Below are 121896 nucleotides of genomic sequence, written 5' to 3'. Positions count from 1 at the left end.
GCTCTCTCTCTCCCTGTAAGAGGAAAGAAACGGAATGTAAGCTAAAGCGGAAGTACCGAGGAGTGTACCCTCTTGTGTCGCCAGTACTCTCTGCACCATGGCTGTTTTTAAAGAGAACGCTCCGTAGTCTCTGCGCCTGTTTGTAAACTTGCGTCAAAAGCACGTGATCCTGCTGACGCCTTGCGGAGCGACGTCCAATCAGGACACGGGGGTGTGCGTGTGGTGGGCGTGGCTTGTTTGTGTTGCTGTGAAAATGTCGATGGACAGGGTTTGTCATTAACGCAAGGGACCACTGTGGATTTCATAATAACTGGGAGCTTGATGGCAGGTAATGGCAGCGGTGACGGAGTAGTAAAGGGACCGGACGTGTTACGAAAGAGGCGGTAAGCCATCGTACCATCGAGATACTGTTTATTTACACTTCCATATACTGTACCGTCATTTATATAGATTTTGTTTACAGATTTTGTTTACATTTTGTTTATGGTGGGCGGCAGGTTGTTTTTCTGATTTGGCTGTTTAATTGATTGTTTTTAAAACTGTTATACGGTTGTTGTTTTTTTTTATTAAAGGGGATAATTTACGCATGATTGTGACTTTATTATCGCGATCTAGGCTAGTGCGCAGTATCCAGCGTTGTTTCCAACGTTACCCGGAAATAAGCATGGTATTTGATCACAGCTGTTTCCTTATGAAACATGTCTGGGGTGGATTTGTGCCTGATCTCTTTTTTTCCTTCAGAGCCAGCGAGAGGGCAGGAGAGCAGGGTGGGATGGAGAGGTGCGCTGGATGCTTGCTGCAGGAGGATGTTGCGCACTTCAATTTACCTCCAGGAGCGAGTGGTCTTTGCATCCATGCGGTACTGCGTAATGATTTAATGTATGTAGTAGATGTTGTTATTGTCTATACTATTTGTATTGGTTATTAGTAGTTTAGACTTGAATATGGCTGATTAAACTTGTTATATCCTTGAATGTTATTATTGATGTTAAGTTTATTTTAAAGTTACAGAGGAGGGGAATTACTTTTAACTAGTATTCATCAACAAAAAATCATTCATAAGGAAAATAATATTTTTGCTACCTTTTCAAGAATGTTAAATTACAGACTTTGAATTGCGTCACAATTGCATCTGTCAGAGTGCATCCTGCTGTATGTAGTTAATACTGTTTCCAGCTCAGCATACTGTATTTAAATTGTAACGTAGGTAAAGAAATGTAAAATAAGTTACCATTTCATTCAACAGCATTTTGTTGACTATAGACCTAAAGTTCAAATTATATAACATTGTTTTTCTCATTGTGCTTTTGCAGAAATGGATGTCCTTCAAATAGTTCAAGAAAAGCCCCTGTGTTATTGATTCTTTCTAAAGATTTCTTTATGGTTTGTAAACATTAAGTGCGTGTGCCTCCTGTGTCGATACCTTGACTCAGCTCCATCCATCCAGAGGTTTCTATGTCATACGCACTTTTTATTCCTGATGTAAACAAACCCTCCAAAAGCAATACCCTTACTCAACACAGGGTGGCGTATTTGTGCAGGCTTAGACCTTTTACAGAGCATGAAGTTATTTAGATAAAGTGCTCTTAGAATGAGTCAGATATTATAAGTAGTAGTGCAACACTACAGAGTGATGGCAAAACAGTAGTTTGAACAACTACATCAGAGCAAGTGAATGTATGTTTCTATTCAGTTTGTGCTCTGTAACTTTGTTAACAGGAGAACTAACGCATCCGTCGGTCTCCTGACGTCAAAACCCCAAACCGACTGCAGTCGATTGACCGATTTTGATTTGCTGACCACTTCGGGGGCACAGTAAGAGAACATGTTGTTCCTTATGGGCTCTAAGGAAATACATATATTGGGGAAATAGAAAAACAAAAACAAAGGTAAGCTATTTTTCTTTTCACAGAGAGAAAGTAGGTATTCCTTTCAACTTACAGTAAAAGGTAAGAGCAAGTACACTTCACAGCCAGCAACGTTTAGGACTAATGGCACAACAGTGCACTTTTATATCAATTATTGTTTAAAAGTCATAGCTAAATAACAGTTGACCCGTTGCATAGTATTCAAGTGCAAGGTGGAGCCAGTAGTATATGGTCATTTTCAGCATCAAAGTGTCACATTCTACCTCTACAACGGTCACTTTTCTCTGACTTTGTCCAACACACTGATGCCAGAAACAGCTGAGCTGAAGGCTAAGGAAACATTTTAGTTCAGTTTGTAGTATGTTTGACTTGTCTCCAAATAACGCCTGGGATTTCCTCAGGACCTGAGGAGTGCGTGACGCTGGAACACGTGCTGACGTCTCCAGAGAGAGCCTGTCCGCATTCTTCTGAGTGGTTACTGGAAACCAGGTAATACAAAGATTACTTACAATAAAACACTGGAAGAACATGATACCCTTTTCTTGTATGTGAAGGTGCATTTTGGAGATATGTCCATTGTTCCAATACAGCCAAAAGCAATATCAATGGAGTTGGCTAGGCAATTTTCCAAGGGAGGGATTCGGGTTTAGGAAGTAGAACAGAGCATGGCTGATAGATGACATGGCTAAAATTAACCTGCTGCCCACTGGATGAGGAGCATAAATAGCAGACAGGAAGGACCGGTACTTCAATGTGTCTTTAAAGCTGCAGCCTGTCTCTATCAGCATAAACACAAACCACCAGCACAGTTAAACTTTCTGTTCTCTTTTAGAGGCTGCGTGGTGTTGGGAAAAGCAATAATAACAAAGTTATCAGCAACACTGTAATGGGTATGGATATAGTAGGACTGCTACGGGCAAATGATAGCATTCATATGAGAGCCCATTAAATGCATCAGTTATTATATCTATCTATCTATCTATCTATCTATCTATCTATCTATCTATCTATCTATCTATCTCTGTCAGTCAAACATTATTTGTACAGCACCTTTCAAACATGTTGATGATGTTCCAAGTGCTTCATAGATGTCTGACAGAAAAACATTCAGCAATTTGAAAATGTTAGACAAAGATAATAAATATAAAAAATGTAATGAATTAGAATTTATAGTTAAAATAACAGTCATAGTAATAAAACAATGTCAAATAAACACTAGATTATTTAAATAAAAATATGATTAAATAAAATTATACAACTTAAATACAATAAAATAATTTATTAATACAATAACAATGAAATAGAATAACATTTTACAACTGAAACTCAATAGAATAATGTAAATAAATGTCTAGACCATTCTTAATCAAAGGCTTGGCCGACTAGGTTGGCTCTCAGACCTTATACAATCTTCTAAGGAGACAATGTAGCACCAAACCAAGTGCTCAACTTGCATTGATATTCCCTCGTGTTATTGTAGTCATCTGCATAAACAGACATCTTTATCCGAGAAGAGAAGATAGACCTCCATCCTCAGATCAATACCCTGAGCATCTACCAGTCTGCTCAGAGCAAACATGCCTTGATCCCTCAGATCCCTTACATTTCCCATACAGCTCAAGGGTGAAAGCTGATTCTTTTGCCGATGCTCTCCTTTTCTCAGTCCTGTAAGGTGAAGCTGTGGGCTTCGTATTCTCTGGCTCCAGTGGGGAATTAGGGCCTCATGAGCTTCAAGTACTTGAGGGAAGAAAATGTCCAGCCATATGAAAAGCCAGATGAAAATCTAGACCTGTGTGTGTGTGTGTGTATGTATATATATATATATGTATATATGTATGTATATGTATATATATGTATATATGTATGTATATATATATATGTATATATGTATGTATATATGTATATGTATATATATATGTATATATATATATATGTATATATATATATATATATATATATATATATATATATATATATATTGCTTCAACACAAACTGTGTTTACCTTTTTGATAACTGAGCCACATTGTTTTTATTTTTATTTTAAATATGTCTTAATAGTTCAGAAATGCAGACAGACATAATAGAACAGATGACCTCATGAATAAAAAAAAATAGAACCAAGTCTGTCCTTTTGAAATATTGCAGCTGTAGCTACACAAACTGCCTAATTTGACAAATTTAGGACCTGATGACAGATTCACGCTCTTTTTTTTTTTTTTTGGACTCACCTTTCCTCTGACTAATCATGTATTGATAGGAAGAATCCATTCATAGTGTATGTCTTGATCCATAGTTTAATTGTGTCATTGATTGGCTGAACTGTAGAGCATTACATGTCAATGCTACAGAAGCCAACCAAAGTGTCTCGTCCAATGGAGTGTTCCACGTTTGTCTCTACTCATACCCATGTCAAAAGTCAAATTAAGATTATTACAATAATTGATTGTTGGGGGCATTATTTTTTTTAATTCCCACTCTAAAAAGTGTTTTCCTCCTTTTTTTTTTTTTATTTATCTACCCACAGCCCCTTCAGTCTGATTTACATAACACAGGATGAATCATCTGATCAAGGTATGTGAACAATCGGATACAAAATGCAAAGACTCAAGTTCTTAAAATAAACTCTGCTAATGTTTGACTGAACCGAAGCAGACTATTTATAAGACAGGAACACAGACCTTTTAAAGGAACAGCTACATTCCTAGTTAACATTCAATACAATGCACTTGCATATATATTATACTACTTAACAGGAATGTCTTTTTTTTAATCTTCCTGGTATTCTACAAGATTAATTATTAGTTTAACTGGATAAACAGTATTATTTTGAATAGAAACCAGATTAAACAGATCCGTTTTGGGCAGAGCTGTAGAAGGAAGCACCAAGAACTGAAAGAGGAAGTACATGTGTACTAGGCCTAAAGTCAATCACCTCGCACTGAATAAGAAACAGCACATTTTCCCACATCAGAAATCGCTGTAGTAACCAACATGTGGGTATTATAAAAGCATCATATTACAACGTAAACAGACTATGTAAATATTCCCTTTGCTGCAGACTGAGAGAGAGAGAAGTGGTATCCCTCATTAGACTGTATTTTTAAAAAGCCAAAAGACCATCCGAGTGCTTATGCAACTGATACACAAGCTGGTTGATGTGCCTTTAAAAGCGGTGGGTTGTCAGGTGATCGAGCTCAGTCAGCTCAGCCTCACAGGCAGAGGAGCCAGTGCGTCTCTAGCCGAGAGCAGAGAGGAGTGCGGGCAGGAGAGAGAGAGAGAGAGAGAGAGAGAGAGAGAGAGAGAGAGAGAGAGAGAGAGAGAGAGAGAGAGAGAGAGAGAGAGAGAGAGAGAGAGAGAGAGAGAGAGAGAGAGAGAGAGAGAGAGAGAGAGAGACAAGGGGACATGGGGGGGAAATGGGGACACTGCATCGTCACACTGTTGGGGACAGGGAGCCACGGTGGAAGGGTCCCTTTAACTGCAGTCTGCTCATGCTCACTTGCCTTGTGTCAGCAGCTAGCTAGTGTGTTTCTGCCTCAGCTTGATCAAGAAGTTGCATTGTGTAGCCACAACAGTGTAAAAGCACAGAGAATTAAGTGCTGCGTCACAGTCGGGAAGAGGAATAACGTGATCTTGCGTGCGCGTACAAGGCTGTGTGTGTGCGTGTGCGTGTGCGCGCATGTACGTATGCATTTGTGTGGGCTCTGCTCTGTATATCTGTTAGCTCGAAGTAGCAGACTAATAGCAGTTCGGCTGTTGCAACAAGATGAAAATAAAGAGTGCGTGTGTTTGAGGGGGATAGCAGAAAGGGAGAGAGAGAGAGAGGGAGATACCAGGAGGGAGGGAGGAGAGAGAGAGAGAGAGAGAGAGAGAGAGAGAGAGAGAGAGAGAGTCAGAGAGAGAGAGAGAGAGTCAGAGAGAGAGAGAGAGAGAGAGAGAGAGAGATTTTGGATTAGTTGCTACGTCACTTTTTCATGTCAGGAGAAACAGAAGCTGAGATAACAGAAGCTCAGAGTCATCGAGTTTTTTTTTTTTCCACCCGAAGTCGCCACAATGGTTTCGGACAACCTCAGCTTTCTCCTCCTCTTCCTCCTCGGTAGTTTTGTTCTGCTCTGTGTGTGTCTGCGTGCGTCTGTGTGTGTGTGTGTGTGTGTGTGTGTGTGTGTGTGTGTGTGTGTGTGTGTGTGTACGCTTTGTAGATCCTGTGAACTGGTATCGGGAGTTTCAACATGGATGCTGAAGATGTGACAGTTTCTCTAGGTCTTGTTGTGATAACATGGTAAGGTGTGTGTGTGGTTTGGGTGGGCAGAGGTGCAACAAAGGGGTTAACAAAAGAATATTCTGGAAGGTTCTTAATATCACAACGAAGCTCGGTCTGGAGTGTTTTGCCGAGAATTATCAACGTATTCAAACGTTGCCTTTTTCCTTTTTTTTTTGCCACCATCACCTTAAGGAGGACGGATGATTACATTGGTGAAAATAGGTGAATGCAATCATGCATGGTGCCGTCTGACCTATTATGAGACAGTATTAGACGTTTAATACACCGCTTTTATGGGAGTGTGCGCAGACGCAGCCAGGTGGACATTACAGCAGCCTTCTTAAAAAAACGACAGGATAAGTTCGTTGTTGAATTTTTCGTCAAAGAGGGTAACCGTTTATGTCACGACGTGTGTACACTTGTGAGTCTGTGTTCGAACTGTTGACTGCTAGCCTTTACTTGTGGTTAACTCTCTTGATGGAGTTAAAGGAACGAGTGAGCATGGAGAAACGGGCATGTGTGAAGGCAGAGACTGGTTGGCATCCAGCTGAATGCTGCTATCAGACAACAGATCAGCTCGGTGTCTGTGGCTAGTGGCACTTGTGTCATGTGATTTGTTTTCACCCCCCCACAACCCCACCCACCCCAGGGCCGCTGGGATTTGGTAAAAAACCCTTCCCAAGATATTTTGTTTCTGCGTAGTTAGGAGAGACAGAGATGGTGACGCAGTCTTTGTTTTGGGGCTGGACTTCTCTTCAACCAGTCCACAGCTATCGAGCGACAGAAGGGGCTAAATGTCATGGCTCAGGATCAGAGAGAGAAAGACAGGGAAGGAGGAGAGAGAAACTGAGACCGAGAAAGAGAGAGAACTTGTTTACTTTGCTCTCTTGGTGGCTCCGCTTTTGGCTTCTCTCCACTTCACATGCATTGGACTTCCTAAAGCTGCTGCATCACAGGCCACCGTGCCAATCGCTGGCTTCTCATTGGGTGGGAGGAGCTCCACATGCTGCACAGCAGTGCTTTTATTGGCTTATTGCAAAGCTGGGGCAGCTGGAGTTCAACGTCTGATTGGTTAAAAAAAAAGCACTGTTCTCTTCTACAAAGGCTTTGCGGTTGCAGAAACACTTGTCTATGCATACATGAGTGCCATGTGTGTTTATATGGATTGAGCTGTTCATTTATTAATAGTCGAATAAAAAGTTTTGTAAAAGTTGTAACCTCGGTGGGTTTAGAAAGCTAGTAAGAGATGAATCGGATCGCTGCCGGGGATCAAGATATTTCATTAGTTACATCAGCTTTCAAAAGAAGATCACATAGAAGTCTAAATGAGTTCAGAGACACAGAAGTTTTGGGGAATTTTAATATTTTATCTGAAACTAATAAGTGTTTTAAGATGAGAAGATTTGTATGCATTTAGTGTAATCTAAAGTTATGTCAATATTTGGCTCCATTGTCCAGTAAGTGGCTATGAGATCAAATAACATAATCATCATCCCAGAGGCATCCAGAAAACCGCTGCTCTAGCCGATGCTGACGTTTCTATCCAGGCCTGCCTCCTGTGATGCATTAGGCCAACCTCATTGTCTCACAGATACCGTAATCTCCCAATAATTTCCATCCTAGTTTCCTAAAAAAAAAGGGCAACAACAATAGAGACAATGGTCAAAGGCATTTCTCTTCTGTTAATTGTGTTACGTTTATAAGCAGGTGTTGATTTCCAGGATGAATTTCCTTGAAAGAACTGCTAAAAGATGAATTACTGAAGAAACTGGCAGTGATCCATTTAAATCAGATTAAATATGTTTATTTGGAAGAATTACAATTTTTGTACTCCATATTTTTGCCTGTAAACAAATTTCAAAATATTTGCATGTAACCTTCTGCGCACTGACTCAAAGCTGCACGAGCAGTTAATCAGAATTAATTAATTGGAAATGTACCAATAGACACCGTCCCAATTCACACCAAATTACATTGTTCCTTCCTACAAATGTGCAGCGACGTATCGGCTCCTTTTTTTTTTTTTCTTTCTATGAAATTATGGGATACTATGGTGTCGTTACCCAGGCTGCCCTGTTCACTGGGATCTGTCGGTAAAAGAGAGCTGGTCAGCATTGTCTGCATGCCTGATATCTGCGACGATGAGGAAGGATTTAAATCCCTAGACGAGAGAGACGGAGAGCTCCTCTCGTTCTCGTTTTCCTGACTAGAAGTCCAACATCCGAAAGATGCCTCACTTCTGAGATGATGCAAGAGCGAGTGAGGCTGCCCGTGGTCTGCATTGCAGCTCCAGCCTCTACAGTCAGCGTCTTTCTCTCTCTTTCTCTCTCGCTCCCTCTCCTCTAAATGTGCTGATGGTATAACGTACTGTACTATCACTGCCTTTTTTCTTTTCTTTTTAAAAAGATGGTCGTAAAGAAGATGATGATTCTTAGCATCAGTGCTGGTTCTCACCTCACCACTATGGGGGGGGGGGGGGGGGGGGGGTCACAGAACTATTTGTGTAAGGAAGTATTGTTCATGTTTCACTTCAGTTTACTCGCATCGCAATTTCCTGTTGGTTTTATATTATTATTTCTCTGTAATTAAAGACCGGCTGTGGAGATAGTCACCCCTTTGGGTTTCCCCGGGGTGCCGCACAGTTCAATTCTGATTCTGTTGGTGGCCACTCTCTGAAGGCTTCCTGTCCCTTTAAATCTGTTATAAGTGTTACACAACAGGTCCAGTGGTGCACAAGCAACAAACAACCCCAGAAAAAGAAAACTGACAGGGTTGGGTTGAGCCAGCCAGGCAAAGGAACCAGACACCTACGGACAGACAGGCCCTCTGATCAGAGCCGTCACTGTGGCTACAGTGCAAACACACACACACACACACACACACACGCACACACACACGCACATAGCCGCACTATGTGTACACAAACAGCCCTCACACAAAAAAAGAAAAGAAATGGCTTGGCCTGGTCCATCTGAACCCTGATAAGGACTTTTAAAGGCCGTGGGGATTTTCTCCTTCCTCTTATTGTGAAAATCAAAGTAAATGGCATGTTTTGGGCTAAGCTTCTCTGATTGTGCTTTAGTCAGTTTTGAGACACAAAGAAATGAAGGCAGACTGTGTGTGGGTGTGTGTTCTGGAGGGACACGCGGGGTTTGAAGCAAGACAATGAATTGTTAGTGGTCCTTTCTCCTGCATGCAAAGTGTTAAAACAGCAGGAGGGGAGGAAAAAAAGGAAAAAAAAGGATGTTAGAAACGGTTGGGTAGATTTGTACTTTGTTGAAAGACTTGGCAACAAGTCGGTGAACTGGCCACTACCTGTCCTTGCCCCACCCTGTCAGTGCTTTTGTAGCTGCGCGTCTGCGTCATGGCTCTCATTGCCAGCGATTCACTGCCACTTCCTTGCTTTTCTCCCCCCCCCCCCCCGTAGTGGCCCGGAGAACAACACACTTATCATCCTCACTGTTCTACCAAGCAGCAGAGAGAAGAGGACTCATCCATATCTCCGTATGCATAGAGCTGCTGGTGAGCTTGAAAGACATGCAGTTGCAGTGTTTTGTGTGACCGTTCTTGTTTTGGCCGTTCACACATCCGCGAAGCTCGGATCAAGTATCGGATCAGTCGCGTGGGTGTGTTAGAGACAAATAGATTGAGAGAGAGAGAGAGAGAGAGAGAGAGAGAGAGAGAGAGAGAGAGAGAGCGAGAGGTGTTCTGGTGCCTTCTCAGTGGTTTTCTATTTCATCTTTCTGTCTCTCTTACTCTCCCTTCATCTGTTTCCCTCCTCTCTCTCTGCTCTCTGTCCTGAACCAGAGCGGTGAATCAAGCTTCTTCCTGAGCGAGAGCATGAACCGAAACCATCCCAGCGTGCATTTCATTCGAAGTCTCTGACAGTCTCCCAAGATGCTGATAGGCTTCCGTCAAAATCAAGGTTAGAGACAGACAAAATTGAAAAACGCCTATCACTAATTCATCAGCGTAATGGAATTGTTCAACTTGCAATTGGTAAGGCCTCCAGGTGAACCGAGACTTGACACGGCAGCGCATCTAACAGCGGGTACCTCTTCTTCAGATTCCTCTCTCAGATCTAATTTAAAGGGATGGGCCATTATCTATGCGGGGGGGGGGGGGGGGGGGGGGGTAGTAATTCTACTTTGAAGAACACAGTAGTTTCTAGTCTACCGCTGCCTTGATCGGTTTGTTTGCGTCATTGTGGGACTTTGGTTAGTTTGGATTCAGCAAAGTCACACAAACCACAAACAAACTAACCTACTGAGGCCGCGTTAGACCACCAATCCTTGTGTTCTGCGAGGTTAAATTACTGTTCTTCTCAATGGAGTCTTTGGCTTTGGCCAGAGTGTTCAGTTTCACTTCCCCGTCGAAAATAGCTGTCTCATGGCAAGGTAGACCGGCGAAAATATCCTACATAAAGCGTACTCTGAGACTAATATTCATTTATTTATTTTTGGTCACTCTTGCTTGTTTCTCCAAACTGGAGGTGTGTCGACCGCCGTCTACTGTAGGTTATACTCTGACTATCCATAAGTAGCTCATACCCCTCCTCGAAACACCCAACTATCCCTCAAAGTCAACTTCCCCAACTAAAAGACTAACAGTACAACAGTCTGTGGTGTTGCATTATGGCTGTTTGTTTAATGCATAATCTGCAAACAGACACATTTCATACGATTATGTATAATCGACTGTTCCATAAAAGATGCATTTCACTTTGTGGATGCTACGGAGTACCACTCCTATCCTTTTTACCCTTTCAGTTGATGATGAAATGTAACTACCTGATGAGAAATGGAAGTCTAACTCTTAATAATTAACAGTAATTAATAACTTTAGAGAATATGCTGCATGGGCCTAGACTACAGAGATCCAAGTTTTTTCCAATTCTCGCTTCCATAACCCATTTTTTCCCTCTTGGAAAAAAATATGAGTGACTTATTTCTCGGGTCAAGCTAACAACGAATCAAACTAATTGTTTCCCACTATTTTCTGCTCTTATTAATGTCAGTTTTCCATTACTTTTTTAGGTTTGAGGATGCTTTACGCCACAGAAGGATGCTTTTTTTTTGTTTTGTTTGTTTTGTCAGAGGTGCCCCCCTTGGAAGCTGGTTTCAGATGGTGGCTTAGAGTATTATCATCTATCTAGCACCATTTGAAATCAGTGTTCTTGGGGTGGGAAGTATTTCACTGGCCCAGCAACAGGAAGTGTCCCATAAGGTGTCCAGAGCTAAAGGAATCACTTCCTGAAGCACCGCTCAGCTCAAGCTCTTAGTCCTTTCTCCAAGGTTGACCGATTACTTTTGGTGTTCAGAGTCTGCTTTTGTTTCTAGCACCATTTGAAATCGGTTACAGTGAAGGACAGATCTCGTCTTACCCTGAGGAGAGTTTTGCAAGTAAGCTGTGCTCTTTATTTTAGACTGTAGAGTGACTGTAGTACAATTACAAATGACTGTGTTTAATTACAAATTAAACTAAATGACTCACCCTGGATCCTTCATTGATAGCTAGACTGGTGTTTGCAGTGGAGGAGGAAGTATTCCGATCCTTTTACTTAAGTTAAAGTCACAATACCAAACTGTAAATGTACTCCTTGTGGGTATACCGTAGGTCCTGTACTTTACTGAAGTAAAAGTACATAAGTATGTATTGTTTTGTATGTAAAACATCGATCTGCAAAGTATTGAAACGGTCAAATAAATGCAGTCACGTAAAAAGTTCAATATTTCCATTGAAATGTATTGATGTAATTAAAAAGAAGTGTTCCATGAAAATAGAGGAGTGCCTTGCAAATGTACTTAGGTACTGTACTTAAGTTAATGTACTTGTTACATTCCACCTCAGGATGTTTTTCAGCCAACTTGATCAAGGCATCATTTGAAGAACTTTCTAGTCAAATCCACAAGGTGGCACTGCAGTATGAAATATTAGAGGAATTATGTCCCGTCCATCATCCGGTGGGTCAATCACAGGGAGACGATCATTCACACAGAAACAGGGTTCTGGGGGCGACAGTGCTAACCACTGCATCAATGTGCCGCCCTTTAAACCACGTTTGATTTTCAGCATTTATAGACCTGAAAGTGAATTTCTCTACTGCTCATATTTAGCAGTTTACTGCCCTACATTATACAGTGGCTTATTCAACAATAATACAAATTTTCACTTAGTCAAAGCACTTTGCAAACTCAGTTTTTTAAAGGTGCTATATAAATAGACAAATGCATGGCAATATAACAGAGAGCCTCATCTGAAGATCTAAGGTTAGCCACACCTCCTGTAATATTTGGTCATAAGCAGAGCTTCTGTACATTAAGAGTATACTGTGAACGTGGATCAGGTTATCCACTGATTGCAGGTTCAATCCCTGGCTCCTCCTGTCTTCGTCGAAGTGTGTTCCAATTAGATATGCAGTCCATACACACCATTACATTGTCTGATATTGTTTCATTATATTTTAGTTGCTTGTATTGATTACAAAAAGGTAGTGCCGATATGAAAGTCTGCCTCAATATAATACAAAAGTCTTAAGATGTTCTGTTACAAATGTTAGTTTAGTAACTTAAGATTTAAGAGGCCAGGTACTATATTCAGTGATCACAGTCCACACCAAAACAATGCTGAACACGGATAATTATTCAGCATAAACAACCTACGGTAGACCCACAATGACACCTTCATGAACAAACTTACGACCGTTATTTTCCATTATTCTTTTTTTTAGGTTTGAAGGATGCTTTTTGTCAGAGGTGCCCCCCTTGGAAGCTGGTTTCAGATGGTGGCTTAGAGTATTATCATCTATCTAGCACCATTTGAAATCAGTGTTCTTGGGGTGGGAAGTATTTCACTGGCCAGCAAAAGACAGCTGGGAAGTGTCTGGAGAGGTTGTCTACCCGTCTCTTTGTCCTTTTTCTAAGTTCGACTGATTGCTGTTGGCGTAGGACAGATCTCCTCTTACCCTGCAGAGGGTTTAGCAGGTAAGCTGCGCTCTTTATTTTACAGACTGTGGATTGACACTGTTTCCGTGATTAATTACAGATCAAACTAAATGACTCGCCATGGATCCTTCATCGATATCTAGGCTGATGTTTGCAGTGGAGGAAGTATTCAGATCCTTTACGTAAGTAAAAGACATTTTTATGACATAGTATGACTTTTTTTGTCACTTTTTTACATGCTGTACCTTGTATTTTTTATAATATACTATATTATGGCATCTTTTTTTTTTTCTTTTTTTTTTACATATTATAGGATGTTTTCTTTTTGACCTAGTATGATCTGATTTTTATTATATTACACTGACTTTTTGTTACTTTTTGGGAATTACTATGATTTGATTTGAGTTTTTTTACCTAATGACTTTTTTATGACTTCTGTCAACAAGCTACACTGACTTTTTAGACATATTTTACTATGATTTGTATACAACTTTTTTGGAATCGCTCTTCTTTGACTTTCTTGTGATTTTTTTTTTTTTTTCAAAACACTATACTTTTATGATATAATATACTATAACGTTTTAGGACTTTTTTGGCATACTATATCTTTTTTATGACAAATTGTTTTACTTAAGTTACTATGATTCGACATGCTATGCCTTTTTTAATAACTTTTTTCGACATACTCAACATAAATGTGTTACTTTTTTCAAATTGTTATGATTTTTTTAAACATACTATACCCTGACTTTTCTGTAATATTATATTGTATGACTTTTTAAAGATGCACTTTTTTTTTACATACTATACTGTGTATTTTTTTATGATATAATATACTATGAATTTTTCTGACTTTTTTTCTGACCTTTTTTTTTTTTTACATATTATACGATGTTTTTTTTTTTAACAAACTACTATATGATAGGATTTTATGATAATAGTACACTATGACTTTCTGTCTGCTCTACTTTGTTTTTTATGATATACAGTTGTGGTCAAAAGTTTACATACACTTGTAAAGAACATAATGTCATGGCTCTCTTGAGTTTCCCAGTTATTTCTACAACTCTGATTTTTCTCTGATAGAGTGATTGGAACAGATACTTCTTTGTCACAAAAAACATTCATGAAGTTTGGTTCTTTCATGTCTTTATTATGGGTTAACAGAAAAAGTGATCAAATCTGCTGGGTCAAAAATATACATACAGCAGTGCTAATATTTGGTTACATGTCCCTTGGCCATTTTCACTTCAATTAGGTGCTTTTGGTAGCCATCCACAAGCTTCTGGCAAGCTTCTCGTTGAATCTTTGACCACTCCTCTTGACAGAATTGGTGCAGTTCAGTTAAATTTGATGGCTTTCTGACATGGACTTGTTTCTTCAGCATTGTCCACATGTTCTCAATGGGATTTAAGTCAGGACTTTGGGAAGGCCATTCTAAAACCCTAATTCTAGCCTGATTTAGCCATTCCATTACCACTTTTGATGTGTGTTTGGGGTCATTGTCCTGTTGGAACACCCAACTGCGCCCAAGACCCAACCTTCGGGCTGATGATTTTACATTATCTTGAAGAATTTGAAGGTAATCCTCCTTCTTCATGATCCCATTTACTCTCTGTAAAGCACCAGTTCCATTGGCAGCAAAACAGCCCCACAGCATAATACTACCACCACCGTGCTTGACGGTAGGCATGGTGTTCTTGGGGTTAAAGGCCTCACCTTTTCTCCTCCAAACATATTGCTGGGCATTGTGGCCAAACAGCTCGATTTTTGTTTCGTCTGACCACAGAACTTTCCTCCAGAAGGTCTTATCTTTGTCCATGTGATCAGCAGCAAACTTCAGTCGAGCCTTAAGGTGCCGCTTTTGGAGCAAGGGCTTCCTTCTTGCACGGCAGCCTCTCAGTCCATGGAGATGCAAAACACGCTTGACTGTGGACACTGACACCTGTGTTCCAGCAGCTTCTAATTCTTGGCAGATCTGCTTTTTGGTGGTTCTCGGTTGACTCTTCACCCTCCTGACCAATTTTCTCTCAGCAGCAGGTGATAGCTTGCGTTTTCTTCCTGATCGTGGCAGTGACAAAACAGTGCCATGCACTTTATACTTACAAACAATTGTTTGCACTGTTGCTCTTGGGACCTGCAGCTGCTTTGAAATGGCTCCAAGTGACTTTCCTGACTTGTTCAAGTCAACGATTCGCTTTTTCAGATCCATGCTGAGCTCCTTTGACTTTCCCATTGTAGCGTTTGTGGGCGTTTGTATCCAATGAGCCCTATTTAAATGGCCTCAGAGAAGTCACCAGCTGTAGTCACTCATAATCACTCACAAGAAGTTAAGAGGCCATGCTATGAAGCTCATTTCATTGACACAACTTTCTAAGTCACCAAAATTGCTAATTCATGTTGCTGTATGTATATTTTTGACCCAGCAGATTTTGTCACTTTTTCTGTTAACCCATAATAAAGTCATGAAAGAACCAAACTTCATGAATGTTTTTTGTGACAAAGAAGTATCTGTTCCAATCACTCTATCAGAGAAAAATCAGAGTTGTAGAAATAACTGGAAACTCAAGAGAGCCATGACATTATGTTCTTTACAAGTGTATGTAAACTTTTGACCACAACTGTACCATATATCCATACCATACTTTTTATGACTTTTTTTTGCTGACTATACTATAACTTTTATAACGTTGTTTTTTTGTATTATAGGATGTTTTCTTTTTAACATACTTTACTATGTGCTTTTATGATGATATTGTTTCATGGTTATACAACACCATGACTTTTTGTTACTTTTTTGCGAATTGCCTTTTTTATTACTTTTTTCAATTTTCTTTGACATACTCTTCTATGACTTATTTGTTTGATGGTTTTTTTGACATACTAAATGATTGCTTTTTTATTACTGCTTTCTGACAGTGTACGCTGTTTTTTTTCATTGCTTACCATACTTTCACTTTTCTTCATGCCTTTTTCTATTGCATATTTGACGACACCTCCCCTCCAAGTTCATTTTCATTCAATTCAAAATGCTTTGTTTGCCTACCAGAGGGGAGGAGTTGGAACAGCTTGTGTCCAGGGTGTGAAGGGTCTGCAGTGATCTTTCCTGCCCGTTTCCTGACTCTGGAGGTGTACAAGTCCAGGATGGAGGACAGGCTGGATCCAATGATTCTCTGGAGACCTGACAGTCCGTTGTAGTCTGTTCCTGTCCCGTTTAGTGGCCGATCCAAACCACACAGTGATGGAAGAACAGAGAACAGACTGATGATGGTGGAGTAAAACAAAGTCAGCAGCTCCCGAGGCAGGTTGTACTTCCTGAACTGGCTCAGAAAGTACAACCTCTGCTGGGCCTTTTTCGAGATGGTGTCGATGTTGGAGGCCCACTTTAGGTCCTGGGAGATTGTGGATCCCAGAAACCTGAAGGTCTCCACAGCAGTCACAGTGCTGATGGGGAGTTCCTCCTCCATCTCCACAGTTTTGAGCTTTTTTTGAGCAACTAATTGGACCCGTTTCCCTCACTTGCGTCTTTTCCATGCATCCCTGGAGGGACTAAGAGGCAAGGAATCCATGAGAGGAGAGAGCAAACAAGAAAATAAGTTTTAAGAGAAATGAAACGTCCTTTCCTCTGAAGCGTCATGTGAAGCGACGTCTGTTTCTGTTGAAGGCGGATCAGCTGATCACAGCTGGATCAGCTGTCAGTCGGCTTTAACAGCTGGAGAGACTTTTGACAGAGTTTGTGTCTGCACACATGATCACTGTACTTTTACTAATAAAGACACAGTTATCATCACTGCCAGAGTAGAGATGTTTTCTCTCTGTAGCCTGTTACCTCTTTGAGTATTTATACACAGTCTGTGGTATTTATACTGTCTTCTGTGTCCTGTTTATAAGCGCAGTACGATTTCTACCAGCCAAATGTGTTTGTTATATTTATTAATTATGTACGCCTGTATTGAGGAAAATATCAGATCATGAAAAGACAAATCTTTCTAATAAATCAAGGGTTAGTTAGTTTGTGGTTCTTTTGTTGTTCAGACTGAATGAACATGTATTTAAACCAGATGGTGAATCAGAAAACTTGGAGTTTAATCTCTGATCTTTCTTTCGTCTGGTATGAAACTCCATATTTAGAACAATCAGATCAGCTGCAGCGTCCAATCACACAATCACACAACAATGAGGGGGTGTAAAACACTTCCTGGAAGACTGTTCTCATGCATCCTTGCTCATGGCTCCTCAGATATCCCTCCTCGATCCTCGCTCCTCAGAGCAGAAAGAGGAGCTTTGGGCCAGCCGTCAATATGGCAGCGCAGAAAAACTTCAGGTTCAAGCAAGGAAGTACTATTCTAGGATTTTAATAACTTTTTTTTTGACACTCTATATGACTTCTTACACCATACTATACAATGACTTTGTTTGACATACTATTGTATAACTTTTTTTCAACATATGATACTCTGCCTTTCTATGACATACTATGGTATGACTTTATATTCATGTTTTCGACATACTATACTATGACCTTTGACTTTTTACACCATACTATTCTATGCATTTTTTATGACGTACTATACTAAGAGATTTTAGAGACTTTTTGGACATACTATACAATTACTTTTTCATGACATGCTTTAGTGTGACTTTTTGGTGACTTACCTTTTTTACAGTTTTTTTTCACAATACTATACTATGACTCTTTAAATTACTTTTTTGACATGTTACACTATGCATTTTTAGTGACATACTCTAGGATTACTTTTAATCTATGCATTTTTTATTATTTTTGGACATACTCTACTGTGAGTTTTTTATGACATGCTATACTAAGAGATTTTAGAGACTTTTTTGGACATACTATACTGTAACTTTACAACTTTTAACACCATACTATACGATGACTTTGACATACTATTGTATAACTTCTTATACAATAGTATAGTCTGTACCTTTGTTTTGAATTAATGGCATTATAACATATAAACTAACATTTTTGTTTTTCTTTCTAAAATAAGTACATATCACTTTTTATATAATATACATATATATATACATACATATATATTTTATACATATACATTTTCCACTTCAGTTTGTTTTACTGAAAAAAAATAGCAATAATAAAATCAATTTCCAAAAAGATTGAACTTTAGATTGCTTTCAAGCAATGCTTTCAGACATCAACTGCATTACATTCTCAAATATATTTCCCCCCCTAGGGGCCACTACTATACTATAACTTTTTTTAAACATACTATACTATGACTTTTTTAAAACATACTATGACTTTTTTTAAACATACTATACTATGACTTTTAAACATACTATACTATGACTTTTTAAACATACTATGACTTCTTTTAAACATACTATACTATGACTTCTTTAAACATACTATACTATGACTTTTTAAACATACTATACTATGACTTTTTTATGATATACTATACTAAGATGTTGAGGACTTTTTTGGACATACTATACAATTACTTTTTTAGTATACTATGCTTTTTAGGCATATGCTATGACTTTACATTTGTATGACATACTATAGAGTTGTTTTTATTAGCTTTTATTAGAGTTTTTAAATTATTTTTTATACCATACTATACTATACTATGACTTTTTAATATACTATGATTTCTTTATTACATACAGTATACTATTACTTTTCTATGATCTAACGGTTACACCACTAGCAGCAACTAAATCATTCTTTGACAGATTAAGTGAAATTGGACATTTTCCCACGGCACACCTGACGATCTCTCACAGTGGCTGAAAATCACTGATCTAGATATCCAACCACTAATATCTAACCACTGCCCCACCATTAATCAAAATCTTTTAATATAAATCTTAAAGTAAATATTATATATATGCACATTAAGAGTATGTTGTGAACACAATATTGTGTGGGTGGTTGTGGAGGTCTCAGGTCTTATGTTTGAAATGGTTCCCAATGGTGTACGAGTCATTGGGAGAATTAGAGGTGAACATTGTTGATTGCAATACAAAAGGCAGTACACTTGCATTGTTTTATTATTATTTTATTAATTACAAAAGCTATGGCCAACATAAAAGCCTGCCACAAAATAATTTAAAAAAAAAAAGAAAATCTTACTGAGATGTTCAGAAATGCATTTTTGTTCAATAAATACAAATGATATTTATGTCACCACAGAAACTTCATGTGTGGGGGTCAACAAATATTAAACTGACACTCTGGAAGAGAGAGGTCTACAACACCAGTACTTCGGGGGCGGGGGGAAGTTTTAACAACCAATAATAATTCTTTGTTTAAATAAATTTGGTGAAGTTATAGTGCTACACAAAAAACAATGTGCCAAACATGGCATTTAACATGGCTAATTAATTAGCATAAACACTACGCAACGGTAAGCCCACAATTAAGCCTCCATTAACAAAAAAAAAAAAAAAAAAATCATACAACTGACAAGCTAAAACACTTGGCTTCTTGCATTAAGGCATATGGAACTTGCCATAGATTTAGGCAATGCTAGGTTCTGTTTCACAGATTCTTGTATTATCTCTAGGAAGGTGGGAGTTGAATCTACAATACAGGAGGCCTCAGTAGGCTTCTTGATGGTGTAATCTCTAATAAATATAAATAGTTCCAGACGAATCCACCGTGTTCCTAAGTAAAACTCAGGTCTCTGCAATTTTGAATGTTTCAGAGTTTAACACAAATCAATTTAATCATTAACAGCTGTATTTAAAAAGATCAAAGCATGGGCACATTCTTTACTGACATTGCTTGTTTTAGGTCACCTTCAAGCTAAATTGACCAAGCTATGCCCTGAGCAGTGCAAACATTTCAAACCAACATGGAGTTTGAAGACATGAAATCTCATTCCTTCATAATTACAGCATTGAAACACTGCTGTGATGTTGGAAAGGAAAGGCATCCCAAACATCACTGAATTGAATTAAGTGCAATAGAAAAAAGTCGTTATGAGTGACCCGTCAACAAACTAGAAGAGTGGTCGCTCATAGCATGAGTTACCGGAAGTATTGAGCTCAATTTGCTGAGGTTTCTGAATCTCAGACTTTTCAGCGGCTTTCACTAGACTGTGTCGTCCACGAGCACATGGACGACACAAGTACATTCAAAGACTTGTCTAGTGGCATCATGTCCTCAAGCGGCCATTGTTACAGCAAGCATTGGTGGACCAACAGCATGCTTACTACAGAAGAAAAAAAAGAAGCAGAGAAAAGGAATCTAAATTAGACATTTTTAGATAAATTGTAAAAACTACAGCCCTGAGAAAGAGGAACAAATTAGCTGAAGGTCAGTTAGCAGCCTATGGAAGGAGGAAAATATTAGTAATACATTAAAGATATACAGTATGAAATATTAAAGCTTCTGCCAACATTATCACATCATTAACTGGCCCATCTTCTTACCGAGAGTGCAATATTCTCTTCATCTTTTGGACTGGCACTATCAGGATAACTTCGCTCAGAGCTGTAATCCAATAATGACTGATCAGCGTTACTGCTTATGAACAGCCAGAGACACACACACACACAACCGGTTTCCTCAGAAATGAGACGGAACACACACACACACACACACACAAAACCGGTTTCCTCAGAAATGAGACGGACCAGCAACCACTACCAAACCATACTGCAACCGAACATTGTTTTGGTTGATTCTAAAAATCAGACAGTATGTGCCTTCTGCTTACCGGGCATCAAGTATGCAAATTACACTAGCATTGATGACAGAACTGCCATGCAGCTTTCCTCAAGTTGCGATTGACTTGACAGACCCTTGTTAAAAAGGGCGCAATTGTTTGTGTGACATTGTTTGTGTGTATACCGTTTACAAGGTGTGTACCTTATCGTTAATACTTAAATGTATCATCTACGCTGCATTTGATTACAGCATTTGGGGCAGAGCTGTTTCTACTGAGCGACCTACAGCTCTGTGTAGGAGAGTGTTTTGAGGGCTTATTACAGCACTGCCTTATGACAACGTTGACACTGTGTGGTAGAGAAATATATTTTGTTAAAAAGCCTTACAAATGCACCCAACTTCGACATGCAACGCTTGACAGACAGCGAGCTTTAACAGTAAGAAAATGCTGACCAGACAAAGCACATAAAAAATGTTGGAAAAGCGTCGACGGAGATCAAAGCACCTTAAAAGAGTGGTCTGAGACGTTCACAAAAAACAGTCTGCAGAGATGATTTAAACAACATTTTACCGTGTTTTTTTTTTGAAGAATGCCCAGTAGATACCTCCAGCGATAGCAAGGACACCAGAAAGGACTATTTTGATGTGAAAAAAATGTTTGAAAACGATGAGCCATGAGGCCGACAAATGCAGTGACATTTAAATGCCAGACATGAAAAGGGTTCAATTGGTAATCCCAAAAAGCTTCTTTTTTTTTAATGAAATGAATGCTTTTGCTCTTTGTTAGAATACCAATTTAAATATGAAAACCTGATATGCATCCTCCATAGAGACATGGAGGACATGTATATATCAAGTACAAAACACAAACTACAGTAAAATGACACATCCAGACATTACTACGCGAGTACGCTCGAATGGCTGAACCTTGTTATTTGTTGTCTCAAATAGGAACATGATGCCCTCTCGTCGACTCTACTGTAACAGAACCATGCTGTTCTGAGACCATCATGATCTTATTTGGGTCAACATTTACCTCTTTACATTCTTGATCTACTGTTAAACTATGAAGTTGAAACTTACCACCAACAACGATCACTGGAGTCTTCCATTTATGGTGGTCATTTCCATTGTTGACTGTAAAAAAACAATAAGGACATAATTGTGTCAAACAGTGGTTTTGGTTAAACTACAATGCTGATCTGTACTGGTAAAAACACTAATTAATAAGAGATTACTTTGAGTATCAGCTGAAGTAGAGATGTACAGACAAAAGATAAAAAATAAATAAAAAATACAGTCCATCTACTGTATCTCACATGGACATATCAAGTAGGGCTCAGCAACGTTTTGAGGAAGGTTTTAAGGTGAAAGACATAACAGTGAAATAAATGGCGAGTGTGTTTTGACTGATCTACACGTCCTTAATCTGTCATTAACCACGTCATAAGCAAAAAATAATCATATTTTACCTTTTCTAAACTGATATAATCCATTCATTTGTCAAATACTGTACATAAAAAGTTAGCTAGCAAGCAAGTCAGCTAATAAGGAAATGTACTTTGAACATTTGAATAAAACTAAGCACCGCAGATTGATTTATGGATGGATGTCACAATACGTAAGCACACGTCATATCTAGAGTTACAGGAGGAAACGATTGTTGGATTTTGACTTAAAAATACAAAGAAAGCTTTTTGTAATTTTTTTGCAAAATGACCTGCGATGTGATCTAAAATGGTTAAATGGCATTTTTAAATTTAACCTCGACTTTAACACCAACACAATGATAGCAGTTTGATCCAAGATATATTAATGAGCGTTGATACTGTAAAACAAGTTTGGCCCTTTGTTTTTATTGGCGCAAACAAATTGGAAAATTTTATCAGGTGAGAGTGTTGGGCTTTAGATGGTTCTTAAGCATTAGCGTGGACTTTAACTATTGTTTTCTGGGTGGTAGAAGGACGTGTGGTGATCGATATTACTGCAAAAACAGTATTCAGAACAGTTATCGACATGAGGGATGTGTTTACATCACATATTCATTTTAAAGTCAAGAAGAAATGAGAAACGCCTTTTTATTCCCGTTAGATCTCATTCCTGGTCATATTGTGCACGTATTTAATAATATATGAAAACAAAATTACAAAAAACTATTTCTTCATATTTTTTTTTTTTTTTTTTTATTAAAATCCAATGATGTTTTCTTCTTGTAAAAAAAAAAAATATATGAACTGTAATTGCGTAAGCTAGTACCAAGCAATTGGAAGGAAAAAGACAGACAGCTAAGTATGTAGAACATTATGTGATTAAGCTGATCGCATAACAGAATGCAATGGCATCTGGATTAGTATAAAACCATCAGTGGTCAAATGTAACAGGTTGACTTTTCTTGACAGACCTAAACAAAGCAGTACTTTTCATTTCTGACTTACGTTCACATGTTGGAAGTCCAGGTGACCACTGACCGTCTATTCCACATGTTTGGGTGCGCTCTCCTTTCATAGTATATCCAGATATGCACTTGAAAGTCACCGTTGTCTTGTGAATGTGAGGAGGCCGAGAATCATCATCCCTGGCAGCATTTTCTACAACAGGAAGTTCGCATTGAACCGCTGCAGGCAAAGAACATTTTAAATAGAAGTTAATACAATTGCCCAAAATAACCTTCGACACACAGAATGTGAGTTTATCTGTCACAGCTGAATTTACACTGGGGAAGATGTTGAGAAAGGGTTGGGGAAAAATGTTTTAACACCTCATAGATACACTTGAAAAATGTACAACACATCTGATCAGGTCTTTGTGGTAGGCTATTTGTCCCTCCCCTCTTCCACTGTGATTGGACGGCTGGGTAAAAAGTGACGAGAGCTCAGGGAGCCTACCTTACCTAACGCTTAAGTCGGGCCCTGGTGCTTTTTCCTCATGAACCAGTGTATTTCACCAGAGTTTGGTAAGTCAAGACTTGGGTGTGTGAAACAACTATTGATCAGGACCAAAGAGCTGCAGTGTTGAGAGTGAAGTTGTTTGTTTGAGCGGTTCTCGAGAAACACCACAGGCCACGAGAGGATGTGTGGTAATAGACTTGCAAGTGATGTTGTGGATTCATCCTGACATTTTTAATTCAGCATTTTGTATGCAGTCTTTTCATAACATAAATAAAAGGTGCATTTGAGTGACTAAATAAATGCAGTACTTTTCATTTCTGACTTACATTCACATGTTGGAAGTCCAGGTGACCACTGACCGTCTATTCCACATGTTTGGGTGCGCTCTCCTTTCATAGTATATCCAGATTTGCACTTGAAAGTCACCGTTGTCTTGTGAATGTGAGGAGGCCGAGAATCATCATCCCTGGCAGCATTTTCTACAACAGGAAGTTCGCATTGAACCACTGCAGGCAAAGAACATTTTAAATAGAAGTTAATACAATTGCCCAAAATAACCTTCGACACACAGAATTTGAGTTTATCTGTCACAGCTGAATTTACTGGGGAAGATGTTGAGAAAGGGTTGGGGAAAAATGTTTTAACACCTCATAGATACACTTGAAAAATGTACAACACATCTGATCAGGTCTTTGTGGTAGGCTATTTGTCCCTCCCCTCTTCCACTGTGATTGGACGGCTGGGTAAAAAGTGACGAGAGCTCAGGGAGCCTACCTTACCTAACGCTTAAGTCGGGCCCTGGTGCTTTTTCCTCATGAACCAGTGTATTTCACCAGAGTTTGGTAAGTCAAGACTTGGGTGTGTGAAACTATTGATCAGGACCAAAGAGCTGCAGTGTTGAGAGTGAAGTTGTTTGTTTGAGCGGTTCTCGAGAAACACCACAGGCCACGAGAGGATGTGTGGTAATAGACTTGCAAGTGATGTTGTGGATTCATCCTGACATTTTTAATGCAGCATTTTGTATGCAGTCTTTTCATAACATAAATAAAAGGTGCATTTGAGTGACTAAATAAATGCAGTACTTTTCATTTCTGACTTACGTTCACATGTTGGAAGTCCAGGTGACCACTGACCGTCTATTCCACATGTTTGGGTGTGTTCTCCTTTCATAGCATATCCAGATTTGCACTTGAAAGTCACCGTAGACGTGTAATTGTAAGGGGGCAGAGAACCATCATCCCTGGTAGCATTTTCTACAACAGGAACTTTGCATTGAACCGCTGCAGGCAAAGAACATATTAAATGGAAATTAATACAATTGCCCAAAATAACCTTCGACACACAGAATTTGAGTTTATCTGTCACAGCTGAATTTACACTGGGGAAGATGTTGAGAAAGGGTTGGGGAAAAATGTTTTAACACCTCATAGATACACTTGAAAAATTCCTCAACGCTTTTAGATCACATCCCAGTCATATTGTGCACGTATTTAACAAAATATGAAATAAAAAAATAAAACTATTTCTTCATATTTTTAATATTAAAATTGAATAATCTTTTCTTCTTGTAAAACAAAATATGAAATGTATTTACATAAGCTAGTACCAACCAATTGGAACCAATAATATCATAACATACTCATAATAAAACACATCTGATCAGGTCTTTGTGGTAGGCTATTTGTCCCTCCCCTCTTCCACTGTGATTGGACGGCTGGGTAAAAAGTGACGAGAGCTCAGGGAGCCTACCTTACCTAACGCTTAAGTCGGGCCCTGGTGCTTTTTCCTCATGAACCAGTGTATTTCACCAGAGTTTGGTAAGTCAAGACTTGGGTGTGTGAAACTATTGATCTGGACCAAAGAGCTGCAGTGTTGAGAGTGAAGTTGTTTGTTTGAGCGGTTCTCGAGAAACACCACAGGCCACGAGAGGATGTGTGGTAATAGACTTGCAAGTGATGTTGTGGATTCATCCTGACATTTTTAATTCAGCATTTTGTATGCAGGTGCATTTGAGTGACTAAATAAAGCAGTACTTTTCATTTATGACTTACGTTCACACGTTGGAAGTCCAGGTGACCACTGACTGTCTATTCCACATGTTTGGGTGCGCTCTCCTTTCATAGTATATCCAGATATGCACTTATAAGTCACCGTTGCCTTGTAATTGTGAGGAGGCCGAGAACCCCCATCCCAGGCAGCATTTTTTATAACGGGTTCTTCGCATTGAACCTCTGCAGGCAAAGAACATTTTAAATAGAAGTTAATACAATTGCCCAAAATAACCTTCTACACACAGTATGTGAGTGTATCTGTCACAGCTGAATTTACAGTGGGGAATATTTTGAGAAAGAAATAAAGTAAAAACACTTACTGATACATGTTGGAAAAGCAGGCTTAAATGTTCCATCCTCTGAACATGATAATGATTTTGATCCACTGAGTGTGTAATCGTCTTGACAATAGAACTGTACAACTTCTAGGAAGTCATAGGATTCTTTGATTGGACTGAAAGTGCCATGCACTACCGGATCTGGAGGATTACAAGTCACCGCTGCAAAATAAAAGTGACATCTATTAGAATGGAAATAGAAATAGAGTTTATATTTCGTCATGTGACCTGTATTAACACACAGAGATACCAACCTTCACATTCAGGCAATCTGTCCAGCCACCCTTCGGCTCCACAAAAGATTCCTTGAATTTTGGGAACTGATCTGTAACTAATTACAGAAGAAAAAAAGATGTCCTAAGTTGTCTTAAGTTTGACTTAGGACAACAAATGTCAAGAAGGATCAGTGTTAGCCCTTTAATTTAGCTTGACAACACTGACTGATAAGCTCTACTGAACATCCACATTGATTAGAATGACTTTTTGGATTTTGAAACATAATGGGTGATGACATTTTAGTTAGTTAGATTTCACAATTATATTTAAAAAAAACTATTTTTCTGAAGATGAGCCATCAGAGTAATGAGTTTATTGCTAACCCAGTGTTGCAGGTCACCACTAGTTTAGAGCCAAACTCTGTCCCTTCAGGGTAATCAACATTTCCATTCACCACTTCTCCAGCAGGGCCACAGTTCCTCTCTGAAAGAAGAAAAACATGTTACGTCCGAATGACTTATTAATCTATTCATCCAGAATGTATTCGTTGGTTAAACGTTATTTACCAGAAAAAAAACAATAATAATGACACTTTAAACTTGTTGTTAAATATTGTTATTATGAATTTGAATGTAAAAATAAAGTGCTGATATTCACTCTCGCATTTCAGCCTCACAGGACTCCAACTGCCATCAGTACAAGTAATGCTTGGAGACCCTCCTGCGGATCTGTAGCCAACATTACAGGCAAAAGAAACTTTGGCTCCATTTGGGAACGTTTGTAAAAGAATGTCAGCGCCCTTCAATCCCATGTTGTCTCCTCCTACTGGTGCGGAGCAGTTTTGAGCTATAAAGAAAAGTAAAGAGAAAGAGATTAACAGGAGACGTGAGGACAAGATGACGTAATACTAAACACCAGCTTGTGTATAATCATCACACAGAGTATGGTTTAAGGTTATCCGCTCTACTCACCTTGAGTGTTCATGGCAAGGCCAAGACTGCTCAGTAGTAAGAAGTAAGCGACACTCATGACGGGATCTGGAAAGTCTGACTGAAGTCAACGAGCTTTGTGACAAAGACAAATAATAACTTGGTTAACATGGTTCATGATAGCGCCGATTCCATTCAAGCCAATTACACACATGCAAGTTATCAATAACAGCGAGTTACTCTACTTACATCGAACTAAAACATCAATATAGATTCAGTTTAAGTTCAAATTCCCAACATCACAAATAACGATGCATAGTCGCTTATAGTCTGTGTCGCCTATTTAAGAAAACGTCACGTCAAACTCCATTAAAAATATATCGATATTAACCAATTAGCGTGACATTGCTTATATAACTAATCTTACAGAGATAATTCACAACTTGTCTGCAGCTACAGTTTCGACTGGCAAATTCGGAATATGTTTAAAAATGAAAATTACAAAGCTGCCACTGTAACAGCTCGTGAAACTACTACATCACGCATGTTGCTCCCTCCATCTTCCTTCAGCACGAGACACTGTGGGCGGCACCGCGTCATAGTTATACTAACGGTGTAAAAGACGAACTCTTACTTTCATTTATGTATGATCTATGCCGAATCACCAGAGGATCCCCGAGGCGGGGGGAAACGTTACATCGCGTTCAATTGAGTTTTTAGAATTCGCTCACTATCAACACATTCTCAAATTCAGTGAAATCGCAACAGTTCCCGTCAACACAGACTGGGTTAAGCTAACGTTAGCTAGCTATCGTTTAGCTAACGTAACATAAACAAACGTCAATGATACATCGTTTTAGTCGGGTTTGAGCGGTGTCCCAGTTCCGTTTTCGTTTGGGTTCGTAGTGCAGCTTGTTATAAAAATCGAATCATCGGATTTGACTTACCCAACTACATGTGAAGAATCACGATGGCAGCAGCTGATCCACAATGGTGAATTTTGGGCTCAACTGCCTGTGACTCCTTGTCGGAAATAGGCGTGGCCTTTTAATCAGTGACGCATTTCCTAAATCTCACAACCATTTACAACATGTTAGAGCATGGAACTTGAATATTGACGAGACAAAGTTATGGATCAAGATAATAATAATAATAATAATAATAATAATAATGTATTTACTGTTTACAAATACTGTTAAAAATCACACATTCACATTCAAACTCCTGAATAAAAGTTGGACTAAAGTGTTAGCTTTGTCAAAATTATGCAGAATGGCCCATTTCTGACTAATGCTATGACATTACTGGATTATAATTATTGACGCATTGATGTGTACGCTACATTAATGATTTCCACTACTTTAGAGTATCTTTAATAAAGCTGTTGCCCTAGAAACATATTTTGTAAAAGAATATGTAAAGCTGTCAAAATACTTTGACCACTTCTGTAAACCCTATGGGGTCATGTTTCTTCTCATGGCCAGTCACATCCGCGATCATTTCAATGGTAACAATGTAGAACATCAACCAAGGCATTCATAGAGCATGATGTAATGGACCCAACCCTGGCAGGGTCAATATGAGGAAGTGATGTACTTCCCATTGAGCTTCAGTTGTTGGCCAATTTATGAAATGTCCCTCTTTCGCTATTATTCTCACAAAGCCCATTTCCCTTTTAAATCACTTCCAAACTCTAACAAAATAAGACAGGACTAATGTAAGAAAGTTTTGGAAATTGAAAGTTTATTTTTAATTATTTTGACAATGTTCCAATGTCAGCACTGACTTAGGGACGTGCAGCTTCTAGCACTGAGAATGGTTGGGTGGAGACTCCAGGCCACTGCCCAGTCATATATTCCACTGCCAACACTTGGAATTTTTATCAAACCAATTTAGACAGTAAATTTCCGTGCCATAAAGCACCTCACCGCTGAATCATTGTTTGTGCAAGAGATTAGTTTAAAAATATGTGGATAGAGGAATTTGCATTTCTTGAGAATCTGAAAAACTATCCTTGTGTACATAAGGCTGCATCACTCATAACATGTACAGACTCTAGAACCGGTAACTGGTTTACATTAAGTGAAACAGAATCTGCAACAACAACAGCTTTATTTACATTGCTAATTCATGTCATGGTCATCTTTTCCAGCTGGCATTGAAAAAGTTTTAGTTTGACATTGGTTTGTAGTTTTATTTCTTTTATAACACGTGAGGATTTGTGAAGAGTCTCGGTCATAACGTTGAAGTTTATCACAAATACATTTTACAAGTCCTCTGAGGCCCTTGCTTGCCTTCACAAGAGGTGAAAAAAGAGGAATGATCTTTGACCACATGTTCATGTTCAATTACTAGGTTACTGTGATAATGTTGTATTTGTTACAAAATATTAGAATGGAATAGTTTAAATAAAGGCAAAGCTGGAAAGATGACCATGACTATTGATGAAGAAGGAGACCAGTTGTTGCTCAGCTGTGAACATTCCTAATGTGTTAATGTTAATTTACTTTGATCAGATCAAGCAAATGCAGTTAGCCTGAGTGTTTATTTTCATTCCATTCTTCCATGTAAAGCTGTCATACAATAGAACGTTAGGAAACAGGGGGCGTGTTTCAGGCCCTGTACTTTTTACAGCAGAAAGCCAAACCCACATATCCTGACCACAAACAGCAGCATCATCTCCATAATGTTTCAAACTAGGTCCTAATGACGTCCATGCAGTAGCACTGACTTCTAGTATGTTGGCTTTATGTTGATACATGAGTGTGATTTGAGAGACAATCCAATGAAAGTGTGTGTGTAATTAGAAATTACACACACACTTTTGCTATACGTTGCTGCGTTGGGTTTTTTTTGTGTCCATATTGATATTTTTGTTTGCAGTACTCAAAGGAACCAAAGTAAGACACAAAAGTGCCAAAAGGAAGAGGAGGGTTTGTAGCAGGCCAATACCCCAGTTGGCTCATTGACCTCATTTTTACAGCAGTAGTTCTTTGGAAGTCATATCAGCTCCAAAGGGTGGTTACTAAATAACATTACAATGGAATTCTTTCATGAGTTTGTACTTTGTGCAATAAGGATTTCACAACAGTTTTAACAGATCAGATCCTATCAGTCCATTCTGTAAAGCCTATCTTTATAATGTATTACATTCATATCTAAAGACCCTTTCTGTATGTTTTTGTATTATAATTTCTGATATAAAACAATCCCATTGTAAACTGGTGTCCTGTATGTGTCACGTATGTGTCATAGGTCATATGGGAGGTTGATTAGGGGAAGGGTTGGTATGCACTGCTGTTTGCTAGTGTCTTTTTAAATACGGCCACTAAGAGTCACTAAAGTCAAACCCAACACACTAATTCATTATATAATTAATTTTTTTGTTTTGCCACTGACCAAGCATTGGTATTGGAGGAGTTGGGGTGTGAGAATATGTTTCTGATATAATGAAAATAAACACTCAGGCTAACTGCATTTGCTTGATCTGATCAAAGTAAATTAACATTAACACATTAGGAATGTTCACAGCAGAGCAACAACTGGTCTCCTTCTTCATCAATAGTCATGGTCATCTTTCCTGCTTTGCCTTTATTTAAACTATTCCATTCTAATATTTTGTAACAAATACAACATTATCATAGTGACCTAGTAATTAAGCATGAACATGTGGTCAAAGATCATTCCTCTTTTTTCACCTCTTGTGAAGGCAAGCAAGGGCCTCAGAGGACTTGTAAAATGTATTTGTGATAAACTTCAACGTTATGACCGAGACTTCACAAATCCTCACGTGTTATAAAAGAACCATATGGTAAAAATAAATAAAACCACAAACCAATGTCAAACAAAAACTTTTTCAATGCCAGCTGGAAAAGATGACCATAACCCTCCTCAAAACACCCAACTATCCCTCAAAGTCAACTTCCCCAACGAAAAGACTAACAGTACGACAGTCTGTGGTGTTGCAAAATATGAGTGACTTATTTCTCAGGTCAAACTAACAACGAATCAAACTAATTGTTTCCCACTATTTTCTGCTCTTATTAATGTCAGTTTTCCATTACTTTTTTAGGTTTGAGGATGCTTTACGCCACAGAAGGATGCTTTTTTTTTGTTTTGTTTGTTTTGTCAGAGGTGCCCCCCTTGGAAGCTGGTTTCAGATGGTGGCTTAGAGTATTATCATCTATCTAGCACCATTTGAAATCAGTGTTCTTGGGGTGGGAAGTATTTCACTGGCCCAGCAACAGGAAGTGTCCCATAAGGTGTCCAGAGCTAAAGGAATCACTTCCTGAAGCACCGCTCAGCTCAAGCTCTTAGTCCTTTCTCCAAGGTTGACCGATTACTTTTGGTGTTCAGAGTCTGCTTTTGTTTCTAGCACCATTTGAAATCGGTTACAGTGAAGGACAGATCTCGTCTTACCCTGAGGAGAGTTTTGAAAGTAAGCTGTGCTCTTTATTTTAGACTGTAGAGTGACTGTAGTACAATTACAAATGACTGTGTTTAATTACAAATTAAACTAAATGACTCACCCTGGATCCTTCATTGATAGCTAGACTGGTGTTTGCAGTGGAGGAGGAAGTATTCCGATCCTTTTACTTAAGTTAAAGTCACAATACCAAACTGTAAATGTACTCCTTGTGGGTATACCGTAGGTCCTGTACTTTACTGAAGTAAAAGTACATAAGTATGTATTGTTTTGTATGTAAAACATCGATCTGCAAAGTATTGAAACGGTCAAATAAATGCAGTCACGTAAAAAGTTCAATATTTCCATTGAAATGTATTGATGTAATTAAAAAGAAGTGTTCCATGAAAATAGAGGAGTGCCTTGCAAATGTACTTAGGTACTGTACTTAAGTTAATGTACTTGTTACATTCCACCTCAGGATGTTTTTCAGCCAACTTGATCAAGGCATCATTTGAAGAACTTTCTAGTCAAATCCACAAGGTGGCACTGCAGTATGAAATATTAGAGGAATTATGTCCCGTCCATCATCCGGTGGGTCAATCACAGGGAGACGATCATTCACACAGAAACAGGGTTCTGGGGGCGACAGTGCTAACCACTGCATCAATGTGCCGCCCTTTAAACCACGTTTGATTTTCAGCATTTATAGACCTGAAAGTGAATTTCTCTACTGCTCATATTTAGCAGTTTACTGCCCTACATTATACAGTGGCTTATTCAACAATAATACAAATTTTCACTTAGTCAAAGCACTTTGCAAACTCAGTTTTTTAAAGGTGCTATATAAATAGACAAATGCATGGCAATATAACAGAGAGCCTCATCTGAAGATCTAAGGTTAGCCACACCTCCTGTAATATTTGGTCATAAGCAGAGCTTCTGTACATTAAGAGTATACTGTGAACGTGGATCAGGTTATCCACTGATTGCAGGTTCAATCCCTGGCTCCTCCTGTCTTCGTCGAAGTGTGTTCCAATTAGATATGCAGTCCATACACACCATTACATTGTCTGATATTGTTTCATTATATTTTAGTTGCTTGTATTGATTACAAAAAGGTAGTGCCGATATGAAAGTCTGCCTCAATATAATACAAAAGTCTTAAGATGTTCTGTTACAAATGTTAGTTTAGTAACTTAAGATTTAAGAGGCCAGGTACTATATTCAGTGATCACAGTCCACACCAAAACAATGCTGAACACGGATAATTATTCAGCATAAACAACCTACGGTAGACCCACAATGACACCTTCATGAACAAACTTACGACCGTTATTTTCCATTATTCTTTTTTTTAGGTTTGAAGGATGCTTTTTGTCAGAGGTGCCCCCCTTGGAAGCTGGTTTCAGATGGTGGCTTAGAGTATTATCATCTATCTAGCACCATTTGAAATCAGTGTTCTTGGGGTGGGAAGTATTTCACTGGCCAGCAAAAGACAGCTGGGAAGTGTCTGGAGAGGTTGTCTACCCGTCTCTTTGTCCTTTTTCTAAGTTCGACTGATTGCTGTTGGCGTAGGACAGATCTCCTCTTACCCTGCAGAGGGTTTAGCAGGTAAGCTGCGCTCTTTATTTTACAGACTGTGGATTGACACTGTTTCCGTGATTAATTACAGATCAAACTAAATGACTCGCCATGGATCCTTCATCGATATCTAGGCTGATGTTTGCAGTGGAGGAAGTATTCAGATCCTTTCCGTAAGTAAAAGACATTTTTATGACATAGTATGACTTTTTTTGTCACTTTCTTTTACATGCTGTACCTTGTATTTTTTATAATATACTATATTATGGCATCTTTTTTTTTTTTTTTTACATATTATAGGATGTTTTCTTTTTGACCTAGTATACTATGTCCTTGTTATGATGATCTGATTTTTATTATATTACACTGACTTTTTGTTACTTTTTGGGAATTACTATGATTTGATTTGAGTTTTTTTACCTAATTATGACTTTTTTATGACTTCTGTCAACAAGCTACACTGACTTTTTAGACATATTTTACTATGATTTGTATACAACTTTTTTGGAATCGCTCTTCTTTGACTTTCTTGTGATTTTTTTTTTTTTTTCAAAACACTATACTTTTATGATATAATATACTATAACGTTTTAGGACTTTTTTGGCATACTATATCTTTTTTATGACAAATTGTTTTACTTAAGTTACTATGACTCGACATGCTATGCCTTTTTTAATAACTTTTTTCGACATACTCAACATAAATGTGTTACTTTTTTCAAATTGTTATGATTTTTTTAAACATACTATACCCTGACTTTTCTGTAATATTATATTGTATGCCTTTTTAAAGATGCACTACACTATGACTTTTTTTTTACATACTATACTGTGTATTTTTTTATGATATAATATACTATGAATTTTTCTGACTTTTTTTCTGACCTTTTTTTTTACATATTATACGATGTTTTTTTTTTTAACAAACTACTATATGATAGGATTTTATGATAATAGTACACTATGACTTTCTGTCTGCTCTACTTTGTTTTTTATGATATACCATATATCCATACCATACTTTTTATGACTTTTTTTTGCTGACTATACTATAACTTTTATAACGTTGTTTTTTTGTATTATAGGATGTTTTCTTTTTAACATACTTTACTATGTGCTTTTATGATGATATTGTTTCATGGTTATACAACACCATGACTTTTTGTTACTTTTTTGCGAATTGCCTTTTTTATTACTTTTTTCAATTTTCTTTGACATACTCTTCTATGACTTATTTGTTTGATCGTTTTTTTGACATACTAAATGATTGCTTTTTTATTACTGCTTTCTGACAGTGTACGCTGTTTGGTTTTTTTTCATTGCTTACCATACTTTCACTTTTCTTCATGCCTTTTTCTATTGCATATTTGACGACACCTCCCCTCCAAGTTCATTTTCATTCAATTCAAAATGCTTTGTTTGCCTACCAGAGGGGAGGAGTTGGAACAGCTTGTGTCCAGGGTGTGAAGGGTCTGCAGTGATCTTTCCTGCCCGTTTCCTGACTCTGGAGGAGTACAAGTCCAGGATGGAGGACAGGCTGGATCCAATGATTCTCTGGAGACCTGACAGTCCGTTGTAGTCTGTTCCTGTCCCGTTTAGTGGCCGATCCAAACCACACAGTGATGGAAGAACAGAGAACAGACTGATGATGGTGGAGTAAAACAAAGTCAGCAGCTCCCGAGGCAGGTTGTACTTCCTGAACTGGCTCAGAAAGTACAACCTCTGCTGGGCCTTTTTCGAGATGGTGTCGATGTTGGAGGCCCACTTTAGGTCCTGGGAGATTGTGGATCCCAGAAACCTGAAGGTCTCCACAGCAGTCACAGTGCTGATGGGGAGTTCCTCCTCCATCTCCACAGTTTTGAGCTTTTTTTGAGCAACTAATTGGACCCGTTTCCCTCACTTGCGTCTTTTCCATGCATCCCTGGAGGGACTAAGAGGCAAGGAATCCATGAGAGGAGAGAGCAAACAAGAAAATAAGTTTTAAGAGAAATGAAACGTCCTTTCCTCTGAAGCGTCATGTGAAGCGACGTCTGTTTCTGTTGAAGGCGGATCAGCTGATCACAGCTGGATCAGCTGTCAGTCGGCTTTAACAGCTGGAGAGACTTTTGACGGAGTTTGTGTCTGCACACATGATCACTGTACTTTTACTAATAAAGACACAGTTATCATCACTGCCAGAGTAGAGATGTTTTCTCTCTGTAGCCTGTTACCTCTTTGAGTATTTATACAGTCTGTGGTATTTATACTGTCTTCTGTGTCCTGTTTATAAGCGCAGTACGATTTCTACCAGCCAAATGTGTTTGTTATATTTATTAATTATGTACGCCTGTATTGAGGAAAATATCAGATCATGAAAAGACAAATCTTTCTAATAAATCAAGGGTTAGTTAGTTTGTGGTCCTTTTGTTGTTCAGACTGAGTGAACATGTATTTAAACCAGATGGTGAATCAGAAAACTTGGAGTTTAATCTCTGATCTTTCTTTCGTCTGGTATGAAACTCCATATTTAGAACAATCAGATCAGCTGCAGCGTCCAATCACACAATCACACAACAATGAGGGGGTGTAAAACACTTCCTGGAAGACTGTTCTCATGCATCCTTGCTCATGGCTCCTCAGATATCCCTCCTCGCTCCTCGATCCTCGCTCCTCAGAGCAGAAAGAGGAGCTTTGGGCCAGCCGTCAATATGGCAGCGCAGAAAAACTTCAGGTTCAAGCAAGGAAGTACTATTCTAGGATTTTAATAACTTTTTTTTTGACACTCTATATGACTTCTTACACCATACTATACAATGACTTTGTTTGACATACTATTGTATAACTTTTTTTCAACATATGATACTCTGCCTTTCTATGACATACTATGGTATGACTTTATATTCATGTTTTCGACATACTATACTATGACCTTTGACTTTTTACACCATACTATTCTATGCATTTTTTATGACGTACTATACTAAGAGATTTTAGAGACTTTTTGGACATACTATACAATTACTTTTTCATGACATGCTTTAGTGTGACTTTTTGGTGACTTACCTTTTTTACAGTTTTTTTTCACAATACTATACTATGACTCTTTAAATTACTTTTTTGACATGTTACACTATGCATTTTTAGTGACATACTCTAGGATTACTTTTAATCTATGCATTTTTAATTATTTTTGGACATACTCTACTGTGAGTTTTTTATGACATGCTATACTAAGAGATTTTAGAGACTTTTTTGGACATACTATACTGTAACTTTACAACTTTTAACACCATACTATACGATGACTTTGACATACTATTGTATAACTTCTTATACAATAGTATAGTCTGTACCTTTGTTTTGAATTAATGGCATTATAATATATAAACTAACATTTTTGTTTTTCTTTCTAAAATAAGTACATATCACTTTTTATATAATATACATATATATATATATACATACATATATATTTTATACATATACATTTTCCACTTCAGTTTGTTTTACTGAAAAAAAATAGCAATAATAAAATCAATTTCCAAAAAGATTGAACTTTAGATTGCTTTCAAGCAATGCTTTCAGACATCAACTGCATTACATTCTCAAATATATTTCCCCCCCTAGGGGCCACTACTATACTATAACTTTTTTTAAACATACTATACTATGACTTTTTTAAAACATACTATGACTTTTTTTAAACATACTATACTATGACTTTTTTAAACATACTATACTATGACTTTTTAAACATACTATGACTTCTTTTAAACATACTATACTATGACTTCTTTAAACATACTATACTATGACTTTTTAAACATACTATACTATGACTTTTTTATGATATACTATACTAAGATGTTGAGGACTTTTTTGGACATACTATACAATTACTTTTTTAGTATACTATGCTTTTTAGGCATATGCTATGACTTTACATTTGTATGACATACTATAGAGTTGTTTTTATTAGCTTTTCGACATACTATAAGAGTTTTTAATTTTTTTATACCATACTATGACTTTTTAATATACTATGATTTCTTTATTACATACAGTATACTATTACTTGTCTATGATCTAACGGTTACACCACTAGCAGCAACTAAATCATTCTTTGACAGATTAAGTGAAATTGGACATTTTCCCACGGCACACCTGACGATCTCTCACAGTGGCTGAAAATCACTGATCTAGATATCCAACCACTAATATCTAACCACTGCCCCACCATTAATCAAAATCTTTTAATATAAATTAAAGTAAATATTATATATATATATGCACATTAAGAGTATGTTGTGAACACAATATTGTGTGGGTGGTTGTGGTTCTGGAGGTCTCAGGTCTTACGTTTGAAATGGTTCCCAATGGTGTACGAGTCAATGGGAGAATTAGAGGTGAACATTGTTGATTGCAATACAAAAGGCAGTACACTTGCATTGTTTTATTATTGTTTTATTTCATTAATTACAAAAGCTATGGCCAACATAAAAGCCTGCCACAAAATAATAAAAAAAAAATCTTACTGAGATGTTCTGAAATGCATTTTTGTTCAATAAATACAAATGATATTTATGTCACCACAGAAACTTCATGTGTGGGGGTCAACAAATATTAAACTGACACTCTGGAAGAGAGAGGTCTACAACACCAGTACTTTGGGGGCGGGGGGAAGTTTTAACAACCAATAATAATTCTTTGTTTAAATAAATTTGGTGAAGTTATAGTGCTACACAAAAAACAATGTGCCAAACATGGCATTTAACATGGCTAATTAATTAGCATAAACACTACGCAACGGTAATCCCACAATTAAGCCGCCATTAAAAAAAAAAAAAAAAAAAATCATACAACTGACAAGCTAAAACACTTGGCTTCTTGCATTAAGGCATATGGAACTTGCCATAGATTTAGGGAATGCTAGGTTCTGTTTCACAGATTCTTGTATTATCTCTAGGAAGGTGGGAGTTGAATCTACAATACAGGAGGCCTCAGTAGGCTTCTTGATGGTGTAATCTCTAATAAATGTAAATAGTTCCAGACGAATCCACCGTGTTCCTAAGTAAAACTCAGGTCTCTGCAATTTTGAATGTTTCAGAGTTTAACACAAATCAATTTAATCATTAACAGCTGTATTTAAAAAGATCAAAGCATGGGCACATTCTTTACTGACATTGCTTGTTTTAGGTCACCTTCAAGCTAAATTGACCAAGCTATGCCCTGAGCAGTGCAAACATTTCAAACCAACATGGAGTTTGAAGACATGAAATCTCATTCCTTCATAATTACAGCATTGAAACACTGCTGTGATGTTGGAAAGGAAAGGCATCCCAAACATCACTGAATTGAATTAAGTGCAATAGAAAAAAGTCGTTATGAGTGACCCGTCAACAAACTAGAAGAGTGGTCGCTCATAGCATGAGTTACCGGAAGTATTGAGCTCAATTTGCTGAGGTTTCTGAATCTCAGACTTTTCAGCGGCTTTCACTAGACTGTGTCGTCCACGAGCACATGGACGACACAAGTACATTCAAAGACTTGTCTAGTGGCATCATGTCCTCAAGCGGCCATTGTTACAGCAAGCATTGGTGGACCAACAGCATGCTTACTACAGAAGAAAAAAAAGAAGCAGAGAAAAGGAATCTAAATTAGACATTTTTAGATAAATTGTAAAAACTACAGCCCTGAGAAAGAGGAACAAATTAGCTGACGGTCAGTTAGCAGCCTATGGAAGGAGGAAAATATTAGTAATACATTAAAGATATACAGTATGAAATATTAAAGCTTCTGCCAACATTATCACATCATTAACTGGCCCATCTTCTTACCGAGAGTGCAATATTCTCTTCATCTTTTGGACTGGCACTATCAGGATAGCTTCGCTCAGAGCTGTAATCCAATAATGACTGATCAGCGTTACTGCTTATGAACAACCAGGCACACAAGAAGCCAGAGAGTTTCAGGAAGCCCAGAGAAACACACACACCGAAAGCGGTTTCCTCAGAAATGAGACAGAACACACACACACACACACACACACACACACACACACACACACAGTTTCCTCAGAAATGAGACGGACCAGCAACCACTACCAAACCATACTGCAACCGAACATTGTTTTGGTTGATTCTAAAAATCAGACAGTATGTGCCTTCTGCTTACCGGGCATCAAGTATGCAAATTACATTTATTACAATTAAATTAGCATTGATGACAGAACTGCCATGCAGCTTTCCTCAAGTTGCGATTGACTTGACAGACCCTTGTTAAAAAGGGCGCAATTGTTTGTGTGACATTGTTTGTGTGTATACCGTTTACAAGGTGTGTACCTTATCGTTAATACTTAAATGTATCATCTACGCTGCATTTGATTACAGCATTTGGGGCAGAGCTGTTTCTACTGAGCGACCTACAGCTCTGTGTAGGAGAGTGTTTTGAGGGCTTATTACAGCACTGCCTTATGACAACGTTGACACTGTGTGGTAGAGAAATACCTTTTGTTAAAAAGCCTTACAAATGCACCCAACTTCGACATGCAACGCTTGACAGACAGCGAGCTTTAACAGTAAGAAAATGCTGACCAGACAAAGCACATAAAAAATGTTGGAAAAGCGTCGACGGAGATCAAAGCACCTTAAACATTTTACCGTGTTTTTTTTTTGAAGAATGCCCAGTAGATACCTCCAGCGATAGCAAGGACACCAGAAAGGACTATTTTGATGAGAAAAAAAATGTTTGAAGACGATGAGCCATGAGGCCGACAAATGCAGTGACATTTAAATGCCAGACATGAAAAGGGTTCGATTGGTAATCCCAAAAAGCTTCTTTTTTTTAATGAAATGAATGCTTTTGCTCTTTGTTAGAATACCAATTTAAATATGAAAACCTGATATGCATCCTCCATAGAGACATGAAGGACATGTATATATCAAGTACAAAACACAAACTACAGTAAAATGACACATCCAGACATTACTACGCGAGTACGCTCGAATGGCTGAACCTTGTTATTTGTTGTCTCAAATAGGAACATGATGCCCTCTCGTCGACTCTACTGTAACAGAACCATGCTGTTCTGAGACCATCATGATCTTATTTGGGTCAACATTTACCTCTTTACATTCTTGATCTACTGTTAAATTATGAAGTTGAAACTTACCACCAACAACGATCACTGGAGTCTTCCATTTATGGTGGTCATTTCCATTGTTGACTGTAAAAAAACAATAAGGACATAATTGTGTCAAACAGTAGTTTTGGTTAAACTACAATGCTGATCTGTACTGGTAAAAACACTAATTAATAAGAGATTACTTTGAGTATCAGCTGAAGTAGAGATGTACAGACAAAAGATAAAAAATAAATAAAAAATACAGTCCATCTACTGTATCTCACATGGACATATCAAGTAGGGCTCAGCAACATTTTGAGGAAGGTTTTAAGGTGAAAGACATAACAGTGAAATAAATGGCGAGTGTGTTTTGACTGCTGTGACTCAAAAAGAGTGTGAGTTGATGACTGATCTACACGTCCTTAATCTGTCATTAACCACGTCATAAGCAAAAAATAATCATATCTTACCTTTTCTAAACTGATATAATCCATTCATTTGTCAAATACTGTACATAAAAAGTGCACGTATATTGTGCACGTATTTAATAATATATGAAAACAAAATTACAAAAAAATATTTCTTCATATTTTTTTAATTAAAATCCAATGATGTTTTCTTCTTGTAAAAAAAATATATGAACTGTAATTGCGTAAGCTAGTACCAAGCAATTGGAACCAAATAAATCATGATACAGTAGGGCTGGGCGGTATTTGTTATAAATGTACGTTGGTATATAGCGGGTGATAAGAAGCTCTACAGGAGGGTCTTAGGACCCAGGGGAATGTAGGTGAAGGAAGCAGGAAGAGACGCCACACAAACAGCTGTTCACCGCTCACTGACTATTACTGCTGTTAATTAGTGTCGCTTTCCTTTTTCAATAAAGTCGTTTTCAGTTGTTGCCTTGTAAACATTTCAGTTTATCATTAATAAATCACTATTTTGTTTATCCATCCGTTGCCCATGACTCTTTTTCCCTGAGTTATTTACACTGTCACTCCCCTCATCCCCTAGACCTTAATCAGGGAACGTAAACGTGATCAAAAAGGAAAAAGACAGACAGCTAAGTATGTAGAACATTATGTGATTAAGCTGATCGCATAACAGAATGCAATGGCATCTGGATTAGTATAAAACCATCAGTGGTCAAATGTAACAGGTTGACTTTTGTTGACAGACCTAAACAAAGCAGTACTTTTCATTTATGACTTACATTCACATGTTGGAAGTCCAGGTGACCACTGACCGTCTATTCCACATGTTTGGGTGCGCTCTCCTTTCATAGTATATCCAGATTTGCACTTGAAAGTCACCGTTGTCTTGTGAATGTGAGGAGGCCGAGAATCATCATCCCTGGCAGCATTTTCTACAACAGGAAGTTTGCATTGAACCGCTGCAGGCAAAGAAAATTTTAAATAGAAGTTAATACAATTGCCCAAAATAACCTTCGACACACAGAATTTGAGTTTATCTGTCACAGCTGAATTTACACTGGGGAAGATGTTGAGAAAGGGTTGGGGAAAAATGTTTTAACACCTCATAGATACGCTTGAAAAATGTACAACACATTTGATCAGGTCTTTGTGGTAGGCTATTTGTCCCTCCCCTCTTCCACTGTGATTGGACGGCTGGGTAAAAAGTGACGAGAGCTCAGGGAGCCTACCTTACCTAACGCTTAAGTCGGGCCCTGGTGTTTTTTCCTCATGAACCAGTGTATTTCACCAGAGTTTGGTAAGTCAAGACTTGGGTGTGTGAAACAACTATTGATCTGGACCAAAGAGCTGCAGTGTTGAGAGTGAAGTTGTTTGTTTGAGCGGTTCTCGAGAAACACCACAGGCCACGAGAGGATGTGTGGTAATAGACTTGCAAGTGATTTTAATGCAGCATTTTGTATGCAGTAATTTCATAACATAAATAAAAGGTGCATTTGAGTGACTAAATAAAGCAGTACTTTTCATTTATGACTTACGTTCACACGTTGGAAGTCCAGGTAGCCACTGACTGTCTATTCCACATGTTTGGGTGCGCTCTCCTTTCATAGTATATCCAGATATGCACTTATAAGTCACCGTTGTCTTGTGATTGTGAGGAGGCCGAGAACCCCCATCCCAGGCAGCATTTTTTATAACGGGTTCTTCGCATTGAACCTCTGCAGGCAAAGAACATTTTAAATAGAAGTTAATACAATTGCCCAAAATAACCTTCTACACACAGTATGTGAGTTTATTTGTCACAGCTGAATTTACACTGAGGAATATGTTGAGAAAGGGTTGGGGGAAGAGAGAGTAAAAACACTTACTGATACATGTTGGAAAAGCAGACTTAAATGTTCCATCCTCTGAACATGATAATGATTTTGATCCATTGAGTGTGTAATCATCATGACAACTGAACTGTACAACTTGTAGGAAGTTATAGGATTCTTCGATTGGACTGAAAGTGCCATGCACTACCGGATCTGGAGGATTACAAGTCACCGCTGCAAAATAAAAGTGACATCTATTAGAATGGAAATAGAAATAGAGTTTATATTTCGTCATGTGACCTGTATTAACACACAGAGATACCAACCTTCACATTCAGGCAACCTGTCCAGCCACCCTTCGGCTCCACAAATGATTCCTTGAATTTTGGGAACTGATCTGTAACTAATTACAGAAGAAAAAAAGATGTCCTAAGTTGTCTTAAGTTTGACTTAGGACAACACATGTCAAGAAGGATCAGTGTTAGCCCTTTAATTTAGCTTGACAACACTGACTGATAAGCTCTACTGAACATCCACATTGATTAGAATAACTTTTTGGATTTTGAAACATAATGGGTGATGACATTTTAGTTAGTTAGATTTCACAATTATATTTAAAAAAACTATTTTTCTGAACATGAGCCATCAGAGTAATGAGTTTATTACTAACCCAGGCTTGCAGGTCACCACTAGTTTAGCGCCAAACTCTGTCCCTTCAGGGTAATCAACATTTCCATTCACCACTTCTCCAGCAGAGCCACAGTTCCTCTCTGAAAGAAGAAAAACATGTTACGTCCGAATGACTCATTAATCTATTCATCCAGACTGTATTCGTTGATTAAACGTTATTTACCAGAAAAAAACAATAATAATGACACTTTAAACTTGTTGTTAAATATTGTTATTATGAATTTGAATGTAAAAATAAAGTGCTGATATTCACTCTCGCATTTCAGCCTCACAGGACTCCACCTGCCATCAGTACAAGTAATGCTTGGAGACCCTCCTGTGGCTCTGTAGCCAACATTACAGGCAAAAGAAACTTGGGCTCCATTTGGAAACGTTTGCAAAAGAATGTCAGCGCCCTTCAATCCCATGTTGTCTCCTCCTACTGGTACGGAGCAGTCTTGAGCTATAAAGAAAAGTAAAGAGAAAGAGATTAACAGGAGACGTGAGGACAAGATGACGTAATACTAAACACCAGCTTGTGTATAATCATCACACAGAGTATGGTTTAAGGTTATCCGCTCTACTCACCTTGAGTGTTCATGGCAAGGCCAAGACTGCTCAGTAGTAAGAAGTAAGCGACACTCATGACGGGATCTGGAAAGTCTGACTGAAGTCAACGAGCTTTGTGTCAAAGACAAATAATAACTTGGTTAACATGGTTCATGATAGCGCCGATTCCATTCAAGCCAATTACACACATGCAAGTTATCAATAACAGCGAGTTACTCTACTTACATCGAACTAAAACATCAATATAGATTCAGTTTAAGTTCAAATTCCCAACATCACAAATAACGATGCATAGTCGCTTATAGTCTGTGTCGCCTATTTAAGAAAACGTCACGTCAAACTCCATTAAAAATATATCGATATTAACCAATTAGCGTGACATTGCTTATATAACTAATCTTACAGAGATAATTCACAACTTGTCTGCAGCTACAGTTTCGACTGGCAAATTCGGCATATGTTTAAAAATGAAAATTACAAAGCTGCCACTGTAACAGCTCGTGAAACTACTACATCACGCATGTTGCTCCCTCCATCTTCCTTCAGCACGAGACACTGTGGGCGGCACCGCGTCATAGTTATACTAACGGTGTAAAAGACGAACTCTTACTTTCATTTATGTATGATCTATGCCGAATCACCAGAGGATCCCCGAGGCGGGGGGAAACGTTACATCGCGTTCAATTGAGTTTTTAGAATTCGCTCACTATCAACACATTCTCAAATTCAGTGAAATCGCAACAGTTCCCGTCAACACAGACTGGGTTAAGCTAACGTTAGCTAGCTATCGTTTAGCTAACGTAACATAAACAAACGTCAATGATACATCGTTTTAGTCGGGTTTGAGCGGTGTCCCAGTTCCGTTTTCGTTTGAGTTCGTAGTGCAGCTTGTTATAAAAATCGAATCATCGGATTTGACTTACCCAACTACATGTGAAGAATCACGATGGCAGCAGCTGATCCACAATGGTGAATTTTGGGCTCAACTGCCTGTGACTCCTTGTCGGAAATAGGCGTGGCCTTTTAATCAGTGACGCATTTCCTAAATCTCACAACCATTTACAACATGTTAGAGCATGGAACTTGAATATTGACGAGACAAAGTTATGGATCAAGATAATAATAATAATAATAATAATAATAATAATGTATTTACTGTTTACAAATACTGTTAAAAATCACACATTCACATTCAAACTCCTGAATAAAAGTTGGACTAAAGTGCTTTGTCAAAATTATGCAGAATGGCCCATTTCTGACTAATGCTATGACATTACTGGATTATAATTATTAACGCATTGATGTGTACGCTACATTAATGATTTCCACTACTTTAGAGTATCTTTAATAAAGCTGTTGCCCTAGAAACATATTTTGTAAAAGAATATGTAAAGCTGTCAAAATACTTTGACCACTTCTGTAAACCCTATGGGGTCATGTTTCTTCTCATGGCCAGTCACATCCGCGATCATTTCAATGGTAACAATGTAGAACATCAACCAAGGCATTCATAGAGCATGATGTAATGGACCCAACCCTGGCAGGGTCAATATGAGGAAGTGATGTACTTCCCATTGAGCTTCAGTTGTTGGCCAATTTATGAAATGTCCCTCTTTCGCTATTATTCTCACAAAGCCCATTTCCCTTTTAAATCACTTCCAAACTCTAACAAAATAAGACAGGACTAATGTAAGAAAGTTTTGGAAATTGAAAGTTTATTTTTAATTATTTTGACAATGTTCCAATGTCAGCACTGACTTAGGGACGTGCAGCTTCTAGCACTGAGAATGGTTGGGTGGAGACTCCAGGCCACTGCCCAGTCATATATTCCGCTGCCAACACTTGGAATTTTTATCAAACCAATTTAGACAGTAAATTTCCGTGCCATAAAGCACCTCACCGCTGAATCATTGTTTGTGCAAGAGATTAGTTTAAAAATATGTGGAAAGAGGAATTTGCATTTCTTTAGATTCTGAAAAACTATCCTTGTGTACATAAGGCTGCATCACTCATAACATGTACAGACTCTAGAACCGGTAACTGGTTTACATTAAGTGAAACAGAATCTGCAACAACAACAGCTTTATTTACATTGCTAATTACACACACTTTCATTGGATTGTCTCTCAAATCACACTCATGTATCAACATAAAGCCAACGTACTAGAAGTCAGTGCTACTGCATGGACGTCATTAGGACCTAGTTTGAAACATTATGGAGATGATGCTGCTGTTTGTGGTCAGGATATGAGGGTTTGTCCTCTCCGGGGAGCCATCACCTTAACGTGGTGGAGAGGTTTGAGTGCCCTCATGACCCTGAGGGCTATGTTGTCTGGAGCCTAAAGCTCCTGGTAGGGTCTCCCATGGCAAATTGGTTTCAGGCGAAGGGCCAGACTAAGAATGGTTCAAAAACCCCAATGAAAGAACGAAGAAGAGTCGAGGAGACCCTGCCCGGAGGAAGCCCGGGGCCCACGTCTGGAGCCAGGCCCAGTCGGAGGGCCCGACAGCGAGTGCCTGGTGGCCGGGTTTGCCACGGAGCCCGGCCGGGCACAGCCCGGAGCAGCAACATGGCACCTCCCTCCTCTCCATCCTGTGGGCTCACCACTTGCAGGAGGAACCGCTGGGGTCGGGTGCGCTGCCCCATGGATGGCAGTGTAGGCCAGGGATCTGGACGGACCAGACCCGGGCAGCAAAGGCTGGCTCTGGGGACGTGGAACGTCACCTCTCTGTGGGGGAAGGAGCCGGAGCTTGTGCGGGAGGTGGAGCGCTACCAGTTAGATCTGGTGGGGCTTACCTCTACGCACTGCATCGGTTCTGGAACCGTACTCCTGGATAGGGGTTGGACTCTTTTCTTCTCTGGTGTTGCCCAGGGTGTGAGGCGCCAGGCGGGTGTGGGGATACTCACAAATCCCCGGCTGAGTGCCGCTGCATCGGAATTTACCCCGGTGGACGAGAGGGTCGCCTACGCCTGCGGGTTATGGGGGGAAAACTCTGACTGTTGTCTGTGCATATGCACCGAACAACAGTTCAAAGTATTCGGCCTTCTTAGAGACCCTGACTGGAGTCCTGTATGGGGCTCCAGTGGGGGACTCCATAGTTCTGCTGGGGGATTTCAACGCGCACGTGGGCAACAATGGGGATACCTGGAGAGGCGTGATTGGGAGGAACGGCCTCCCTGATCTAAATCCGAGCGGTCGTTTGTTGTTGGACTTCTGTGCTAGTCATGGATTGTCCATAACGAACACCATGTTCGAGCATAAGGATGTTCATAAGTGTACGAGGTACCAGAGCACCCTAGGCCGAAGGTCGATGATCGATTTTGTTATCGTATCATCGGATCTGAGGCCGTATGTTTTGGACACTCGGGTGAAGAGAGGGGCGGAGCTGTCAACTGATCACCATCTGGTTGTGAGTTGGGTCAGAGGGTGGGGGAAAACTCTGGACAGACCTGGTAAGCCCAAACGGGTAGTGCGGGCAAACTGGGAACGTCTGGAGGAGGCCCCTGTCCGGGAGATCTTCAACTCACACCTCTGGCGGAGCTTTTCTAGCATCCCTGTGGAGGTTGGGGGTATCGAACAGGAATAGACGATGTTCAAAGCTTCTATTGCCAAAGCTACGCCGGTGAGCTGTGGTCTCAAGGTCTTAGGTGCCTCAAGGGGCGGTAACCCTCGAACACCGTGGTGGACACCGGTGGTCAGGGAAGCCGTCCGACTGAAGAAAGAGGCCTTCCGGGATATGTTATCCCGGAGGACTCCTGAGGCAGTTGCAAGGTACCGACAGACCCGAAGGGCTACAGCCGCTGCCGTGAAGGAGGCAAAGCAGCAGGTGTGGGAGGAGTTCGGAGTGGCCATGGAGATGGACTTTCGGTCGGCACCAAGGTGTTTCTGGAAAACCATCCGGAACCTCAGGAAGGGAAAACGGGGAAACATCCAAGCTGTATACAGTAAGGATGGGACTCTGTTGACTTCAACTGAGGGGGTAATCGGGCGGTGGAAGGAGCACTTTGAGGAACTCCTGAATCCGACTAATACGCCCTCTATTGTAGAGGCAGAGCTGGAGGCTGATGGGGGAGCATCATCAATTTCCCTAATGGAAGTCACTGAGGTAGTCAAACAACTCCACAGTGGCAAAGCCCCAGGGATTGATGAGAGCCGTCCAGAAATGCTGAAGGCACTGGGTGTGGAGGGACTGTCTTGGATGACACGTCTCTTCAACATTGTGTGGAGGTCTGGGACGGTGCCTAGGGAGTGGCAGACCGGGGTGGTGGTTCCCCTGTTCAAAAAGGGGGACCAGAGGGTGTGTGCCAATTACCGAGGTATCACACTCCCTGGTAAAGTCTACTCCAAGGTGCTGGAAAGGAGGGTTCGGCCGATAGTCGAACCTCGGATTGAAGAGGAACAATGCGGATTCCGTCTTGGCCGTGGAACAATGGACCAGCTCTTCACTCTCGCAAGGATCCTGGAGGGGGCTTGGGAATACGTCCATCCGGTCTACATGTGTTTTGTGGACCTGGAGAAGGCGTATGACCGGGTCACCTGGGAGATACTGTGGGAGGTGCTGCGGGAGTATGGGGTGAGGGGGCCACTTCTGGGGGCCATCCAATCCCTGTATGCCCAAAGCGAGAGCTGTGTCCGGGTTCTCGGTAGTAAGTCGGACTCATTTCCGGTGAGGGTTGGCCTCCGCCAGGGCTGCGCTTTGTCACCAATCCTGTTTGTGGTATTCATGGACAGGATATCGAGGCGTAGTCGTGGGGAGGAGTGTTTACAGTTCAGTGGGCTGAGGATTGCATCGCTGGTTTTTGCAGATGATGTGGTCCTGATGTCTTCATCGGGCTGTGACCTCCAGCACTCACTGGATCGGTTCGCAGCCGAGTGTGAAGCGGTTGGGATGAGGATCAGCACCTCTAAATCTGAGGCCATGGTTCTCAGCAGGAAACCGGTGGATTGCCTACTCCGGGTAGGGAATGAGTCCTTACCCCAAGTGAAGGAGTTCAAGTACCTCGGGGTCTTGTTCGCGAGTGAGGGAACAATGGAACGTGAGATTGGCCGGAGAATCGGAGCAGCTGGGGCGGTATTGCAGTCGCTTTACCGCACCGTTGTGACGAAAATAGAGCTGAGCCGCAAGGCAAAGCTCTATATCTACCGGGCAATCTTCGTTCCTACCCTCACCTATGGTCATGTGGACTGGGTCATGACCGAAAGAATTAGATCGCGGGTACAAGCGGCCGAAATGGGTTTCCTCAGGAGGGTGGCTGGCATCTCCCTTAGAGATAGGGTGAGAAGTTCGGTCATCCGTGAGGGACTCGGAGTAGAGCCGCTGCTTCTTTGCGTGGAACGGAGCCAGGTGAGGTGGTTCGGGCATCTGGTGAGGATGCCACCTGGGCGCCTCCCTAGGGAGGTGTTCCAGGCACGACCAGCTGGGAGGAGACCCCGAGGGAGGCCCAGGACCAGGTGGAGGGACTATATCTCCAAACTGGCTTGGGAGCGCCTCGGGATCCACCAGTCAGAGCTGGCTGATGTGGAAAGGGAAAGGGAAGTTTGGGGTCCCCTGCTGGAGCTGTTGCCCCCGCGACCCGATCCCGGATAAGCGGATGAAGATGAATGAATGAATGAATATGTGGGTTTGTTCTTTCTGTTGTAAAAAGTACAGGGCCTGAAACACGCCTGAAACACGCAGCCTGTTTCCTAACGTTCTATTGTATGACAGCTTTACATGGAAGAATGGAATGAAAATAAACACTCAGGCTAACTGCATTTGCTTGATCTGATCAAAGTAAATTAACATTAACACATTAGGAATGTTCACAACAGAGCAACAACTGGTCTCCTTCTTCATCAATAGTCATGGTCATCTTTCCTGCTTTGCCTTTATTTAAACTATTCCATTCTAATATTTAGTAACAAATACAACATTATCATAGTAACCTAGTAATTGAGCATGAACATGTGGTCAAAGATCATTCCTCTTTTTTCACCTCTTGTGAAGGCAAGCAAGGGCCTCAAGGCCTAAACTTCAACGTTATGACCGAGACTCTTCACAAATCCTCACGTGTTATAAAAGAAATAAAACTACAAACCAATGTCAAACAAAAACTTTTTCAATGCCAGCTGGAAAAGATGACCATGACTATTGATGAAGAAGGAGACCAGTTGTTGCGCTGTTGTGAACATTCCTAATGGGTTAATGTTAATTTACTTTGATCAGATCAAGCAAATGCAGTTAGCCTGAGTGTTTATTTTCATTCCATTCTTCCATGTAAAGCTGTCATACAATAGAACGTTAGGAAACAGGCTGCGTGTTTCAGGCGTGTTTCAGGCCCTGTACTTTTTACAGCAGAAAGCCAAACCCACATATCCTGACCACAAACAGCAGCATCATCGCCATAATGTTTCAAACTAGGTCCTAATGACGTCCATGCAGTAGCACTGACTTCTAGTACGTTGGCTTTATGTTGATACATGAGTGTGATTTGAGAGACAGTCCAATGAAAGTGTGTGTATAATTAGATATTACACACACACTTTTGCGATACGTTGCTGCGTTGGGGTTCTTTTGTGTCCATATTGATAATTTTGTTTGCAGTACTCAAAGGAACCAAAGTAAGACACAAAAGTGCCAAAAGGAAGAGGAGGGTTTGTAGCAGGCCAATACCCCAGTTGGCTCATTGACCTCATTTTTACAGAAGTAGTTCTTTGGAAGTCATATTAGCTCCGAAGGGTGGTTACTACAATTCTGCGACAATGTTGTCAGTCGTGACCGCATAATCATCCATTACCACTGCATGAGCACAATGCAGAGCGGTTAGGTTGTTATTGAGGCACGCTCACATGCACAAAAAGGCACGCAACGGACGGCCTGGCTATATTTTTCCATAGCAAATAGTTGTTTGCTGCTATATGCTCTGAATATCGAATAGAGAACCTTTAATGAATTAATCTAAAACATGTAGTACAGTGTTGTAGTCTAACCTGCTGATCTTGACCAGTGTGATTGATTGGTAAAGACCTGTTTCTTGTGTCAGAGTGGATTTTCATGGTAGCTTGCCAGGTAGTCAGAGGTGGAGTCGTGGCAGTGGTGGTGCTCATTCTGTCGTCACAGTCATACAAGGGTTGGCCTGATGATCAAAAATAACATTACAATGGAATTCTTTCATGAGCTTGTACTTTGTGCAATAAGGATTTCACAACAGTTTTAACAGATCAGATCCTATCAGTCCATTCTGTAAAGCCTATCTTTATAATGTATTACATTCATATCTAAAGACCCTTTCTGTATGTTTTTGTATTATAATTTCTGATATAAAACAATCCCATTGTAAACTGGTGTCCTGTATGTGTCACGTATGTGTCATAGGTCATATGGGAGGTTGATTAGGGGAAGGGTTGGTATGCACTGCTGTTTGCTACAGTGTCTTTTTAAATACGGCCACTAAGAGTCACTAAAGTCAAACCCAACACACTGGCGCTTTAATTCATTATATAAACAATACACAGTATAGATAGCAATAAACATTTTTAGAATAATCAAAAAACTAAAATAAAGTTATATAAACATAGGCTTCACAGTTACTGTTACTAATTCTTGCTTTGGCGAGAATACAACATCACGTCTGTGCTTACCCTGCATAGTAACGACATAGATACAGCTGCGGTCTGCAGGCATCAGCACCTGCACAGAGAGGACATCACTCTCCTGACTGCTGATGTCATTCCTGGCAACACAGTAATAATCGCTGTCCTTCTGTACTGCGCCACATTCTAGGTGCAAGTCGGACGAGCGGTGGAGCAAAAACTCGTCGTGGTGTGTGCGTTGGTACCAGACGTAACCAACGCCTGTGCCCTGTGTACAACCACAGCGCACCGTCACTGGCTTCCCCCAGCATGTCAGCCTGTCCGCCAGAGAGCTCAAGGGCTGAAGCCTCGGCTTAGATACTGGAACTGGCAAAAAAAAAGTAGACCGCAATATATTCGAATTCAGCTTGACATTATATAGAAATACATTTTCATAAGCAATGTTTCTGACTACCTGGTCTCAATTTGAGCTCGTCAAATACTGACGATTGGTCAGCGCCAGTCGGCATCTAATACCAACGAACTACCCTCCAATGTAAACCCACCCACAGCATTATTAAATGCTCAGAACAACTGACACAACAAGTGGAGACACGTCGTTGTTGACATGTCCAAAATGACGTCAGAGGGTTACCTCACAGTTGTGGATTAGGGCCACTGACCAAGCGTCGGTATTCGCGGAGTTAGGTTGTGAGAATGTGTTTCTGATATTGTGATTCTGATTTAATCGTACCTTCAGTGATGACCACATTAACCGATGTCATGATGTCAGCAGATGTTGTGTCGATCCCAACCCAATACACTCCAGCGTCGTCAAATTGGAGATCCGTGACTTTCACAAACAGCCCTCTTCTTCTTGCATCTATTATGTGAGACCTGCGTGTGTTTTGAGTTTTCCTATCTGAATCTACCAAAATCTCACAGGTGTTTCTAGAGTTCCCTCGACACCAGTACTTTTTACTGTACAGGAATCGGTTTGTGTTGTAATTGCAGATTAGAATGAGTTCACCTCCAATATGTGCTGTGATGTAGCTTTTATCACACTGGAGCTGAAGACTTGCTGTAAGACAAGAGTCCAATCAGAATGAAACCGCTCACAGCCACAGCAGTCAGATAAAATATCTTGCTTCAGGCTGTTCCACAATAAAATCAACTTTCAATTTAAAGGATTTCATTGTTATTTTTTTACCAAATTTTTGATATTAACCTTGTAAGCTTTGCCAAACATGTAAAAACAACAATGGGTCACCTATTGTTAATTCAAAGTGCATGTGGGTTGGCATCACATATTGGTTTTCAGTTACTTTAAATTAAACAGAAATTTCCCATGCGAAATAACATTTGTACATGTAAATACTTTCCATGCATTTATTTTTTAAGAATGACTGCACGTTGTAAGACTATAACATGATAAAATGCATATCCCAAAATCATGCATATACTGTATTTGCATGTAAATATGGCACAGTGGTTACTCCAGTGTATACGTTGTGTTACGAATATAACATGCGCTTACTTAAGTGTGACGTTTTTAATCTACTTTTCAAGTTACTAATCAAGTTTGAATTATTAATAAAATTACAGGTAAACGTTGTTAAACAGATATTTGCACAAAAAACTGCCCCCTTAAATGGAGATTATATTTCTCATTTTCCAAAATTATTTTCTTTTTTAGAACTTTTAGAATAAATGAAAGGAGTATTAGTATCAATAATACAAGTTGTAAATAGTCCACTCACCATGAAAAAGCAAAATCAGACACAGTGTTCTCATTTTGATGTTTAAAGTAAGAGAGTGAAATCTTAACAACACTCAGGAAGCTGTAGAGGTGGACTATGGTGACATAGCTTCCTGTCGGTACATTGTTGGACACAGAAATACTTTTGCACGCTGTTATGTCCTGAACACACATGAGACACTTAGGCCACATTTACCTCAGGGTGTCATTGAAACCCCCCTTAAAACACTGGTTTCATAAGTGAATTTCTCATCAACTAAGAAAACTGCACTTTCAATATGGCAACACACATTATAGTTTGACTTGTTCTTCCACATTTGAGATAGCTATTTAACTCGGTCACTTGTCTTTGGACTGGGTTTTTACTTTGTCACAAGCTATTCAAAAGTCAGTGACAAAAACAGCAAAATTAATTTTAAGCAAATGAAGTTCATTATAAACTGAAGGTAGCATATCAGTAATCATGTTCATCAAGTAGGTCAGAAATTAATTTCCATTGTTGCCTGTAAAAACAAAACAAAAAACAATGAATAAGGACATAATTGTGTCAAACAGTGGTTTTGCTTAAACTACAATGCTGATCTGTAACTGTTAAAACACTAATTAATTTAATTTACAAGAGATTACTTTGAGGACTTACCAGGTGGGTCAAGCCAGGCCAAGATCAGCTGAAGTAGAGATGTACAGACAAAAGATTAACAAAACATCCAGTCCATCTACTGTATCTCACATGAACATATCAACAAAAAAAAAAACATTTGTAAGCTGTAAACATTTCAGTTTATCATTAATAAATCACTATTTTGTTTATCCATCCGTTGCCCATGACTCTTTTTCCCTGAGTTATTTACACTGTCACTCCCCTCATCCCCTAGACCTTAATCAGGGAACGTAAACGTGATCAAAAAGGAAAAAGACAGACAGCTAAGTATGTAGAACATTATGTGATTAAGCTGATCGCATAACAGAATGCAATGGCATCTGGATTAGTATAAAACCATCAGTGGTCAAATGTAACAGGTTGACTTTTCTTGACAGACCTAAACAAAGCAGTACTTTTCATTTATGACTTACATTCACATGTTGGAAGTCCAGGTGACCACTGACTGTCTATTCCACATGTTTGGGTGTGTTCTCCTTTCATAGTATATCCAGATTTGCACTTGAAAGTCACCGTAGACGTGTAATTGTAAGGGGGCAGAGAACCCTCATCCCAGGCAGCATTTTCTATAACGGGTTCTTCGCATTGAACCACTGCAGGCAAAGAACATTTTAAATAGAAGTTAATACAATTGCCCAAAATAACCTTCTCCACACAGTATGTGAGTTTATCTGTCACAGCTGAATTTACACTGGGGAAGATGTTGAGAAAGAAAAAAAGTAAAAACACTTAATGATACATGTTGGAAAAGCAGGCTTAAATGTTCCATCCTCTGAACATGATAATGATTTTGATCCATTGAGTGTGTAATCGTTTTGACAATAGAACTGTACAACTTGTAGGAAGTTATAGGATTCTTTGATTGGACTGAAAGTGACAGCCACTACCGGATATGGCGGCTTACAAGTCACCACTGCAAAATAAAAGTGACATCTATTAGAATGGAAATAGAAATAGAGTTTATATTTCGTCATGTGCCCTGTATTAACACACAGAGATACCAACCTTCACATTCAGGCAACCTGTGGAGTCTAAGGGTTGATGAACAAATTATTTGACTTTTGCCAACCAATATGTAACTAATTAGGGAATTAAAAAAAGAAAGGGAAATGCCTTTTCAACCCTTTTAGATCACATCCCAGTCATATTGTGCACGTATCTAACAAAATATGAAATAAAAAAATAAAACTATTTCTTCATATTTTTAATATTAAAATTGAATAATCTTTTCTTCTTGTAAAACAAAATATGAAATGTATTCACATAAGCTAGTACCAACCAATTGGAAACAATAATATCATAACATACTCATAATAAAACACATCTGATCAGGTCTTTGTGGTAGGCTATTTGTCCCTCCCCTCTTCCACTGTGATTGGACGGCTGGGTAAAAAGTGACGAGAGCTCAGGGAGCCTACCTTACCTAACGCTTAAGTCGGGCCCTGGTGTTTTTTCCTCATGAACCAGTGTATTTCACCAGAGTTTGGTAAGTCAAGACTTGGGTGTGTGAAACAACTATTGATCTGGACCAAAGAGCTGCAGTGTTGAGAGTGAAGTTGTTTGTTTGAGCGGTTCTCGAGAAACACCACAGGCCACGAGAGGATGTGTGGTAATAGACTTGCAAGTGATTTTAATGCAGCATTTTGTATGCAGTAATTTCATAGCATCAATAAAAGGTGCATTTGAGTGAGAGCAAAAACAATTGTGGAAACCGTTTTTTAAAAACAGTAGTGCAACTTACTGACTTTTAACACGTAATTTAACCAACGAGCAAAGGGGGGAAAAAAACTAAATGTAATTATTACGTGCTGTGTTTTCTCTCTGCTCCATCTCTCCCCAGTCTCCATTCAGGTGCCACCCTTTTCCCTGGCTAGTAGCTGCAGCGTGTGAGCGTACGCAGCTGGGCTCAATCGTTGATTACTGCCATGGTGGTTACGAGGCCGATGGATTCAGACGGACAACCTCCAGTGGGCCAGGTGGCAGTTCAAGATGTGTGTGTGTGTGTGTGTGTGTGTGTGTGTGTGTGTGTGTGTGTGTGTGTGTGTGTGTCCTCTGCTCAAGCCGTGTGTGCTAGTGATGATAGCCTGACCCATGAGTGCGTTTCCTATTGTGGTGTTTTGAGTTGAACTATTACTGCTGTTAATTAGTGTCGCTTTCCTTTTTCAATAAAGTCGTTTTCAGTTGTTGCCTTGTAAACATTTCAGTTTATCATTAATAAATCACTATTTTGTTTATCCATCCGTTGCCCATGACTCTTTTTCCCTGAGGTATTTACACTGTCACTCCCCTCATCCCCTAGACCTTAATCAGGGAACGTCAACGTGATCAAAAAGGAAAAAGACAGACAGCTAAGTATGTAGAACATTATGTGATTAAGCTGATCGCATAACAGAATGCAATGGCATCTGGATTAGTATAAAACCATCAGTGGTCAAATGTAACAGGTTGACTTTTCTTGACAGACCTAAACAAAGCAGTACTTTTCATTTATGACTTACGTTCACATGTTGGAAGTCCAGGTAGCCACTGACCGTCTATTCCACATGTTTGGGTGTGCTCTCCTTCCATAGCATATCCAGATATGCACTTATAAGTCACCATAGACGTGTAATTGTAAGGGGGCAGAGAACCATCATCCCTGGTAGCATTTTCTACAACAGGATCGTCGCATTGAACCCCTGCAGGCAAAGAACATTTTAAATAAAAATGAATACAATTGCACAAAATAACCTTCTCCACAGTGTGTGAGTTTATATCACAAATTATCTGATACAATAAGAATGATCATGATTTTGATCCATTGAGTGTATAATCATTTTGATAATAGAACTGTACAACTTGTAGGAAGTCATAGGATTCTTTGATTGGACTGAAAGTGACAAGTCACTACCGAATTTGGTGGATTACAAGTCACCACTGCAAAATAAAAGTGACATCTATTAGAATGGAAATAGAAACAGAGTTTATATTTTGTCATGTGACCTGTATTAACACACAGAGATACCAACCTTCACATTCAGGCAACCTGTCCAGCCACCCTTTGGCTCCACAAATGATTTGACTTCTGCCAACCAATCTGTAACTAATTAGAGAAGAAAAAAAGAAGAAAAAAAAAGATAGTTTGACTTCGGACAACACATGTCAAGAAGGATCAGTGTTAGCCCTTTAATTTAGCTTGACAACACTGACTGATAAGCTCTACTGAACATCCACATTGATTAGAATAACTTGTTTGATTTTGAAACATAATGGGTGCTGACATTTTAGTTAGTTAGATTTCACAATTATATTTTAAAAACTAATTTTCTGAAGATGAGCCATCAGAGTAATGAGTTTATTACTAACCCAGGGTTGCAGGTCACCACTAGTTTAGCGCCAAATTCTGTCCCTTCAGAGTAATCAATATCTCCATTCACCACTTCTCCAGCAGAGCCACAGTTCCTCTCTGAAAGAAGAAAAACATGTTACTCCCAAATGACTCATTAATCTATTCATCCAGAAGGTTGGTTAAACATTATCTACCAGACATACAAACAATAATAATGCCACTTTAAACTTGTTGTTAAATATTGTTATTATGAATTTGAATGTAAAAATAAAGTGCTGATACTCACTCTCGCATTTCAGCCTCACAGAACTCCACCTGCCATCAGTACAAGTAATGCTTGGAGACCCTCCTGCGGATCTGTAGCCACTATTACAGGCAAAAGAAACTTGGAGCCCATTTGGGAACGTTTGCGAAAGAATGTCAGCGCCCTTCAATCCCATGTTGTCTCCTAATACTGGTACGGAGCAGTCTTGAACTATAAGGAAAAGCAAAGGGAGAGATTAACAATAGACGTGAGGACAAGACAACTTAATACTAAACAGCAGCTTGTCCACATCCACAGTGTGTGAGTTTATCTGTCACAGCTGAATTTACACTGGGGAAACTGTTGAAAAAGGGTTGGGGGGGAAAAAGTAAAAACACTTCATGATACATGTTGGAAAAGCAGGCTTAAATGTTCCATCCTCTGAACATGATAATGATTTTGATCCATTGAGTGTGTAATCGTTTTGACAATAGAACTGTACAACTTCTAGGAAGTCATAAATTTCTTTGATTGGACTGAAAGTGACAGCCACTACCGGATATGGCGGCTTACAAGTCACCACTGCAAAATAAAAGTGACATCTATTAGAATGGAAATAGAAACAGAGTTTATATTTCGTCATGTGCCCTGTATTAACACACAGAGATACCAACCTTCACATTCAGGCAACCTGCTCATCCACCCTTGGACTCCACAAAAGATTTGACTTCTGCCAACCAATCTGTAACTAATTAGAGAAGGAAAAAAAATAAAATAAATACAGTTTGACTTCGGACAACACATGTCAAGAAGGATCAGTGTTAGCCTTTAATTTAGCTTGACAACACTGACTGATAAGCTCTACTGAACATCCACATTGATTAGAATAACTTTTTGGATTTTGAAACATAATGGGTGATGACATTTTAGATAGTTAAATTTCACAATATTTAAAAAACTATTTTTCTGAAGATGAGCCATCAGAGTAATGAGTTTGTTACTAACCCAGTGTTGCAGGTCACCACTAGTTTAGTGCCAAATTCTGTCCCTTCAGAGTAATCAATATTTCCATTCACCACTTTTCCAGCACGGCCACAGTTGCTTACTGAAAGAAGAAGAACATGTTACTCCCAAATGACTCATTAATCTATTAAACTTGTTGTTAAATATTGTTATTATGAATTTGAATGTAAAAATAAAGTGCTGATATTCACTCTCGCATTTCAGCTTCACAGGACTCCAACTGCCATCAGTACAAGTAATGCTTGGAGACCCTCCTGTGGATCTGTAGCCAACATTACAGGCAAAAGAAACTTGGGCTCCATTTGGGAACGTTTGCAAACGACCCTTCAATCCCATGTTGTCTCCTCCTACTGGTACGGAGCAGTCTTGAGCTGTAATGAAAAGTAAAGAAAGAGAGAGAGAAATTAACAGTAGACGTGAGGACAAGATAAACACCAGCTTGTGTATAATCATCACACAGAGTATGGTTTAAGGTTATCCGCTCTACTCACCTTGAGTGTTCATGGCAAGGCCAAGACTGCTCAGTAGTAAGAAGTAAGCGACACTCATGACGGGATCTGGAAAGTCTGACTGAAGTCAACGAGCTTTGTGACAAATACAAATAATAACTTGGTTAACATGGTTCATGATAGCGCCGATTCCATTCAAGCCAATTACACACATGCAAGTTATCAATAACAGCGAGTTACTCTACTTACATCGAACTAAAACCTCAATATAGATTCAGTTTAAGTTCAAATTCCCAACATCACAAATAACGATGCATAGTCGCTTATAGTCTGTGTCGCCTATTTAAGAAAACGTCACGTCAAACTCCATTAAAAATATATCGATATTAACCAATTAGCGTGACATTGCTTATATAACTAATCTTACAGAGATAATTCACAACTTGTCTGCAGCTACAGTTTCGACTGGCAAATTCGGAATATGTTTAAAAATGAAAATTACAAAGATGCCACTGTAACAGCTCGTGAAACTACTACATCACGCATGTGATACATTGCATTAGACTAGTTTGAGCGGTGTCCCCGTTCCGTTTTCAGTTAAGTTCGTAGTGCAGCTTGTTAAAAACATCGGATCGTCGGATTTGATTTACCCTGATCCACAATGGTGAATTTGGGTTCCGTCCTGACGGCTGCCTGTGACTCTTTGTCAGAAACAGACTTGGACTTTGAATCAGTGACGCACGGCACATCCTCAATTTCACAACCATACAGTCCATGTTTACCAAATGTGAGCGCATGGAACTGAAATATTGACGAGACAAAGTTATGGATCACGATTTAGGACGAGTTCATCAAAACTCCCAACAATACAAACGCACTTTTTTTAATGCCGATAATTTCTTTACTGTTTAAAAATACAATTCAAAATCACACAATCACATTCAAACTCTTAAATAAAAGTTGGACTACGGTGTTAGCTTTGTCAAAATTATGCAATATGGCCCATTTCTGACTAATGCTATGACATTACTGGATTATAATTATTGATGCATTGATGTGTACGCTATGTTGTTGTTGGTAAAGGTCGAGCTGATTTCCACTTAACCTTTAATAATATCATAATTAGTTCATTCATTTATATTTTTGATTAATGATATCATCCTGCAAAGTAACTAAAGTTTAAAAAATAAATAAAGTGGAGTATACAAAGTGGAGTTTGTAGTCTACAGAGCGGTGGACATACACATTTTAAAAGGGCCCCTTTGTATTTCCTGTTGCATTGTTCATTAATGCAGTAAGTTAGTAACTAACTGGAAGTAAACTTGAACCAAAGCTGTTGCCCTAGCAACATATTTTGTAAAAGAATATGTAAAGATCTCTAAAATAAATGTAGTAAATGCTACTCCTTATCAGAAATACTTTGACCTCTCCTGTGAACCCCATGGGGTCATGCTTCTTCTCATGGCCAGTCACAAGCCGCCATCCTTTCAATGGTAACAAGGCATTCATAGCATGATGGACCCAACCCTGGCAGGGTCAACATGAGGAAGTGATGTACTTCCTACTGATTTTAAGTTGTTGGCCTTTTTATAAAATGTTACCTTTTCTCTATTTTTATCTGCTATTTTTAATTAGTTTGAGAATGTTCCAATGTCAGTACTGACGTAGGGACCTGCAGCTTCTAGCACTGACAATGGATGGGTGGAGACTCCAGGCCACTGGCCAATATGTTTCTCTACCTTTTCTATGTGGATAGAGGAATTTGCATTTCTTTAGATTCTGAAAAACTATCCTTGTGTACATAAGACTGCATCACTCATAACATGTACAGACTCTAGATGGAACCGGTAACTGGTTTACATTAAGTGAAACAGAATCTGCAACAACAGCTTTATTTACATTTCTAATTACACACACACTTTCATTGGATTGTCTCTCAAATCACACTCATGTATCAACATAAAGCCAATGTACTAGAAGTCAGTGCTACTGCATGGACGTCATTAGGACCTAGTTTGAAACATTATGGAGATGATGCTGCTGTTTGTGGTCAGGATATGTGGGTTTGTTCTTTCTGCTGTAAAAAGTACAGGGCCTGAAACACGCCTGAAACACGCAGCCTGTTTCCTAACGTTCTATTGTTTGACAGCTTTACATGGAAGAATGGAATGAAAATAAACACTCAGGCTAACTGCATTTGCTTGATCTGATCAAAGTAAATTAACATTAACACATTAGGAATGTTCACAGCAGAGCAACAACTGGTCTCCTTCTTCATCAATAGTCATGGTCATCTTTCCAGCTTTGCCTTTATTTAAACTATTCCATTCTAATATTTTGTAACAAATACAACATTATCATAGTAACCTAGTAATTGAGCATGAACATGTGGTCAAAGATCATTCCTCTTTTTTCACCTCTTGTGAAGGCAAGCAAGGGCCTCAGAGGACTTGTAAAATGTATTTGTGATAAACTTCAACGTTATGACCGAGACTCTTCACAAATCCTCACGTGTTATAAAAGAAATAAAACTACAAACCAATGTCAAACAAAAACTTTTTCAATGCCAGCTGGAAAAGATGACCATGATTATTGATGAAGAAGGAGACCAGTTGTTGCGCTGTTGTGAACATTCCTAATGTGTTAATGTTAATTTACTTTGATCAGATCAAGCAAATGCAGTTAGCCTGAGTGTTTATTTTCATTCCATTCTTCCATGTAAAGCTGTCATAAAATAGAACGTTAGGAAACAGGCTGCGTGTTTCAGGCGTGTTTCAGGCCCTGTACTTTTTACAGCAGAAAGCCAAACCCACATATCCTGACCACAAACAGCAGCATCATCGCCATAATGTTTCAAACTAGGTCCTAATGACGTCCATGCAGTAGCACTGACTTCTAGTACGTTGGCTTTATGTTGATACATGAGTGTGATTTGAGAGACAGTCCAATGAAAGTGTGTGTATAATTAGATATTACACACACACTTTTGCGATACGTTGCTGCGTTGGGGTTCTTTTGTGTCCATATTGATAATTTTGTTTGCAGTACTCAAAGGAACCAAAGTAAGACACAAAAGTGCCAAAAGGAAGAGGAGGGTTTGTAGCAGGCCAATACCCCAGTTGGCTCATTGACCTCATTTTTACAGAAGTAGTTCTTTGGAAGTCATATTAGCTCCGAAGGGTGGTTACTACAATTCTGCAACAATGTTGTCAGTCGTGACCGCATAATCATCCATTACCACTGCATGAGCACAATGCAGAGCGGTTAGGTTGTTATTGAGGCACGCTCACATGCACAAAAAGGCACGCAACGGACGGCCTGGCTATATTTTTCCATAGCAAATAGTTGTTTGCTGCTATATGCTCTGAATATCGAATAGAGAACCTTTAATGAATTAATCTAAAACATGTAGTACAGTGTTGTAGTCTAACCTGCTGAAAAACGGATCTTGACCAGTGTGATTGATTGGTAAAGACCTGTTTCTTGTGTCAGAGTGGATTTTCATGGTAGCTTGCCAGGTAGTCAGAGGTGGAGTCGTGGCAGTGGTGGTGCTCATTCTGTCGTCACAGTCATACAAGGGTTGGCCTGATGATCAAAAATAACATTACAATGGAATTCTTTCATGAGCTTGTACTTTGTGCAATAAGGATTTCACAACAGTTTTAACAGATCAGATCCTATCAGTCCATTCTGTAAAGCCTATCTTTATAATGTATTACATTCATATCTAAAGACCCTTTCTGTATGATTTTGTATTATAATTTCTGATATAAAACAATCCCATTGTAAACTGGTGTCCTGTATGTGTCACGTATGTGTCATAGGTCATATGGGAGGTTGATTAGGGGAAGGGTTGGTATGCACTGCTGTTTGCTACAGTGTCTTTTTAAATACGGCCACTAAGAGTCACTAAAGTCAAACCCAACACACTGGCGCTTTAATTCATTATATAAACAATACACAGTATAGATAGCAATAAACATTTTTAGAATAATCAAAAAACTAAAATAAAGTTATATAAACATAGGCTTCACAGTTACTGTTACTAATTCTTGCTTTGGCGAGAATACAACATCACGTCTGTGCTTACCCTGCATAGTAACGACATAGATACAGCTGCGGTCTGCAGGCATCAGCACCTGCACAGAGAGGACATCACTCTCCTGACTGCTGATGTCATTCCTGGCAACACAGTAATAATCGCTGTCCTTCTGTACTGCGCCACATTCTAGGTGCAAGTCGGACGAGCGGTGGAGCAAAAACTCGTCGTGGTGTGTGCGTTGGTACCAGACGTAACCAACGCCTGTGCCCTGTGTACAACCACAGCGCACCGTCACTGGCTTCCCCCAGCATGTCAGCCTGTCCGCCAGAGAGCTCAAGGGCTGAAGCCTCGGCTTAGATACTGGAACTGGCAAAAAAAAAGTAGACCGCAATATATTCGAATTCAGCTTGACATTATATAGAAATACATTTTCATAAGCAATGTTTCTGACTACCTGGTCTCAATTTGAGCTTGTCAAATACTGACGATTGGTCAGCGCCAGTCGGCATCTAATACCAACGAACTACCCTCCAATGTAAACCCACCCACGGCATTATTAAATGCTCAGAACAACTGACACAACAAGTGGAGACACGTCGTTGTTGACATGTCCAAAATGACGTCAGAGGGTTACCTCACAGTTGTGGATTAGGGCCACTGACCAAGCGTCGGTATTCGCGGAGTTAGGTTGTGAGAATGTGTTTCTGATATTGTGATTCTGATTTAATCGTACCTTCAGTGATGACCACATTAACCGATGTCATGATGTCAGCAGATATTGTGTCGATCCCAACCCAATACACTCCAGCGTCGTCAAATTGGAGATCCGTGACTTTCACAAACAGCCCTCTTCTTCTTGCATCTATTATGTGAGACCTGCGTGTGTTTTGAGTTTTCCTATCTGAATCTACCAAAATCTCACAGGTGTTTCTAGAGTTCCCTCGACACCAGTACTTTTTACTGTACAGGAATCGGTTTGTGTTGTAATTGCAGATTAGAATGAGTTCACCTCCAATATGTGCTGTGATGTAGCTTTTATCACACTGGAGCTGAAGACTTGCTGTAAGACAAGAGTCCAATCAGAATGAAACCGCTCACAGCCACAGCAGTCAGATAAAATATCTTGCTTCAGGCTGTTCCACAATAAAATCAACTTTCAATTTAAAGGATTTCATTGTTATTTTTTTACCAAATTTTTGATATTAACCTTAATAAGCTTTGCCAAACATGTAAAAACAACAATGGGTCACCTATTGTTAATTCAAAGTGCATGTGGGTTGGCATCACATATTGGTTTTCAGTTACTTTAAATTAAACAGAAATTTCCCATGTGAAATAACATTTGTACATGTAAATACTTTCCATGCATTTATTTTTTAAGAATGACTGCACGTTGTAAGACTATAACATGATAAAATGCATATCCCAAAATCATGCATATACTGTATTTGCATGTAAATATGGCACAGTGGTTACTCCAGTGTATACGTTGTGTTACGAATATAACATGCGCTTACTTAAGTGTGACGTTTTTAATCTACTTTTCAAGTTACTAATCAAGTTTGAATTATTAATAAAATTACAGGTAAACGTTGTTAAACAGATATTTGCACAAAAAACTGCCCCCTTAAATGGAGATTATATTTCTCATTTTCCAAAATTATTTTCTTTTTTAGAACTTTTAGAATAAATGAAAGGAGTATTAGTATCAATAATACAAGTTGTAAATAGTCCACTCACCATGAAAAAGCAAAATCAGACACAGTGTTCTCATTTTGATGTTTAAAGTAAGAGAGTGAAATCTTAACAGCACTCAGGAAGCTGTAGAGGTGGACTATGGTGACATAGCTTCCTGTCGGTACATTGTTGGACACAGAAATACTTTTGCACGCTGTTATGTCCTGAACACACATGAGACACTTAGGCCACATTTACCTCAGGGTGTCATTGAAACCCCCCTTAAAACACTGGTTTCATAAGTGAATTTCTCATCAACTAAGAAAACTGCACTTTCAATATGGCAACACACATTATAGTTTGACTTGTTCTTCCACATTTGAGATAGCTATTTAACTCGGTCACTTGTCTTTGGACTGGGTTTTTACTTTGTCACAAGCTATTCAAAAGTCAGTGACAAAAACAGCAAAATTAATTTTAAGCAAATGAAGTTCATTATAAACTGAAGGTAGCATATCAGTAATCATGTTCATCAAGTAGGTCAGAAATTAATTTCCATTGTTGCCTGTAAAAACAAAACAAAAAACAATGAATAAGGACATAATTGTGTCAAACAGTGGTTTTGCTTAAACTACAATGCTGATCTGTAACTGTTAAAACACTAATTAATTTAATTTACAAGAGATTACTTTGAGGACTTACCAGGTGGGTCAAGCCAGGCCAAGATCAGCTGAAGTAGAGATGTACAGACAAAAGATTAACAAAACATCCAGTCCATCTACTGTATCTCACATGAACATATCAACAAAAAAAAACAACATTTGTAAGCTGTAAACATTTCAGTTTATCATTAATAAATCACTATTTTGTTTATTCATCCGTTGCCCATGACTCTTTTTCCCTGAGTTATTTACACTGTCACTCCCCTCATCCCCTAGACCTTAATCAGGGAACGTAAACGTGATCAAAAAGGAAAAAGACAGACAGCTAAGTATGTAGAACATTATGTGATTAAGCTGATCGCATAACAGAATGCAATGGCATCTGGATTAGTATAAAACCATCAGTGGTCAAATGTAACAGGTTGACTTTTCTTGACAGACCTAAACAAAGCAGTACTTTTCATTTATGACTTACATTCACATGTTGGAAGTCCAGGTGACCACTGACTGTCTATTCCACATGTTTGGGTGTGTTCTCCTTTCATAGTATATCCAGATTTGCACTTGAAAGTCACCGTAGACGTGTAATTGTAAGGGGGCAGAGAACCCTCATCCCAGGCAGCATTTTCTATAACGGGTTCTTCGCATTGAACCACTGCAGGCAAAGAACATTTTAAATAGAAGTTAATACAATTGCCCAAAATAACCTTCTCCACACAGTATGTGAGTTTATCTGTCACAGCTGAATTTACACTGGGGAAGATGTTGAGAAAGAAAAAAAGTAAAAACACTTACTGATACATGTTGGAAAAGCAGGCTTAAATGTTCCATCCTCTGAACATGATAATGATTTTGATCCATTGAGTGTGTAATCGTTTTGACAATAGAACTGTACAACTTGTAGGAAGTTATAGGATTCTTTGATTGGACTGAAAGTGACAGCCACTACCGGATATGGCGGCTTACAAGTCACCACTGCAAAATAAAAGTGACATCTATTAGAATGGAAATAGAAATAGAGTTTATATTTCGTCATGTGCCCTGTATTAACACACAGAGATACCAACCTTCACATTCAGGCAACCTGTGGAGTCTAAGGGTTGATGAACAAATTATTTGACTTTTGCCAACCAATATGTAACTAATTAGGGAATTAAAAAAAGAAAGGGAAATGCCTTTTCAACCCTTTTAGATCACATCCCAGTCATATTGTGCACGTATCTAACAAAATATGAAATAAAAAAATAAAACAATTTCTTCATATTTTTAATATTAAAATTGAATAATCTTTTCTTCTTGTAAAACAAAATATGAAATGTATTTACATAAGCTAGTACCAACCAATTGGAAACAATAATATCATAACATACTCATAATAAAACACATCTGATCAGGTCTTTGTGGTAGGCTATTTGTCCCTCCCCTCTTCCACTGTGATTGGACGGCTGGGTAAAAAGTGACGAGAGCTCAGGGAGCCTACCTTACCTAACGCTTAAGTCGGGCCCTGGTGCTTTTTCCTCATGAACCAGTGTATTTCACCAGAGTTTGGTAAGTCAAGACTTGGGTGTGTGAAACAACTATTGATCTGGACCAAAGAGCTGCAGTGTTGAGAGTGAAGTTGTTTGTTTGAGCGGTTCTCGAGAAACACCACAGGCCACGAGAGGATGTGTGGTAATAGACTTGCAAGTGATTTTAATGCAGCATTTTGTATGCAGTAATTTCATAGCATCAATAAAAGGTGCATTTGAGTGAGAGCAAAAACAATTGTGGAAACCGTTTTTTAAAAACAGTAGTGCAACTTACTGACTTTTAACACGTAATTTAACCAACGAGCAAAGGGGGGAAAAAATCTAAATGTAATTATTACGTGCTGTGTTTTCTCTCTGCTCCATCTCTCCCCAGTCTCCATTCAGGTGCCACCCTTTTCCCTGGCTAGTAGCTGCAGCGTGTGAGCGTACGCAGCTGGGCTCAATCGTTGATTACTGCCATGGTGGTTACGAGGCCGATGGATTCAGACGGACAACCTCCAGTGGGCCAGGTGGCAGTTCAAGATGTGTGTGTGTGTGTGTGTGTGTGTGTGTGTGTGTGTGTGTGTGTGTGTGTCCTCTGCTCAAGCCGTGTGTGCTAGTGATGATAGCCTGACCCATGAGTGCGTTTCCTATTGTGGTGTTTTGAGTTGAACTATTACTGCTGTTAATTGGTGTCGCTTTCCTTTTTCAATAAAGTCGTTTTCAGTTGTTGCCTTGTAAACATTTCAGTTTATCATTAATAAATCACTATTTTGTTTATCCATCCGTTGCCCATGACTCTTTTTCCCTGAGGTATTTACACTGTCACTCCCCTCATCCCCTAGACCTTAATCAGGGAACGTCAACGTGATCAAAAAGGAAAAAGACAGACAGCTAAGTATGTAGAACATTATGTGATTAAGCTGATCGCATAACAGAATGCAATGGCATCTGGATTAGTATAAAACCATCAGTGGTCAAATGTAACAGGTTGACTTTTCTTGACAGACCTAAACAAAGCAGTACTTTTCATTTATGACTTACGTTCACATGTTGGAAGTCCAGGTAGCCACTGACCGTCTATTCCACATGTTTGGGTGTGTTCTCCTTCCATAGCATATCCAGATATGCACTTATAAGTCACCATAGACGTGTAATTGTAAGGGGGCAGAGAACCATCATCCCTGGTAGCATTTTCTACAACAGGATCGTCGCATTGAACCACTGCAGGCAAAGAACATTTTAAATAAAAATGAATACAATTGCACAAAATAACCTTCTCCACAGTGTGTGAGTTTATATCACAAATTATCTGATACAATAAGAATGATCATGATTTTGATCCATTGAGTGTATAATCATTTTGACAATAGAACTGTACAACTTGTAGGAAGTCATAGGATTCTTTGATTGGACTGAAAGTGACAAGTCACTACCGAATTTGGTGGATTACAAGTCACCACTGCAAAATAAAAGTGACATCTATTAGAATGGAAATAGAAACAGAGTTTATATTTTGTCATGTGACCTGTATTAACACACAGAGATACCAACCTTCACATTCAGGCAACCTGTCCAGCCACCCTTTGGCTCCACAAATGATTTGACTTCTGCCAACCAATCTGTAACTAATTAGAGAAGAAAAAAAGAAGAAAAAAAAAGATAGTTTGACTTCGGACAACACATGTCAAGAAGGATCAGTGTTAGCCCTTTAATTTAGCTTGACAACACTGACTGATAAGCTCTACTGAACATCCACATTGATTAGAATAACTTGTTTGATTTTGAAACATAATGGGTGCTGACATTTTAGTTAGTTAGATTTCACAATTATATTTTAAAAACTAATTTTCTGAAGATGAGCCATCAGAGTAATGAGTTTATTACTAACCCAGGGTTGCAGGTCACCACTAGTTTAGCGCCAAATTCTGTCCCTTCAGAGTAATCAATATCTCCATTCACCACTTCTCCAGCAGAGCCACAGTTCCTCTCTGAAAGAAGAAAAACATGTTACTCCCAAATGACTCATTAATCTATTCATCCAGAAGGTTGGTTAAACATTATCTACCAGACATACAAACAATAATAATGCCACTTTAAACTTGTTGTTAAATATTGTTATTATGAATTTGAATGTAAAAATAAAGTGCTGATACTCACTCTCGCATTTCAGCCTCACAGAACTCCACCTGCCATCAGTACAAGTAATGCTTGGAGACCCTCCTGCGGATCTGTAGCCACTATTACAGGCAAAAGAAACTTGGAGCCCATTTGGGAACGTTTGCGAAAGAATGTCAGCGCCCTTCAATCCCATGTTGTCTCCTAATACTGGTACGGAGCAGTCTTGAACTATAAGGAAAAACAAAGGGAGAGATTAACAATAGACGTGAGGACAAGACAACTTAATACTAAACAGCAGCTTGTCCACATCCACAGTGTGTGAGTTTATCTGTCACAGCTGAATTTACACTGGGGAAACTGTTGAAAAAGGGTTGGGGGGGAAAAAGTAAAAACACTTCATGATACATGTTGGAAAAGCAGGCTTAAATGTTCCATCCTCTGAACATGATAATGATTTTGATCCATTGAGTGTGTAATCGTTTTGACAATAGAACTGTACAACTTCTAGGAAGTCATAAATTTCTTTGATTGGACTGAAAGTGACAGCCACTACCGGATATGGCGGCTTACAAGTCACCACTGCAAAATAAAAGTGACATCTATTAGAATGGAAATAGAAACAGAGTTTATATTTCGTCATGTGCCCTGTATTAACACACAGAGATACCAACCTTCACATTCAGGCAACCTACTCATCCACCCTTGGACTCCACAAAAGATTTGACTTCTGCCAACCAATCTGTAACTAATTAGAGAAGGAAAAAAAATAAAATAAATACAGTTTGACTTCGGACAACACATGTCAAGAAGGATCAGTGTTAGCCCTTTAATTTAGCTTGACAACACTGACTGATAAGCTCTACTGAACATCCACATTGATTAGAATAACTTTTTGGATTTTGAAACATAATGGGTGATGACATTTTAGATAGTTAAATTTCACAATATTTAAAAAACTATTTTTCTGAAGATGAGCCATCAGAGTAATGAGTTTGTTACTAACCCAGTGTTGCAGGTCACCACTAGTTTAGTGCCAAATTCTGTCCCTTCAGAGTAATCAATATTTCCATTCACCACTTTTCCAGCACGGCCACAGTTGCTTACTGAAAGAAGAAGAACATGACTCATTAATCTATTAAACTTGTTGTTAAATATTGTTATTATGAATTTGAATGTAAAAATAAAGTGCTGATATTCACTCTCGCATTTCAGCTTCACAGGACTCCAACTGCCATCAGTACAAGTAATGCTTGGAGACCCTCCTGTGGATCTGTAGCCAACATTACAGGCAAAAGAAACTTGGGCTCCATTTGGGAACGTTTGCAAACGACCCTTCAATCCCATGTTGTCTCCTCCTACTGGTACGGAGCAGTCTTGAGCTGTAATGAAAAGTAAAGAAAGAGAGAGAGAAATTAACAGTAGACGTGAGGACAAGATAAACACCAGCTTGTGTATAATCATCACACAGAGTATGGTTTAAGGTTATCCGCTCTACTCACCTTGAGTGTTCATGGCAAGGCCAAGACTGCTCAGTAGTAAGAAGTAAGCGACACTCATGACGGGATCTGGAAAGTCTGACTGAAGTCAACGAGCTTTGTGACAAATACAAATAATAACTTGGTTAACATGGTTCATGATAGCGCCGATTCCATTCAAGCCAATTACACACATGCAAGTTATCAATAACAGCGAGTTACTCTACTTACATCGAACTAAAACCTCAATATAGATTCAGTTTAAGTTCAAATTCCCAACATCACAAATAACGATGCATAGTCGCTTATAGTCTGTGTCGCCTATTTAAGAAAACGTCACGTCAAACTCCATTAAAAATATATATCGATATTAACCAATTAGCGTGACACTGCTTATATGACTAATCTTACAGAGATAATTCACAACTTGTCTGCAGCTACAGTTTCGACTGGCAAATTCGGAATATGTTTAAAAATGAAAATTACAAAGATGCCACTGTAACAGCTCGTGAAACTACTACATCACGCATGTGATACATTGCATTAGACTAGTTTGAGCGGTGTCCCCGTTCCGTTTTCAGTTAAGTTCGTAGTGCAGCTTGTTAAAAACATCGGATCGTCGGATTTGATTTACCCTGATCCACAATGGTGAATTTGGGTTCCGTCCTGACGGCTGCCTGTGACTCTTTGTCAGAAACAGACCTGGACTTTGAATCAGTGACGCACGGCACATCCTCAATTTCACAACCATACAGTCCATGTTTACCAAATGTGAGCGCATGGAACTGAAATATTGACGAGACAAAGTTATGGATCACGATTTAGGACGAGTTCATCAAAACTCCCAACAATACAAACGCACTTTTTTTAATGCCGATAATTTCTTTACTGTTTAAAAATACAATTCAAAATCACACAATCACATTCAAACTCTTAAATAAAAGTTGGACTACGGTGTTAGCTTTGTCAAAATTATGCAATATGGCCCATTTCTGACTAATGCTATGACATTACTGGATTATAATTATTGATGCATTGATGTGTACGCTATGTTGTTGTTGGTAAAGGTCGAGCTGATTTCCACTTAACCTTTAATAATATCATAATTAGTTCATTCATTTATATTTTTGATTAATGATATCATCCTGCAAAGTAACTAAAGTTTAAAAAATAAATAAAGTGGAGTATACAAAGTGGAGTTTGTAGTCTACAGAGCGGTGGACATACACATTTTAAAAGGGCCCCTTTGTATTTCCTGTTGCATTGTTCATTAATGCAGTAAGTTAGTAACTAACTGGAAGTAAACTTGAACCAAAGCTGTTGCCCTAGCAACATATTTTGTAAAAGAATATGTAAAGATCTCTAAAATAAATGTAGTAAATGCTACTCCTTATCAGAAATACTTTGACCTCTCCTGTGAACCCCATGGGGTCATGCTTCTTCTCATGGCCAGTCACAAGCCGCCATCCTTTCAATGGTAACAAGGCATTCATAGCATGATGGACCCAACCCTGGCAGGGTCAACATGAGGAAGTGATGTACTTCCTACTGATTTTAAGTTGTTGGCCTTTTTATAAAATGTTACCTTTTCTCTATTTTTATCTGCTATTTTTAATTAGTTTGAGAATGTTCCAATGTCAGTACTGACGTAGGGACCTGCAGCTTCTAGCACTGACAATGGATGGGTGGAGACTCCAGGCCACTGGCCAATATGTTTCTCTACCTTTTCTATGTGGATAGAGGAATTTGCATTTCTTTAGATTCTGAAAAACTATCCTTGTGTACATAAGACTGCATCACTCATAACATGTACAGACTCTAGATGGAACCGGTAACTGGTTTACATTAAGTGAAACAGAATCTGCAACAACAGCTTTATTTACATTTCTAATTACACACACACTTTCATTGGATTGTCTCTCAAATCACACTCATGTATCAACATAAAGCCAATGTACTAGAAGTCAGTGCTACTGCATGGACGTCATTAGGACCTAGTTTGAAACATTATGGAGATGATGCTGCTGTTTGTGGTCAGGATATGTGGGTTTGGCTTTCTGCTGTAAAAAGTACAGGGCCTGAAACACGCCTGAAACACGCAGCCTGTTTCCTAACGTTCTATTGTTTGACAGCTTTACATGGAAGAATGGAATGAAAATAAACACTCAGGCTAACTGCATTTGCTTGATCTGATCAAAGTAAATTAACATTAACACATTAGGAATGTTCACAGCAGAGCAACAACTGGTCTCCTTCTTCATCAATAGTCATGGTCATCTTTCCAGCTTTGCCTTTATTTAAACTATTCCATTCTAATATTTTGTAACAAATACAACATTATCATAGTAACCTAGTAATTGAGCATGAACATGTGGTCAAAGATCATTCCTCTTTTTTCACCTCTTGTGAAGGCAAGCAAGGGCCTCAGAGGACTTGTAAAATGTATTTGTGATAAACTTCAACGTTATGACCGAGACTCTTCACAAATCCTCACGTGTTATAAAAGAAATAAAACTACAAACCAATGTCAAACAAAAACTTTTTCAATGCCAGCTGGAAAAGATGACCATGACTATTGATGAAGAAGGAGACCAGTTGTTGCGCTGTTGTGAACATTCCTAATGTGTTAATGTTAATTTACTTTGATCAGATCAAGCAAATGCAGTTAGCCTGAGTGTTTATTTTCATTCCATTCTTCCATGTAAAGCTGTCATAAAATAGAACGTTAGGAAACAGGCTGCGTGTTTCAGGCGTGTTTCAGGCCCTGTACTTTTTACAGCAGAAAGCCAAACCCACATATCCTGACCACAAACAGCAGCATCATCGCCATAATGTTTCAAACTAGGTCCTAATGACGTCCATGCAGTAGCACTGACTTCTAGTACGTTGGCTTTATGTTGATACATGAGTGTGATTTGAGAGACAGTCCAATGAAAGTGTGTGTATAATTAGATATTACACACACACTTTTGCGATACGTTGCTGCGTTGGGGTTCTTTTGTGTCCATATTGATAATTTTGTTTGCAGTACTCAAAGGAACCAAAGTAAGACACAAAAGTGCCAAAAGGAAGAGGAGGGTTTGTAGCAGGCCAATACCCCAGTTGGCTCATTGACCTCATTTTTACAGAAGTAGTTCTTTGGAAGTCATATTAGCTCCGAAGGGTGGTTACTACAATTCTGCAACAATGTTGTCAGTCGTGACCGCATAATCATCCATTACCACTGCATGAGCACAATGCAGAGCGGTTAGGTTGTTATTGAGGCACGCTCACATGCACAAAAAGGCACGCAACGGACGGCCTGGCTATATTTTTCCATAGCAAATAGTTGTTTGCTGCTATATGCTCTGAATATCGAATAGAGAACCTTTAATGAATTAATCTAAAACATGTAGTACAGTGTTGTAGTCTAACCTGCTGAAAAACGGATCTTGACCAGTGTGATTGATTGGTAAAGACCTGTTTCTTGTGTCAGAGTGGATTTTCATGGTAGCTTGCCAGGTAGTCAGAGGTGGAGTCGTGGCAGTGGTGGTGCTCATTCTGTCGTCACAGTCATACAAGGGTTGGCCTGATGATCAAAAATAACATTACAATGGAATTCTTTCATGAGCTTGTACTTTGTGCAATAAGGATTTCACAACAGTTTTAACAGATCAGATCCTATCAGTCCATTCTGTAAAGCCTATCTTTATAATGTATTACATTCATATCTAAAGACCCTTTCTGTATGTTTTTGTATTATAATTTCTGATATAAAACAATCCCATTGTAAACTGGTGTCCTGTATGTGTCACGTATGTGTCATAGGTCATATGGGAGGTTGATTAGGGGAAGGGTTGGTATGCACTGCTGTTTGCTACAGTGTCTTTTTAAATACGGCCACTAAGAGTCACTAAAGTCAAACCCAACACACTGGCGCTTTAATTCATTATATAAACAATACACAGTATAGATAGCAATAAACATTTTTAGAATAATCAAAAAACTAAAATAAAGTTATATAAACATAGGCTTCACAGTTACTGTTACTAATTCTTGCTTTGGCGAGAATACAACATCACGTCTGTGCTTACCCTGCATAGTAACGACATAGATACAGCTGCGGTCTGCAGGCATCAGCACCTGCACAGAGAGGACATCACTCTCCTGACTGCTGATGTCATTCCTGGCAACACAGTAATAATCGCTGTCCTTCTGTACTGCGCCACATTCTAGGTGCAAGTCGGACGAGCGGTGGAGCAAAAACTCGTCGTGGTGTGTGCGTTGGTACCAGACGTAACCAACGCCTGTGCCCTGTGTACAACCACAGCGCACCGTCACTGGCTTCCCCCAGCATGTCAGCCTGTCCGCCAGAGAGCTCAAGGGCTGAAGCCTCGGCTTAGATACTGGAACTGGCAAAAAAAAAGTAGACCGCAATATATTCGAATTCAGCTTGACATTATATAGAAATACATTTTCATAAGCAATGTTTCTGACTACCTGGTCTCAATTTGAGCTCGTCAAATACTGACGATTGGTCAGCGCCAGTCGGCATCTAATACCAACGAACTACCCTCCAATGTAAACCCACCCACAGCATTATTAAATGCTCAGAACAACTGACACAACAAGTGGAGACACGTCGTTGTTGACATGTCCAAAATGACGTCAGAGGGTTACCTCACAGTTGTGGATTAGGGCCACTGACCAAGCGTCGGTATTCGCGGAGTTAGGTTGTGAGAATGTGTTTCTGATATTGTGATTCTGATTTAATCGTACCTTCAGTGATGACCACATTAACCGATGTCATGATGTCAGCAGATATTGTGTCGATCCCAACCCAATACACTCCAGCGTCGTCAAATTGGAGATCCGTGACTTTCACAAACAGCCCTCTTCTTCTTGCATCTATTATGTGAGACCTGCGTGTGTTTTGAGTTTTCCTATCTGAATCTACCAAAATCTCACAGGTGTTTCTAGAGTTCCCTCGACACCAGTACTTTTTACTGTACGGGAATCGGATTGTGTCGTAATTGCAGATTAGAATGAGTTCACCTCCAATATGTGCTGTGATGTAGCTTTTATCACACTGGAGCTGAAGACTTGCTGTAAGACAAGAGTCCAATCAGAATGAAACCGCTCACAGCCACAGCAGTCAGATAAAATATCTTGCTTCAGGCTGTTCCACAATAAAATCAACTTTCAATTTAAAGGATTTCATTGTTATTTTTTTACCAAATTTTTGATATTAACCTTGTAAGCTTTGCCAAACATGTAAAAACAACAATGGGTCACCTATTGTTAATTCAAAGTGCATGTGGGTTGGCATCACATATTGGTTTTCAGTTACTTTAAATTAAACAGAAATTTCCCATGCGAAATAACATTTGTACATGTAAATACTTTCCATGCATTTATTTTTTAAGAATGACTGCACGTTGTAAGACTATAACATGATAAAATGCATATCCCAAAATCATGCATATACTGTATTTGCATGTAAATATGGCACAGTGGTTACTCCAGTGTATACGTTGTGTTACGAATATAACATGCGCTTACTTAAGTGTGACGTTTTTAATCTACTTTTCAAGTTACTAATCAAGTTTGAATTATTAATAAAATTACAGGTAAACGTTGTTAAACAGATATTTGCACAAAAAACTGCCCCCTTAAATGGAGATTATATTTCTCATTTTCCAAAATTATTTTCTTTTTTAGAACTTTTAGAATAAATGAAAGGAGTATTAGTATCAATAATACAAGTTGTAAATAGTCCACTCACCATGAAAAAGCAAAATCAGACACAGTGTTCTCATTTTGATGTTTAAAGTAAGAGAGTGAAATCTTAACAGCACTCAGGAAGCTGTAGAGGTGGACTATGGTGACATAGCTTCCTGTCGGTACATTGTTGGACACAGAAATACTTTTGCACGCTGTTATGTCCTGAACACACATGAGACACTTAGGCCACATTTACCTCAGGGTGTCATTGAAACCCCCCTTAAAACACTGGTTTCATAAGTGAATTTCTCATCAACTAAGAAAACTGCACTTTCAATATGGCAACACACATTATAGTTTGACTTGTTCTTCCACATTTGAAATAGCTATTTAACTCGGTCACTTGTCTTTGGACTGGGTTTTTACTTTGTCACAAGCTATTCAAAAGTCAGTGACAAAAACAGCAAAATTAATTTTAAGCAAATGAAGTTCATTATAAACTGAAGGTAGCATATCAGTAATCATGTTCATCAAGTAGGTCAGAAATTAATTTCCATTGTTGCCTGTAAAAACAAAACAAAAAACAATGAATAAGGACATAATTGTGTCAAACAGTGGTTTTGCTTAAACTACAATGCTGATCTGTAACTGTTAAAACACTAATTAATTTAATTTACAAGAGATTACTTTGAGGACTTACCAGGTGGGTCAAGCCAGGCCAAGATCAGCTGAAGTAGAGATGTACAGACAAAAGATTAACAAAACATCCAGTCCATCTACTGTATCTCACATGAACATATCAACAAAAAAAAAAACATTTGTAAGCTGTAAACATTTCAGTTTATCATTAATAAATCACTATTTTGTTTATCCATCCGTTGCCCATGACTCTTTTTCCCTGAGTTATTTACACTGTCACTCCCCTCATCCCCTAGACCTTAATCAGGGAACGTAAACGTGATCAAAAAGGAAAAAGACAGACAGCTAAGTATGTAGAACATTATGTGATTAAGCTGATCGCATAACAGAATGCAATGGCATCTGGATTAGTATAAAACCATCAGTGGTCAAATGTAACAGGTTGACTTTTCTTGACAGACCTAAACAAAGCAGTACTTTTCATTTATGACTTACATTCACATGTTGGAAGTCCAGGTGACCACTGACTGTCTATTCCACATGTTTGGGTGTGTTCTCCTTTCATAGTATATCCAGATTTGCACTTGAAAGTCACCGTAGACGTGTAATTGTAAGGGGGCAGAGAACCCTCATCCCAGGCAGCATTTTCTATAACGGGTTCTTCGCATTGAACCACTGCAGGCAAAGAACATTTTAAATAGAAGTTAATACAATTGCCCAAAATAACCTTCTCCACACAGTATGTGAGTTTATCTGTCACAGCTGAATTTACACTGGGGAAGATGTTGAGAAAGAAAAAAAGTAAAAACACTTAATGATACATGTTGGAAAAGCAGGCTTAAATGTTCCATCCTCTGAACATGATAATGATTTTGATCCATTGAGTGTGTAATCGTTTTGACAATAGAACTGTACAACTTGTAGGAAGTTATAGGATTCTTTGATTGGACTGAAAGTGACAGCCACTACCGGATATGGCGGCTTACAAGTCACCACTGCAAAATAAAAGTGACATCTATTAGAATGGAAATAGAAATAGAGTTTATATTTCGTCATGTGCCCTGTATTAACACACAGAGATACCAACCTTCACATTCAGGCAACCTGTGGAGTCTAAGGGTTGATGAACAAATTATTTGACTTTTGCCAACCAATATGTAACTAATTAGGGAATTAAAAAAAGAAAGGGAAATGCCTTTTCAACCCTTTTAGATCACATCCCAGTCATATTGTGCACGTATCTAACAAAATATGAAATAAAAAAATAAAACTATTTCTTCATATTTTTAATATTAAAATTGAATAATCTTTTCTTCTTGTAAAACAAAATATGAAATGTATTCACATAAGCTAGTACCAACCAATTGGAAACAATAATATCATAACATACTCATAATAAAACACATCTGATCAGGTCTTTGTGGTAGGCTATTTGTCCCTCCCCTCTTCCACTGTGATTGGACGGCTGGGTAAAAAGTGACGAGAGCTCAGGGAGCCTACCTTACCTAACGCTTAAGTCGGGCCCTGGTGCTTTTTCCTCATGAACCAGTGTATTTCACCAGAGTTTGGTAAGTCAAGACTTGGGTGTGTGAAACAACTATTGATCTGGACCAAAGAGCTGCAGTGTTGAGAGTGAAGTTGTTTGTTTGAGCGGTTCTCGAGAAACACCACAGGCCACGAGAGGATGTGTGGTAATAGACTTGCAAGTGATTTTAATGCAGCATTTTGTATGCAGTAATTTCATAGCATCAATAAAAGGTGCATTTGAGTGAGAGCAAAAACAATTGTGGAAACCGTTTTTTAAAAACAGTAGTGCAACTTACTGACTTTTAACACGTAATTTAACCAACGAGCAAAGGGGGGAAAAAAACTAAATGTAATTATTACGTGCTGTGTTTTCTCTCTGCTCCATCTCTCCCCAGTCTCCATTCAGGTGCCACCCTTTTCCCTGGCTAGTAGCTGCAGCGTGTGAGCGTACGCAGCTGGGCTCAATCGTTGATTACTGCCATGGTGGTTACGAGGCCGATGGATTCAGACGGACAACCTCCAGTGGGCCAGGTGGCAGTTCAAGATGTGTGTGTGTGTGTGTGTGTGTGTGTGTGTGTGTGTGTGTGTGTGTGTGTGTCCTCTGCTCAAGCCGTGTGTGCTAGTGATGATAGCCTGACCCATGAGTGCGTTTCCTATTGTGGTGTTTTGAGTTGAACTATTACTGCTGTTAATTGGTGTCGCTTTCCTTTTTCAATAAAGTCGTTTTCAGTTGTTGCCTTGTAAACATTTCAGTTTATCATTAATAAATCACTATTTTGTTTATCCATCCGTTGCCCATGACTCTTTTTCCCTGAGGTATTTACACTGTCACTCCCCTCATCCCCTAGACCTTAATCAGGGAACGTCAACGTGATCAAAAAGGAAAAAGACAGACAGCTAAGTATGTAGAACATTATGTGATTAAGCTGATCGCATAACAGAATGCAATGGCATCTGGATTAGTATAAAACCATCAGTGGTCAAATGTAACAGGTTGACTTTTCTTGACAGACCTAAACAAAGCAGTACTTTTCATTTATGACTTACGTTCACATGTTGGAAGTCCAGGTAGCCACTGACCGTCTATTCCACATGTTTGGGTGTGTTCTCCTTCCATAGCATATCCAGATATGCACTTATAAGTCACCATAGACGTGTAATTGTAAGGGGGCAGAGAACCATCATCCCTGGTAGCATTTTCTACAACAGGATCGTCGCATTGAACCACTGCAGGCAAAGAACATTTTAAATAAAAATGAATACAATTGCACAAAATAACCTTCTCCACAGTGTGTGAGTTTATATCACAAATTATCTGATACAATAAGAATGATCATGATTTTGATCCATGAGTGTATAATCATTTTGACAATAGAACTGTACAACTTGTAGGAAGTCATAGGATTCTTTGATTGGACTGAAAGTGACAAGTCACTACCGAATTTGGTGGATTACAAGTCACCACTGCAAAATAAAAGTGACATCTATTAGAATGGAAATAGAAACAGAGTTTATATTTTGTCATGTGCCCTGTATTAACACACAGAGATACCAACCTTCACATTCAGGCAACCTGTCCAGCCACCCTTTGGCTCCACAAATGATTTGACTTCTGCCAACCAATCTGTAACTAATTAGAGAAGAAAAAAAGAAGAAAAAAAAAGATAGTTTGACTTCGGACAACACATGTCAAGAAGGATCAGTGTTAGCCCTTTAATTTAGCTTGACAACACTGACTGATAAGCTCTACTGAACATCCACATTGATTAGAATAACTTGTTTGATTTTGAAACATAATGGGTGCTGACATTTTAGTTAGTTAGATTTCACAATTATATTTTAAAAACTAATTTTCTGAAGATGAGCCATCAGAGTAATGAGTTTATTACTAACCCAGGGTTGCAGGTCACCACTAGTTTAGCGCCAAATTCTGTCCCTTCAGAGTAATCAATATCTCCATTCACCACTTCTCCAGCAGAGCCACAGTTCCTCTCTGAAAGAAGAAAAACATGTTACTCCCAAATGACTCATTAATCTATTCATCCAGAAGGTTGGTTAAACATTATCTACCAGACATACAAACAATAATAATGCCACTTTAAACTTGTTGTTAAATATTGTTATTATGAATTTGAATGTAAAAATAAAGTGCTGATACTCACTCTCGCATTTCAGCCTCACAGAACTCCACCTGCCATCAGTACAAGTAATGCTTGGAGACCCTCCTGCGGATCTGTAGCCACTATTACAGGCAAAAGAAACTTGGAGCCCATTTGGGAACGTTTGCGAAAGAATGTCAGCGCCCTTCAATCCCATGTTGTCTCCTAATACTGGTACGGAGCAGTCTTGAACTATAAGGAAAAGCAAAGGGAGAGATTAACAATAGACGTGAGGACAAGACAACTTAATACTAAACAGCAGCTTGTCCACATCCACAGTGTGTGAGTTTATCTGTCACAGCTGAATTTACACTGGGGAAACTGTTGAAAAAGGGTTGGGGGGGAAAAAGTAAAAACACTTCATGATACATGTTGGAAAAGCAGGCTTAAATGTTCCATCCTCTGAACATGATAATGATTTTGATCCATTGAGTGTGTAATCGTTTTGACAATAGAACTGTACAACTTCTAGGAAGTCATAAATTTCTTTGATTGGACTGAAAGTGACAGCCACTACCGGATATGGCGGCTTACAAGTCACCACTGCAAAATAAAAGTGACATCTATTAGAATGGAAATAGAAACAGAGTTTATATTTCGTCATGTGCCCTGTATTAACACACAGAGATACCAACCTTCACATTCAGGCAACCTGCTCATCCACCCTTGGACTCCACAAAAGATTTGACTTCTGCCAACCAATCTGTAACTAATTAGAGAAGGAAAAAAAATAAAATAAATACAGTTTGACTTCGGACAACACATGTCAAGAAGGATCAGTGTTAGCCCTTTAATTTAGCTTGACAACACTGACTGATAAGCTCTACTGAACATCCACATTGATTAGAATAACTTTTTGGATTTTGAAACATAATGGGTGATGACATTTTAGATAGTTAAATTTCACAATATTTAAAAAACTATTTTTCTGAAGATGAGCCATCAGAGTAATGAGTTTGTTACTAACCCAGTGTTGCAGGTCACCACTAGTTTAGTGCCAAATTCTGTCCCTTCAGAGTAATCAATATTTCCATTCACCACTTTTCCAGCACGGCCACAGTTGCTTACTGAAAGAAGAAGAACATGTTACTCCCAAATGACTCATTAATCTATTAAACTTGTTGTTAAATATTGTTATTATGAATTTGAATGTAAAAATAAAGTGCTGATATTCACTCTCGCATTTCAGCTTCACAGGACTCCAACTGCCATCAGTACAAGTAATGCTTGGAGACCCTCCTGTGGATCTGTAGCCAACATTACAGGCAAAAGAAACTTGGGCTCCATTTGGGAACGTTTGCAAACGACCCTTCAATCCCATGTTGTCTCCTCCTACTGGTACGGAGCAGTCTTGAGCTGTAATGAAAAGTAAAGAAAGAGAGAGAGAAATTAACAGTAGACGTGAGGACAAGATAAACACCAGCTTGTGTATAATCATCACACAGAGTATGGTTTAAGGTTATCCGCTCTACTCACCTTGAGTGTTCATGGCAAGGCCAAGACTGCTCAGTAGTAAGAAGTAAGCGACACTCATGACGGGATCTGGAAAGTCTGACTGAAGTCAACGAGCTTTGTGTCAAAGACAAATAATAACTTGGTTAACATGGTTCATGATAGCGCCGATTCCATTCAAGCCAATTACACACATGCAAGTTATCAATAACAGCGAGTTACTCTACTTACATCGAACTAAAACCTCAATATAGATTCAGTTTAAGTTCAAATTCCCAACATCACAAATAACGATGCATAGTCGCTTATAGTCTGTGTCGCCTATTTAAGAAAACGTCACGTCAAACTCCATTAAAAATATATCGATATTAACCAATTAGCGTGACACTGCTTATATAACTAATCTTACAGAGGTAATTCACAACTTGTCTGCAGCTACAGTTTCGACTGGCAAATTCGGAATATGTTTAAAAATGAAAATTACAAAGATGCCACTGTAACAGCTCGTGAAACTACTACATCACGCATGTGATACATTGCATTAGACTAGTTTGAGCGGTGTCCCCGTTCCGTTTTCAGTTAAGTTCGTAGTGCAGCTTGTTAAAAACATCGGATCGTCGGATTTGATTTACCCTGATCCACAATGGTGAATTTGGGTTCCGTCCTGACGGCTGCCTGTGACTCTTTGTCAGAAACAGACTTGGACTTTGAATCAGTGACGCACGGCACATCCTCAATTTCACAACCATACAGTCCATGTTTACCAAATGTGAGCGCATGGAACTGAAATATTGACGAGACAAAGTTATGGATCACGATTTAGGACGAGTTCATCAAAACTCCCAACAATACAAACGCACTTTTTTTAATGCCGATAATTTCTTTACTGTTTAAAAATACAATTCAAAATCACACAATCACATTCAAACTCTTAAATAAAAGTTGGACTAAAGTGTTAGCTTTGTCAAAATTATGCAATATGGCCCATTTCTGACTAATGCTATGACATTACTGGATTATAATTATTGATGCATTGATGTGTACGCTATGTTGTTGTTGGTAAAGGTCGAGCTGATTTCCACTTAACCTTTAATAATATCATAATTAGTTCATTCATTTATATTTTTGATTAATGATATCATCCTGCAAAGTAACTAAAGTTTAAAAAATAAATAAAGTGGAGTATACAAAGTGGAGTTTGTAGTCTACAGAGCGGTGGACATACACATTTTAAAAGGGCCCCTTTGTATTTCCTGTTGCATTGTTCATTAATGCAGTAAGTTAGTAACTAACTGGAAGTAAACTTGAACCAAAGCTGTTGCCCTAGCAACATATTTTGTAAAAGAATATGTAAAGATCTCTAAAATAAATGTAGTAAATGCTACTCCTTATCAGAAATACTTTGACCTCTCCTGTGAACCCCATGGGGTCATGCTTCTTCTCATGGCCAGTCACAAGCCGCCATCCTTTCAATGGTAACAAGGCATTCATAGCATGATGGACCCAACCCTGGCAGGGTCAACATGAGGAAGTGATGTACTTCCTACTGATTTTAAGTTGTTGGCCTTTTTATAAAATGTTACCTTTTCTCTATTTTTATCTGCTATTTTTAATTAGTTTGAGAATGTTCCAATGTCAGTACTGACGTAGGGACCTGCAGCTTCTAGCACTGACAATGGATGGGTGGAGACTCCAGGCCACTGGCCAATATGTTTCTCTACCTTTTCTATGTGGATAGAGGAATTTGCATTTCTTTAGATTCTGAAAAACTATCCTTGTGTACATAAGACTGCATCACTCATAACATGTACAGACTCTAGATGGAACCGGTAACTGGTTTACATTAAGTGAAACAGAATCTGCAACAACAACAGCTTTATTTACATTTCTAATTACACACACACTTTCATTGGATTGTCTCTCAAATCACACTCATGTATCAACATAAAGCCAACGTACTAGAAGTCAGTGCTACTGCATGGACGTCATTAGGACCTAGTTTGAAACATTATGGAGATGATGCTGCTGTTTGTGGTCAGGATATGTGGGTTTGGCTTTCTGCTGTAAAAAGTACAGGGCCTGAAACACGCCTGAAACACGCCCCCTGTTTCCTAACGTTCTATTGTATGACAGCTTTACATGGAAGAATGGAATGAAAATAAACACTCAGGCTAACTGCATTTGCTTGATCTGATCAAAGTAAATTAACATTAACACATTAGGAATGTTCACAGCTGAGCAACAACTGGTCTCCTTCTTCATCAATAGTCATGGTCATCTTTCCAGCTTTGCCTTTATTTAAACTATTCCATTCTAATATTATGTAACAAATACAATATTATCACAGTAACCTAGTAATTGAGCATGAACATGTGGTCAAAGATCATTCCTCTTTTTTCACCTCTTGTGAAGGCAAGCAAGGGCCTCAGAGGACTTGTAAAATGTATTTGTGATAAACTTCAACGTTACGACCGAGACTCTTCACAAATCCTCACGTGTTATAAAAGAACCATATGGTAAAAATAAATAAAACCACAAACCAATGGCACATGAGCTGATATGACTTCCAAAGAACTACTGCTGTAAAAATGAGGTCAATGAGCCAACTGGGGTATTGGCCTGCTACAAACCCTCCTCTTCCTTTTGGCACTTTTGTGTCTTACTTTGGTTCCTTTGAGTACTGCAAACAAAAATATCAATATGGACACAAAAAAACCCCAACGCAGCAGCGTATACCATAATGGCACTCCTGTCCATGCCCTGTGAAAACAAAGATTTGATTAGTGACTGTTTTTCACTTTGAGGATCCATTTAAAGATATATTAAAGGTGCTAAAGACACAATTCAGAGCATATTTATTGCCTCTCAGCAACTCTCAACATAGCATCGGCTGAGTTGGCGGCTTGAAGCTAACAATGATAAAAGTGCTAAGAGTGCAAACCACAGCAACAGCCAACAGTGTTTATCTGAGGAGGGTGGGTGCTACACTTCATCGTGTCCACAGAATCATCCATTACCACTGCATGAGCACAATGCAGAGCGGTTAGGTTGTTATTGAGGCACGCTCACATGCACAAAAAGGCACGCAACGGACGGCCTGGCTATATTTTTCCATAGCAAATAGTTGTTTGCTGCTATATGCTCTGAATATCGAATAGAGAACCTTTAATGAATTAATCTAAAACATGTAGTACAGTGTTGTAGTCTAACCTGCTGAAAAACGGATCTTGACCAGTGTGATTGATTGGTAAAGACCTGTTTCTTGTGTCAGAGTGGATTTTCATGGTAGCTTGCCAGGTAGTCAGAGGTGGAGTCGTGGCAGTGGTGGTGCTCATTCTGTCATCACAGTCATACAAGGGTTGGCCTGATGATCAAAAATAACATTACAATGGAATTCTTTCATGAGTTTGTACTTTGTGCAATAAGGATTTCACAACAGTTTTAACAGATCAGATCCTATCAGTCCATTCTGTAAAGCCTATCTTTATAATGTATTACATTCATATCTAAAGACCCTTTCTGTATGATTTTGTATTATAATTTCTGATATAAAACAATCCCATTGTAAACTGGTGTCCTGTATGTGTCACGTATGTGTCATAGGTCATATGGGAGGTTGATTAGGGGAAGGGTTGGTATGCACTGCTGTTTGCTACAGTGTCTTTTTAAATACGGCCACTAAGAGTCACTAAAGTCAAACCCAACACACTGGCGCTTTAATTCATTATATAAACAATACACAGTATAGATAGCAATAAACATTTTTAGAATAATCAAAAAACTAAAATAAAGTTATATAAACATAGGCTTCACAGTTACTGTTACTAATTCTTGCTTTGGCGAGAATACAACATCACGTCTGTGCTTACCCTGCATAGTAACGACATAGATACAGCTGCGGTCTGCAGGCATCAGCACCTGCACAGAGAGGACATCACTCTCCTGACTGCTGATGTCATTCCTGGCAACACAGTAATAATCGCTGTCCTTCTGTACTGCGCCACATTCTAGGTGCAAGTCGGACGAGCGGTGGAGCAAAAACTCGTCGTGGTGTGTGCGTTGGTACCAGACGTAACCAACGCCTGTGCCCTGTGTACAACCACAGCGCACCGTCACTGGCTTCCCCCAGCATGTCAGCCTGTCCGCCAGAGAGCTCAAGGGCTGAAGCCTCGGCTTAGATACTGGAACTGGCAAAAAAAAAGTAGACCGCAATATATTCGAATTCAGCTTGACATTATATAGAAATACATTTTCATAAGCAATGTTTCTGACTACCTGGTCTCAATTTGAGCTCGTCAAATACTGACGATTGGTCAGCGCCAGTCGGCATCTAATACCAACGAACTACCCTCCAATGTAAACCCACCCACGGCATTATTAAATGCTCAGAACAACTAACACAACAAGTGGAGACACGTCGTTGTTGACATGTCCAAAATGACGTCAGAGGGTTACCTCACAGTTGTGGATTAGGGCCACTGACCAAGCATCGGTATTCGCGGAGTTAGGTTGTGAGAATGTGTTTCTGATATTGTGATTCTGATTTAATCGTACCTTCAGTGATGACCACATTAACCGATGTCATGATGTCAGCAGATATTGTGTCGATCCCAACCCAATACACTCCAGCGTCGTCAAATTGGAGATCCGTGACTTTCACAAACAGCCCTCTTCTTCTTGCATCTATTATGTGAGACCTGCGTGTGTTTTGAGTTTTCCTATCTGAATCTACCAAAATCTCACAGGTGTTTCTAGAGTTCCCTCGACACCAGTACTTTTTACTGTACAGGAATCGGTTTGTGTTGTAATTGCAGATTAGAATGAGTTCACTTCCAATATGTGCTGTGATGTAGCTTTTATCACACTGGAGCTGAAGACTTGCTGTAAGACAAGAGTCCAATCAGAATGAAACCGCTCACAGCCACAGCAGTCAGATAAAATATCTTGCTTCAGGCTGTTCCACAATAAAATCAACTTTCAATTTAAAGGATTTCATTGTTATTTTTTTACCAAATTTTTGATATTAACCTTAACCTTAATAAGCTTTGCAAAACATGTAAAAACAACAATGGGTCACCTATTGTTAATTCAAAGTGCATGTGGGTTGGCATCACATATTGGTTTTCAGTTACTTTAAATTAAACAGAAATTTCCCATGTGAAATAACATTTGCACATGTAAATACTTTCCATGCATTTATTTTTTAAGAATGACTGCACGTTGTAAGACTATAACATGATAAAATGCATATCCCAAAATCATGCATATTTGCATGTAAATATGGCACAGTGGTTACTCCAGTGTATACGTTGTGTTACGAATATAACATGCGCTTACTTAAGTGTGACGTTTTTAATCTACTTTTCAAGTTACTAATCAAGTTTGAATTATTAATAAAATTACAGGTAAACGTTGTTAAACAGATATTTGCACAAAAAACTGCCCCCTTAAATGGAGATTATATTTCTCATTTTCCAAAATTATTTTCTTTTTTAAAACTTTTAGAGTAAATAAAAGGAGTATTAGTATCAATAATACAAGTTGTAAATAGTCCACTCACCATGAAAAAGCAAAATCAGACACAGTGTTCTCATTTTGATGTTTAAAGTAAGAGCGTGAAATCTTAACAACACTCAGGAAGCTGTAGAGGTGGACTATGGTGACATAGCTTCCTGTCGGTACATTGTGGGCCACAGAAATACTTTTGCACGCTGTTATGTCCTGAACACACATGAGACACTTAGGCCACATTTACCTCAGGGTGTCATTGAAACCCCCCTTAAAACATTGGTTTCATAAGTACATTTGTCAGCAACTAAGAAAACTGCACTTTCAATATGGCAACACACATTATAGTTTGACTTGTTCTTCCACATTTGAGATAGCTATTTAACTCGGTCACTTGTCTTTGCACACAAGCTGTTCAAAAGTCAGTGACAAAAACAGCAAAACAAATGAAGTTCATTGTAAACTGAAGGTAAAATATCAATAATCATGTTTATCAGGTAGGTTAGTAATGAATACACCATGTGACGGAGTGTAGTTTGTGATGGGTGCAAACAAAACATAAAACCTTCACCAAACCAGTTGTTGGGAGGAAGAGAGAGGAGAGACATCCGAGAAGAACCCAAATAGGCTGAGGCCCACTTTACTCAGATGTAGGCAGCTTCCTCATGTCCTTCCCTACCTTGCCCATTGGCTCCTGAGCCAGGAAGTCAAATCAACCATACAGGAAATGGTTTTGCCTATAAAATCGCACAAACCACTGTGTAAATCGAAATGCCCAAAATATCTATTTGGGTTAATCTACCACAAAGCCACTAGATGTCACCATACTACTGTTGTGCAACACCTGCTGGATCCAGCGTGCAATTCATTGTAGTCTGCATCATGTCAACTAAATTGCAGTTGGGCTGCCTCCTCTCACATGAACTGCATGACAACTTCTCTGGTAAGCCGGTTCTTATCACGTTTTCCTTATCATCTTGTTACTGGTATTTTCATATTTATAGCATTATGCTAGCAGTAAGAAAATCTTACACAGGACAAATATGTTTAGTTATTATAGTTGTTTATTTTATTTATCATACTCTAATCCAGCTTGCTATAAAGGGAAGCTTTGTTTTCATAACTTAATGCCATTGTTGTTTGAAACAGAGCTCCTCCCTTTGCTGTTTTAAGCCTATAGTCCTACGTAGTCAAATTAGAAACTGGTCACCCACTAGACAAATGACAGTAAGTTTTACAAGGAATGGTTTACATGATAGTATTTTGTCTAGAATAATGTGCAGTGGTTTACCAAAACCAATGGCTACTGTGGACAAGCAATGAATGAAGACCTAGAGTCGGGATGGCCAAACCTTTTTGATTGTGAGCCATAAACAGATGTACATGTGACATAAAAAAATGTATATTCTATCAAAAATAACTACTAAACCATTTGCTGTTCGACTTCACAGTAGTGTATTGGTGTGGCCACATTGCAGAAAGTGTTTCTGTATCTGCTGCTCTTACATTTAATTAAAATGAATCAAATGCTTTTAAAATCTAATAGAGTGCATGGCCCAAGATTTCGATGTTATGTCTAAATCTGTAATTAAGTAAAGTAATATCAGACAAAAATGTCCAACTATTGGTTTCTGTTCATGGCCTAAAGGCCCACTTAAAACATTGCGATGCAAATGTAGGATATTAAGTCTAATATTAAGATGTAACAAATAGAACAGGCAGAAATGCCAAGACAGATATAATTACACAACTTTAGTCAACATCTAGTGTATAAACTAGAATGTGCAGTGTCCATACAGTACAGACCATTTGCAGCTGGCCCACGGACCATAGTTTAGGCCACCCCAGACCTAGAACATGAAGTGCGTTGCTGCTAATTGTTGGCTCAGAACATCAGGATTTTCTGGATCCTCGTGGAGACTCTCTCTTAACCACTCCCTCTGCCTCCATCCCTACCCACATCCCTCCTCCACCCCTCTTGTGCTTCTGGAATGTTGTCCAACAGGCTAGACTGCCTGCATTGCACTCTCACATTGGGTAGTAACAGTTGTTTGTGATTGTTCATATGCAAAAATGTATGGCCCACTGTGTTTGTGCGTGTGTGTGTGTTTCCTCTTCTAGTCTTGCTGTCATGCAATGAAACACCCGGGTGACTTTAGGACCCAGTGAGAGACACCCAGGGGGCGCGGCAATATTTTTAATCTGACCACAGAACCTGTTAGTTTACTCTTGCTTCCTCAAAGACAGTTCACACGTTCCCTCACAGTAGTTCCTTGATGTGACAGTTGCAATAGAGAAGTGCTCTGTGCAGCAGCAACAGAAGCGCCACAGCCCTGAACCCAAGCCTTGGCGACCCTAATCCATGACCCCTGGACGAGGACCTTTGTGTCCTGACATGCCTGTGAAAGGTGTCCTATCCCAGGGAGTGTGCAACCAGCCATGGAGCAGCAGGCCTGGATACTGAAGAACTTCCTGGTCCAGCTGGAGAGACAGGAGGCTGTGGACGAGCAGGCGCCTAATGGCATTGCTGTGGAGTTTGCGGTGAGTCAACGGTTTTGTTTCTTTGGTTGAGGTTTGATTTTCACTGTTGTGAAAAGTATAGATGAAGCCTCCATGTAGTAGACTTATTTCGTCGCTCTCGTTATCACATCACCAGAAGCCATGTCATAATAGCTGTTTAGAGATACTGAATGAACTGAAAGTAAGTACAACGAGAGGTAAAGTTCATGGTTTTACAGAGTTCCAAAATTTCACAAAAGCGTCTTGTTCAGGGAAGTAACGCGCTGCTATTGTCACGCCACAGTTGTGCTTCCTCTTTGCACTGATGCTTGTAATTAAAGGCGCATGGACAAGAAGGACCCATACGCAAATGCATTATAACCTTTAACCACGAACAAAGATTCAATTAGTCCAATCATTTGTTCATTTATCATGTTTCAGTCTTACATATAACAATGCGTGAACATTCACACAGAAACACATACATATATGCACAAAAAAAAAAACTCCTCAGAAGTGGAAGGATGACATCATCAGAGGGCTGCTGCCATGGTGATGAGTGACATGCCAGTGCCTGAGGACAGCCCCCTGTGCTTCACATGCTGCTCCCAGCCCGACCACTCTGAAGGAAGGGTTCTATTGCATCACTTCCTTTAAGAACAAAAAGCACTCTGTAGTGTTAGCAGCACAGACTGTTTAGCAGACTGTTTGGAACTGGTAGAATTGGCCTCTAAACAAAAAGACCAGTGTCTCAACAAATCCTGTAAGCCTGGGCGAGCCATGACTTTAATTTGAGTGTCAGACCTTTTGCACAGTAAATTCTGGATGGAAATCCTCACAGCTTGTAAGCCATCGTGTCAGTTTCTAGTAAAGTGAGTCACAGATTCTGGTCATCTGGGGTTGAATCACAAAAAAACTGACCATAGTGCGTTTGGTCACATGCCTGCTATTCGGCCCCTCTTTTTCTTGACTCTCCTGTAAGACTGAACAACTATGAAAATACTGCAAAAAAAATGGCATGACTTATTTTAATTATACATATGCGCCACAACTATCATAGATTTGTGTCAGAGCAGTAAGATGGTTCCTACGTTTTCTATGACCTTAAGCATCGTAAGGCACACAACCACCAATACGACATATACATATATATTTATTTATATTTTATATTTATATTTTATATAAATATATATATCATTTATATTTATATTTAAAATTGTATATTTTATTCTATATATATATTTTGTTCAATAGAAAACATTAATTCATTAATTTGTCCAGATATGCTGTCACTCATATAACAGCATTGATTATGAGTTATTTTGAAACTTTGTTTCGCTAATCAAAAGTTGGGTAAACATAATGTAGTTGTGGTTATGTATACTATACTGTATACTTGACTTTATCCGGTCATATAATGCCTCAACATAAGCCAACGCACGTTACATTATATTTCATTAGAGAAACAGTTTTCTCCCATTTGCACCTGTTATGTTTAGTCAATGAGCAGAACAGCTTATTGCTATATCTCTGTGGAATCCAAAATCACGATAGTGTGAAGTAGAACAGACATCAAACAAGATACACTCTAAAAAGACAACAGGTTATTAGATACATAATACTGGGGACATTTTTATAATGCAAGGCAATCTAATACATAGTGTCAACAAGATAGAAAATTGAGCTTCATAAAGTTAGTATTTTACCCACCAGAGCCACGGTCAAGTACCGTAATATATATATAATAGGTCATTGACTGACATTGTTTTTTTTGCACGGATGCATTATAATCAGTGTTATAATACATTACAATGGGATAATAAATCACTATAAGCGGCCATTGTTTGCATTAAGTTAAGGGAAAATATCATTAAATCTTTTCAAGAACGTTACACTAAACATTGTAAAATTATCTTCTTTGTTTAACAGGTCATAAAATAAATTCAGTACTCTAATTTGACAAAAAGTTTTGATGATTAACAACTGAATGATGGACGCGACTTATAACCAGCTTGTAATATTGTATCAACCTATACATTAGGAATGTCATTACTTCACTTAGAGCACCCAGCAACCACTTAGAGTAACTTATAATCACACTACAATGCATTAAAAGATGATTATTGTATTAAAACTATGGGAATTATAATACACTATGATCCTTGAAGTATAAAGACGATACTTGACTTTACAAGTCTTTATACCATGCTTTATAATGTGTTATAACTATTGTTATAAAGCTGTGTGTATATGTATGACTATAATTATACACCGCAGATTAAAACGCAATTATTAGTATGTTAACAATACATTATCGGCTTGGAACGGGTTACCAAAAAGTTCTCTGACATTGTGCATTATGACGAAAATGTTGTAATTGAATGTAGGATTCTACATGTTTCCTGTTTTTCAGAGGTTGAAAAGCCAGTCGATTAAGTACCGCGCTGACAAGACCTACCCCACCAAGACAGCAGAAAAGCAAGAGAACAACAAGAAGAACCGATACAAAGACATTGTTCCCTGTAAGCTTTGCTCAAGGCAGATTTATGAAAATAGCAGTTTGCCATTTATCCCTCTGCATAATCTGCATCAGGGCAGTTCAGATAAGATATGACTAGGACTCTAAATATACTGAGGTCAAAAAGTTATTTGACCTCCGTATATATTTACACCTCTGGCATATTAATGCTGAAAATATACGTAGATGGATCAAAGAATCACATGGCTTATGGGTCAAGTGTTGCATGACATTTAGATGCAAATATATAAAAACTATGATATGGCATGGTATGCAAATGATGTCCTAAATTAATTTATATGTGTATGATGACCTGGAATTATGCGAGGTGATATTGATGAGCTAAAATGTAATAAATAATTATCTTGTGTTTTTTTAGGTTAATGTGACTAATTATGTAAACATCATATCTGATTTATTTTATAAAAAAAAATATTTTTTGTAATATTTATAACCATTGGGCGATGTGGAATATGTCCATCCAGAAAAACGTAAAAATACTAAACATATTTTTTTCTTTTTTTGCCATAAGGTTGTGAAGCACAGCGCTGTTAAATACTGCTTAGTTGTGTGACGTTGATCTTGTAACTCCGTATTCATCTCCTTTTAGTTGACCACACCAGAGTAAAGCTCACTCTCACCACAGCTAAAAATGACAGCGAATACATCAACGCCAGTTTCATCAAGGTAAATTAACAGTGTCCTTATAATATTCCTATAAATTGCATTTGTACATTTATGTAACTAATATGATTTAAGCAATTGTTACTAACGTATAAGTTGTGTTTTGTCTCCAGGGAGTGTCAGGCTCTAGTGCCTACATTGCCACTCAGGGTCCTCTGTCTCACACAGTAGTGGACTTCTTGAGGATGCTTTGGGAGTACAACGTCACGGTATGACCCGCCTGTCGTCTGTAGACACAATAAGGTCTTTTCTAACACATAGTGTTGCTCTCAAAACTAGGTGCTTGGTTACATAAACTGACCCTTTGAATTTCTTGGCTATAGGTTGTGATAATGGCCTGTCGAGAATTTGAGATGGGAAAGGTAACATCATTTTTTTTGTTCACATTCCACTTTTCCTCAAAAGACTGTGTTCCATTTGCTTGTAAACCATCAACACTTTGTGAGTCAGTTTACTTTCACCATGTTCATTCACCTCATGTTCAGGGTGGGAGGAAACCTCCCAGTATGAGGAACTAGTCTAAGCTAAATGACACTTTTAAACATCATCACGCTGAACACCAGTTCGCTTTTAGCTTAGTGGTGGTGACCTGAAGCCACTATTTGAATGTACACCTGGCGGTGGACATAATGTCCCCGGCTCTTCTTCCGCCAGAAGCTCCTTATAGAGACGGTATAACGGCCTACATCTTTACATTGACAATTCTGGATGCATGTGCGTTCTTTAAATTAAGCTTTGATCCGTCCCAGGCTTTGAACCATTCAACCATCTGCATTCTAATGCCTCCGCTAAACTCCTGACCTCAACTACACATTCGTATGTGGTCCACAGTTTACAGGAGCTGCTCCGGTCATGCTGACCTAGCAGCGTATGCACAAAGGACATCTTGTTCCTTTGGGACACAGCGTGGGCGACAATGTTACAGGCCTCTTCGTGAACTTACATGACTTCATGAGCGTAAAGTACATGAAAAGCGTTTCCATTCTTAGCTTTATGAATGTGCGACTGCGAAGATACGTGAAGTGATTCTAACCCAAAGGAATATGATTGCAGGATTATAAAGATACATGAACAAACACATGAAGTAAACTTTATTAAGCAAGGAATATAATTGTACACGCATACATTTTTCTCCTACAAAGCTATGTCTTTTGTGTTTTTAAAACGGTGTGAAAAGTAAAATGTGAAAAACATTGTGCTTTCTGTACTCTTTTTGTAGAAAAAGTGTGAGCGCTACTGGCCACAGAAACAAGAGCAGCCATTTTTTTGTGAGCCTTTCACAGTGTACTGTGTAAGTATTTTTTTTTATTCTCGTAGTCACACTTCCTACTTTGACGGGTTTCTGTAGAAGTGTTCCATAACATGTTGCCATTGTAATCTCACACTATCTTCATACAACATCCGTGTCATACAACAATTGATTATGCTATTATTAATAAAATACAAAAAAATGATCCACCTTTTTTTAAACAGCAAGAATAAATATTGACCGTGAAGATGCATTGCTGACTTATTGCAGGATTCTGAGGAAAACAAAGGAGATTATCTGACAAGGATGTTAAGGGTGACTTATCGCAACGTAAGTAATGCTTATACTGTACCCCGACTGTAAGAATAGGTAGTTCTCCTGAGACAAGCAAGAGATCATCAGATTAATTTGTTGTTAGCTGCAAAGACAAGCAGAAGTAGTTGAATTGACCCATTGAGTCATATTTGACATCTTTGAGGAAGGATCTATTAACGTTTTGTAAGATCATTTCTGTAAATATTCAGCTTTCACAATGACACAATTGCAAAAAAAACACGTAAAAATGTTTTGTGCTTTGTAAAGAAGCTTACATTGTTGTCTACAATGTCGGCAATGCCTTTATTTTTTCCAGTGTAGCCGAACTTTGAAACAGCTGCACTATTTCAACTGGCCAGATCACGGTGTACCAGACTCCATCCCTCCCATTCTGGACATGTTGCACGAGATGCGATCCTATCAAGCCCATGATGATGTCCCATTTTGCATCCACTGCAGGTCAGGCTTCTCTAAGGAATTCAATTCTACTATCTTGATCCATCTATTATGAATATTCTGTTTGCAGTTAATAAACAAATAAATAGCTATTTCAGTGATGACAATCGTGCAATCTGCAATTTCTGGAAAGGCCCTCGACAGGTTCAACGCTGATTTAAGTTTTTCAGCCTTGGTGAACATGCTTCAAATACTTTCTATACATTCTATATGGTGTTCCATAGGGCTCCACACTCGGTCCACTGTTCATGCTCCCACTAGGCCAAGTTAAACAACATAGCTAAGCAGACAAAACACAATTTTAAAAACAGTCTAAATTGTTTGACTGCGGAAAGAATAGTGCAACTTAGATGACTAGCAACTAATAGAAATTAAATAAGGACAAAAGAGAGATCATAGTTATTGGGGCTGAATCAAAAAATGACAGAATTTAAAAACTCTTTAAAACTCTGGAAAAACAGGGTTGGATGCAAAAAGCTTGGTATCATCAATTTAAAAAAGCATTCTGTGTCACTAAGACCACATTTTTCAACCTTAGAATATAGTACGTAGACCATATCTGGCATTTTGTGATGCAAAGAGATTCATGCATTGGTCTTCTCTAATCTTTACTATTGCGATGCTCTTTTAACTGGGCTTCGAAAGTAACCAGTGAACTGATGTCACAGCATCTTTGACAGGCTCCCTGTCTCCTTCAAGGCTCTGAATGATTTAGCACCTCAACACTCATTCGACTGTGTCTGCCTCTACACTCTTCAGACGTATGGAGAGGCAGCCTTTTCATTTTATGGACCAAAACAGCATTAAATCAATATTGAACAACTTATATAAATTTCCTAAAGAAAAACATTTTAAGACTTAAGAGAAGTTACTGATGGACAGGGCTCATTTTATTGCAGGCAAACAGTGATCACACTTTTAGTTCTCATAGAGTAGTTACTATGGGAACGTATTTCCTGTGGGCAGAATGCATATGTCCCCTACTTTAGGCCTTAGAGGTTAGGCACCTCCTCCTTTTTCTTTGAAACAGGAATTGTGTGTAGGCGGGTAGCCAACGGCCCACTAGGTTTTAAAGTGTATGTGTGGGCATTTCCCCTCAGTTTGATTTAAAACCCACATCTACCTTTTTACTGAAACTTACAGAAGTCAAGAGTCTTGTGACTTGTATCAATCCACACAAGCATCTGCATGTGTGTGTTCTGTGCTTTGGTTATACAGCTGCAGTGTGAGGCCTTATGATAAATAGTCCGTTCTGTCAATCAGTCTAAAACAGAGCTATTAGATTATGTTTTGGGTGGGCGCAAATATACAGTGAGTTGGCTTTTGGAGGGATGTGGGTAAGAACCCATGTGAGGTTTGCTAAAAGATAAGCGTAGCTTAATTGTGGAATCGGCTACTTGAAAGGAAGAAGTGTTTGTTCAATGTGCCATTTCAATGAAATAGAAAATGAGTTTCATTTTTGTTTGATGTTTTTTTTTGTAACCTACGCAATACTTTGTTTAATAGGACAAAAACTGAAGTTGATTTTGCGTATGTATGATGTCCACATTTTAAACATTCAAATTAGTAAGTTACTATACATTTGTATACATAAATATAAGTTATTTAACTTTCATTTTGATGTATATTTTGAGTAGTTATTGATATAAATACTGGAGACAAATGCGATCCGAAAAAGTGCCCACACCTTTTGAGGATGATGTGTCAGAAATGGAATGCTGAGTAAGTGGCTGATACAACCTACATACCAGGAAATTCCCCCCACTGCTGAGTGATATTGTGAAGTATTTAAAGTTAAAAAGCAATGTTATTGTGTTTAATAAGCACTCCTAGTGGTGGATATAATGTTATAACATGTTTGTTTGGAAAAGTGTTAAATCATAAAAGTAAAATTATTCTATGTATCAAACTATAAAATACAGTTACTGAATGTTTTGAGGGAAAGAGAGAGACCTTTGAGACAGGCTTTTCAGATCCGAAAACAACTGTATGATAATGTGATGAGATTGGTGAGCTGACTTCAGGAATGTGAGGTGTTAACAGTGAGGGAAGGAGATATATTGATCAAACAGAGATGTAGATGAAGACAGCCCTAAGAAAACGTGGGGGTCGGGTACATGCTGGTTTATGAGGAGGAGGACAGGTCGGACCAGAGGACACTGTTCAGACATTATGCGGATCACTTAGACCAATGGAGAGCATTGTCCGAGGACAGGAGGAGACAATCAGATTCCAGCCAATCACAAAGCTGATAATGGACTTTTGAAAGTAAACTACTGACTTTTGGGTATAAAAACATTGTTCGGAGAGATGTTGTTCAGTTCTTGGCGATCCTCTTTATTGTAAACTGGCATTTGTAGGCCGGTGAGGGGGGGGTTTCGCGATTCCTTACTGTCGACAGTGTAATTCAGTTTGTAACTGTCTTTTAGCATTTGTGAATTATAAATACTTTTTCATTGTAAGCCGGATCCAGCTGATTTTTCTTAGCGTGACTTCTTTGCTCAAACAACAACGAAAGAGCGAGAGGTCCGCGGCCTCCTGCGAGCAGAGGTCTCACTCCACCACAATATCATTACTAGACAGCTGTCAAAAGTGCAAAATGTGATTTTGTTCCTCAACAGCCACAGGAAAAAGAACGTAATATCACAAATGTTTGAGGGTCCCTCTCTCTGGAGATGAGCCGAGTGGTTACAATGTGACTCTTGTCATTGTAGTGCTGGCTGTGGTAGAACAGGTGTCCTGTGTGTCATTGATTATACCTGGAACCTCCTGAAGAAACAGGTGAGGAAATACCTGTAGTTCCTCTTTACATTTAGCATATTATCTCTCTAAAGTAAGATTAATTTAACAGTAAAGATTCAAGCTGCATTGTGCTGTTTGTGGGCTTGTTTTTAGATGATCACTCCAGATTTCAACATCTATGACTTGGTTCAGAATATGAGAACCCAGAGGCCCTCGGTGGTTCAAACCAAGGTAGTTGCATTTTCTTTTCTTTTTTTCTTTTTTTTTTTAAAACAAAGCATCACTTGTAACACATCTTCCAACAGGCAGAACCAGACTTCAGGAAATTCTTTACGTCAGTTGCTTCCTCCTATCAAAGATCTTTTGATGATTTGTGTTCTGTGCGTCATACCCCAGGGCTGTGTCACCTAACAGAGCAGGTTTTTGTCGTTCTAACCTCAGGAACAATATGAGCTGGTGTACAGAACCATCAAGTTGCTGTTTGAAAGATATCTGCAGTCCTTGGAGGCAAAGACCTGCAGAAATGAGGTGAGAGATCAAGAACACTCCCTTGTGAATGAGCCAGATATAAAAATACAATGGAAATATATAATACTTGCTCCACCACCGCCAATTGACAAGCACAACCATCCCTATCAGCAAGGCAGAAACAGCAGCAAGACAGGCTCTCTTGTGGTTTCATCAGCACTGATGCAGCAGAATGCAGTCACGTGATCTGATAGGAAAGTCAGTCGTTTGCAGACAAACTATGAACGTTGTGTCAATAAGACTACTGCTTTACTTGAAGCTAAACACAAGAAGTTAGTGATTTGTTCAACTGTAAGACCTCTGCATAATATTGCATACTCCATAATACTACATGTACATATTTGCCAAGCATGAATGCATGTGCATGCAAATTGTCTTTATTTATCAAAAGCTGTTGCTGCTGCTGTGACTCACTCATCTGTTAAACTGGCCAGGTGACAGCGGTCCCATCTTCCATCACGACTGACACTGAAAACAAGCTCTCTGACCTGAGCGAGGAGTTGGATTTGCGGCCACAATTCCAGCACCTTCTTGATGAGGAGAGGGATGTTTCGCAACACTTCCACACTCCCTTGCCTTCCGCTTCAGAAAACCACATTGCCTTGAGAGCCAAGGACTTGCCGAGGGACCAGGAACAATGGCACCTTCTCCGAACGCTTCCTGAGGCTCTGACCAGCATCCGGGACCCGCAGGAGGGACCCAAGACCCCCGTAACACAGGCGCATACCAGCCAGAGAGCCCCTGCAGAAGAGGAGAGGATAAAGGAAAGCGATGACATACCATCACTGAACCCTCCACCTTCACCGGCTGTGGCAGCAGCCATTTGTCTGATGGTGGAAGACCCTTACTTCGACACACCGATGAGCTCCCCTTCATCAGAGGAAGCACCAACGGACTTGACTAAAGATGCCAAACAATGGACAGCTAGCACCATCTTCAGCACGCCCTCACTGTGTCTGAATGACCAGACTCTGGAGCTTAACTCTCCCACCTCAGGTAAATGGTCATATTTGTGCATGTTAGTCCGGACTACAGAGACAACAGGGTAGTAGAATTCAATTTTGTAGATATTTGCGTTAACGGATGTGCATTTTGCAGGTACTGTTGAAGTTCGTAGCGATGAGGAGGTACCTCCTCCCCTACCTCAACGAACCCCTGAATCCTATGTAATGGCTGTGGATGCAGGTTGGTGTTGGAATATAAATCATTAGTTTCTTTGAAGCTTACTCTGTGCATGTATCCTGGACTTTAGAGGATGCGTTATATAACATGTTATGGGTTTTTGTTTTTCAGAGCACCCAGTTCCCTGCGAAAGGTTAATGGTCATCATTCCACCCAATGCTGCTGCTGAGGCTGTTAGGGAGTTGGGAAGTGAGAAAATATCTGAAACTCCTAAATATGTTCTATGGCACACTCGATTACGCTCTTCTTCTAGTGCCTCATCCCTGAAGACGACTGATCCCATTATTTTTGAATGCCATTGTTTAGTTTAAACGTGGAGTGACTCTTTAATGTTGAAACGCGGAGTAAAATATCCAAAACAAACTATGATATATATTTTTCCAGGCAGCCCCCCCTCCCCTGTCCCCCCACTTCCTGAGAGAACCCCAGAATCATTTGAGTTGCCCCTTGATCAAGGTGACTTCATAATCTCATGAATCACAATCAACAGTAATAATTCTGAGTATAAGTTTAACTTAAACACGTACAAGTTAAATTGATTATTCTTGCTTGTCTTTCAGCTCCTGTGAAGCTGAAGTCAGAGGTGACGCTGAACAGAATAGGAATGTCTTCAGAATGGTCCAGTGACTCAAAGCCAGCTGCTCCTGCATCTCAGAGTGAAACGCAACCTTGGGTGAGGAGTAAGGTAAGGATAAAGTCTCTTCGCCGGAAAGTGTGACTTTCCGTAAGTGAGTTTCCGTGAGGGTTTGTAAGATGATGAGGTATGCATATTCACATTATTTGAGCACATAATGACGTCAGCATCTGTTTGACAGACACCTCTGGCCAATGTGGATGATACATGTGTCACCCAAACCATGAATTGCAAAGTGGTGGCTCAAATAAAAGGAGATTCAAACCTCTTTCACTACCCTGACGTTTACACTTGAAATCAACCTGTATAAATAATGTAATATCTAAATATTATGAGCATTTAACATATCAGTCATGTAACAGCAACATACTTCTCTTTCTTGTAGAGTCTGAGAGCAAAAATGACCTTCACAGGTAAGATATTCATGACTTATGATGAAATATGTATACGCACTGGCTAAAAATGGAGCCAGCTGACAAATTATTATGTATTTAGAGGGACTCAACATTCCATATTATATCTGCCAGTTGATATGATATTACTACATGTTTGTGATGATTTAAATAGTATTTTTCTTGTGATACCTCCAGTTCCAGTCACACATCCTGATCTTGCATTGAATACAACTTCAAACCTCCACCCTCACTGTCCACCTCAGGAGCCACTGACTCCTCCGCTGCTTCCTCAAAGTACGCTCACCACACCGAATGCAAAAATCAGCAAATATTACTGTCTATGTCACAACATCATAACATCCAAACCCACAGAAAAAGAAAATAAAGGAATTCCTTGTTTTTTAATAAGAAGTCTTTTATCTTTGGTCGTGCAGCCGAGGAGAGCCTGACTCCTCCACTTCCTGACAGAACCCCCGAGTCCTTCATCACCCTCCCCACAGAAGAGAGTGTGTATATCATTGCCTCCATTGCAACAGAGAGACACAGTTCAGCTCATGCCGCAGTACTTGTCGTCTAAGTCGACGCGCTCTTTTCCAACAGTTCACGGGAAAACCGCCCTCTGCCCGCAGCCCTTAGAAGCAACGCGGTCCTTACCGAGGGTAGGCTTCTCATCTGAGTGGGACGGCACCGCTCAGCCTAAGAAATTCCTCGACGTTGTTATGAGCCGGAGCAAGGTAACGACTATCATATCATAAGTCAAAAAGCTGGGGGTTACAGTTGCTTGTCAGCACACTAAATAGTGACACGCACTGACTCATTTTCCTTTACTAATCTCAGTGCTTTTCCATTCAGTAATTAACATCACAAGTTTCCATTTTATAGGACATTAACATATTTGCTTTTATTTCCCCCCCAAGAGTGTTCGAGCTAAAAGTTCCAGACAAGGTAAGCTATTTGATCTCATGGAAGACTCCTTCCTCTTGTGCTCTCATTCTACCTGAACTAGCAGGTAAAAGACAGCAATATTCTAAATGTGTCTGCCAAACAGCTGGGCACTGTAGGTTTGATCAAATATTTCTCAAAACAGGAGTAAATGGTGTATTTGTTGGGGACTATTTTCAGTTATTGTTATGCTATGTTCAACAACAAAAGCAACACAACTGCCAAGTGTGGCCAGGTACATTGTCTGCAAGTGGCAGCTGAAGTGTTGCTCAAGCGCTTTGTTGTAGTTGTGTTGTTAAAGAGCGCTGGCAGCTGGCTGATGGTGCTTCATCATGTCGTTGGAACGCTGAAAGAAGTTGAGACCATTCCAACTTTGATTTGTAGCGCGTCACACCCGTCACTGGCTTCTATTGAAAACGACTTGAAGCCTGCTGCTGTGTCGCCCGCACTGTGAGCACAGTGTTAAAAACACAACCTAAAATAAGAATTACAACATGTTATTTTCACGTCCTCGGAAAAGTTCAATCGATATTTGTGAACATGAGCTACTCTCTCTGAAAGCCAGAAACCAGAGAAGTAAGTCTCTAACATGTGATGTCATCCAGGGGCAGAGCCACGGGGAGGCTTCTGGGGCTTCAGTCCCCAACGATTAGTAATGCTGTTCTGTCCTACCCAACATATGTAGGCCTACGACATTTGTCTTAAAAATAGTAACATCAGACATTTTCTTTTGCCTTTTTTTTTTTTTTACAGTGGCAGGGGTGGAAATGAGTCATTCTCCAACATTACTTGTGTTATAGTTTCAAATTGATGACGACAGATGAAAAACAACTATACAAAATAGGCTCTAAAGGATGATTTTTTTTCCCCTTTTTTTTTTTCCAGGTGACGTACAGATATTTAGGCATCGTTTTATCTCAAATGGCTTGAAAAATAGTGCTTACAGCTGCAGTAACTGGGGCCGGGGCTTCCTCACCCCCCTCCCCTTCTTTTTTTGTATACCCAAATGAGCTTAAAGAGGTTGTGGTGTACTCGGTTCTGAAACAGAACATGAACATTCCCCCTGGGTGCTCTCAGTGTCATCTCTATAACATCTTTCCCAATGCATTGTCAATGAAGCAGTTCCAGACTATACTTACTGGATGACATCACCCATTTGAGTTTCAGCGCTCTAGTTCAGGGATTTTGGAGAGAGTTGTTCATGTTTACCAACATTTTTGTACTACCTTAGACCATCGGAATAACCTGAATTTTTGAAAATGGTCGTACTTCCCCTTTAAAACAGCAGCAGGGCGGTCTATGTGAGTTTGACTCAATATAAAGTGGTCATGTTCAACATAATGACAGAAAATGTTGTAGCTCAATTATGTGTTTTTATAAGCTTTTAGACAACAATGGAGGTTCATTCTATTATAATTTGGGAACACAGATAACACTTAGTGGGATCCATTAATTTGTTAGTTTGGGAGTTTTCCTGGGATTTGTTGACAGTCATTTAGCTCAGAGGCTACATATTTTTTGTTGACTGTAATCTATCGGTTTATCACATTCTGCAAGATTGCGTTGTTTGCTGAGCACATAGCATGCAGGTTTACGTCAGTATTTAGAGGAACCTATCTTCCACCACCGGGAGGCATCCTTTACCAAAAACAAGAGCTGAAAGCTTGACTGGGAAAAAGCCACGTTAGTTGTTGTCTCGTTCATGATCACTCTAAAACATTGTGTCTACTTGAGGGACAGTTGATCTTTGTGTTTCCACTGCAGAGCCCCTGACTGCGGTTCGGCAGCTTGCTCCACCTCCTGTGGTCGTGGCTGAAGCAGGAAGTGGTGAGTTGCTTCAGACATTAGATGGGCTGAACACTACACTGCAGCCTCTTTCTCACTCTCACTTACACACACACACACACACACACACACACACACACACACACACACACACACACACACACACACACACACACACACACACACACACACACACACACACACACACACAATTAGACACATATTTACTTCTTAGATAAACACACCCAACAGTCTGTCACATAAAACAACTGTTCAAGGGTCGACAACACAGGGGATCTTTCTCACAAATTCATATATGTAGCGAGTCCATGGGGGGTCGCCATCAGGGCAGTTTCAAAATGTAGAAAATCATTTGATTTCCTTTCTGTTTCTGTGTTCTTTAGAGCAAGTGGGGCAGCATGATGTGAACCGCAGGCCCTCCCTGAACACCGAGACATCAGGAAACAAATCAGACAAAAGCAACGAGAAGGGCTTGTCACGAACAAGGGTAACACAAGAGCTACACGCAGCTAGTGAAAAGGGACATTTATACTTAGATGTAGCCAATTAAATCTATCTTTTTGTTTCCTTTGTCCCAGAGTCTGAAGTTTTTTAGACACAAACAAAAACGTAAGTGTGTATTTTAACCGTTCGCTCAATAATGATCTGACGTTTATAAGAAAAGTAGGATTAACACGTTTTAAAACTATATTATTCTCAGCTAAAGCTGACCCTCCACCGCCTCCCACTCAACCTGGAACACAACCTCCATCACATGGTGCTTCATCGTCAGGGTTCAAATTTGGTAGGATATGATATTACACATTAAAAAGATATTGTACAACGTTACATACAATGTTTGTGACACCATCTTCACCTTCCACAGGATTTGGGTACCGTTTTGGAAAGCCAAAAGGCCCCCGGAGTTATCCAGAGACCTGGGTTTGATATTTCGAGTCAGCCATCTCTAAAACCATCCAAACTGGACCCGTTCTTGTAACGGTGATATCAACATAATACTTTGCACCGCTAAAGGACTCGTGTACAGTGGACCTGAAACGCACTGAAGGAAGCTTCTCTTTGCCTCGCACAGCACAGCAGCACCCTCAGCAGCAGAGAACAGGAAGTACCTTTGTCACCGGCTCTGATGCACTCTTTGAATCTTTCAAACAATGACTTCAATGTTGACTCAAAAGACTCAAAGATAATTTGCTTGGGCAGTCCGCAGTGAGAAGTTTGACACTTCTCTGTTTTAATGCTTAAAGCGACGCTCTTAAACTAAAACTTATTTCGTTACGTGTGTGTGTGCTTTTGGAATGAAATGTGAAAACCGGTATATAACATTGCATCTAGTTCACCAGCACATCACTTTTTCTATTATAAAGACAGAAAAACTAAACATGGTTCAGTGTACCATGGTGTCTTTTAGTTTTTGTTTTTCTGCCATAATTAACAAATCCATCTTTAGTTTATGAATGAATTTTAACGCATCATCAACATGTTAAAAGAGGTACAGTGAATGTGATGTGTACTCACTATGCATATGATGTACCTGTACAGTTAAAGCGTGTTATATACACTGGTTACACACAAAATTATTTATTAAAAATATAGAAAGTCTCTGCATTCGTTTTTTTTTTTTTCTTCCCTTTTGAACATATCGGCATCAGATCTCTACTGTCTGTAACTCATCACCGCAGTACAAACATTAACAACATCAGCGGTGCTAGAACACAGCGTCACAACGGGCACAAAGGCTGCGGTATTGTAACTTATTCCTACGTTGAGCCAGTAAGTCAAGACAGACACATTTCTGACCAACTAAAACAACAACAACCTGCTTCCTGAACAGGATCTCGTACGGCATGACGCTATGATTTAGTAATTCAGGAAACATTCAGATAAAAAGAATCACGTGAGCAACATTTGTAATAAATAAAAAAAAAAAAAAACACAAAACAATGATGCACTATGGCTGCTTGGACAATCCCCATTTTACCATTCTACTCATCAATAAATAAACCTCTCAGTTTAAGCTGAGGCAAACCGTATACAGTACAAGGCACTAAAACAGGCAGAATTACAACATCACTTCCTTCATAGAAGACTACAGATAAAAGGACTCCGAGGTTCAGATGAACTGTAAATCTCGTACTCTGATCAGAAACTTTGGGTGATAATGTTTAACGTTATTTGTTTTTTAGGACAGATCACTTTGGAAGAAATGTGAAGTTCAGTCTTGGATCATTTTGATACAGGCCTCATTATTTCAGATTTTGTGGAATTATAAGAAAACAAACAACAACAACAACAACAACAGGCATTCACTGTATAACTCCCCACAATAACACTCGCATGCTGCCACAGGAACCGTCTGCAGTGGTCCTCATCACCCGTGTGACAAAACTAAAAAGGTGAGAGTGAATTTAAATCAAATGACAGCATCCCCATGTTCCCAGCTATAACAACAACATAATATATACATACCAAATTCTGACGACATACTCCACACCTGAAGAAAAACATTCAGACAATTATTGCTAAGTGCAATCATTTAGAGGCGCTCTTATACTAATAATAATAATCTTAAATATCCAGCACGGGTTATTTCACCTGTGTTCATATGATGAGCTCAATTTTAAGAAAATAATTAAATATCTTAAACGGTATCATCAGTAAGAAAACGGGCATTGTATAAAATGTTGCTTTTTTTTTTAAATTAAAAAAAAAAAAAAATTGCACAAACCGCTACTTATAAAGCTGAGAACAACAGTGGTAAGTGCTAGAAGATGAATTGGATAATTATAATTCTCAACCCAAAGAAAAATGTATCTTTTTTTATTTAAAAGAAACATTTGAAACAAAAGACTCATTTTGATTTTCCTTTGTTTAAATCAAATATGTGGCGAGCTTTTGATTCAAAAGGCAAAGGCCCAGCTTTACAGACAACATCGTCAATCTATGAAACCACACGTATGTTCTGGGTGAGGTCAGTCCATATGCCTTTGTCACTGAAATTAATAAAACAGTATCGTGTCAATATCATGCGACGAGAGTAATCATATATATATATATACACATATATATATGTGTATATATATATATATATATATATATATATATATATATATATATATATATATATATATATATATATATACACACACACATATATATATATATATATATATACATACATATATGTATATATATATATATATATATATATATATATATATATATATATATATATATATATATATATATATATATATATATAAACAAACAACGACTCCACCTGCCACAGACTTTCCAGCTTCGATGAAGTAATTCTCTGAATAGAAGACACAGCGGAGCCTTCAACATGGATTAAACGTTGTGCAGTAAGAGTGGCGACTCGTAGTCAGTCTACCAATAATAGCTTCTTTACACGACACACACCTGAGACACATGAGACAGTAGAGAGTTCCAGTTTAGGTGCTATCAAATAAAAAACAAATGTGTTCCGCAGTCCCATCAAATCCCTTTGGCTGAAAAACATATCGGATCATTTTATGAATATTTAAAGATAAAAGTGTGAAGAATAATTTAAAGGCTTCCTGATTGACACAGGTGTCAGTTTTAGTGGACACTCTTACCCCCGGTGGGAAGAGACAGATTGCGCGGTCATTTAGGGAACGCTGCTGTGTGGCCGAGAGCTTTTGGAAGGATGGGCTCTGTTGAAGGCGTACAACCAGGGTGGACTGTTTCCGAGAAGAGGTGGCGATCTCGGTACGATGTGGGCACATGAGCAGATTTGGTGGGCTGTGGAGGGGCCGGCTGAGGCTCCTGGGGAGGTGTTGCTGGCCTCTGGAACTCTAGTTCTTCAGTCTTGGCCACGCCACCTTGAACGTTGTCCGCCTGCGGCCGTGCACAGGGGGCTACGGTGGCGTCAGGCCTGGCGGGGGAGGCAAACGAGAATCGCCCTAAGGTGGAGCTGAGATCATCGGGCCGCTTCTCCTCCTCCTGGTCCTTGCCCTCTGGGTGGTACTGCTTCAGGCGGATGTGCCAGGCCAGGCTGCAGACTGCAGACACCGTCTTAAACTGGTGGATGACATTCCTTGGGATGAAGTAAATGTCGTCGTCGCAGAGCTGGACACGGACGTAGCGGATGCCCTCCCTCCTCAGCTGGTTGAGCTTGGCATCGTCCACCCACTGGACACACTGCATGAAAACATAACAGTGGGTTCATGTTTAAGACAAAGAGATCCTAATGGATCATTTATGTAAATACCAGTTCCTCACCTGAGACACTGGGGGCTCATACAGATCCAGCTGCAGCCTATGGACAACTTCATTGAAGTCCCCAGCTTGGAAACACACTACGTCTTTGGTTATTCGAGGTTGGTTATTCCTGTAACAGATTGCACAAAAAGCATAAAACACACACACAGACGTATTGCATACTCCTTCCTCATCACATATGATGTCAATGCAAACATTTAAAAAAAAGGTAGGGTTGGTAATATTCTTCAAAAACATTTTTTGTTATATTTCTCGAAATTCTCTTGACATCCCGACAACAATCAAAAAAATCTGTTATTACAGTGACAGGAAAAAAAATAAATCTAGCTTCCTCGTGCCAGTTTCTCAACATCACCAACTCTAGCTTTAGTGACTTTAAAGACACTCACCATTCTCCAAACTGCACAGCCTTCAGAACCCCCACAGCAGCAGTGCTCTGCCAGTCGAAGCTCTGGCCTACATGGTCAGCGTGGGCCTTAGTCCGGTCCTCAAACAGAACCTCTCTGGGTTCGCTGGCCCTCGGCAGGTAGTGCAGATTTTTGATCTCATTCATGGACCTAGACAAAAAGATGGGAGGATGGGGGGATGAGAGGGGATAGGGACCGAAGAAAAAAGACTTCCACAATCATACCTAAACTCATAATCACAGCTGTTGTTCCCCTGTACTTCACATCCTATGGATATGGAACCGTGTTTATACATTTCCCTGGCAGCTGGAGCGGTACCTGCGTCTTTTGAACGGAGACTTGGGCATGTCGGCAGTGGGTACCATTTGTTCTCCTGGTCGCACCCACATGATGGGTCCATCGTCACTTTGAGAGCGACAGTCCAGCTTCAGACTGGAGAGGCTTCCCCAGGGGAGGGTCATCTGTGGTGACACACACACACACACACACACACACACACACACACACACACACACACACACACACACACACACACACACACACACACACACACACACACACACACACACACACACACACGTTTGTGTGAGTCAAACAGTATGTTGGTGACACAACTGATGAAAAATTACACTCCACCATATACAAATAAAATACAAAATACCAGATGTGATTTAGTTTCTGTTGACATTATTGTTATGAAAAGTACAACACATTGAACAGATGTTACTTGGGGTGATTATGGATTGTGGTACTTGTACTTCTTAATGAGCTTCCTGAGAGAAACATGCTGCATTCAGCATTTTAACTGATTCTGAGGTCTACAGGTTACAGACTGTGAGTTAAATTCCTCCAATCAGGTGGCAGGCAGAGTGAAAACAATGGGCCTCATGCAAGAACCCCTCGTACGACGCACACATCCGCTCTTAAGTGGTTTGGAGTGATTTAGGAGAACTTGCCGCTTTCACAAATGTTCTCCTACTTTGAATTTTCTCTTAGGAACGAACAGATTCTACGAGTGGTCCAGAACTGTCGGAAGTGTCATGTGCAATTAGTCTGCTGTTATCCAAGCCTAAGGGCTTCACTAATGGATATTATTTTGCATTGCTTTGAAACTAATTCAGTTTGAAAGCTCTAAATAAATTCCACTTATAATTGTAAATTAATTAATTCATACAGCCTAAGGATATGCGTGGGTTGCATACAGACATGTTTACTCGTTTCTACTGTACTTTATTACATTTCTCTACAAAAAAGTAATTTCCAGAGCAAGCCCACTACCTGTTTTATTGTTTACCAGAGTCACACCTGCAGCCTCATCTGCTGTCTTAGCTTGTGGTTGGCCATTCGGAGTGTCTGTTCGGAGCGGACACATTGCTTGGCTCACCGGTATTGCCGCTTGCAGCGTTGTCGGTTAGTATGCCCGTTCCATTTATCTAAAGTTTATTAATACTAAACATGAGTGTGTGTCCAAATTGCACCAATTTTGCACATCCTTGGGTCCCTCAGCAATACACCCACAAAGTGTGAAGTAAAGTGGATGAACAGGTCTGAAGATATGCGAGGAACACACAAAACAGACTGACAGAGATTCCTTGCTTTGTAGTTAGATTGTCTTTTGCTGCTATTGTATAACACTACAGCATCAATATGAACACCAAACTGCAAAATGACACATTATTTTACTAATTTACATTTTTCAAATCGAATCATTTAATTTATTTTTCCCCTTTCCTTGGCTTTAGCAGGTCCCTTGATTCTGCTGCTGACACTGTTAAACATGGTAGACTTCGCTTTATGGATCTCTGGAACTAGGCCTTGAATTGGAACATATGGGGCAGGACGTGTTGCCTTATATGGTATTATTGGGGCGTCGATTATGCTAATGTACAATTGTCATTTACGTACAGGTGATCATGTTTACGCTGGGCATTTACACAGTTATCTGAAGTTAGGAGCATCTGCCGAGGCGCACAAAAGTAAACGAAAGTTAAGATAAGAATACTCAACTGTTCTTGAGTCCCATTGTTGCTCAGACTGCCAAAGCATCTTATAGTACATAAGGCTGAGTACAAACGCCCCCCCGCCCCCCCCCCCAATGCTCCTTAGAATATTTATACAAAAATATAAAAACAAATCTTCCTCTGTTGGACCTTGAGAAAGGGCGATTCCTCCAGCATGTCAAGGAACTCTGGGAAATAGTCTCCAACTTCCTCATCTACAGCTCCCACCAAGCTGATCTGCCTCATAGGTCCAGACCGGTACGTTCCAGAACAGTAAGTCCGGCTCACCTAGGACAGGAGAAACGGGTTATGTCTTTCAGTGTGTCCCCTTTGATTCCACACACTAACTGTATCCATACTACATTGTGTATCGTATATATTATACACTTTGCAACCCTGTTTTTCCAGTTAGTACACAAAAACAGATACACGTGTATGCAGCCACGGGACACGACTGCTAATGTTTTACCAAAACTTCCTCACTTCCTCGGTATTGACATCACTGCTTAGAGTAAACAGTAAAATATTACTGTTTTAACTTATATCATCCTTTAAGCTAGAGGTAGAGTTTGCACTCGGGCCACAGGGGAGTGGCTTTAACGAAGCTACAGCAGCTTTAAACAGACCCTTGTAATTCTGTACACAGTCACACTGATGGGATACCTTACATGCTAATGACTGTGTCGGGGAGATAAACTGCAGACCGCCGCCTGTGATTTTTTTTTTTTACTATTATAGGTCAATTTATTTTTACAAATTGGCTCTCGCTGTGCCGTCTGCTGCAGATCTACCATCACTCATGTTGACATCCTGACTCACTCGTCCTCCTCTCTGACATCTTCCTCAGGCAGCGAGGGCAGATATAACCCTGCATCTACATTAGATCTCTGTATGAACAGGGAAAACTTGCCACTTGTTTACCATTAAATTCTGATAATTCATTCATCATTCAAAGTGCAGTTGTTTTGTACAAACACCTCTTGCCTTTTTTTTTTTTTTTTTTTACATACCTGAGAGTGAAAGTTGGCAATAGTGGTGGTCTCAATGTCTTTCTTGCCCAGTATCTCCATTTTGACCGGCGTGTTGGGGAAGTTGAAGGCAAAGTAGTCCAGGAAGTCAGGTAGGAAGGCGGCCGCACTGTGCACCACTGCCAAGGCATACGAGGCTGCACCTCTGGGTGTCTCAGCAAAGGCCAACTCCAGAAACTCCTGTGAAAAGCACTCCATCTCAGCCGGGCTGAGTCCAGCGATCTCATCGGCATACGCGTGTAGAACCGATCCCCCGCCATTGGCTTGCCTTTCCTCGTGCATGAAGCGTCCGCACCAGGTGCCCGTCTGCAGGCAGGAGCCGCGGATGTAGTGGTCTTGGTGGGAGAGGAAGGGGACGTGTCCGAGCTTGAGGGCACGGAGGTAGGGTTGGTGGTTGTCCACAGCGGTGTCTCTGCTTTCATGCTTCCTGGTGCCAGGCAGGGGCGGATCAGGGCGAACGGGCAGAGTGAGGTCTGCCCCAAGCCCCACTGTCTGAACCGCTTTGTTGTGCATGTACCGGACCTTTTTGGCACCGTGCTCATCCTCGCGGTGCTTCTTCTTCTTCTTCCTCTTCTTCAGGAGGTATTCCTCCAGTGTCAGAGACTTGACGTTCTCATTGTGGGGCCTTGGCTCTACAGGTGCATAAATAAAAAAAGGGACATTTAGAAGGTGTAGGGCACACATAGGGTGGAGGGGAAACACCACAAGTGATGATTTTCTAAACAATGCATGATTTATTAATCAGCAGGCTTCCCACAGTAGCAATATTGTTGTGCAGGAGTTATTAAAGGAATCTAATATTTGTCATGCACCTTCAGATTATTTACTGTAAACCACAAATTAATATGGTTTTGGGGGCATTATTTATATACATATACATTTAGTTCTTGATAATGGCATCATTTTTCAACCTAATGAGTGAAAATACAACAGTTGTAAATGACTTATGTTGGTCCCTGGACACACACACACACACACACACACACACACACACACACACACACACACACACACACACACACACACTACCATTTCTAATAGATAGGCCTACCCTACCCATTTTATTTATGCATAAAAATAAAAAAAATAAAAAAAACTCACCCTTCTTTTTCTTGAGTTCCGCGTGTTTCACATTTGCCTCGGTATTCTCCTTCTTCAGCTTCAGGTCTTTATCTCGATGCTTGTCTTTGACATCCTGTGGCTTGGCCTTGACCACTTTGAGAGGCGTGAACGTGAAGAGCGCAGGTGGCTCGGGGAGCACCGCTTGCTGCTCCTTCTTCTTTTTTTCTTTCTTCTTCTTCTTCTGCAGCTGCTCTGGTACCTTCCGCGGCTGAGGAGGAGGAGGAGGCAGAGTCGGCTGCAGGTTTTTTGTGCCATTGGTTAGACCGCGGTTGTGGCAGGGATGGTGGTGGTGGTGGTGGTGGCATTGAGGGACATGTTTATCTGCGCTGAACTTGTGTGGTTTCGGGTTCTGCTGCAGCTGGTAGGTCCGGTGCTCACCGTGCTGGTGGTTGTGATGGTGGTGATGGAGCTTCACTTTCTTCTCTTCTTTCGCAGACTTCTCCCGTTTGTCAGCTGACGCGTCGCGTTTCTTCTTCTTCTTCTTCTCTCTGATGAATCTATCAAGACTGTCCCTCACCTTCTCTTCTTCTACTTTGGCCCGGAGCAAGTCTACTTGAGCTGCCATCTTTGCACGTAGGCTCGCATTTAAAGGGCTCGCTAATTCTACTGCGCAGGTGTCCGACAAATGTGTAGTCCTCCTGCCGTTAGTTTGTAGTTAATTTCCTGTATTGTGGGTCTGTTTGCGCACGCGTAACGCATGGAACTGTGGATTATGTAGTATCAATATTGCGAAGCCTCACGGGAGTTTGAGTGTACTGTGCCGACTGCGTGCGACTTCGCACGCACTCACCGCTGCCCAGCTGACGTAATGGCTGCGCTACGAGAGGCAGCGCTTCACCGTTTACAGCAGTAAGACATGTCGTCTAAAACAGCAACATTTCGACTACATTCGACTTCACAATGACAAAATTATATGTTGGAGGACACAAACAAGGCCGGCTTGTGTTAAAGGATAGGTTGAAGTGAGTATAGAGTTTGTGTTTTTAGTACAAAATCTGTCTGGATTAAAGATAACACGTTATTTAAGAATGTATTTTTGCACAAAACAAGTTTTTTTTTCTCCCTAATGACATACTTTGAACACGATCTGTTAAGTGCACATGTTCATATGAACACCTGGCAATTAAGACAGACAAAAGACAATACAAAAAAAAAATACTTGTAAATACAGCCATGTTTATTCAGTAAACCTTTATTTATCAGTGCATGAACAGAATGCCATGACCAGATTATTACTTTTCACCCATTTTTTTTTTTTTTTATATCTTTTACTCTCAGCTCCCTTAAAAAAATAATGAAACGATTTACAGAGGATTTTTTTTTTTTCTGCATGAAGGCAAATATTTATACAGGTGCTGTACAATTTATAAACATTTACAACTACCATGATGTCAAAACTAAAAGACTCTTTTTATATATATATATATGTTGGAGCAATGCAAGGCCACAGTATCATACATGGTAATGTCATGAACAGTAAAATAATACAGTAGCCCATCATGTCAACAATAAAGTGGACAATAAATTAGTAAGTGGTCTCACCGACCGAGAAGATGCGCGTGTTACTTCTGCACATCCTTCCACAGGCTGAGGAGGGTACGGTTCAAGCAATGACGAGTTTATGAATAGCACTTTATGAACCACTAGGTGTCTCTGTACTCCACAGTAGCAACATTTAAACAACACAAATTTTGTCTTCAGAGGAGGAGGGCACAACTGATCCCAATAAATTAAAAAATATACTGTGTATATATCTATATATATAGAGAGATATTTGTTTTATCCGGGCCTTTATTCCCGGTTTGATTAACTTTGATAAACTTCATACAAATGTGACAGCCACGATGTTGTTAATGATGAACAATTAAGCAAACATTTACATACTCCACCCCCCCCCCCTCACATTATGGGTCATGTCCTAAATCAAAATAAGCAAAGATCGATTTGGAGGTTTAAGAGAAACAATATGTTTTTTGTGCCTATATCTGTGATGATAAAAATACAATATCTCTTATAGGTTGAAGGCAGACTTGCCACTTCTTACAATCAAGCTCTGGTAACTCTCAACTCATCTAAATTATGGGTCGACATGTGAAATCACTTTTGTTAAATAATAGTTGTTTCAGATTAAGTATTGTCAACGCTACAGCGATATCTAAAAACACACAGGTCACACCTACGCACACAGCCGGAGGACCGAAAAACACAGAGCTGCTAACAGTAGACGACACTATGAATCCGGCTAGCGTGACCGTTTAACAGCCCATGACATCATAGAAGTAGAATGTATAGATTTCATAGTGTTGTTATTTCAGACGGTGATACCTATCTACACATTCCATTTCTATCATTAAGTCCACGTCAAAAGTGAAATGACTCGGCATGGACGTGTGCACTAATTGTTTTTGTGTACATATAATTTTCAATAAATTACATTATGCTTTATTATTTAACACACATGTAACAAACATTAGAACTATAACCACAAGTATCTGGTCTGCTGATTGATGCATAAAAAGCTCCGGGGTCGTCCGTGTCCACCCTCCGATAAGCTAACAGGATCAGAGAGTCTCGTCGTGTGCAGGAATACAGTCACCCCAAAAAACAGTCCACAGCTCTAGTCGGGCTCTTAAAAAACAGACACAGCAGGAGACACTCTGTCACCCTTCTGCAGCCGATTTCAAGAGAAGCTCAACCGTCTCACTTTCTACTACATCCAACAGTGACAGCGAACAGTGAATCAATCGTGCCAGGGAGGAAAGCGAAGTCACTGCATGAATAAAGTCTTAAACCTTTAAAGAAAAAAAAAAAGAAGAAGAGCAGGATCCTTCATCGAGGCGGGTAGCCGGGGAGAGCAGTCTCTCTCATAAACCACAAAACAAGTCTCTCACAGTGAGTGCAATACAGAGCAGCTTCTTTATTACCGGAGTCTCTGATTGGCACAAAGTAGACTTCAGTGTCGCATCCGAAAATCTCACTCAGAACCGACCTGTTTCACGCATGTCCGCACCATCGTCGTGCGGTACAAATACTCAGGAAGGTGCAAGCATGCATGTCAGATCAGACATCAGCAGCTTGATGCAAACTGACCGACCGAGGCAAACTGGGTGAAAAAAAATGTTATATATAAGCAATGAGAAAGCTATGTTGCTGGTTACACAGTGATCTGCTTTGTCCGAGATTGCTAAAAACACAAAACAAAAATCCTTCCATTCTTAATGTCCATCTTTCAAGGGCTCAGCTTTTTTTTCTTCATATATATATATATATACGCAGAGAGTCGGAGGAGGATATCAGACATCTGCGTAGGTTGTGTCCACCTGGGACTGGATCTTGGCAGAACTGGGAACTTTCCATGGACCCGGGGTGATGGGAGCCTTCTTGCTGGTAGTGGTCCCGTTGCAGCTGGGGTCCTGGATGCTACTGCTTGAACCTCTGGGGTCCTTTTTGTTCACTTCCTCAGTTGGCCCATGGTGCTTGCCTTCCCGAGATTCCTTATCCCCCTTCTCTCTTCTGCTCTTCCGGTTCAGGGTGCCACCATCAGCATCCGACCCGGCCCTCTCCCTGTGCGTTTGGGAATGGGCTTTTTGTGCCGCTGCCTCTTGCTCGGCCCTCTTGCTCTTCTTGTGGCGCTCACTGGTCCCGTAGCTTTTGTCTCCACTCTCTGTAGCCGCCCTCTCCTGCCAGTGGGCCGCATCCTCCTCCTTGTACCTCCGGTCCCTCCCTTCTCCAGAGGCAATGTTGGGCTGTTGGCCCGCTGGACGCCGGGGGCTCTGGGGCTCTTGCAGGTTCTTCATAGGCACAGCAGGGTCATGTTCCCTCTTCGAGCTCTTCCTGGGGCTGGCGGAGTGGTGGTCTCTCTGCCCTTGGGCTTTTCTCTCCTTCCTCACATCCTCCAGGGATCCGCTGTGGCCTCGCTCGGTTTTTCGGGGGCTCTCAGAGCGCTCCTCACGATCTCCCCGGCCATCAGTGGCTCTTTTGGGACTAGCCGACTTGGAGTCACTCTTGCTTGTTTTTCTGGTCTGCGTGCTGGGGCTGGTGGTACGCTTCTGGTTGTGTTGAGAGAGCTGTTGTCCTCTTGATCTGTTCGCATGCCTACCGGGCTCCTGCCCAGCGCCAGGGGACCCAGATCCCCTGGGATCCCCCCCGGAGAACTCATCGGGGGCGGGTGTTTTGGGTGAAGATGGGGACGGTTCAGAGGTAGAGAGGGAGACAGAGGCCGGAGAGACTGGAGCTGAGTGTCCCTCAGATTCAGAAAGTCTGGGAAAGCTTGAGGTTGGAATAGTTACTTTGTCCTTTGAACCTAAGAAACAAACAATGGCAAGTAAGAAAATGTTCTAGCTGAGCAACAATGTATGTACTCCAAGGATCTGCGTAAGCCAAAATATCCCTCATATGGGATATTTTGCAGTTTTGATAAAAATGTAAGATAATTAAACATGTCATGTAACAGGGGAACAATATCATTAATTGTGAATAAAAGATGTCCACCTTGCCCACTTTCTGTAATAACCCTCTGTAATATCTCTCCAAATATTTGCCTTGTTTGAGATACGTATCAGCCGACGACAGCCATCAATGGAAAAAGGTGATAGCTTTCACCCAGCACTGACGTTTCAATTTCCCCCCAAGCTGATAAGAATTGCACAGCTGTGATTGGGATGCAGCAGAAAATTAGAGAGAGAGAAAAAAAAACAAAAAAGAAGAGCGATGGACTTAGTGGTGCTGAAATGAGATTTTGGATTTCTAGGAGCAACAACTCATAGAAATTCATTCTAATGTGGTTTTTGGATTGAAAGGTTGATGCCAGTGAATGCACACAGATCCTTTTACCACTTGTCACTCACTGATCAATATCTAGCTTATCTAGTTAAGGTTTTTTTCTCCATCTTCATTCAGGAGGAGGTGTGTGTTCAGTGGCATCCCAGCTTTTGCAATACCCTTTAAAAAAACAACTTGCAGAGCTCTGAAGCCTCCCAGCGCTCCTGCAGGTCTGTTCGTTCTTCTAGGACTCACTGCTTTGGTTCAGCCCTCCGGGGGAAGAGTAACTCTGCTAACTGGTCTATTTCAAATTTGATCATGGGGATGAAGGAAGGGACAGAGAACGACACTTAAATCTGGGAGATGAATCACTTTTGAAAGGAGAGGTCAAAAGGCAAAAGTACAAGGAGTACAAGGTTTACCAAGGTTATTAGGGACAGACCAAGAAAAGCAGTGAGGCCTTTAGTGATGCTCTGGTTTCATGTAGAAGCACAGGGTGGAAGAAGAGTTCTGACCTAAAGGAGGAAAAGATAAATAGGTAGAAATAGACGGCGGTGCCAGTGCAGAAAACAGGAGCAGATAAAGAGCACAGATAAAGATAGAAGTGAGAATGACAGGAGAGAAAAGTCAAGAGAAGCTCGCAACACATGCATGAGAATAAAAAAACTCAGCACCCTGCTATCAAGCCATACGTACATACTATCCATACAAAAAGCTTCTTTAATACGTATGGTCAATGTGCTATCGCGTCGATCTATATGCAGCGGTAACAATGTGTGCGCATGCATGCGGCCGTCAGCAGTCACTCACTGTGATCCGGGACCAAGCCCTGGCCAGGTCGAAGCAGCAGATGGACTTTACTGCCGCCTGCTTGGATCAGCTCAATTGCCCGAGTGTGCGTGATGCCCTGGGTGGCCTCGCCGTTGATCTCCACGATCTGATCTCCAACCTGTGGTGCAGACATAATCCGTTCTTACTGTACATGTTACAAGCAAAGGTCTTTCAGAATGTTCTAAACAAGAGTAAGTGCGTTTTCTGTTTGTTTTTTTCCTCCCCTCTGGGCGCTGGAGAGTTGAAGGTGAGGCGCAGTGGGAGAGTAAGGGGCAAAAATGCTGGACGAGGTAAAAGGGACAGGTTCATGCCAGTGTTCTCAAAACAACAGGAAGTTAGTTATTGTCATCATCACTTCCAAATGATGGCATTATCCGATTTCTATCTCAAACAAGCGGGCATTTATCCGCATAGAAAAAAGACGCGGCTCTTAATTCCAGAACTCACCTGAGAATCATCACGTTTTTAAGCTCTCTTCAGTACCAAAGTGATCCAGTTCTAATTGTCTGAACGTCAATGAGTATAATGCAAACAGGAACTGCGAAGTAGCTAAGTCAGCATAGATTTAATGGCGCCACATTGCAAAAATGTATATTTACACACACAAGTTGTAGCCGACAGCTAACTAACAGCTGCTATTGCAACATTAACTGCCTGTCTACATCCTCCAAAGCACCCAAAAAACTTAAGAGCATGATAACCCCGCAGACAGAAATAAGACAAAAATAAGGAGTGAACTTTGGATGCAGTTGTCTTTGTCTGGAGAGCGCACACAGGGTAAGACTTTAAAAAAAAAACCTGAGCAAGAACTATCAATTTAATTTAAAATGCAATAGTGCAATGTATTATTACCCAGTTCATATATATATATAAAAAAAAACTCACATGTATCCTGCCATCGTTAAGAGCAGGTCCGTCCTCAGCCAGTCGCAGGATAAACAGGCCCATGTTATACTCTTTCCCTCCTCTCAGACTGAAGCCGAAGCCCCGCTGGCTGCGGTCCAGCTCCACTACAAAGCAGCCCTGTAGTTCACAGACAAGGACATGAGCTTTTGAGACTGGGACATTTCTTGACAAGACATGAGATAAAGGTTGCACGCTGTCGTCCAACCAGGAAAGTCACTGGATGATATCTATTGTAATCCGATGACCTAAAAGGACAGCGCTCAAATTAAGAGTTGATTAAGATCAATCGGCACCAGAGCAGAATGTTTGAGCAAAGTACAAACATGATGTAACCTACTGTAAAATAGAGAAACATTCTGGCTATAGTCTTACCTGCTTAGAGCCTGACATGATGAGTGTTCCCATCTCGCTTGGTGGGAAAGAGTTCCTCACCTCAGTATCACCATTTCTACTAAAAAAAAAAAAGACCACACACACACACACATTAGAAAGTGGCCAAGAGATGATAATTGAATTTCAGCAAATACATCATGAAAATGTTTGAAACCGAAAAATAAGGACATTTTCAGCAGCATAATCTCCCACCAGCTTGTATGCGTCGTGTTCGCAGTAATGCCTGTGTGTGAGCTACCGCATAAGAAAGGTATAGATGCTCAATACTGCGAATAGAGCAGAGAATAGGTCTCATTCTCTTCCCCTTCAGCTCTGTCCAGTATTACCCACACACTGCCACGCCTGTATTACAGCAGCGTGAGCCTCTTTCTGTCGGTTTCATTATACAACGCAGACCTATGGAAATCCTTCAAAAGAGCCATGTTGCGTCTGCAGGAAGATAACGAGGGCATACTTTAATGCTTCGCAGAGCTCATTACAATGCCTTTGTGGGAACTTAGCTGTGCTGACACGCTATCTGAAAGAGTCTAGACCTTCTTAACAGCTCTGGCATGGAGAAGAGTTTACACACTTCATGCAGCCACGCTGACAGCCTCGGCTGACTCGAGGCACGTTTTGGAGATTAGACGGAGAGGAGAGGGGGTGCTGCCCAGGAACGGACAGAGGGCTAAAACGAGGAGAAGGGGAACACATGCTGGCAAAACGGAGCGGCCGAGGGCGTAAACAATTATGGTGGAGAATTGCTGCTGCAGCAATGGATTAAAAAGTTTGACACAGGTAATCTGGTTTGAAAAGAAAGATCAAAGAGGAAGTGAGACTCCCTATTAATCTGTCTCTTTTTCTTTGCTTCGCCATCCAAGCAGTGACCACGGGGGGATTCTCTCTCTTTCTGGATAACAAGTGAGGGCCGCAAGAGATGCTAATGGGCCACATTGTAGCACAAACCAAAGCCCGCTTTGAGAGGATTGGGTCTGATTTATGGTTCAAGTGGCAGAACCTGTATTAGACTGTCTCCAGTGGGATCAGTGTTTGAGAGGGACCCTGGCAAGCTTGTGTGAATGCTTGTATGGGAGTATGTGTGTATATATTCGTGTACCTGTCTGGATAGCTGGGAGGCTGTTGGCCCATAGCTCTGTGTTGTGCCGAGGGGCTCTGTTTGGCTGAATTTGTTCCAGATGGAGGAGCACTGTCTGCGAATACACACAACACAACCATTTAGTATGACGCACAGATCTTGTGTTCTGCTGTTGGATGCCACAAAGCAATATTCAAAACCTCCTTTTGACTACTTAAATACTCTGATATGCTTTCTGGAAATCAAGCTTCACAGGACTGAGACATTCTCTGATGCCAAACCTACCATCTTCAGGCACAACAGTGAGGGTGACACAATTGCCGGCGTCTTTGATGAGCTGGACAATGTCGTTGTGCGACAGCTCCATGATGGACAGGCCGTTGACGGCAGAGATACGGTCTCCCACCTTCATCTGACCTATACGGTCTGTAGGGCTGCCCTCAATAATGCGGCCAATCTTGTGAGGTATAACTGAAACAGGGAAGCACAGAGGAATCACAAAACACCCAGACACAAATGGTGAAAAACAAGACTAAGAAAGCGCAGCCTCGCTAGCTGTGTGAGGCTACACCTTGACACAGCAGTGCTATGAGCTAAATGCTAACGTCAGCATGCTAATGCTCTGCTGTAGCGTGCTAGCATGCTCACATTTGCTAATTAGCACTAAACCCAACACAATTGTCAACCTTATGATGGCGCTAGAGGAAAAGTCACGCGTTTATGCATAATATGAAACATCAGGGGTTCAGAGGGATTCATCCTAGGGAGAACATGAACGTCTATGGGAAACCATCCAATAGTTCTTGAGATGTTTGCATCTTTAGAGCTAGCACGGCTAAAAGTGTTTTTTTGACTACACTCTCAGAAAACTTTTATAACAGAAAACATATTGTCTTAATGTTATCAACTGGGGAATTTTCACGGTGATATATATTAGTTATATGTTTTACTTTATTCACCTGTAGTGTCTTCCACAATGCAGTTTTCCTCAAAATCTGTTTGAGCCAGAAATCCATACACCAAACTTTCCAGTTTGATTCCTATTTATATTCTGAAGGTTTTTACAGAGGGGTTTGTTCATATATCTTTCATGGCCTGATTCATAAAAGATTATATTCCTTAAAAACACGGCGAGAATGTTTTTTTATGGCTACTGCATTTTCTGATTTATGGAGTGATAAAGAGAGTTATCCAAAATTCCCTCCACAACAAATTGAAACGAGAACTTTGGACCGGGCTTTATCCAGTGTTCAGAAATCTGTTCTGGAAATGTAGGCAAATTAGCACATATATAAGATAATGCCTATTTTCCATATTCAAACATAACATTTCAGAAAACCTGTTTAATTTTTAATAATTGTCTTTATATAATTAATCATATGTGGAAGTTTCCTCTATTTCATCTGTTAGTGACATGTTTTACCCTATTCACCTGGGTTGTCTCCTCATGCTTTTTTATTTATTCGATGCAACACGATATTGATAAAAGTTGTATATGAGATTTGATTTCTGACCTCCGGGTGGGGGCTTGTTCTTTGACGTCAGGATAACAAAGCCAAAGCCCTCGTTGTCTCTGCGTTGCAGAGTGACGTCAAAGCACTCCGGCCGAGAGGACTGAACAGGCTGGACGGCATTCGGAACGTCGACATGCGGCATCTTGGGAGAGCTGTTGACCAGGGCGGATGCTACATGCTGAGGCTGCTGAGTGCTCTCCTCCTCTTCGCCATCTGACAAATGACAATACACAGAAACAGAAGGGGATGCTTACAGTCACGCATTTGGAACAGCTCTTCTAAAATAACTAGAAAATCGTATATCAACCCGGAAATGATACTGCTATGTCTATCCATCATTTTTTAAAAGGAGAGGACCAGCCCAGACGGCAAATGACCATTAGTGGAGTGTAACCAAGTACATTCACTCAAGTACTGTTTTGAGGTAT

The 121896-nt window shown here is 39.7% G+C and overlaps 8 protein-coding genes and 3 long non-coding RNA genes across 30 annotated transcripts in view; 4 read left to right on the top strand and 7 right to left on the bottom strand.

Annotated features, from left to right (window-relative positions):
- The first annotated feature begins 247 nt into the window (after positions 1–247).
- Positions 248–10212, top strand: LOC137889541 (uncharacterized). Of its 3 annotated transcripts, none has more exons than XR_011105225.1 (4): positions 248–383; positions 742–2357; positions 4394–4440; positions 9935–10212. It is a non-coding gene; the product is annotated as an uncharacterized lncRNA (long non-coding RNA). The 3 variants fall into 3 exon arrangements; XR_011105226.1 differs by lacking the exon at positions 9935–10212 and having other exon boundaries at positions 742–879; positions 1720–2357; positions 4394–8580; XR_011105224.1 differs by lacking the exon at positions 9935–10212 and having other exon boundaries at positions 4394–8580.
- A 2761-nt stretch (positions 10213–12973) lies between these two features.
- LOC137889770 (uncharacterized) lies at positions 12974–17082 on the top strand. The gene is made up of 2 exons (XR_011105237.1): positions 12974–13253; positions 16121–17082. It is a non-coding gene; the product is annotated as an uncharacterized lncRNA (long non-coding RNA).
- A 2020-nt stretch (positions 17083–19102) lies between these two features.
- LOC137889205 (zona pellucida sperm-binding protein 3 receptor-like) lies at positions 19103–28205 on the bottom strand. Of its 6 annotated transcripts, none has more exons than XM_068732932.1 (14): positions 28104–28205; positions 27199–27291; positions 26885–27073; positions 26611–26710; positions 26266–26342; positions 25994–26173; positions 25674–25853; positions 24723–24902; positions 23949–24128; positions 23170–23349; positions 21818–21871; positions 21306–21369; positions 20497–20557; positions 19103–20276 (listed from the first exon to the last, which is right to left on the bottom strand). In XM_068732932.1, the coding sequence occupies exons 2-14, from the start codon at positions 27254–27256 to the stop codon at positions 20274–20276; spliced, it is 1506 nt and encodes a 501-aa protein (XP_068589033.1). In that variant the 5' UTR covers positions 27257–27291; positions 28104–28205; the 3' UTR covers positions 19103–20273. The 6 variants fall into 6 exon arrangements, with proteins under 6 accessions (XP_068589033.1, XP_068589034.1, XP_068589035.1 ...); XM_068732933.1 differs by having other exon boundaries at positions 27199–27277; positions 28104–28190; XM_068732934.1 differs by lacking the exon at positions 20497–20557.
- Positions 28206–33038: 4833 nt separating this feature from the next.
- On the top strand, positions 33039–35535 carry LOC137889789 (uncharacterized). Its single transcript, XR_011105240.1, has 2 exons — positions 33039–33318; positions 34576–35535. It is a non-coding gene; the product is annotated as an uncharacterized lncRNA (long non-coding RNA).
- Positions 35536–37572: 2037 nt separating this feature from the next.
- On the bottom strand, positions 37573–59488 carry LOC137889203 (membrane cofactor protein-like). 8 transcript variants are annotated; one of them, XM_068732926.1, is made up of 15 exons: positions 59396–59488; positions 58788–58880; positions 58488–58667; positions 58279–58378; positions 57948–58021; positions 57316–57504; positions 57047–57146; positions 56710–56783; positions 56200–56379; positions 54435–54614; positions 54115–54294; positions 40296–40349; positions 39784–39847; positions 38962–39022; positions 37573–38741 (listed from the first exon to the last, which is right to left on the bottom strand). In XM_068732926.1, exons 2-15 carry the CDS (start codon positions 58843–58845, stop codon positions 38739–38741), a joined length of 1497 nt encoding a protein of 498 aa, XP_068589027.1. In that variant the 5' UTR covers positions 58846–58880; positions 59396–59488; the 3' UTR covers positions 37573–38738. The 8 variants fall into 8 exon arrangements, with proteins under 8 accessions (XP_068589027.1, XP_068589024.1, XP_068589025.1 ...); XM_068732923.1 differs by having other exon boundaries at positions 58788–58866; positions 59396–59446; XM_068732924.1 differs by lacking the exon at positions 38962–39022 and having other exon boundaries at positions 58788–58866; positions 59396–59445.
- A 4654-nt stretch (positions 59489–64142) lies between these two features.
- On the bottom strand, positions 64143–70932 carry LOC137889025 (membrane cofactor protein-like). 3 transcript variants are annotated; one of them, XM_068732594.1, is made up of 13 exons: positions 70865–70932; positions 70255–70347; positions 69955–70134; positions 69759–69858; positions 69427–69500; positions 68795–68983; positions 68526–68625; positions 68189–68262; positions 67679–67858; positions 65922–66101; positions 65602–65781; positions 65167–65194; positions 64143–65029 (listed from the first exon to the last, which is right to left on the bottom strand). In XM_068732594.1, exons 2-12 carry the CDS (start codon positions 70310–70312, stop codon positions 65175–65177), a joined length of 1335 nt encoding a protein of 444 aa, XP_068588695.1. In that variant the 5' UTR covers positions 70313–70347; positions 70865–70932; the 3' UTR covers positions 64143–65029; positions 65167–65174. The 3 variants fall into 3 exon arrangements, with proteins under 3 accessions (XP_068588695.1, XP_068588696.1, XP_068588697.1); XM_068732595.1 differs by having other exon boundaries at positions 70255–70333; positions 70865–70899; XM_068732596.1 differs by lacking the exon at positions 65922–66101.
- Positions 70933–75609: 4677 nt separating this feature from the next.
- LOC137889024 (membrane cofactor protein-like) lies at positions 75610–82505 on the bottom strand. Of its 3 annotated transcripts, XM_068732592.1 has the most exons (12): positions 82343–82505; positions 81735–81813; positions 81435–81614; positions 81226–81325; positions 80894–80967; positions 80262–80450; positions 79993–80092; positions 79656–79729; positions 79147–79326; positions 77068–77247; positions 76634–76661; positions 75610–76496 (listed from the first exon to the last, which is right to left on the bottom strand). In XM_068732592.1, the coding sequence occupies exons 1-11, from the start codon at positions 82487–82489 to the stop codon at positions 76642–76644; spliced, it is 1323 nt and encodes a 440-aa protein (XP_068588693.1). In that variant the 5' UTR covers positions 82490–82505; the 3' UTR covers positions 75610–76496; positions 76634–76641. The 3 variants fall into 3 exon arrangements, with proteins under 3 accessions (XP_068588693.1, XP_068588692.1, XP_068588694.1); XM_068732591.1 differs by lacking the exons at positions 75610–76496; positions 76634–76661; positions 77068–77247 and adding an exon at positions 77262–77567; XM_068732593.1 differs by lacking the exons at positions 75610–76496; positions 76634–76661; positions 77068–77247 and adding an exon at positions 77266–77567 and having other exon boundaries at positions 81735–81827; positions 82343–82434.
- A 1063-nt stretch (positions 82506–83568) lies between these two features.
- Positions 83569–87381, bottom strand: LOC137889027 (uncharacterized). 2 transcript variants are annotated; one of them, XM_068732597.1, is made up of 5 exons: positions 87271–87381; positions 86265–86591; positions 85580–85897; positions 84921–85074; positions 83569–84470 (listed from the first exon to the last, which is right to left on the bottom strand). In XM_068732597.1, exons 1-5 carry the CDS (start codon positions 87302–87304, stop codon positions 84305–84307), a joined length of 999 nt encoding a protein of 332 aa, XP_068588698.1. In that variant the 5' UTR covers positions 87305–87381; the 3' UTR covers positions 83569–84304. The 2 variants fall into 2 exon arrangements, with proteins under 2 accessions (XP_068588698.1, XP_068588699.1); XM_068732598.1 differs by having other exon boundaries at positions 84966–85074.
- A 2101-nt stretch (positions 87382–89482) lies between these two features.
- On the top strand, positions 89483–104767 carry ptpn22 (protein tyrosine phosphatase non-receptor type 22). The gene is made up of 26 exons (XM_068732985.1): positions 89483–89759; positions 92131–92239; positions 92846–92922; positions 93033–93128; positions 93243–93281; positions 94139–94210; positions 94439–94498; positions 94800–94942; positions 97654–97720; positions 97835–97912; positions 98123–98209; positions 98644–99205; positions 99308–99394; positions 99503–99580; positions 99776–99847; positions 99952–100076; positions 100411–100438; positions 100616–100714; positions 100855–100926; positions 101021–101154; positions 101338–101365; positions 103127–103189; positions 103552–103655; positions 103747–103777; positions 103869–103952; positions 104034–104767. The coding sequence occupies exons 1-26, from the start codon at positions 89658–89660 to the stop codon at positions 104093–104095; spliced, it is 2559 nt and encodes an 852-aa protein (XP_068589086.1). The 5' UTR covers positions 89483–89657; the 3' UTR covers positions 104096–104767.
- Positions 104768–106442: 1675 nt separating this feature from the next.
- LOC137889505 (lysine-specific demethylase 9) lies at positions 106443–112601 on the bottom strand. The gene is made up of 7 exons (XM_068733389.1): positions 111968–112601; positions 110849–111498; positions 109989–110126; positions 108157–108299; positions 107821–107988; positions 107432–107540; positions 106443–107350 (listed from the first exon to the last, which is right to left on the bottom strand). Exons 1-7 carry the CDS (start codon positions 112551–112553, stop codon positions 106814–106816), a joined length of 2331 nt encoding a protein of 776 aa, XP_068589490.1. The 5' UTR covers positions 112554–112601; the 3' UTR covers positions 106443–106813.
- Positions 112602–113144: 543 nt separating this feature from the next.
- magi3a (membrane associated guanylate kinase, WW and PDZ domain containing 3a) overlaps positions 113145–121896 on the bottom strand; it is a 46156-nt gene continuing 37404 nt past the window's right edge. The window contains 7 exon segments of the mRNA XM_068732701.1: positions 113145–116291; positions 117560–117698; positions 118466–118603; positions 118859–118934; positions 119976–120069; positions 120240–120425; positions 121469–121681. Of these exon segments, the coding sequence (XP_068588802.1) occupies positions 115282–116291; positions 117560–117698; positions 118466–118603; positions 118859–118934; positions 119976–120069; positions 120240–120425; positions 121469–121681 (1856 nt within the window). The 3' untranslated portion in view covers positions 113145–115281.

The sequence above is a fragment of the Cebidichthys violaceus genome, unplaced genomic scaffold (genome assembly GCF_023349555.1).
Source record: "Cebidichthys violaceus isolate CVI_PGR_0920_01 unplaced genomic scaffold, fCebVio1.0.p SCAF_6, whole genome shotgun sequence".
Classification (NCBI taxonomy): domain Eukaryota; kingdom Metazoa; phylum Chordata; class Actinopteri; order Perciformes; family Stichaeidae; genus Cebidichthys; species Cebidichthys violaceus.
The sequence above is the reverse complement of the archived record's forward strand: the minus strand, read 5'-3'. Positions and strand labels throughout refer to the sequence as shown.

Coding starts and splice junctions, on each gene's coding strand:
- LOC137889505 (XM_068733389.1), bottom strand. CDS start 112,553: ATGGCAGCTCAAGTAGACTTGCTCCGGGCCAAAGTAGAAGAAGAGAAG. Junction 107,541..107,820: donor GCTGTGCAGTTTGGAGAATG/GTGAGTGTCTTT, acceptor AATCTGTTACAG/GAATAACCAACCTCGAATAA. Junction 107,351..107,431: donor ATGAGCCCCCAGTGTCTCAG/GTGAGGAACTGG, acceptor GTTTTCATGCAG/TGTGTCCAGTGGGTGGACGA.
- LOC137889024 (XM_068732591.1), bottom strand. CDS start 82,489: ATGCGCTCACATTTGGTAAACATGGACTGTATGGTTGTGAAATTGAGG. Junction 81,615..81,734: donor CCTTGCCATGAACACTCAAG/GTGAGTAGAGCG, acceptor TTTTCATTACAG/CTCAAGACTGCTCCGTACCA. Junction 77,568..79,146: donor TGGACTTCCAACATGTGAAC/GTAAGTCATAAA, acceptor TTTATTTTGCAG/TGGTGACTTGTAAGCCGCCA.
- LOC137889027 (XM_068732597.1), bottom strand. CDS start 87,304: ATGAGAACACTGTGTCTGATTTTGCTTTTTCATG. Junction 86,592..87,270: donor TCTGATTTTGCTTTTTCATG/GTGAGTGGACTA, acceptor CTTGTCTTACAG/CAAGTCTTCAGCTCCAGTGT. Junction 84,471..84,920: donor CAAGATCCGTTTTTCAGCAG/GTTAGACTACAA, acceptor TTGTTTTCACAG/GGCATGGACAGGAGTGCCAT.
- LOC137889205 (XM_068732932.1), bottom strand. CDS start 27,256: ATGAGTGTCGCTTACTTCTTACTACTGAGCAGTCTTGGCCTTGCCATG. Junction 27,074..27,198: donor CCTTGCCATGAACACTCAAG/GTGAGTAGAGCG, acceptor TTTTCTTTATAG/CTCAAAACTGCTCCGCACCA. Junction 24,903..25,673: donor TGGACTTCCAACGTGTGAAC/GTAAGTCATAAA, acceptor CTTTGCCTGCAG/CGGTTCAATGCAAAGTTCCT.
- ptpn22 (XM_068732985.1), top strand. CDS start 89,658: ATGGAGCAGCAGGCCTGGATACTGAAGAACTTCCTGGTCCAGCTGGAG. Junction 97,721..97,834: donor GGAACCTCCTGAAGAAACAG/GTGAGGAAATAC, acceptor GCTTGTTTTTAG/ATGATCACTCCAGATTTCAA. Junction 98,210..98,643: donor CAAAGACCTGCAGAAATGAG/GTGAGAGATCAA, acceptor TAAACTGGCCAG/GTGACAGCGGTCCCATCTTC.
- LOC137889203 (XM_068732926.1), bottom strand. CDS start 58,845: ATGAGTGTCGCTTACTTCTTACTACTGAGCAGTCTTGGCCTTGCCATG. Junction 58,022..58,278: donor GTGGTGACCTGCAACACTGG/GTTAGTAACAAA, acceptor TTCTCTAATTAG/TTACAGATTGGTTGGCAGAA. Junction 56,380..56,709: donor CAGGTTGCCTGAATGTGAAG/GTTGGTATCTCT, acceptor CTTTGCCTGCAG/GGGTTCAATGCGACGATCCT.
- LOC137889025 (XM_068732594.1), bottom strand. CDS start 70,312: ATGAGTGTCGCTTACTTCTTACTACTGAGCAGTCTTGGCCTTGCCATG. Junction 65,782..65,921: donor TGCTTTTCCAACATGTATCA/GTAAGTGTTTTT, acceptor CTTTGCCTGCAG/TGGTTCAATGCGAAGAACCC. Junction 65,195..65,601: donor TGGACTTCCAACATGTGAAT/GTAAGTCATAAA, acceptor TCTCTACTTCAG/CTGATCTTGGCCTGGCTTGA.